Source organism: Carex rostrata, chromosome 11 (assembly GCF_964058835.1).
Source record: "Carex rostrata chromosome 11, lpCarRost1.2, whole genome shotgun sequence".
Classification (NCBI taxonomy): Eukaryota; Viridiplantae; Streptophyta; class Magnoliopsida; order Poales; family Cyperaceae; genus Carex; species Carex rostrata.
The window spans coordinates 186,471-297,059 of NC_135928.1; the positions used below are offsets into that span (position 1 = coordinate 186,471).

At 33.4% G+C, this 110,589-nt stretch overlaps 7 protein-coding genes across 10 annotated transcripts; 3 read left to right on the forward strand and 4 right to left on the reverse strand.

Moving 5' to 3' along the window:
- Window positions 1–16,544: 16,544 nt before the first annotated feature.
- On the reverse strand, window positions 16,545–25,046 carry LOC144561599 (putative phosphoribosylformylglycinamidine synthase, chloroplastic/mitochondrial). 4 transcript variants are annotated; one of them, XM_078310610.1, is made up of 9 exons: window positions 24,735–25,046; window positions 23,970–24,050; window positions 23,732–23,882; window positions 23,429–23,639; window positions 22,693–22,817; window positions 22,177–22,255; window positions 21,623–21,728; window positions 17,185–21,338; window positions 16,545–16,890 (listed from the first exon to the last, which is right to left on the reverse strand). In XM_078310610.1, exons 7-8 carry the CDS (start codon window positions 21,665–21,667, stop codon window positions 17,190–17,192), a joined length of 4,194 nt encoding a protein of 1,397 aa, XP_078166736.1. In that variant the 5' UTR covers window positions 21,668–21,728; window positions 22,177–22,255; window positions 22,693–22,817; window positions 23,429–23,639; window positions 23,732–23,882; window positions 23,970–24,050; window positions 24,735–25,046; the 3' UTR covers window positions 16,545–16,890; window positions 17,185–17,189. The 4 variants fall into 4 exon arrangements, with proteins under 4 accessions (XP_078166736.1, XP_078166735.1, XP_078166734.1 ...); XM_078310609.1 differs by having other exon boundaries at window positions 17,185–21,347; window positions 23,429–23,626; window positions 24,735–25,045; XM_078310608.1 differs by having other exon boundaries at window positions 17,185–21,347; window positions 23,429–23,629; window positions 24,735–25,045.
- A 16,295-nt stretch (window positions 25,047–41,341) lies between these two features.
- On the forward strand, window positions 41,342–43,526 carry LOC144562086 (BTB/POZ and TAZ domain-containing protein 1-like). Its single transcript, XM_078311221.1, has 5 exons — window positions 41,342–41,548; window positions 41,642–41,769; window positions 42,157–42,472; window positions 42,563–42,864; window positions 42,998–43,526. Exons 1-5 carry the CDS (start codon window positions 41,417–41,419, stop codon window positions 43,131–43,133), a joined length of 1,014 nt encoding a protein of 337 aa, XP_078167347.1. The 5' UTR covers window positions 41,342–41,416; the 3' UTR covers window positions 43,134–43,526.
- Window positions 43,527–44,650: 1,124 nt separating this feature from the next.
- On the forward strand, window positions 44,651–50,303 carry LOC144562079 (uncharacterized). The gene is made up of 12 exons (XM_078311217.1): window positions 44,651–45,485; window positions 45,595–45,679; window positions 45,824–45,913; window positions 46,301–46,374; window positions 47,051–47,135; window positions 47,232–47,321; window positions 47,529–47,653; window positions 48,448–48,529; window positions 48,634–48,681; window positions 48,930–49,002; window positions 49,336–49,439; window positions 50,040–50,303. The coding sequence occupies exons 1-12, from the start codon at window positions 44,686–44,688 to the stop codon at window positions 50,157–50,159; spliced, it is 1,776 nt and encodes a 591-aa protein (XP_078167343.1). The 5' UTR covers window positions 44,651–44,685; the 3' UTR covers window positions 50,160–50,303.
- LOC144562080 (BAG family molecular chaperone regulator 2-like) lies at window positions 50,296–50,999 on the reverse strand. Its single transcript, XM_078311218.1, has 2 exons — window positions 50,755–50,999; window positions 50,296–50,642 (listed from the first exon to the last, which is right to left on the reverse strand). Exons 1-2 carry the CDS (start codon window positions 50,981–50,983, stop codon window positions 50,413–50,415), a joined length of 459 nt encoding a protein of 152 aa, XP_078167344.1. The 5' UTR covers window positions 50,984–50,999; the 3' UTR covers window positions 50,296–50,412.
- An 8,735-nt stretch (window positions 51,000–59,734) lies between these two features.
- Window positions 59,735–64,129, forward strand: LOC144562184 (rho GDP-dissociation inhibitor 1-like). The gene is made up of 5 exons (XM_078311356.1): window positions 59,735–60,074; window positions 61,901–61,967; window positions 62,383–62,601; window positions 63,333–63,457; window positions 63,736–64,129. The coding sequence occupies exons 1-5, from the start codon at window positions 59,862–59,864 to the stop codon at window positions 63,808–63,810; spliced, it is 699 nt and encodes a 232-aa protein (XP_078167482.1). The 5' UTR covers window positions 59,735–59,861; the 3' UTR covers window positions 63,811–64,129.
- Window positions 64,130–64,183: 54 nt separating this feature from the next.
- LOC144562183 (fimbrin-2-like) lies at window positions 64,184–70,600 on the reverse strand. Its single transcript, XM_078311355.1, has 12 exons — window positions 70,083–70,600; window positions 69,193–69,364; window positions 68,789–68,827; window positions 68,599–68,667; window positions 68,396–68,512; window positions 67,952–68,166; window positions 67,365–67,523; window positions 66,464–66,663; window positions 65,969–66,126; window positions 65,441–65,537; window positions 65,125–65,216; window positions 64,184–64,721 (listed from the first exon to the last, which is right to left on the reverse strand). The coding sequence occupies exons 1-12, from the start codon at window positions 70,580–70,582 to the stop codon at window positions 64,539–64,541; spliced, it is 2,001 nt and encodes a 666-aa protein (XP_078167481.1). The 5' UTR covers window positions 70,583–70,600; the 3' UTR covers window positions 64,184–64,538.
- Window positions 70,601–88,246: 17,646 nt separating this feature from the next.
- LOC144561733 (uncharacterized) lies at window positions 88,247–89,564 on the reverse strand. The gene is made up of 4 exons (XM_078310819.1): window positions 89,490–89,564; window positions 89,130–89,306; window positions 88,585–88,704; window positions 88,247–88,509 (listed from the first exon to the last, which is right to left on the reverse strand). The coding sequence occupies exons 1-4, from the start codon at window positions 89,493–89,495 to the stop codon at window positions 88,453–88,455; spliced, it is 360 nt and encodes a 119-aa protein (XP_078166945.1). The 5' UTR covers window positions 89,496–89,564; the 3' UTR covers window positions 88,247–88,452.
- Window positions 89,565–110,589: the final 21,025 nt, after the last annotated feature.

Sequence of the window (110,589 nt, forward strand, 5' to 3'; positions counted from 1 at the left end):
TAGAAAAATTCATATATAGAGTGAAGGAAACCAATTAGCAGGAAAAAAAAAAGATAACCAAAGCCTCAGATTAGTAAATTTAAATTTAATGCATAAATAAGTAAGAGCAGAACTCAAAAATGAAGCTCAAAGCATCAGTTGTTTTAGAGCATCTAGAGAAACACAAAACTAACAAGAAGAAGATATTAAAATGTAGTACCTAAAAAAAAATACAAGCAGATACTAGTGGAAATACCATATAGCACCAATTGATTGTAAAACAAATTCGAAACATAGACTAGTATGACTAAACCTTCAAAAAGAAAGACTAGTATGACTATCTTGGCAGTTAATTTCCGTGTTTTCCATTTGAGAAAAATCTACAAGATAACATTTGATTTATTACTTAATAACAGAATTTTGAGTAGCATACGACCACAACAATAGATTCTTTTTTAAAAAAATAAAATTAATCCTTTTACTTTGCTCATTGAACTATTGATCAAATTTCAAATATCCAAGAGAAGCAGGAATTATTCACCTACAGATGCAAAATAGTAGAAACCAAACGGATGAAAGAGCATTGACACATCTACCAAGTCACCAATCAACAAACACTGTATACTTTTCAGACAACTAAGTGCAAATAGTTTTCCCAAACCAATAGTCCTAGTGAAAAATAACTTTTTTCATATAAAAGAAGTAAAAGCTAGCAGTTCATAAAAAATCAAGAAACCAGTAGCAGGATACCCTCAGTAAATTGCATTTCATCATACTTCCGTACAAACTGACAAGTTGTCTAGTTTTACTGTGTTAAGCATCATTGGGCAAATTGTGGCATTAGTAATGCAATATTAAAGGTTAGCAAAAAGAAAATAATACAATGTTGAGTAAAAATAACTACATGCAAGCACCAAATAATAATCAGGGTTTTCAAATCTTTGTTGTCCTTATATTGCTCTCTTCCAAAGAAAAGGTTTTCAAAAGATACATAACAGAATCTGGAATCCAACAAGAAAAATATGCTATAAGTAGAGCAAAGTAAACATTTCAACAACTAAGGTCAAAGAAGTACTGCCAGAAAAAATCATTGTTCCAGTTTAAAAAAAAACAACGAAATAATGAATTTCCTGTACAAAATATGTCAGTCCATTTGATGCCAGCATCAATTGAACACATAATTTCAATCACAACCACCAAAAAATAGAATCTTGTAGGCCTATTTAATAAATCTTTCAAAAAAAAAAAGAAACAAAACAAAAATTCAAATGACATATCGTCAAACCAGTAGAAAACTCTTGCATTAATGCCCTCAGAAAGTTAACTTATTGCTCATAGACAAGCACCAAAATGGGTTTTTAATTTGAACAAAGAGGAAGCAAGTTTATCCTGTCAGTACCAAGCGGCATAAAGAGCTCCATTCCCTCCATACAGTGATGGTGATGATGATGGCAACGACAGTAATAATAATAATAATAAGAGTAAGGCTATGGTGCTATGCATAATGCACATTGGTCCATACTATGATCTATATTCGAAGTCCAAACATTTGAATAATAATGATAATAACAATTATAAAGATGGATGTTTACTGGTTTCAGAGTTGTTCAGAGTTGAAATGCCTAACCTGATTTCGGGATGGTTTTTACTGGTTCACCGGCCACCACTATCATCTCAACAGTAGAGAGGAAGGGCGGAGCAAGAACGGAGCGGGGTGGAGCAAGAACGGAGCACGGCAGAGCGGCAGGGGTTTGGCGGAGAGATTTCACGGGCAGTCTCGCTTTCACGGGGGTGGGGTTTGGAGAAGAAAGGGGGTTTTCACGGGGGTGCGGTTTGGAGAAGAAAGGAGGCTTCAAGATCTGTGCAGCTGATATATAATTTAAAGGTTGGAGCGCAGATAATTTCTACGGGGCAGAATATTTAATCCCAAGCGCAGATAATTTCTGCGCTTCCAAACAATAATTCCGGGCCGCGCATTTGCTTTAAGATCTGTGCAGCAGATCTGTAATTACAAGGTCGGAGCGCAGATATTATCTGCGGGTGGGAATAAAAATTCCAGAGCGCAAATATTTTCTGCGGGGGGGTATTTTTAAAATTTCGGTTGAAACCTGGACATTTTTATTTAATTTATTTATTAGTTGGGTATTTAAAAAAAAATCGGTCCAAGGTGGAATCCTTCTTCACCATCTATCTATCTATCTCTAGCTATGTGTTCTCTCTCTCCTCTATCTATGTATCTATGTATGTATAAACTATGAAGTATTCTTGGAGCCTTCTCTCTCTCTCTCTCTCTCTCCCTTGTTGTCTTGTCTTGTCTTCTCTTATTCTCTCTCGTCTCGTCTCGTCTCGTGTACTTGTGTGTAGTTGTGTAACCCTGCCTTTTTCCTAGGTAAAGGTAAAGGTGAAGGTGAAGGGACGATAAGTAACAAAAAGCGACACCCTTGACACTTGGGATAAATAATTAAAAATAAAAATAATAAAATAATAAATGTAGTGTGGCAGGGTTTTGACTTTTGCCCCCTCCCTAAACTTTTTATTTCCATCCCATTCTCCTCCAAGTCTCGAACCGGTAAAAACTTTTGGATTCTTCACATTTTCAGTTTGGACCGGCGCAATTTCATCTGCCTCGAGATTCGCGTTTTTTTTTCCTCCATTCAAAAAGGCTGTGGGGTCCCCTACCCCTACCCCTACCCCTTGATTGGAAATTTAGAAATTTAGAAATTGATGAACTATTTTAAGTAATTGTAAATTGTGTTTGCATAAAAGGCAAGGGATTATTTCTTTATTTATTATTTATATCGACCAGTGTGGTGTGGTGGAAGGTGGATATAGTGGTTTAATACTCGGGCAGGGCCGGACAGACCGGGCATATCCGGGCACGGGCAAGTCTCGGGCACGGGTATCTCGGGTAGACGGGTACCACGGACCGGGTATCCTCAGGTTTTTTTCCCAAAAACCGTGCCCTGCCCGTCCTATACCCTTGCCCGCAGTACCCGCGGGGGGCAGGGCGGTCCGGGTAGGGGCTGGTCCGGTCCGGTTTTTTTTTCTTTTTTCTTTTCTTTTTTTCTGTTTTTTTATTCTGTTTTTTTTTTACAGTGTCGTACGAATATTAATGCGTGTTTATAATTCGACTTTTAAAATCTGAATAGACATAATAGTTCAATATCAAATAGTGTAAATATATATACATAAAATTATCAAGTCACATCTTTATAATTTCTAAATAAATAAAATTTGTAACTTATATATAAAAATTATCCGTGCGGAAATTTGTATATTTATTCGGCTAAGTACAAATGTATTTATTTATTTCTTTACACGAGTCATTTTATTTTATTTTCAAATTCTCATTATAATTATATAGTTTCATAATTTATTTATATCTCGAAATTTTTAGTTTACATTTTAAATTGTTAATATATTTTGAAAACGTTCATTTTAAATTAATAATATATTTTGGAAATGTTCATTTATTTTCAATAGGTTAAATAAAATATAAATAAAAAATATCTTAAATCAATTACTTTAAAACAATAAAATATAAATAAAAAATTTCTTAAATCAATTACTTTAAAAATAATTATGAATTATTTTAAAACAATAGATTAAAAAATAAAAGTTACCCTCCTCCTTTATTCCGGGCTTGGGACCGGCTATGTAAAATAACATAGGCGGAGTTCTAACTTTTTTTTTGTTAGTAATTTTTCTTTAAAATGAATAATTTAAAAATTAATTAAAATGTTTAGAAATTTATAATTTAAGAAATAACCATAAAGATTAAAAGAGGTTAGAAATTTATACCGACAGTCCGACACTACCTATCTAGAAGTTCGCATTCCTATACCATTCTTCGCTCTCTTCTGCACCGTCTGAATCCGAATTAGCCTCGTGCCGCGCCTCGGTACCACTTTCTTCAGTGTCGACTTCGGATGATGATGCTTGTTGATGCGTATGTTGCTTGCGCTCTTCAGCCTGAATCCAATCTTTCAAGCACACAAGTCTCTCAAAAACATGTGGACCCAACTTACTGCGTTTATCGGAGAGGATCCTGTTCGCCGAACTAAAACAACTTTTGGAAGGGACGGTTGACACGGGCACGGCAAATACGTCGCGGGCCATCATCGCCAGCGTTGGATAGGCCCTTTCATGCCACCTCCACCATCTCATGATGTCATGTCCATCTTCATGTTCGTTGCGCATCGCAAAATAGCACATTAGCTCGTTTGCGGATGTCTGTGGTTGGCTCTCCGACTGCAAATCTGCTAACAATCCACCACTGCTAGTGCTCCTGGGAGTAGAACTATTAAAAAATAAAAAAAAAATTAGTGGACAAATAATGTAGATATTATAAATAATAAAGATTAAAAATACATGTATATTTATATTCATACCTAGGGCCGTCACGGGACGAAGACGGACGGTTTTGGTTGCTACTCATTCTTGAGTTGTATATGTCAAACATCTCATCGAAATTTGAATTCACGTATGTCTCCACCCCGGTTGAGTCTAAATGTAGATTCTGTTTGTACCTTTGAACTGCTAAAATCGTGATATGTTTCTTGTATGCCGGGTTGAGACAGTTTGCGATAATGGCCAGGAGGGGTACATCTTCCCAATATTTGAGAAATTTTTGTTTCATGGATTCTATGATCGGCGTGAGAGATTTATCGTGGATTTCAGCTTGTTCCAATCTAATATACACCTTGGAGATCTCATAGAGATGTTTGAGCAACTGAAATGACGTCGGTGAGTACGAGCAGGATAGTTCGACGGTTGCTGTAAAAAAGATTTCTAGGAAATTGCCAAGCCCTTGTAGTTGCTCCCATTCTTCGTTGGTGAGTTCCAATTGCATTCCCACGGGGGTGGAGCTTCTCAAAAACTCACCTATGACAGCTTGGTAATGTTAGTGTAATAATCTAGAAGTCAATAATACGATAATTGATTATATAAAGCTTTGTTCATGAATTGGATGATTAATATCATTTTGTTGCCTTGAGTATTATTGTATTTATGAATCATTTCGAGTTCATCACTGGAATTGTGAAACTTCATAATATAGATGATATATACTCTAAAAAAGTCACTGATCAAGGTAATTAGCAGGAACACTAATTACCACGATAAGGTTAGTATGTGGATTAAATGATGGTCAAGTTTTACAGACCATAGACAAGGAGTTGTCATTTTAATCACATAGATATATGTTCCAGGAACATGATATCTGACAGACCCCGAATGAAATATTATACGGAATTGTGTTCGTGTCATTAATGCTTTCATTCAGTGTTAAGTTCTAAAGTATGAGGTATTCATCTTTCCTACTAAGAAATGTATATGTGTGATTGTTATCAAACGCTGTCGGTAAAATGAAGTTATAACGGTAGCTCTTCGGTATACATGGCTTAGCTGAGGTAGTGATGGTTTACCAAAAGTACTATTGTCCCTCGTATCTCTATACGAGCTATAGCATCACTGGGCCCCTTGATAGAGTAAGATTATCAGCGCGCTGTATGATTACAAGAGTAATCATATTTGATAATCTGCTCAAGATCAAGAAAAGATTAAGTTTACAAGGATGACACACACCTACCTTGAAACTAATCTGATAGCTATGTGACAAAAGAACTGACACAAGTAAATTGTTTACTGGATCGTGATATTGTACTGTACAGCATCATCTGTGTAATTGGATGGTCATGATGCGTTTTGCCAGATGCCTCTCACGATTATAGAAGTTAAAACAGTTTTAATTCTATTTACCAACATAACACAGATCATATTGGGTCACACCATATAGGAGTTAATCGGAGAATCTTATTGTGATTGATTATAAATTGGTTATGATCAATAGTGAGATGGTTATAATTAATTATATGTGTTATAATTAAATTATAAATGTCATATAAGATGACAAAGCAAAAACAAAGGTTAATTTATAAATGTACACGTTACGTTGTATAAAAGTTAACTGGTTAATTTATAAACGTGCCGGACACGTTGTATAAATTACCGAAACAACAACCGCAAGAAATATAATTGTTCAGAATAATTATACGAATATTATTTGTATTCGGGCCGAGGGCATTCGGGTCTTTTCAGATTCGTCCTTATCTGCATGACACGTCATCGATCCTATCCAGATGACACGTCATCAATCCTATCCACATGACACCTCACCCCCCCAGGTGGCATGCCTTGTCATAGGGGTATTTTGGTCTTTTCACACCATTTTAGAATCTATAAATAGAGGGGTGCATGTAGAGAGAAAAACCACTAATTCACTCGTATCGTTTCATGTCGAAACGAATCGGTATTTTCTCTCTTTCTCGGTTTCTCTCCCAAATAGTATTTCGGTTGAGAAAAGAAAGTTATACGTAGTTGACGTATAATCTTGCGGGTTGTTGTGAAGTATATTTACGGGATTGATGAATAGTGTTTTCCTGAATTTCGCGGTATTTCAGTTTTGCTTATTGATGAAACTGAGTAACCGAAAATTTGTGTTTACGGGTTTTCGTCTTTTCCCCGTGAATAATGTTTTTGCAGAATTCTGCGGTTTACGGTATTTCTGGAAAAAGAAATAAACCGCTCTCTGGTTAATCCTAGTGGATAACCTATAGAGGCACCATACGTCTGGTGCTCCGGGTAGAATCATTCCCGTGATGTAGCTCTACTCGCTCGGTCTGCATTCCAACTGTGATTTGGAAACAAGGTATAAATGTAATATTAATCTATTTAATTGGTAAATAGATTAAAGTTTTAGAAAATCAATCATGGAGTAGATCTGTAAATGAATTAAAAGGGTCCTTGCAATGAAAAACTTGTGAAGGAACTCACCTTTGGAATTTCCGGCATATCCCTTTTAATCTTGAGCTTAAGTTGGCCGTAGAAATTTTTGTTCTACGGTCATTCTGCAACTTAAGCCTAAACGGGTTTTGGCTATCCCGAAACCCAACAGGTAAGGAATGCATAGTTTCAACAGCCTATAGGTAGAGTTCCAACGGGTATCTATATCCCATGGTACTTTCAACTTGCTCAGTCGAGAGTTGGCGCACATGATCGCAAACAGTTGTTTTCTTTCTTGGTTTGAAACAATGTGGTTGAGAGCATTTTTAAATTTAATTATCAATAGGCTTACGGCTTGTGTTTTAAGACCCGCATTCACGACGAGGTTAAGTATGTGGCAAGCACACTTTTGGTGAAACATTGCACCATTCATGATCGGGTTTAGTGACCGTTTAAAAATCTCAATGGAAGCTATGTTGTTGCTAGCATTATCGAATGAGATAGAAAAAACCTTGTTAACCATACCCCTCTTAAGGTTATAATCTTCTAAAACCTCAGTAATGGATTTGAAAATTACATTTGCAATGTGCGGGGAATCCAACACCCTAAAACTTAATATCCTTTTTTGTAATACCCACTGGTCATCAATCCAATGCCCAGTAACACAAGAGTACCCAAGGCCATGTTTACCGGCAGTCCATATATCGAATGTAATTGAGACCTTATTGTTTTGTAGTACAAATATAGTTTTTAGCTCATTTTTTTCTAGAGATAAACTGGTTTTTTATTTCACCAACCATCTTGTTATGATGGATCCTCTTGAACATTGGTTGACCTAACCCCCGAATGCATAACCGGGAAAAAATCATGCAACCACCCATACTTATTGGTTGTTCCTTATGAGTAATGTACCAGGCCAATTCACTAAACATTTTTTTTCATCAAATTTTGGATTGGTTTTGGTACCATCCGCATTAATAAGGGTTTGGATTTCTCTTGGTTCAACATTTTCAGATGGCTCTTCACCCTTTCTTTCGTGCATTTCAGCATGTCTCTTAAAGCTAGTCATACCATTAGCTTGTTTATACTCAAAATGTTTACTGCAACCTTTTACCTGACAATCTAGAAATTTCATAATCTTGTTTTTATCTCTGGTAATATCATAAAATCTCGCCCACGGTTGATTGTATTCGGGAGGAGGTCTTTTATTCTTCTTTCCTGCTGGTTCTTGTGGGGGGGGGGCACTTGTCGAAGGAGGGACAACTTCTTCTTGAATTTCAGGTTCAGCTGTCGAAGGAGTACCTCCTATAGGGATAGTGTCAGTGAATTGACTCGATGCTACAGAAGATGAGCCCATGCCTCCATATTAATACGGTGGTGTCGGTTGAAGTGTTTCTTGTGGAATGTATACATTTGGATCGTTATTTGTATAATATGGTGCACTCATTTGGGGGAGTTGTTGATAATTTGTTTGTAGCATTTGGTCCCTTCTTTTATAATCTTGTGGATAATTTAGTGGATAATTAGGTGGTGGTATTTGGGAGGAAGAACTATCAAGATATTTAGGTGGATAGTTTTCTGAATAATTAGGCGGTGGCATAGCGGGGCCAAAAAGTGAGGCCGACAATCTCGAAGCAAAATCTTCCTCCGAGTCGCGATGAGGAGGAGTTGTAATTTTTTTAAACCTATTGAAAAAAATAAACATAAATTACTTCACATATTAAAGCAATTTAAATAACAGAAATTAAAAACAGAAATTAAAAAACAGAAATTAAAACAGAAATTAAAAAACAGAAATTAAAAAACAGAAATTAAATAACAGAAATTAAAAAACAGAAATTAAAAAACAGAAATTAAAAAACAGAAATTAAAAAACAGAAATTAAAAAAAAGAAATAAAAAAACATAAATTAAAAAACATAAATTAAAAAACATAAATTAAAAAACATAAATTAAAAAACAGAATTTAAAAAACAGAAATTTAAAAAACAGAAATTAAAAAACAGAATTTGAAAAACAGAATTTGAAAAACATAAATTAAAAAACATAAATTAAAAAACAGAAATTAAAAAACAGAAATTAAAAAACAGAATTTAAAAAACAGAAATTTAAAAAACAGAAATTTAAATAACAGAACTTAAAAAACAGAAATTAAAAAAGAAATTAAAAAACAGAAATTAAAAAACAGAAATAAAATAACAGAAATTAAAAAACATAAATTAAAAAACATAAATTAAAAAACATAAATAAAAAAACATAAATTAAAAAAACAGAATTTAAAAAACAGAAATTTAAAAAACAGAAATTGAAAAACAGAAATTTAAAAAACATAAATTAAAAAACATAAATTAAAAAACATAAATTAAAAAACATAAATTAAAAAACATAAATTAAAAAACAGAATTTAAAAAACAGAAATTTAAAAACAGAAATTTAAAAAACAGAAATTAAAAAACAGAAATTAAAAATAAATCCGAATTTCAAAAATAAAATCTAACATTTTCAAAACAAATCTAATTATTTCACATATTCACAAAAATAAATCTAACATCTTTTTTTAACCTATTAAAAATAAATCCGAATTTGAAAAATAAATCTAACGTATTCAAAGCAAATCTAATTACTTCACATCTAACAAATCTAACATCTTTTTTTAACCTATTAAAAATAAATCCGAATTTGAAAAATAAATCTAACGTATTCAAAGCAAATCTAATTACTTCACATCTAACAAATCTAACATAAATTAAATAAATGTAACATATTTAATAAATCTAACAAATCTAATTACTTAACAAATTTAACATAAAATAAATCTAGCATAAACTAAATTTACTCTACAAAAATAAATTAATCTAACATGGAATAAATGTAACCTTTAAATCTCGCGAAAAAATCTTGCGGGAGGTGCCGAATTTTGTAATTTCGATACCTTCGTAATTCCGTTTGCGTATTTGTTGAAGGAATTAAATTTAGAACTATATATTTTTTTAAACAATAAATTTAAAATTTGAGAATAATAAATTTTGAGATTGAGAGAATGAGAGAATATAGATATTGAGAATTTGAGAATGGATATGGAGATGTGAAAATGAAGGGAGGAAGAGAGGTGTATTTAAAGAGATTTGACTAGATGGAGGAATAAAATTTAAATTTTAAAAGAAACAGAAAAAAAAAATTGGTCAAATCCGGTCGGGCACGGGTGGGTCCGGCCGGTCGGGTCCAATTTGACCGATCCGGATTGGACTTGAACCGGTGGGAAAATGGGTTTTGAATTTCAAAATTCAAACGGGTCGGGTATAAGGGTAGGGTATAAGGGTAGGGTATACGGGTAGGGTAGAACGGGTAGGGTACACGGGTATACTGGCACGAGCACGGGTACGGGTAAACCGGGTTCCCGGTCCGGTCCGGGCGGGCACCGGTTCAAGGCGGTCCGGGTATACTCGGGTTTTTGTTCCAAAACCGGCGTCCGGCCCGTTTTATACCCGTACCCGCCATACCCGTTTACCCGTCTATACCCGGGCACAGGTAGGGGTACCTCGGGCAACGGGCACGGGCGGGCAGGGTAAGGGCTGCCCGGGTCGGGTATAATTAAACCACTAGGTGGATATGTAAGCCCTAGCTTAGACTAGGCTATGCTTTGCTTTCTCAAAACATCCATCACATTCACATCACTGCTCCATGCTTACTCTTCACTACTCTAATTAATTAATTCATATCATAATAATAATAATTCTAAGTAATATCAAAATTAATATTAAGATTATATCATTAGTTTTATAACTTTATTTATTATTTATTCACATTTCATTTACATAAGATTATGCCGATATCAAAAAAAGCTAGAAATACTGGTGCTCACGTCTTCAAATAGAGACCCAACTAGACTTTCAAGCTATATGAATTAAATATTTATTAAGAATTAAATATATAAATTTTTCTTGCTAAGTACGAGTATCAATTTATCGTACATACAATATATTATTCTAAACTATATAAAAAAAAAACATATATATGCACAAAACAATTGAAAATAAATAGAATCAATTGACTTCATTAGCTTTATGTAAAGCTGCGTCTGCCTCCAAATATTTTCAAAAACAATATAAATTGTATATTAACGTTTTGTGCACACGTAATATAAAGTATATTTTTTTCGTATTATATTTGAGTGAGGTAATTTTTCAATTTGATGCATATCTTCCAGTGTTGTAAATAATATTATGTGTTTCATTTTATTGTTTTCAACTGCACAGTCTTCTGACAAGATGAGCCATTTTTTTTTTTTTTAAATACTTCTTCGCAGTTTGTTTTGTGGGCAGAGATTTATTAACAACGAATTAATTCGTCAATGGAAACAATCATAAAAATAGTTTACAATTTTAAAATATAGCAAGAAAATATGATTTATACTATATACACATTTTTTACATGAAAAACGATGAGCTTTTGATGTATGCTTTATAGTTGGTCAAAATGACATAAATTTTTGCAGAGGATTGTATTAAAGAGCATCAAATATTTTTTAAATTGCATTAAAATTAATGCACAACTAATAAGAAAAACAACATGGTAATTTTTTTTTCTATCTTTCTAGTAAAAATTAGATGTCAAACTACTCAACTAATTAATAACTACAAGGATTCTCTCATTTTAATTTCAAATATGTGACTTCTTCCACGCAAGACATTACATTTGTCACTGGATCAAAGACTAATTTTTTTTTCTATTTTTTAAAACAACATTTTTGAAAAAAAAAAAATGTTATATCTGTCAAAATTAGACATTGTCAATGAATCATCATCCGTATCTCATTTAGTCGTTATTATTGTCAACAACGCAATGTTGACAATAAAAGACAAGTGTCAAAAAAAGTTCAAATTGAATTATATTTTAACATTCTTAATTAATATTATCTCTTTTTTCATAGGGAGGTTTAAATTTTTTTTTTTTTGTTTTGCACTTCTATTTTTACTTTTACTTTTTAATTTTTAATAACAAAAATTATAAAATTTATATTCAAAAGTAAGATGTAATTTATATTATTCTCCTCTATGCACGTAAAAGAAATATCACTTTTAGAATTTATTTTATTTGAATCAACAACATTCATAAATTATCCACATTAGTGTTCTAAACCTTGAATCCTTGATACAAATTAAAACAAAGTCGAAATGTCATAATATTTTACATTTTAACAAAAAGATATATATTATATCTAATAATTTTATTTTAATATGTAAATTTTAAATTTTAAATTACTAAAATTTTCAAGATAAAGACATAAAAGATGAAAAATATTTAAACCCTCCTCCAAAAATATAAGGTTTCGAAACTTTAACTTCACTCATGCTTTAATAAAAAAAATAGTTTGTAACTATTTTTCGTTTCTACAGTATGTTTTGTTTAAGTTTTTCTCTTGAAATATTTTGAACTATATTTGTTAAAGTAACAGCTCTTGTTTTGAAGTCACATTCAATTAAAATTCAGAGTGAGACTATGGTATTTTATAAACTGCGGTCTAATTTGTGCTATGTATTTATATTTTTATTTTTAAAATTCAAACAGTCAATCCTAACTATTCAATATAATCTTCATACAAAATTTATACTCGGAGACCAAATTTATATATATTTTTTTTAAAATAAGGTAAAAAATCACTATATTCGAAATAATTATGGTAAACTAAATAATTTTTCATATCTTTATAAATTATACATCATTAATGAAAACTAATCACTAACATAATCATATTTTTAATCAAAAGATACCAACAAAAAAACACACTCCTCTCTGAACATATATGATTCTAAAACAAATAGAGAAAAAATACACATAGTTATCCGTATCTGTGTCTGCACAAATGTGTAGTGGAAATTTTTTAAAAATACGAATAATTATGTGTATTTGTATCCGTATTAATTTCGAATATGTGTGTTGTATTCGCAAACTATTTATATCCGAATATTCAACAAAATTTTGAATATATATTTGGATATGAACGGATAATATCCGACCTATTTTCACTTCTAATTTCCAACTGCTCAATATAATCTCCATATGAAAATGCACTAGGAGATCATTTGATTCGAGAAAAGTTTGTAATTAAATAAATTCGAAATTATTTCGTTATGAAACAAATCAAACTAGTTCGGTTCGAATCTTATTCAAATCAAACTCAAATTAAGTATAATTCGTTCGAAATTGTTTCGCAAACTATATAGATTCGAATCTCAAATAATGCAACTAATTGATTCAACTATCAATCTTTAATAATGTAGGAACCAAACTTATATAAGAGCTCAAAATTGTTAATATAATGGTAACTTATAATAGAAAAATGTTTCAGAAGCGTAACAAATTAACAATTGAATAAGTTTCATTTGACTAGGTCCATGCCATGATTTTAATCAATCCAACAACGTAAAAGGTAAGTGAATCTTTAGCTGGTCCATAATCCATCAATATGAATTCGTGAAAGGTAAAAGGAAACCGTGTGAATTTTATTATGCTATAAGGAAACTAATGCATAAATTGCCGAGATAACTAGAGCTGCCAATAAAATTTGTAGTTCGTAATTCAATTGACTTCGATTCGAAAATTTTGTAGTTCGCAATTAATTCGATTCGAAAATAGTTCGTTCTGAAATAAATCAAACCAGTTCGGTTCGAATTTTTATTCAAACTCAAACTCAAATTGGAGTAAGTTTGATTTGGTTTGATTCATTTGCTGCCCTATTAGCATCAGTGGCTTAAATGCAGCTGAATTTTTTTTTACTAATGATATTAGTATATTTTTTTAAACTTTTGATACAAATCAAAATAAGTCGAAATATCTTAATATTTTACATTTTAAAAAAAATATATAGATCGTATTTAATAATTTTATTTTAATATGTAAATTTTAAATTACTGAAATTTTCAAGATAAAGACATAAAAGATGGAAGATTTCTCCTCCAAAAATATAAGGTTTCAAACTTCACTCATGCTTTAAAAAAATAGTTTTTTTTTTTTAAACTATTTTTCGTTTCGACAGTATGTTTTGTTTAAGTTTTTCTCTTGAAATATTTTAAACTATATTTGTTAAAGTAACAACTCTTGTTTTGAAGTCCCGTTTAAAATTTCGAGTGAGACTATGATACTTTATAAAGTGTGGTTTAATTTGTGCTATAAAATTTATGTTTTTATTTTCAAAATTCAAATAGTCAATCCTAATCGTTCAATATAATCTCCATACAAAATTTGTACTTGGAGACCAAATTTTTATCTTTTAAAATAAGGTAAAAAATCACTATATTCGAAATTATTATGGCAAAGTAAATAATTTTTCAAATGTTTACAAATTATATATATCATAAACAAAAAATAATTACCAATATAACCATATTTTTAATCAAAAGATAGCAACAAAAAACGCATTCCTCTCTAAACATATATAATTCTAAAACAAATAGAGAAAAAATACGGATAGTTATCCGTATCTGTGAGACAAGATAAGTTATTGCTGGTATGGTACGCTCTCTGCACTGTGTGACATGTATTGGAAAAAAAAAATATTTATATTTGTATCCGTATCAATTTCGGAAATTAAAATTGTATTCGTATTCGTATTCACAAACTATCTGTGTCCTAATATCCTAATCAGCAAAATTTCGAATACATATTCAAATTTGAACGGATAATATCCAACCCATTTTGACCCCTAATTCTAACAGCTCATATAATCTCCATACAAAAATGTACTTGAAGATCAAATTTTATATTTTTTTTTCTAATTTTTATTATTTTTTAAAATAGGTAAAAATATCACTATATTCGGAAGGTTCAAAAATCCTTAAATGAGGTGATTATCTGCATATCTAACCAAATCGGTATTTTTTTTAGATGTAAATTTAATTTTTAATTATATTTTCTCTGTAAAAATTATGTTGAACGGTTTGAATCAATTATTTAAACTTTAAAAATAGAAATGAAACGGAATTATTTAAAGTTTGTTTTTCTCTTGACAAAGCAGCATAGCATAGCATGTAGGGGTGAAAACGGAGCGGATACGGAGCGGATAATGCTAATACCATATCCGCATCTGTCGGATAATGAGCGGATACGGATACGGATACGGATAGTAAACGGATATCAAAATTCAAAACCAAATCCGCCTTAAACGGATACGGATACGGAACGGATAGTCCACGGATACGGATTCGAATACGGATATAAAACAAATAATGGTCGGATAATTAAGATATATGAACTTCTAAAATACAAATATTAATTAAAACATTAAATATAAATATTAATGAACTTATAAGAGATGAAAGATAATCTATTCATATAATATATATATATCAAATAAGTGTATGGTAACAAAAGATGTTGTGGTGTAGTGGTTTGAAGCTTGGTCTTAAGGTATTGAGATGGGAGGACATGGGTTCAAATCCCACCTATAGCAAATATTTATTCCTCTTTTATATGGGTTTGGCCAAATTATCCGAATCCGGATAATCCGGATATCCGCTCCGTTTAGGACTCCGAATCCGTGTCCGTATCCGTATCCGGATCTTTTATGGATTTCCGAAAATTATCCGAATCCGTATCCGGGAATTATCCGAATCCGGATTATCCGGATTCGGATTATATCCGGATACGGAGCGGATATCCGCCGGATAATCCGGCTCCGTTTTCACCCCTAATAGCATGAGTTTAAAATTTATTTAAGAAATAGAAATGTAACGGAAAACAAGGCATGGGCGTCCGCTTAAATGCAGCTGAATTTTTGACTTACCAAACAAATCTCTCATATTTCAAGCAAAGCAATGTTTGCTATTAGTGGTCAACTCAAGGTGTGGAGATCTCAAGGTTTTAGACAAATAAATAAATAAATTAATTTATAATTAAATGGAGAGAACAGAGACAAAGAGGTGCCCAAAGGCCAGAGGAGAGGTGCTTCTTCCAAAGAGTAGAAGAAGCATCTAATTCTAAATTCTAATACCCATTTTCCAATTCAAAATTAAAATAATACATACTTTGGAATATGTGTGGATCTATCTTCGTAAATTAATTAATTAATTAATTATGTAAAAAAATGGCATGTAAATTAAATGTTGTTTTGTCACGTCACATCATTGTGAAATATCTGTTAATGACAAAAACATATTGTGTGGTACATCATATTCACGCATTTAAGATTAATGTGATCAGAGAGGATATTTGTATTTATTGCATGTTCAGGAAAATGTTTTTAAATTTGAGCTTACACGAACCTTATAGCAACTTAATTTGTGGTTAATATGATATCATTCATTTTTTTTTAACACTTTGCCATGCTTTTAAATGAACAAAAAAGAAAAATAAAATATACATATAGTATAGAAAAAAAAAGAGCAATTATATGGAAGAAAGCTACAACCGACATGTATAATCCAAAATTTGCCTTTTGAAAATTGGGCTTTTGAAATATTGAATTTGTTTAAATTCAACAAAATTGAGAAACAGTTGAGTTGGTTTCAGATTATAGGATAGGATAGGATAGCATATACATATGATATACATGTCAATTGAAGAACAAAATCATTAAAAGTAAAAGTAGCTTCCTTTGACTCAATTATTGTTTTTGTTGAGGAAGAGATAAGAGAAGAGGTCAATCAATATCTACCATCTAGAAAGTGACAGAAAATTTTGAGAAGAAAACAATTCATGTGTCTACACTGGGGGAAACCAACTATTCTTACTTGATAACAACATACTTGATGGGCCTTGAATTGGGCCTGCATGTGAATCACGTGATGGGCCTTCAATTGCCAGCAACTCAACTAATAGTCAAGTTAGAGCATAATATATAACATCAGCATTGCATCACAAATTGCATCTCAAAATCCTACCATTACAATTCCAACTCCAAAATAGAGCTCAACTCAAACACAATCCAATACTTCAACACTACTGTTCCACAAAATTTATACGCATATATATATATATATATGCATATCTTATGAGTAACCGACATATTTATTCTTCGTTAAACTTAGTGCAAACATAAGGCATGCAGAAAAGCTGCTTCAGTTTTCCACCGAGCAACCACCAATCGTAGTAGTATAAGAAGCAATCTGATTCTCATCATCCAATTAATTTCCTTCAACAAACAAAAGTACCAACCATCAGTTTCTAAAACACACAATGAATGGTTAAATTCAGAAATAAAGAACCTATAGGGTAGAAAATAGTAAAAAACGGTGCAGAAACAGTGATTTTTGTACCTATTTTACAAAATAGTAAAAAATTTCATACCAAACATATTTTAGTATGGATATCATGTTGAGTGGTTCGGATTGACAGTTTGGACTTTGAAAACGAAGGTATAAAATATGAGGTATGAAAGGCACAAGGATTGGAACCCTCCTCAATAAATAAATAAATAAATAATTACCTCTTCTAACTGCACCATTTTCGTGCATTTTGAAACATCTTCAGCCATGGACTGGGCCCGCTTTTCTCAACTTGCCAATCACTTGGGTACCATGGATACTGCCACATCATGAAACAACGCTCCGGATGTGGCATCATTGCCAGGTGTCGCCCATCTGGTGAGCAGAGAGCTGCTATTCCCTCTGGGGACCCATTCGGATTGAACGGGTACAAACCCGTTACCTTCCCCTCATCGTCACAATACCTTACCGGAGCCAGATTCAAATCCATTACCTGATCCAATACTGACGTGTCAGGGAAGTATGCCCTTCCCTCTCCGTGAGCAGCCCAAACACCCAAACTGGACCCCTCCATTCCTTGAAACATTATAGCTGGTGAATCCCCAATTGTAACACTACTAAATCTGCACTCAAACCGACCAGATTCATTGTGAATAAACCTTGGTTGAGAGACATCAGTTGTGGATCCATAACCCGGTACCCAACCCAATAAGGCCATGAGTTGGCATCCGTTGCACACACCAAGACTGAATGTATCGGGTCGGTTATAGAACTGTTGGAACTGATCCAACAAGGGTTTGTTGAACCGAATGGAGGCTGACCAACCCTTTGCTGAGTCAAGTACGTCAGCATAACTGAATCCACCAACAAAAGCAATCCCACGGAAATCAACTAGTGAGATTTTTCCATCTAATAAGTCTGACATTGTCAGGTCCCACGGCTCGAAACCCGCTGCGTGAAAGGCCGCTGCCATTTCTCGGTCCCCATTGCTCCCTTCTTCACGAATTATAGCTACCTTTGGTTTATGTTTCAGATCTAAAATTTTGGGGTCAGTGAACTTTGGTGTGAATGATAGAGACCAATTTGGAGTTTTTCGGGATTTAAGGCCATCTTTTTCAAGTTTTACACACGAGGCGAGTCTCTGCAACCCCTCCAGTTGAAAACTGGTCTCTTCCCACAAGTCTCTTAAAAAGGGTATTTCTTCTTTCAATTGGGGTTTTCCATTAATGGAGAGGTCTATAGTTGGAGAAGATGTGACCTTACCTATAATTTCACTGGACACGCTGAACTCTTTCAATTTCTCCACAACTGTATTCAGATTTTTTGAACTGACTTCTATGATCAGACCCAATTCTTCAGCAAATAGGGTTTGAAAGACACCGTATCCATTTGATTTCAAATCCAATTTAACCCCGCAATTTCCTGCAAATGCCATTTCAAGTACACTAACAAGAATCCCTCCATCACTGATATCGTGACCAGCAGATATCAACCTTTCCCCAATCAACCCCTGAACAGCATCAAATGTTCTTCTAAGATAGGCCACGTCATCCAAATCAGGGCACTCGTGACCTATTTGATCAAATGCCTGAGCAAGAGCGGACCCACCTAACCGCCTCTTCCCCTTTGCCAGATCAACATGCAACAAAACCCCGTCATCACCCAATTTCAAGTCTGGTGTAACAGTCAGGGTCACATCAGGACAGGTGACATATGCACTGATTACCAAATTACCAGGTGCCTTTACCACCTCACCACCAGAATGCGCGGCCATGGAAAGACTATCCTTACCTCCATCTATGGCAATACCTAATTCTATCATGCACTCAGACAATGCCATGGCAGCATCATACATGGCTGCACCTTCGCCTTCTAGTTTTGCAGCATACATCCAATTCCCACTCGATTTAACATCTGTCAGAGAAGTCACCTTAGCCCAAACCAGATTTGTTAAGGCCTCTCCTACTGCCAACCGGGCCATAGCTTTTGGATCAAGTAACCCCTTGATGGGTTGTTCTCCTATTGCACATGCGCCACCTGTCAGATCAGTGAATGTCTGTGCAATCACTGCCACATCAGCTAGTGGCAGTTGAAGAGGACCCACAGTCTGTTGTTGTGCCACAAGCCCAGTTACACACCGGTCAACCTTTGTGGTCAAGAACCTTTTAGAGCAAACCGACGGTAAACACAAAACCCTTTTTAAAGCATCCATCAAGGTGATACCTGGAGCAATGTCAAGTGGGTCCCGTGCATACTGTATCCTCTTGAATTCAAATGTCTTCTGAGGCATATCACCCAACACCTTCTCCAGTTCCAAGTCTTCGATTGGATGTGGAGGCGGCAAACCTTTAGCCTCGGCTTCTTTTACTGCTTTACTATCTATTAAAACAATCTTACCACATCCATTGATTGTGCCAATAACAGCCATAGATACCCTCTCCCTAGCACAAATTGACTCTAAAAGGAGTTGATTCTCAGGACATACCAGTAAGGCATCTTGCTCTTGGTACTCAGCACCCCAAATCTCTAGTACAGACATGGTATGGTCTCCCACCACAATTGACCTTATATCAATTTCAGCCCCTTTTGGATAAATAATCTCTTTTACCACATTACAATTACCTCCCGCACCTTGATCGTGAATACTGACAATAGGATTGGCATCACCCATTTCGGCACATGTTCGTACCACCCGATACAACTTCTGTGCCATCTCAGCATCACCTCTTTGTACAGCATTGAAATCCAGCTCAGCATCATTAGTACCACTAACCATGCTAGAAGCAGCCCCACCACCCATACCAATCCGGTACGCGGGACCCCCTATTTTCACAACCAACATACCTATATCAGGTTCACCTTTCTCAATATGCTCATGGTCTATTTGACCAATACCGGCACTAAACATAATTGGTTTGAGCCACTCTCTCCGGTCTCCACTTGGAAGACGCATGCCAAAAGTACGTGTATACCCCTGAATCATGGGCTCTCCAAATTTATTCCCGTAATCTGATGCACCGTCACTAGCATCAAGTAAAATCTGCAGTGGAGATGCTAAATTTGGGGGATACGAAAAAGAATTGTCCTCCCAAGGTGCATAAGAGCCTTCAAGTCTTAAATTCCCCACACAATAACCAGCAGTGGATGCGACCACAAAAGATCCACGGCCAGTGGCATGAGTGTCTCTGATACGGCCCCCAGCTCCAGTTTCAGCACCAGGATAAGGCGCCACTGCACAAGGGAAATTATGAGTCTCAGCTGTTAATAAGATATCCATCTCCTTTTGTGTACATGATAGAGGCCCCAATTTCGGAGATGTTGGTTGTAGCTTATTTACTTTAAACCCCCTGATTGCACTGGAATTATCTTTGAATCCAATGACTGAGTTACCAGGGTTTGCCTTGAGGGTGCCTTTCACAATTTGAAACAAAGTCTGTGGCATGGTTTCGCCGTCTATGATCAACTTTCCGTTAAAAAACCAGTGCCGGCTATGCTCACTATTTGATTGGGCTATGTCGAATAATTCAACAGTTGTAGGATTTCTCTTTATGTCATCTCTGAATAGGCTCGTGTAGTATTTTATATCCTGCTCATCAAATGCCAACCCCATTTTAATATTAATTTCTTCCAAAGCCTCACTTCCCCTTTCTATTACTGGGATAATTTGTACAGGCTCCGGCACTGAACTGGTGGAGAAAGACTTGAGAAGTTTTGGGTACACACACTCTGTCATTCTGTCGTGTACCATGGAAGCGAAGTCGGTAAGCTGGGTTTGGTCAAGAAGAGTGCCGGGCTTGAGGTACAACAGGTACCGCCTCGACCTTTCGAGACGGTTTATCTCTGTGAGGCCACACGATTGGCAAACTGACACGGCATTTGTTGACCAGGCTGTGGTGAATGACATGCGGGGCCCAACCTCTAAGATAATTGCATGTGCACCTGTGGAGACCTCTTCTTGTAGAAAGCTCTCACTTTTCAGGTTTTCAGGCTGGTACGTCTCTCCCAAAAGCCATTTAAGTGCCTCAAGTTTTTCCCCTGATAGTTTACTGGTACCAGCACGGCCAACATTGAAACATTGCTCGGTTTTTAGGTCAATGATATTAGGAGAGATTTTGGCTTGAATCTTTCTTAGAAGCTCGGAAGCAGCACTTTCTTGGAGAAATGGGAGGCGGTAGAAATGGATGATCTCGAGAGAAGCAGCCTCTCCTTGAACTAAAGGGTTATCAGACTCCTTTGAAAGAACAGCAGCAGGTGGATTGAGGAACAAAGGTGAGTTCTTTTGACGGATAGATAGCATGCCGAGATGCTTGACCGGGAAACATTGGAGTTTTCTTGAAATTGGGTTTCTTTTTCTCGAGGAAATACAGCATGGATTCTGTGCTCCCTGAAGTTAAAAGAAGCAAATACCTTTATTGATTAACAAAAAATTGTAAAAAGAAAAAGTTTGACAGAAGAAATGATACATTGATTCTGTATGAATTCACGAATTGGCTACTGCATATCTGTTCAGACAGGTATTTGGATGTTGTCCCATTGGGTTTTCTTAGATGGGTATATTTGTTAATAAATTAGTTGTTCATGTAATACTTTACTGGTAACGAAATTGGGCTTTGTTGCCTTTTCTCAAAAAAAAAAAAAAAAAAAATCATGAATTGATACCAGATTAGTGGGGAAAACCCTGGGCCTTAGGAGATTGGCTGCCATATTTCTTTTCTCCAAAGGAAAAAGGAAGTCGTTAACAATCGGATAAAGATATCCTGATATACTGTAATGAAAAATGAGGAAAAAAAAAATTAAACCCTCGGCCTAAATATAGTACAATACAAAATCAAATTAGTTTTGCTTCGTAGTATTAAGAAAAGAACATTCATAATTTTAATCAATTCCATCTAAAAATCATACAAGTTAGCACCGAATTTAATTTTTTCATCAGTAATCCTAGCAATACAAAAATAATTTTCCAATACAGAGACTTTCTTCCCCTCAAATGCCAGTATTTCCATTGGAGACGGATAGCATCATGTCCACCGGTTTAACAAATAATTGTGCATTATGGAAATTTAAAAATTCAAATTTGATTCTATTTGTTGTCATTCAAAAAATTTAAAAATGCAATATTAGCTAGATTCTCATTCAAGTAACATACAATTGGTATCCGTATCTACAAGCAGAACTAAAATTAAAATTATTTAATAATTTTTTTAAGTACTTACAATTGTATGTGAGATGAGGCCAATTATGAAAAATTGAAAACCCAGCACTAAAGATGCGTATCACTGCAGAAGTCAGAGCCTGGAGGTCAAACCAAATTTAAGATTCAAACAATAATACAATATACATATTATATCATTTATGCAGATTGAAATAGTAAATTAAGTCTGATCTGCAATGACCCAATATTTGTAGCTGAAAATAATTTCCAAAATGGAATTAGAATTGGATGTAATGCTAGGTCACTAAACATTTTGTTAACTAATTCCAGTTCAGACATGATAAGCTTGCTAGATGCTCAGTAAATTTAAAACCCAGCACTCAAGATGCTTAGTAACAGTAACAGTAAAAGTATATAATGATAGCCATGCATCCCAAAACAGATTGCCAGTACTGAACCAGTTAGGCACCAACTAATATTGCTCCCTGAAGTTAAAAAGAACCAAAAAACCTTTATTCATTAACAAAAATGAAAGTTTGACAGCAATAAAAAATAGATGATGCATATGAATTGATACCTGATTTTTAGTGGATATTGGCTGCCATGTTTCTTTTCTCCAAAGGAAAAAGGAAGGAAGTCGTCTAGTAGCAGATGTAACTCTAAGTACTCAACTCAGCTAAGAACACTCGGATAAAAAATATCCTGTAAAGAAAAAAATATGAGAAAAAAATAAAAACCCTCGGCCGAAAAACGCCAACTAAAGTAGTAAACAAAACAAACAAAAAGATGAGAAGAAAAAAAGAAAAGAAAAGGTAACAACTAAAGGAGACGAGCATGCATACCGAGAAATTCGACAGAATCAACGAGGAAAGCAAGGAAAAGGAACAGTAAGAGAGAGAGAGAGAGGGAGAGATGGCGGCACCATGTCCCAAAACAATTAAAAAATAAATCAGCTGTTATTACAGCAGGAAATAAATCAGCTGTTATTCCAACAGGAATCTATTATTTCAGTACCAACTGCTGTAATTTTGCAATACGCAAATTTAAGCTAACCATTTTTTTTTTAATGTGTGACCTGAACAAAACTTAACAATTAAGAGCAAACTAACAACAGATTTATTTTCAATTAGTTTAACAAAGAAATTTGAACTTCATCCAGCGCATTTAGTTGCAATTAATTTAAGAGGGCAATTTTAACTTAATGGGAGGAATAATATGCAATGTTGAAATAAGCAAGAATTATATGCAGTGTTTAATTAGCGGAAAATGAAATCATCTGTTTCGAGTAAGGAGAGTAATACCGTAACTCTTACCAGCGACGGCGACCAATGGCAGTGGAAATTGCGTCCTCTCTGCAGATTAGGATCAGAGAAATGGGCTGGCTATGGAGGACCGATAGGGAGTGGGAGACAACAGAGAACTATAGGCCAATCGAAGAAGGCGGTGGTAGCGGGAACACGTAGCAGGTTCGTTCTACGTGTAACGCATGGGAGAGGAATCGATATCCAACCCTACTAAAAAATTCTAACAATTCATAATATGAATCCCATGAATATCAATGTGTTCAACATCATATAACTATTCTAGATCACAGATCAACAGCAATTTGTATTCACCTTCCAATTTTATACACTTCAAAATCTCATCAACTGCTAACACTTGTCTTGTTATGGCTGAAATATTCTCTCTCCCTTTTAGTAAGTATTTCGCTACTAATTCTTCACTTGAGAGGGACCTCAGTTGTCCGTCGTCTAGCCTCCTTTCTGCCTGTTTAAATAATAGATAACAATATGGAGAACTTAGAATATAATCACTTGGTTTCTTTTTCCTTTATATGGTTACAAATTATTTCACCTGCAACTGCAAAAGCTTGTCAGCATATATTTGTCTGCCTTGCTCTTCAAATATAGATTGAGAAATATCAACCTCTACTATCTAGAGAAAGAGGAAAAAAACAAAAAAGTTAAGATTAATCAAGGATATACAACACCATCTATTAGAAACATGGTGCATGAAGACATGCCATATTTTTTTTGATAAAATAAAAGAAAATATTGTCAATAAAGCTATAACATTTCATCAGACAAGTGGTTTGTGACTGGATTGGTAGCTACAGGCAAGAACTATACAATAGCTCTAATTGTGCAATGAACAACAATTGACTCTTAATTAAATCCCAAGCCTAATGTCTTCGACTTACATCGATCTTATAGATAGGATATGCAAGAAAGGTGAAATTGAGAAGGAATTGGATATTCCTAATGACATGATTTGCAAAGGACACATGAGCCTACAACACTCCCACAATTGAGTTGCGTTAGAAAGGTGAACCTTAGAAGGCATTCAATTTTCAACAAATAAGTTAACTGGTTCAGATTTCAACCCAATAACACATGACAATGGGATGAGCCAATTTTCTCCCAAACCAGAAATCTATTTTATGAATGTGAATGAACGAACATTTAAATCAAATTTCTGAGAAACGTACAAATCTAATTTTAGCTCAAACTTACAAATATGATTCAAAGCATACAATCTACAAACCTAGAAAACTAATTACAATGCCAAACGCAGGAATCTAATTTCTGGAAAACCTAAAAATCTTGAAAATCTACCAACCTGATTTTGAGCGCACCGCTGGACTGCTTTCCTCCCTTCTAGCTGGAATATTAGCAAACAAAACGGAAAGAGAGGCCGTCGTAAGTTGAAGCAACTGGCGACGGGTCGGAGACGGGAGAGAAGAGAAGAGACAGAGGAGATGGCGGAAGAGAAGAGAAGGGACAGAGGAGAGGGCAGGAGGAAAAGTTTAGGTTAGGCAAAAGGCGGCGGGTTTAGGTCTGGCGGAGGCGCAGATTTAGGTCAGACGGAAGCGGAGGCGAAACGAAGCCAGGGCCGTCAAAAAACCACTCGCTCGCTAACAGCTCGCTCGGCAGTGGACCGACCTGTTAACGAGGCAGCTCGGCTCAGGCTCGGGCTAAAATAAATGAGCTGAGCCAAGGGTCAGCTCGGCTCGTTAAGCTACAGTGAATTTAGAGTTTAGTCCCGTATAATTTTAAGTCCAGTCCCATTTTTAAAGACGTAATTATGCAAAATTGATGTATTTTTGGTTTGGAAAGAAAGAATATGGCTTTAGTTGCTTGAAGATGTGCCTGCTGGACAATTTCTTAAATTTTTTGAATGAGATTTTTTTTTTTTTAAAATTTGTATAATAACAGCCTAATAAAGCCCAACGAGCTAGCTCGGGCTGGCTTGTCACAAGCTGAGCCAGAGGTTTTGGCTCGGATGACCTAAGTCCAGCTCGCTCAGTCCAGGCTCGGGCCAAAATAAACGAGTTGAGATAAGGCCCAGCTCGGCCCGAGCCAGCTCGTTTACAGCCCTAAACGAAGGGCTGAAGAAATGAACGAAGAAGACGAGAATTAACGAAAGAAGTGTTAGTCTGTAATAATCTAGAAGTCAATAATACGATAAATTATCACAAAGCTTTGTTCATGAATTGAATGTTTATTTATATATCATTTTGTTGCCTTGAGTATTATTGAAATTATGGATCATTTCGAGTTCATGACTGAATTGTGAAACTTCATAATATAGATAATATATACTCTTAAAAGTCACTGACCAAGGTAATTAGCAGGAACACTAATTACCACGATAAGGTTAGCATGTGGATTAAAAGATGGTTAAGTTTTACAAACCACCTGACACGAGATGTCATTTTAATCACATTGATACATGTTCTAGAAATTGATGCTACCAATTTTTAATATATATATATATATATATATATATATATAGAGGTTGGCTAAGATCAAAGTGGTAGTTCCTGAGCTTTGGTGCTACCAATTCGTGTTTTTAATTTTCAAAGTTCAAAACGTCGATCCGAACTGTTCAAGTTGTTCTCCATATTAAATTGTGCTTGGAGACCAAATTTTACATTTTTATGAATTTTTTTACTATTTATTAAGCCACTTTGAAAATCGTTGATCCAACGGTGGCTTAACAAAACAGTAAAATCAGAAGCCACCGTTGGATCAGCTGTTTTCAAAGTGGCTTAATAAATAGTAAAAAAATTCAGAAAAATGTAAAATTTGGTCTCCAAGCACAATTTAATATGGAGAACAACTTGAACGGTTCGGATCGACGTTTTGAAATTTAAAAATTTAAAAACGAATTGGTAGCACCAAAGCTCAAGAACTACCACTTTGATCTTAGCCAACCTCTATATATATATATAGAGAGAGAGGGTTCAAATGCCTCCATGTTTTTGTGCCTCCATCATGCCTTCATCTCTCTCCATCATTTTCAAAGTTCAAACAGTCGATCCGAACCGCTCAAACTAACCTCCATACTAAAATATGTTTGGAGACCAAATTTTATATTTTTAGGAATTTTTTTACTATTTTTTTAGATAGGTAAAAAAATATTGTTTTTAGATGGTTCAGATTTACTGATTTTTTACCTATCTAAAAAAATAGTAAAAAACTTCCTAAAAATATAAAATTTGGTCTCAAAACATATTTTAGTATGGAGGTTAGTTTGAGCGGTTCGGATCGACTGTTTGAACTTTGAAAATGATGGAGAGAGATGGAGGCACAAAAACATGGAGGCATTTGAACCCTCCTCATATATATATACACTATATATATATATATAGAGTTAGGCTGGGGTGCTATGGATAGCATAGTGGCCTCCCGTGCTACGGCTCAATATTCAAGTTTTCAAAATCCAAACGGTCGATCCGAACCGTTCATCTTATTCTCCATATTAATATCTGCTTGGAGACCAAATTTTATAATTTTCTGAATTTTTTTACTATTTATTAAGCCACTTTGAAAATCGCTAATCCAACGGTTTTACTGTTTTGTGCAGCCACCGTTGGATCAACAATTTTGTAAAATACTTAATAAATAGTAAAAAAATTCAGAAAAATGTAAAATTTGGTCTCCAAGCAGATATTAATATGGAGAATAAGATGAACGGTTCAGATCGACCGTTTGGATTTTGAAAACTCGAATATTGAGCCGTAGCATAGAGGCCTCTATGCTATCCATAGCACCCCAGCCTAACTCTATATATATATATATATATATATATATATATATATATATATATATATATATATATATATATATATATATATATATAGTGTGTATATATATATATAGTGCCTAGTCTAGAGATCATATATCATGTGTAGACAAAATTTTGAGCGCAGTTGAGACTTGTATTAATTAAAGCGCTATATAAATAGAGGCATATATTTGTACATGTATATAGTATATACCGAGGATAGCAAATAGAATTATATCTCATTGTTTTATTAAATGTGAAATGAACCCGGAATCCTCATTGGTACATTGTACCATAAGTTAGTATTGAAATTTTTCATACTACTACAGACTACAGGGGACCATAATCTATATGCAACTATAATTTCATCTTCTGCGGTTTGAAATAATTATTGATTAAGCTGCAGCGAAAAGAATATGCTTTCTTCCAAAAAAGATATATATGTTTCTTTTCTCTTAGATTTAATTATAACAATTGATTGATTCTCTTTTACATGCTATTTTTTATAATATGGTTATCAACTCGATCATGAGAGAGAGAGAGACATATTTTGATGGAGATTTTTTTTTCTGTAGGATCAAAATATTACGTGTAGCATTTTTGTTGTAAATTTTGACAAGTGAATTAAGGTGTTGAGTGCTATTATATCCCAATTAATTAATGTAGCAACTTCATATATAATTCAATTCATACGTAATTAATTTCCTCAAAATGTATTAGACATATATATTAATTAATTAGTTTTGATTCTTGAAAAGAACTTTGAATAAATTAATTGTGCGTGTCTAGGGCTGCAAACGAACCGAACCAAATCGAATCTGCCCTAGTTCGAATTCGAATTCGAAATAATTTCGAATCAAACTCAGTTCGAAATTGAAATCAATTTCAAACCTAAAAGGCCAGTTCGAATTTGATTCGGTATAATTCGAACTAGTTCGATTTGATTCGAAATTAGTTCGAAATTTCTGATGCTGACTGCTGCTCAATCAGATCTGCAATCCTTCTGGCCTCGAAACTACCAGAAGACCACATCCACCAAGAGAGGAATCGAAACTTGTCCTTCTAGGTCGTGCAAAATCATCACAGCAAGTTCGTGATTTGGATTATTTGGCTGAAATATTGCAATCAAGAGAGAAGGCGAAGAAGAAGAGGGGTTTGGAAAGGAAGAGATATTGTGCTTCGACTAGGGAAAGAGCTCCAAACCTTCGCTGTATGCACCAGCGCTTTGATCGGAGAGAGAAAAAAGTCGATTGGGAAAGAGCGAAATTCGGCGTTTAGGTTAAGCGAGAGAGAGATGGAGAAAGAATACTGGCGACGTAAATTAATTGGACGGTCAATATTAGTCGGAGTTTCGAACCTTTATAAATTCACGAACCTATCGAACCGAATCTACCCAGATTCGAATTCGAAATTGAATTAATTTCGAATCGAACTGGTTTGAATTAATTTCGAACCGAATTACTTTCGAATCGAATTTTTTTCGAACTTTTTCGAATCAAACTCGAATCGAATCACGAATCTCGAATTTTTTGTGCACCCCTATGCGTGTCCATTGGTTTTGTTTCTTGAACATTAATCAGAGTATTAATTAGACAGTAGCAAATCAGATTCCTTTTGCATACATGTAAAAATTAAGTCAATAGTGTTATTTTTATATTCACAAGAGGTATATATGGAGAGCAGAGCTAGACATCATAAATATGCAGCTCCCCTTCCTTAAATTGAAGCTTTGCATATCTTTTTGTATCCTCAGTGTCTTGAATCATAGGGAAAAAAAAAAATCAAACGCCCGCCTTCTTGGAATTTGATGCCGATATATATAAGCAAAGGTTAATATTATATGATTGAAGACTTCAAATTCCACTATGATTGAATTTCGCTCCATCTTCTATGTGACTTTGAAATTTATTGTTCATTCCTTCGTGACTCTTTTCATTTTTTTTAATATTATACAACATGTATGTGTTCAATTCCAATCGTCCTAAATTGTTTAAATTATCTTGGTTACTCCTGGTTAGCGCATACAAAAAATGCATGCTCGATGAAATATACAACATGGACTTATCAGCTCAAACAACATCGAGTAAGCCAAAAGCAAAATATACTTCTTTTTTTTTTCAATCCACGTGTAAAACAAGGTTATGTAAAAGGAGACTTAATTTCATTGCCCGTGATAGCGCATATATAGATCGCTAACAAGTATATCTAATTCATGTTGAATGACATCTGTCTACGTACGTACCTTGAAACTCTTCTTCTCCTTTCCTCGATTGTGTTAGAGGAGTACTATCTTCAAAAGTATCCAACTGATGATGAGTAGTATCTTGTATACATTGGGAATTTTTGTAATTTTTTATTTAATTTATTTGAGATATTAATTAAAAAATTTGGCTTCAGAAGCCACTACAAATTTGCATGGAAAATGAGTAGTGTAAATCCTAAATTATTTTTTCACATGATATATATTATGTTTCAGCCACATAAAATCGACATAAATGACAATGACAAGGTAATTAACTTGGATATAACTTTACCGAGTATTCATTCTTTGCATTAACGCACTGATTGAATTTAAATTCGAACTCTTTCATTATAATTCGGACCAATCTAAGCAACACATGCTTTTTAATAGTGTAATTGTTTAAATTGAGAAAATGTAAGAAAAGTGAAATAATTTAATGTCGAAAGATATAATTTAAAAAGAAGATGCATAAGAAATTTAACTAAAAATTAATCTTAAAGACGTATAACAAACACAATATATAAAATTCCGAATATTTTTTTATACAAAATAGAATTTTAATTGTAACAACTAAAAATTAGCAATAATGAAGTACGTATTTATTGGATGGTCGAGAATATTCGAATCATGTGACTTATTGTTTGATCAGTATTTTTGGATGGTCCGGAATATTTGATTCATGTGAATAAATACAAAATGGAGATAAGAAACTGAAGAAATAAGAAAAGGTAGTTTTTTTTTTTAAAAAAAAAAAAAAGTGAAGAGCTCATAATTTACTAATCATCATAATTTCCTTGCATTGAAAAATTATATCAATTTAATTAATAATATTAATTCTCATTACAGGGCGTGAGCACTTAACTAGTTTAGGAATTAAGTGCAATATAAGATGGTTTTTTGTTTGTTTTTGGTGATATCACAGCCCATAGGCCACTGTTTTGATTTTTGAATCTGGAAAAAAAAACATTGTTTATTGTAGTAAATTCAGATACTAGCTAATTTGGAGAAAGAGACAAGGAATGAGTATAAGGTTTCTCTCTCTTGTTTCTGTAGGTAAAAGCCACGTGTCATTTCTAGTATTACTTTTAAATAGGTAGAAAATCACATGATCCAAATATTCTTTTAAGATTTTTCTTCTATATCTTTTAAACAGGTAGAAATAAAGAAAAAAATGTGTCTAAATTACAAAAGTCAACTAATACAAAAAAAAAATAAAAAAAATAAAAAAAATAAAAACTTATAAAACATGAATATTTCGTTGTAAAATTAACAGGTCAAGTAGGTTTGATGATGTTGCCTAGAAAAAGGAATACAATAGCTAGGAATTATATATGATGCCAACGAAGTGCACGCTTTGGTCTAGCTACAAGGCCAAAAAGATGTCTCTTCCAAACTCAGTACCTTGCATAGTCAAACAAGTTTGTTTCAAGGTATTAAGAACCTAAATGTAAAGTGTATGTCCGTCGATTTACTGATAGGAAATTAAGGAAACACACCAAATCCAGTTTTACCTTCTCTCTTGAGTCAATATACATATATACATGTGGGCCTGAACAAATTAAAAGACACCATTTTTGACCAAATCGATTTCTACTTACCACTATTAACTCTTTCTCTCATTGATTAAGTGACAATCTATCAATGGTGCACAATCTCTAAACAAATTAAGCATTTGTTCATTCTACAATATAGTAAGCCATTCAAGATTGTAGATATATATACTTAATAGAATTACATTTTGTACCTCACGAAGAGTCTCCTTCGGAGATTTTCCTTGTTCAAGTATGATTAGTTGCGATAACTCATTATAGAGAAGATAAAATTTATCAAATTAATTAAGATAAAAATAAAATTAATTAAATTTGTACTGAAACTAAAGAACCTACTACAAATTAATCAAATAAAGATAAAAATGACCACAAAATCACTTACCATTATAGAAAATTCAATGTCAGCTGTAAGTATTCTGAAACTTTTCTAAACATGGACTCTCTTGCATGATAACTAAAGTTTGATAAGGTAAGGGCAGTAACTTATGCGATAAATATTAATTAAGTGAAAGATAACATAATCATACCTCATTTTCTTTTGCATAATAAACCAAAAAGTACCTTAATTATTTGCATATTAGAAAGTGAGAGATAACAGAAATGTCATTCATCTTATTATTTATATAAAAACTCTATTCACAAGTATTGTCATTAATTATTCTTATTTTTATACATATACGTTAAAATTGTCTCAATTATGTAAAATTGAGGTAGGTAAAAGATATATCACGTCTAATTGCCTTGGCAGATTAATTGTAGCAAGTGTTCAATTTGGGGCTCATCGAGATCCAGATCACTTTCATTGACAAATTTTGTTTAATAACTTAAATGCTCATCTCAACCCTTTTCACCTTCCCATACTCTTCCTTCTTTCTTTTAGCCTAAATTTGTCAATTTGCATAATTAATTCAATTTGCTAAATTTTGAGATTCCTACACAGATGCATAAAATTGAAATTAATAGTTAATGGCAGATATTGAAATATGATTTTGATAAGTGACTCAGATCCTGTAATAGTTGTTTGAATGCTAAAAAATAATGGAAGGTGTGTGGCATAATATGCAGGTGTGAATTGAAAAGGTTAATGAAAAATGTGGAGGAGGTGAATTTAAGAAGTTATCAAGATTCAAACCTGCTTTTAATAAAAAGATATATTGCACAATGAGTCACATGGCTAATGCAACAGAAAGATTTCTAAAAAAGGGAATTCATGATATTCGAACAACATCTTTTCCAGTGATCCTATTGATTGCATCGTACGGCCAAAATCTTCTCCAATCTTTCATTTTTAGAGATTAAATATTACAGATTTTAAAGATCACATCTTTTGTTCCAATAGAAATTAGATAAAAACCGAAAGAAATAGATTAAGAACCAATAAAAATCAAACGACGTGTTTTTTAATTAATGCATTGCTTACCATAAACATCAAATAAGTGAATAACAAACTTGGTTACTTGAAGCCCAAAAATATAAATTTAACATTCAGAAAAAAATATAATGGAAAGCGGCCAGTCTAGATTACATGTCTCATTCTGACATAAGCCCAAAAAAAAGAAAAGCATATCAACCAAGACGATACTCTTTTGAGGTTGAAGTTTGTCTAAATTTATTGAAATTTAAGAGGTGTATTTACGAAATGAGGGGTCATTAGCGGTTTTGAAAGGAATGAGTCAGTCCGGATTTGGAACGGTTTCATTATTATTTTTCTTTATTGTATTTTCCATTTTATCAGTTGCTTCTCGTTTTGAAAGTCAACAGTTAAATAGAATTTTGTATTTTGTGATTTCATAATCTAACCCTGTAAAAACAATTAACTATTTATGCTGAAGATCTTGATTTTCCAACACGAAATTTGAGGGAATTGTTTAGTCTAAATGTCTTATCGGTTCATTACCAACGATAATTGTGGTTCGCATTCAAATTCAAATCTCGACCTTACCATTTTTTTATTTTTGGTATTGAATGATTGAATCGAAAGAGATATGGAAGGATATGAAATTCTAAATAGGAATCTAAATCCAATAGAAAAAAGCGGGTCTCATAAAATATTTTGTTAAAAAATTTAGGAGGTAAGGACCATATGTTTCAAAGTTTTTGAAAAAGGTGAATTTCATTTAAGTTCCCAGAGTTAATTATAGCAAATTCCTTAAAAAATTGGTTGATTCATATTTGAATTAGTGATCACAAGCTACGCATAAAAACAAATTCAAAGAAAAAATATTTTCCTAAAACACAGAATAAGGATTCAATCCTCCAAACTAAAGTGATAAGCACACACTATATACGTATTTGAAATAATAAAAAAAACACAAAGATTTTAAAAGGGTTAACTGACATGGGTGGAATGACACAAAACAAATGAACAAAATTAAATGTTAGCAATAGTGAAGTGAATGTGTGAACAAAATTAATTAATTAAATCCTCTAATTCACATGTTTTTATGGCAATGTAGATTTATATTCATCGTTCGGTCCAGTTTGACATGTAGATTTATTTACTGTGTAACATGTGAAGAGAGTAGAAAGCAATACACAATTAATAATATCTAACTTTAAGATAGTAGGATTTGTTGATGTTAAACTTAGGGGCACCTCTAAATGAACAAAAACTGAAAATAAATTGCAATTGAAAGTAAAAGAGATGAGTTTAGAGAAATTGACACGCGGGATGATAACGGAGTTCGGCAAAACAATGGCCTACGTCTCCGGGGCGTCGCAACCTCTTTCTAGGTGCGCCTTTCTATTACCCAATATGAAAGGATTACAATTGTGAACCGTGAGCCCTTACAAAACGGGAAGTCACGGCCAACGAGAGATGAGCGTCGGCGAGCCCTTACAACCAAGGGAAGTCACACGAGCAACTCGAGAACAAGAGAAACACTCAATAGATCACTCTAACCTAATCTAACTAGAGATTAGTGAAGTGGATTTGAGGTTGTTTGAGATTGATTGAGAGATATTGAAGTTTTAAGCTCAATCAACAATGGTGGAACCAAGCTCTCAGAAAATCGCCTCTTTTGAAGTTTAGGGACGGCTAGGTTGGATTTGAAAGTGATCCCTTCGGTCTATTTATAGTGGCAGCTCAAAAATGAGCTGATTGAGCTAAAACGTTACAACGTTTTTCAGAAACGTTGGTAACGTTTTATGAGCCTTCAAAAGTCCGAGAGCTGCACCAAAACGTTACACAAACGTTTCAAAAACGTTACAACGTTTATAAAACGTTACATAACGTTTTGCACTGTAAAAACTTGATCAAAATCAGGAATTTCTGAAGTTTGGAAATTAATTAAAACATTACCAACGTTTTAAACCGTTACCAACGTTTTAAAACGTTACAGAAAACGTTACAGCACAGTTTTTTGACTTTTTTTGACTTTGATCGAGTTGTTTCACAGCGTTTTCTTAAGGTATAATCGTTATAACGTTTTACAAACGTTACCAACGTTTTTATCCTGTTGAAACAACATCAAAAACACTTTACCAAGTTTAGATTTTACAATTTACATTCTTGATAAGTCTTCATGATTTCTTCAGTTCAAGTATTCCATATTGCAATTTCATTTGACTTGAACCTGCATAATTCTAAAATAGAAGAAATCGTAAAATTCAATAATTGTATGTTTTTGCAAATTAGTCAAATAGACTAAAAAAATTATTGCTAGAACAACAGTTGATATGTGAAAAAGTACAGTTCGAAAATAGTTAATTAAATTTAATAAAAAAATTGACTGACGAGAGATAAAACAAATTCATGAAATTTTGTCTTATTTGAATTATATATATATATATATTTAGCAAGCTATCCAGAAATGTTTGAGTTATATATAATAAGTTGAATTATTAGAGTGTGTTTGTTAATTAGAAATTAAACTGAGAAGAAGAAAAGGTTGAGGTGCAATTTCGGCACATCCCATTTATCATATATATTTTTAAAATTTCAAATATTAGAAGGTTATTTCTCAAATAGATAAAATCCAACAAGTACATAAGCGTGCTAAAAAAAAAATTACTAGTCTACTGCTAGCTAGGCACTGACATAGTCAAGGTGATGAATGGAAACTGTGGAACTTCACAGAAAACACATTACTGAAAAAAAAATTGAAAATATGGTATTGATATTTTTTAAGACAATATTTTTTTTTTGTGAGAACCTGACAAAAACTGTCATGTGTGATTTTATTTTAGAAATCAGTCAGAAACAAACATATAACAACATAGAGTTAGAGTAATAATTTCCCTTTGTTTGTAAAGTAAACTACATATATTTGAACTTTTGATTTATTTTATGTTGTAGTGAAAATAATCGATCAAAACAATTGCAAAGATCTACATGTCTTGAATTAATTAAAAAAGTAAACATAAATAAGCATATAAAGAACCATACTAGCTACAAGTATTTATTGACTAATGAACTAGCAAAATATATTTAAGATTTTTTTGTGAGCGATACATATTAAGTTTTGTTGTTAGATTGACACGAAATCAATTAAGACACCAAAAGACGAAATTGTGGTTGCATTTGATAAAAGCAATATAAATGACTATGATATTTTTTTTTCTGAAATTTGTTCAATAAAGTAGAGGGTCCGAACCAAGAATTGAGATGGAATCATGGAATTGAAGCAATTGTTAGTAGATATATCAGTTCTTAACTTAATCCTTCCGCAAAAAGATTATTATCTAATAAGTCTCGAATTAGTTTCAATCGGCAATCAACATCAAATATAGCAGCAATATTGTTAAATAACTTGCTGTCAGGTTGTGTGTTAGATTTCTTTATGATATAATTTATTTATTTCTTGCATTCACAATCCTAGCTATAGTGAATATTACTGGAAAAGAAATTGCGATGTCAAAGCTAGCGTTGATATCGAGGAAATCTCATGATGATAGAAGTGTATTGTCTAAACTGGCATATTAACATAAAAAAATATTAGTCTCAATTAGTCGTAGTTTGTGATTCGATTTGAGTTTGATTAAAAAAAAGTTTGCAATTAATTTGATTTTAAATTAGTTTGTTCTGAAACAAATGAAATAAGTTCAGTTCGAATCTTATTCAAATCAAACTTAAGCTGAATATAATTCGTTCGAAACTGATTCGCAAACTATTTAGGTTCGAATCTCAAATAATGTAACTAATGAATACAACCATCAATTTTTTAATAATGCAGGAACCAAACTTAAATCAGAGCTCAAAATTGTTAATATAATGATAACTTATAATAGGAAAAAATTTCAGCAGCGTAACAAATTAATAATGGAATAAGTTCGATTTGACTAGATTCATGTCATGATTTTAATCAATCCAGCAACGTAAAATGTAAGAAAACCTTAAGCTGGCTCATTTTTAATATTTAACCCTCTCATCTCATCAATCATTTTTAATGTAAACCCTCTCATCTTATCAATCATCATTCTAAAATAAAATAAAATGTAAACCCATTTTTAATTTTTAACTTGCTACGTCATTGTACATGTGAAAAGTAAAAACTTAGTTGTATTACTTTTGTGCGCGCGTGATACAAATGAATGAATGAATAAAATAAATGTGATATTTCAATATATATTTCATCCAATATCAAGTCTTGTTACAAGAGATCCAGAGCGATAGCGAACTGGTTTGCATCTAATCGATCATACAACTTGGTCGGATCGGTGTGAAAATTGGTAGCGATCGATGGAGATGCAAATTTATGCATTGAATCTACTTTCTTCGTCTTTTCTAGATTCTGACACTGTAATAAATCTTTTGTTATTTTAACATATAATTTATTCTTTTCTTCTTTTAACAAATTAATGCTCTCTTAATATTTTATGCAATATATATATGTTGCAACATATATAATTAATACCAATTACAAACGAGATAGTAATTAAACAAACATACAAAATGTAATAAACTCATTAATGCAATTGAAGTACAATAATAATGTAATACTATGTTAATCTCCACCGCAACACGCCGACTCGTCACTAGTATAAAAAAGTTATATAATTTAGTTTATTAAGCATTCAAAATAATCATTACTAAATAATGAAGATCACATAACCTATTTTTTTCGATATTATAGCTACAAAATGGTAAAAAAAAACAAAAACACTTTGTTTGCTTGCTAGGAAAAATCATTCATTCGATCGCACTGTTTTAACTTTATTATTTTTATGGATTGTAACACTTGCATACAAAATACAAGTATTACAAACCATGGTTTGTGAGGCGCTAAAAAGAGTACGTACTGACCAGCAAGTAAATACACATCGAGGATGAATTGATAAACTGTAATATAACATCGAGGATGTGGTCATGAAGCACAAGAGTATGGATGACAAAAGCATAACTCAAGATTAAAGACAATTAATATGTAAAATTGGTAAAATAAGCTTGAGACTGAACAAAGTGAGGCCTACCGTTGCAACGGAATAAATCAAGTCGCAGAAATGACTGCACCGCATTAAATCAATTCAAGCGGTCCCAACCGGAAAACAAGTCAGATGATTTCTGTTGTGGGGACGTTACAACGGTCCTCTACCGTTGCATAGCCAAACCTTTCAAACTACCCTACCGTTGTAACAGTCCATGAACCGTTGCAATGGTCGGGATCACTTACTTCCTTTTTGGCAGCTCTCTATAAATATAAGCTATTCCAAGGTTTGGATTGACACTCTAGCTGCCCCCAACTTCAATATTTCGTATTTTCAGATCTAGAAAAAGTCATTGTTGCTTATGTGCTTAAACTTCAATACTCACAATCAATCTCAAGCTTATTCAATCAATTACACAACTCCTAGAGTGATCCTGCGTGATCAACCCATTTACTACTTTGAGCTGTAGTGCTCACCCTGGCAATCCTTGAGTCCTCGCGAATCAGATTGGCCAACTTGAGCCTTTAGTGCTCCTTGTTCGGGCCGTGTGACTTCTCAAGAGATTGTAAGGGCTCACCGGTTTCACTTTGTAATCATTTCTCATTGGATAAAGAAAGGCGCGCCATCTCGAAGGTCGCGGGTCCCGGAGACGTAGGCGTTAGTGCCGAACTCCGTAAACAACTCTCATGTCAAGTGTCTCTAAACTCTACTCTTTACTTTATATTTTTAGTTTATGACAAAGTTATTCTAAATTTCCGTTAAGAATAACTTTATGATACACTCGAACTTTATAATTTAGATTAAATTTTAAAAATGCCCTATTCACCTCCCTCTAGGGTCGGAGGTTTATGTTCTTTTGTTCCAAGTCATCCGATTTAGCAAATATATGATTTGTAGTCTGAACAATTTTCACTTTTCAGGCAAATTAAATGTATGATTAAATTGAGATTTAACATATGAAAATTAGTAGAATAAAATAGAAGCGTATCATTAGTGAATTTGTAATTAATTAATTTGGAAAAAATATCTCCATTGACTAGATCTGGTCTATGGAGCTGGATAATTAAATAGGTCCTGGTCCTGGTCCTGGTCCTGTACGTTTAGGCGAATATAATGTAAGTGATCAGTGATGTTACATAGAAATTAATTGTCTCCGGTCCCTCGCTCTAATAAGTTGTTTTCAGAAAAATGACATAAATTTCCTGTACCGAAACATAATTAACAGTCTCATGGCTCATGGCTCATGCATGCATCCAAAACACCAAACAAACATTAATGATATGTATTTTAATAACCACCAATATATACCTAATTAACTCATAAAAGAAAAAGATACATCGATCTACAGTACTGGCAAAGTCGACGCGCTACAAGCAATGAAGAAATTAAGCTGACTTGGCATGGAATTAATTCTGGATCAGTACTGATGGCTTTATCCGTACATGTCAGCAGTAGTGCCTTCATGAATCATCATCTCCTTAATTAATTTTATTTATGCGGCGCTTCTCAATTCCAAAGGCCAATTAATTGGTTTTATTGACCTCACCTCTCTCAAATTCACGACTATCTGAATATAGCGCGCGTTTATTAATTGCATCTAACAACAAAAACCAAGAATTAAATGAAATAATGACGATAGGTGCAACATTTAAATAATATGCAACATACAAAAATCCATATAAATTGTTAGAAATGATTACATGCAATAATATATTTAATTTAATGCATTAAATGAGATTTATATCATACAATGACAAAGCAAACGCCCCATGAAAAATGGAATGTATTATTTTTAATAACGCAACAAACAAACTGCTAGATATTACAAACCAGAAGAGAAATAATCAAATAGATAAAAACACTTGTAATATGACAAACCTAATCTGTTCTATAAATTAATTTACAATTCCTTTTCTAAATGTTATGCACTATTTTATATAGTTATATTATATTACATTCGAGTAAATACAAGAAAGTTTGAATAAAGCAGATATTTTACCTATATAGTTTACACTAAACTTCTATATTTTGTAGGAGAGTTATTGATTTATTGATTAAAAGTTATTCTGATATGATTTTCAAAAATATTATAGAAATTATTGATTATGTATTCTGTTTATTCTTTTAATTTAATTTAATTAATCTGGTATGACAAGGGTTTATTTTGGTTCGGACAAGTACAATTACGGGTGTATTTTTATTGTTTTTGGATCATGATTCATGAGTTTCGAATTTTAAGATAGTTATTGACAAACATCAAATCATATTTTGGTCAATTAAAATTTCTTTCGACAGTTGTAAAATTATTTTATATTTAAAACGGACAAATATATATTTATTTCATTTCATACAAATCTATCTTCATAATCGAGTATATATTTTCTAAAATGCTTTAAAGATCACGAGAAATATTAAAAACTTATCTTTAAAATTAATTATCAGATCTAAGAATTTAAGGCCTTGTTCGGCTGCCAGGCGGGAACAGGAATAAAAACGGGAACGGATCCAATTTGAATGGCCAAAACATGGCCTAAGATAGATAAAAATGACAAAATTTCACGTATACACCTTAGAAATATTAAAATTACGTATTTTCTCTCTCAAATTCATAATATCATATTATCCTTCTAAATTTCAAAAGCTTACAAATTTATTCAATTTATTAACTTTTCTATTAAAATTTATTTTAACTTTAAAAATTATTCATTTGTTTTTTTTCTTTTTTTTGAAAAATATAAGAATATGTAATCTGTGTACGAAATATATATTCAGTTTCCAGAGACAAATGATTCATTCTCTTTATATGGCCTTTCTAATTATTTTTCATTCTTCACATCATGCTAGAGGTGTTACTTTTACCCGATTATCCAGATCCGACCCAGAATCAACCCAGATCCGACCGGATTCGATTAATTTGGATAGGGTATGGTTTAAAAAATATAACCGATTAAATTATGGGTACAGTTACAAAATCAATAATTTAATATCCAACCCGAATCCGAACTGGAACCGATACTATAATGGGTAGGATATGGGTTTCATTTAATTATCTGATCTATAACCGAACCTGACCCGATATCCGTATAAATACTTGATAAAATATATATTAATAACTATTAATATATAAAAATATAACTTTGCATATTAATTTTTGCATAAACCGTGGTGAGTCCAGTACTTTTTTGAATGTGAGAAAATAGAATGCAGTCGCATATTCACTATGTTTTTACACATAGATGGATGCCAAATTTATTCTTTCCATAACAGCTACATCAATTTTTTAGGAAGCAGATCACCTGCCCCCCAGGGTGCAGGAAAATCCTGCCCCCTCAGTCACTGCGGGGTGTGACCGGATTTAGAATTTAGAGTTTAGGATTTAGATGATCCATCAATAGTGACTCTGGGGGCAGGGAGAGCAGACGATTCAATCCCCTTCGCCTAGACATAAAGACATGACATCTCTCTGCTCTGCTCTGCGTCACTAATTACATAATCATATTTTACTAATAAGTATCACTAATTGCCGCCGTTCTCTGCGTCACTAATTATATAATAAATATCTTTGTTAAATAGCTTCCTTATCAAAAAGCGGGTCCCGTCCCATGATCCAACTTGGTTACTTGGTGCGCTTATCACCAAATACCAATAGCCGCCGTTCTTTAAATTCCACAAAATGAGAAGCATGATTGACAACTCCAACTTTGCACCTCTATTATCTGGAGGCTGGAGCAAACATCACATCTATTATTAAACCACTAATATAAAATATATGTCACTGGTGACGTATTATGTGAGACAGAGGTCATTCTTTAAAAAATATAATTTACCTTCTGTTCAAATGAAAATTTAGATTACTTAATGAAGGGCAAGGATGAATTACCTTTAATAATTAATTAATTAATTAGGGACCGGGCCTCTCTCTCTTGTTCCCCTCTCCCCCTCTATCTATATATATATATATATATAAAGCTGAACAACAAAACAGAGCATCGCACTACCTCACCTCGCATTAGGCGCTTACTATTGCTCTCCTTCTCCACGAAAAAGAAAAGAGAGAGAGAGATATATATAGAATGGTGACTCTCTGCCAAGGTTTCCAAACAAAAAGAGAGAGAATGGCGATTGACAACAACGCCACCAGCTATGAACATGTACAAATAGTAACATCAAGCGGACGGAGGATAACTGCTAATTCAACTCTCCTGGTAGATTTTCAAACTCCACCAACCTTTTCTTTTTTCTTTTGCGATCGAGCAATTTGAGAGATTAATTTAATTTGGACTTGAAATTTGTTACAGGCATCAGGGTCTCTTGTACTGGAGCGCGTGCTGCAATTGCAAAAGGAAAAGCAGAGAAAAAATAAAATTAAAATCTTGGGCGTGCCGCATGAGGCTGTCGTGGCTTTCGTTCGATCTCTCCAATCCAGGTTAATTTTAATTGAATTGAATTTAATTTTTTTTATCTATTTGATTGATTTAATTGGGACGGACATTGTTATCAAAGAAATTGGAGAGAAATAGCATCACGACAAGACAAGACAAAGTGAAGAGAAATAGATTAGGAGTTAGGACTGACTGCAATTCCTTAGTCCTTACCAATTAAATATCTCTAGTCTAATCAGGTGGTGGTGGTCTATTCAAAAGAAGTAAAGAACCGAACCTAGCTAGCTAGGAAAATCTTCTTATTCTTATTCTTTTGTTTTGCTTTGACCTTTCTACATCTACACCTTGAATTAATTATATTGCCTTTGACCTTTCTACATCTACACGATCGACTACACCTTTCATTAATCATTAAATATATATAAATATAGGTGTATGAATATGATAGAAGAAGAAGATGTGGAAAAATACGGGATGCATTTACTGGTTCTGTCACATGTGTATCAAGCGAGTTGGTTGAAAAGGAGATGTGAAATGATGGTAGCAAATCTCCTAACAAGCGAAACAATTTTAGATGTACTACAAGTGTCACGCTTATGCGATGCACCACGATTGCATCTCCGCTGTTTGAAATTTATCATCAAGGATTTTGCTGCGGTGCAAGATACAGATGCGTGGCGATTTTTGCAAGAGAATGATCCCTGGCTGGAACTTGACATTCTTCAATTTATGGATGAAACTGATTTGGTAAGTTAATTTCTGTTTGATATTTATTTAATGATTGATTAATTGTTGTGATTCTTTTCTTTAATTAGTTTTTTTAATTGTGATACACAGAAACGCAAGCGACAGAGGAGGAGGAGGGCAACGCAACAGGTTTACTTGGAGCTGAATGAAGTCATGGATTGCCTTGGCCACATCTACGAGGAAGGTTGCACTGAGGTGGGTCCCATGGACAGGGCACCACCACATAGTCCGTGTGATAAATTTGAGACATGCAGAGGCATCCAGCTGCTCATCCGCCATTTTGCATCCTGCCACAAAAACAGCTGCATGCGCTGCCGTCGCATGTGGCAACTCCTGCGCCTCCATTCTGCCTTGTGCCACCGCACTGCCTCATGCAAGCTGCCTCTTTGCATGTATGTCTTCTCAAAACGCGCCTACTCGCTCTTTAATTATCCCAATTAATTCATTTACACTATATATATTATATTTATTGATCATCGATCTCATGCTTATAAATTTAATTATTCTTTATAATTTAATTTCCAGGCAATTTAAGATCAAGGCAGAGCAAATGCAACAAAAATCGGAAGCCGGCAAATGGGACCTTCTTGTGAGCAAAATGAAGGTCGTTAAAGTAATGTCGTTGTTAGTTAAGAAGATGAAGGAGGAGAGAAATCCATGAGTACTTCATAAATCATATATAAAAGCAAATACGCAAGTGCATGTCGATCGGAGAGCTAGGCATGGCAGCAGCATATATAATTAGAGGAGTTTCCATGCATGAAACTATATATATATATATATATAAATATACACTCTGTATATATGATGGGCAAGGTGTTGTAGTTTCACTACCATGTGTACAGTTGTAATTTTGTAGATCGGTTGGTAAGTGTAATATATTTGTTTTTTCAGATAAAAGAATGAGTTTTAAGGTTTTTTTTTTTTTTTTAAATATTCCAAGAAATCTCTCGGTCAAATTTTGAACATGTGGCCTCCTGGTTTTTTTTTTGTGTGTGGATATATATATTTGGTTGTATGAAATAAAGGTCATTTTTTAGCAATTTTTCTCTCATCCGTAAAATCGTTTCAGTTACATGAATAACTTTTATCCTATTTCACACTGCTTCACTATTACCTCCCTTGTATAAAATGGAAAACAATAATGCAGAAATTAATCATGATATGATATCACAATTTTATGGCTGCGAGTCCTTTTTTCGAATTAATTTTGTGAGTTTGAATTCGGGTTTATACTCCAATCGATTTGATTTTATCTATCAGAAGCTTTTTTTTTTTTTTTTGTTGAAAATATGATTGTTATAAATATAATATACCAACTACTTTGTTGACAGAAGTCTTGAAAAAAGGAATCGTCTCATGTCCAGACCAGAACAGAACAGAAAAAAAATTCCAATACAGAGTAGAGTAGTATTCTGTAAATATTTATGTTCATCGAATTTTTCTGTCCTTAGAAAATCCTTCTAAATATTCAATTATGGCTGGAAAAATTTTAAGCAGCGTGGAAAATATTCAGCCCCCCCCCCCAAAAAAAAAAATAATGAAAATAAAATAAAAGAAGAGCAGGAACTGAATCTTGTGCCGGCCAACTGAAAATATTGAGATCAGTAAGTTCCTAATTCACACATAACATTCATCTTTTATCTAATTAATGAGTTTTAATGGTGTTGATTAATTGTCTCAAGTCTCAACTGTAAATTACAAGGAAGGAAGATACTATGTTTTTTGGCTTTTATATTTTTGTTTGCTCTTTTGTGTGAGGACTGAGGAGCTATGTTACTCGGATACTTTCAATTGAGCCCCGTATCCGTATCGGGTGTGTATCGTCTTCAATTTCTTGACCCGCTTCAAAATTTTGTGCAGGTGAGAGGTGACACACACAAAAAAATTCATGTTCTCTCTTACTCGCGCAACTTTCCCTGTGGAACCGCATGGAGTATTGAAATCCAGTCTGGTACCTGATCTGGTAGAATGAGATTTGGACTGTTTATTTTAATCTGGCACGGATCTTGAGGAATCCATGCAAGGCAGGCCCGACCGCCCGATCGCTCGATTCGAATTTCCTTGGGTACGTGCGGTACCTGAGGGATCGTCGAAAACTAAAGCAAGGATTTCAAGGGTAATTTCGTCACTTCACCTACACGGGTGACTTCGGGTTCGGGACTCCGATCCGTCGTCGTCGTTGTCCCTTCCTTCTTCGCTCCACCCTACTAATGGCGGACGAGACCAGCTCTGGTACTGGTACTGGTACTGATGCCGGCACCAGTACCGAATCAATCCAACGCACGAGGAAGCCGGGCACCAAGCGCCTCTTTCTCACTGTCTCTGTTCTCGTCTCCTTCCTCTTAGGTGCACCGTTCCTCCTCAAATCGACCGAGATCCACCGTTCGCCTCTTCCCTCTGCCGCCATTTCCTCCCTTTCCCAGTATCTCCAGTCCAATCCTCCCTCCTTCCCCTGCCACTTCCAAGCCATCTTTCTCTCTCCATCCATACAACCCGACTCTTCTTTCTCTCTCTCCATTGCTGAAAAGCTCAATGCACACCTTACTACCCAAGCATGTGCCAACTGTAATTTCACATTTTCAGCTACCATTGATTTCGGATCCAACTGTCATCATATGGGCAATGCCCCTTCTGATGCCTGTCAGTGGCGATGTGGTGGCGCAGGTTTGGTCGATGCAATTGCAGATAGAGATGATAGTGAAGTAGATGAGTTGTTACAGTCAGCTGTCAATGAGAGAGCAGGAGGATGTGCCGGGAGGGTATATTCGGTATTTGTAATGGAAGGGGAACGAGAGAGAGTAGTTGTTGGGAAACATCGGCATGCCTGGATGGTGGTGAACAAACTTGATGATAGTGCTAGTGTCGGTTCGATAATTGGCTCAGTATTTGGAGATTATTTCATGAGAAGAGGGGTCGGGAAAGGGGAGTATGTACCAGTCGGTTCAGATGGGAATGTTGTTCTCTCATTTAGTTTGCTCAATTCGGATCCGAGTGGTTGGGTTTATGATTGGTATGTACCTATATATAGTCAGTCTCTCTGATTCTAGTTGTACTAGATTTTTTTTTTTTTTCATGTATTAATTTTAAAGAATCTGAGGGAGTGTTGTTTTCTCATCCAGGGGTTTTCAAATGACTGGAGAGGTCTTGTTAGGACCTGTTATGGAGGCTTTGGCGCCTGTTGCAAACATAACCATGGAGAGTCAGGTGTGTTAGTTTCTTTTATTCATTCAAACTATCAGTTGTTTGAAAAAAGACAACTTGGAGATGATATAAAGTTCCAAGCTTCTAAAATATATAAGAAATCGTCTAAACTTGTATGATTTTTCTAACTTTTTCTTTTTATCCTAGGTTTTGTACCATGCACCAAAGTCGTCAACGTCATATTGGGATGATAATTTGGAGGCTTACGTGGTTGATACCGGGGACCTGCCTTTCTTTGTATGTTCCTTGTATGCTATAAAAATGTGGTATTCCATGATTGTAAATTTAATACATATGAATCTATGAGAAAGTAAATTCCATGTACCAATACACCAATACGTGTACCTAGCAAGAGATTTTCATGATTCTTTTCAGCAAAAAATTGAAAACATATCATGCAAATCAAAATTGAGCTGAGCTTCGTAATTCTCAAAATTGAGGTTTTGCAGTAGCCATGCAGATAAAATTTAGAGGAAGTGAACTTGTCAGTATTTAATTTACAGATTTCCTTTCCTTTTTGCTCATTCAAAAACTTCACTTAATTTTTAGTATGTAGCGCTACTAAAGACCTACTATTTTATGTTCTTTTTGCTTAAAATAAAATAGTTCAATTATTATTGATAGGTAAACTCAAATGAGTGGCATTTGGATACTTCTCTTTCAGCATCAGGACGGTCCAAGGTGCTTCAGTTTGTGGTGTATATTCTCTCACTTAATTCTTATAGTTTTGTTGTTGTACTCAACTCTAAACTAGGTACTAAAACAAGAGTACCTGTTGCTAGTCCAGTGTCATTTAGGCCTGAGCTTAATGGTTGCTCCTAAACTAATTTCATTTTATTCATAGAATCAAAGTGAATAGAAAACAGACCAAAATCAATCTTTGAAATGTTCTGTATTATGTGGCACACGCAGTTTGTCTTGGTTGAAGTTTTAACCGATCGATTATCATAGGTTATGCTCCTTAGTTCTACTTGTTTTTCTCTTTTCCTTTTTTCTTTCTTTTCTTTTTGTTTTTCTTGAGAAGCTTGCAAAACCCTTCATTGCATTAACTAGCAAAGAAGGCCCGAAATTATTGGAATTGCAAAAACAAAAATTTGATTCACTCTCTCTTTCAAAGGTTCAGCATACAATCTCTTGCTTTTGTACTTTTAAGCCTTATTTTAATGAACTGTTTAAGTTTGATCAATCTTACTATTTTAAACAAAAGAACTCTTGTGAATTGCCAATAATCTGCTACTTCTCAAGAATTCAAATCTAGGTCCTGGCTGGTTTCCATTTAACACTGATATAGTAATCTTATAATATGATATTGATTATCCTATCATTAGTAGTCTGAAGGGGACGTTTTAAGTTTCTTTTTTTCTTTTGTATTAGGTATGTGCCATCTGCAAGTGAATGTCCTCTTTACATAAAAACCCCCGAGGGAGAGAAGTCCAAGACAAATTCTTTTATATCTCCAGTGAGTAATACTGATACTTTGCTTTTATATATTTGAACCTCCTTTTTCCTAGTGTACATTTAGATTAAGTGATCTTTGTTAATTATATGTGATTAGATGTGGGGAGGGGTTGCTATATGGAATCCACCTCGGTGTTCTATGCAATCTCAAGGGATCCCTCTTGTCAGAGACTCATTGCCCCCCAAGGTCAGTTTACATTGTCATTGAATTCTATAGTAAAAGAAAAGTAAATTAAATTGAAGGTGTTTCAAAAGCTTAGTTTGAACTACACGGTACAAGTTTTTGTCTGAGTTTCTACTTCTTTATTTTATTTTTATTTTTTTGTATAGGTCGGATATGGTATCTTTTTATTTTTTATTTTTTGTAAGTTATTTTATTTGAAAATTTGTACAGGAACTTGAGAAGATAATTGAAGTATTCATTGGGCAGCTCCGCCTTCTATTTGGACTAAATTCTAATTATGTTGAATCAGATCCAATATTTAAGTTTCTGGCAAGTGAGAAAGGTTTCACAGACTGGTAAGATATTATTTTTGATATTCCCTGTTCTCATTCTCTCTCTCTCTCTCTCTCTCTCTCTCTGAATGCCAAGTGTGATGGATATTTTCTTAAGAAATTCAATAGGAGGTGAGGGCTGGAATGAAGTCAGGAATAAGCCATATTCCACTTATTTAATTCAGACTTAATTTTATTGCTTTCATGGATTGCTTCTGCTGTGTGTGTGTTTGTGTGGACAATTCTGCAGTTTCAATAATATTTGGTGCACTTCTTTAGGGATATTTATCTCTGTGAATTATATTCGCAATTGAGGTAAATTGTGTCTGGCTTGGTAAAGCAAAGCATTACTAAGAATTAGTTGGGAGTTGAGGATGAATTTGCTTAGCGAAAAGCTTAATAGCTCAGTTGAGGGTAAATTGGACAAAATTAAAGCTTTAAAGGTTGAGAAGAAGCTGATAGAGTGAGCAACATCTGGACAGTCCAGTGATGCACTGGCAACTTTATAGGGGGCCAGTAAGCTTTGAGATTAGGATGAACAGTCCGGACGTTGCCCTCTTGGGTCAGGTACCTGAAAAGATGTCAAGTTGGGGGCAGATGTGGGTTTATTCAAGTTTGAAGTGGTGCAAATTTCTGAATTTGATCTTAAATTGAGCCCAAGTCAAGGATATTTGGAGGCATACGTAAGGCATAATCACAAATCAGTTTGGTTGGATGTATAGTTTGGTTTTTATTGTGTATTTGGGGCAGGGACAGTATGATATTAGTCAGGCCAATACCAGAATGAAATACTGTATCTATCTCCTCAAATTTTGCAGGGAATTGGACTTGTTGTACCGACAGCACACCTGCTTTAATCTCTTGTCGGGCCTCAACACACTTCAATCTCTCTCTAGATTAGTAAGAATTTTTCGTCTTTTAGTAGTTATGGTTGTTTGTAGATGAATTCGTGCTTTTTCATGGTTTTCTCTTCTTGATTTCTGAATCATAATTGTGATTATCAGGTGGAATCACTTCCAAGAATGATTGTAATGGACGAAATCGGAAAACAGGTCATTTCATCTCTCTTTAATTAGGTCTAATAATTCTCTTCTTGCAATTCCCATTTTTTTTCCTTGATATTTTAGATTGAGGTTTAAATTGGATTGATTGAGCAGTACACAGCTAATTGAGAATTGATTTTTGTTGTTTTTTGGTTGGGCTTTAACCTGTGCCAGTATGGACAGGCTTGGTATTGGTATAAAGCAATATAACTTGTTACAGATTTTAGTAAAGTTTTAGTAAAGTTTGACCTTTTCAGGTAGAGCTGTCACTTGAAGCTGCAAATTTAGCTGAGAGAAACATCTCTCGTGGGATAAACAATGCCTCAGCTTGTATGTGAAAATTTCTTTTACTCAATGTGTTATCTTTTATTTTTTATTTTTTTTATTTTTATTTTTTTTGGGAAACATACCTTCCAAACTTGGAAGTCAAAAAAGAAATCTTCCTCTCAAAAGCTGTCTTATTTATTTTTCCTATGATGACTAAAATGCCCTCATTGTTTTCGACCTGTCATTATCATTGGAATTTGGGAATACCTCTTTTTCGTGGGAGTTGATTTGTGGAGTGTTCTAATTTCATGTCGACTTTGTTACACTTGAAAATTTGAAATTATGGCTTTAGTTTTTTAATTTTCTTTTGTCGTTCTTGATTTCATTGTTCTATAGTGTCATCAACCAGAGCAAGGGCTTTAGCAGAGGATGCATTTTTTCATCCATCTATCATGTCAATCAGCTATTCTTCCATGGAACATTACTTTGCCATTTACATGGTTAGTCTTGTCCTAAACTTCTAGCATGCTTTTTGTCATTTACTGGTTTTAACCCGTGCTTACTGGCAGCATTGCATCAGTTTACCAAAAGTTCCCTCTATGGTTTTTAATTTGTTTTTGTTGGTGTTTCAATTTGTAATTGAGGTAAATGTTAGCTGTTGTTATGTAACATAATCAAATTTAATACCAGTTGAAGGTTACTTCAGACGTTATAGCCTTATTGGGTTAGCTCGAGGTTTAGTTTCCCCCTTGGTGTTACTTAGGTCTTATTGGGGTAACTCAATGTTGAATTGACTAAAGGTATTTTAAGTTGAATTAGCTTCCAGATCAAGGCTTGATTGCACAATTCCAACAGTAACAGGTTAATTTGGTGCTTAATTGCACATTTGAAGGACCTGTAATGATGTTGATTTCAACTCTTTTGGCCATTCTAGCTTTTTGTGATAACTTCTTTGTTCTTGCCTATGATTCCTGTGCTTTTAGTCTTAAACATAATTTATCCCACCATAAGTTACTAATACCAGATAAAGGTTCAATTTAAGTACCTTTGGAAATATAAATTCTTTTCTAAACTTTTTTCTAATGTTTATACTTTGTCAGCCTTTCTTTGCCCCGGTTACTTTACATGTGCTCCTGGCAGCCATGAAGGAAGTGAAACGTTACTACGCTGAGAGATCAAAGTATTTAACCTTTCGTGCTAGTAAAGTGAAATCTTCATGATAGATAGATTTATTTGTAGTTGTAAATTTAATATTTCAGACTGTTCTATTTTATTTTTTAGCACAGGTTTGTGGTCGTTAGCAAACTGTTTGTATTAGGATACATTGGACATTAGTCATTAGATATGGGGTGTTCTCTAAGTCATTGCATAAATCAGCCTTTGTTTACATTACAAGTGTATGAAATTTACTGAAAAGCATAGAAAAGGACCCGTCAATTGTCATTGAAAGGTCTAAAGAAACTAACATGTCAGCTAAGCCCTAATGAAAGAATTGCTAGGCACACCCATGATTTGTGCAAGTGTGCTTGACCTAAGCTTTCTTTCTTTGATGGCTGGGTCTTCCAAAAGGAGCACTTTGTCCATATTTTGAACTCCTACCATGTGTAAATGGTCACAATCCTCTCTCTCTTTTCCTCTAAATATGAGTCTCTGTTCTCTGGGCCACAAGCCTGTCGCCAGGGACAATAGCACCTTTAGTTCCCCTGCATTTTTTAATATGATGAAGTCAGAAGAAAAGGCCATACGCAACTATATATAATTGTGAGTGGTAAATTAAAGATTTAATTTGTAAAGCAAATGATGACTTGGGCTTACCAAAGGTAGAGGTGGCACCAATGGAGATGTCGTGCCACTGATGCTGATGCTGATGCCCAGTGGAGACTCTGCCCTCTTCTCTCCCTTCCACTCTCTTCTGTACCAGCATCCCTCCCGGCCTCACCTCCCATTCAGTCTCGTACCGGTCGTACAATCCGGCACCAATCTTTTCCCCATTTTCATTTAGCTTAGGCTTTCTCTTAAACAACCTCTTTGGACTTAGCTTCATCTCTCTCTAGCTCTCTCTTTCTCTTTGGTTCTCTCTAGCTAGCTAGTAGATTAGTTGTATGTATATATGGAACAACAGTAGCATATATAGAGAATTAGGAGCATGTTATTAAGACAAATTAGACGATCGAGAAGGGGCTTACACATGCATAAAGACAAGCCGTCCATAGGTATTAATAATTAAGGCAAATTAGACGATTGAGAATATTGTGCTACGTGTCTCAAGGAAAACATTTTTTTGTTCTAAACATAATTAATTAACATGCAATATATATAGAAGGTGCCATGCATGGTCTGGGCGGGGCGGTTGGTATTGGATGGCCACTGGAACGACTCCAGAACTAAAATAAAGACTTGAGGAAATAACAATTAACATAACATATATATAGTAGTTAGTTTATTTTATATGTTTTAAATCCTGATAGAGGTTAATTATCAGGTTAATATATACATACATTAGTTATAGCACTCAAATTTTAAGCAAATTATTCACCAATACATTGAGTTTTTTGAAGCAGCTGGCACATGGGGTGGTGAGAATACACACGGTTTGCATGAATTAATCTATATTTTATGTGAGATGTTAATAACGACAAATTAGTAGAACATAAATTAATTATACCGAGCATCTTGCATAGTTGTACTTGTGAATAATGATTTCCGGTCGGAGCCATTTGATCTGCATTAAGATTCGTGCACACTCTAATCCATTTGAATCTTGACAGTAGAACGGTTTTGACCGGAGGGCCGATCGGACTGCCCCGATTCCCAATGAAATTATTAATTGTCTTTGTATATATAGCAGCATATTTGGAGTTTAAGAGTTGGGTTTCGACCAAATTAATTAAACCGCCCCGATTTCATTTGGAGGTTGCACACAACAACCGGTGCGGTTCACTAAACTTTAATAAATCTATCTCATCTCCTCCCAATTATATATAGCCACTAGCTGTTTAACGGGCACTCAGGTTAATTACATCTGCACCTGGTCTTCTTGAACCAATGAATCCAAATCTTATTTTTGTGAATTTCAAAAAAATAGATTTTAAGGCATTGAATAGACCCGATAAGCTAATGGATTTGAACCCGATAACCTATTTGAATCCGATTCTTATCCCTCGGAAAAAAATCTTCATCTGCCCCTAATCAGAGAGCTTGTACATACAAACATTTGTTGGTCCCAAAGGCATCTAGAGAGGGTGAATAAGTCTTTTTATAGTTTTGGTCTATTTAATAATATTCTAACGTGTCTATAAGTTATTATTGGCGGAAACTATAATAACTTTGTCCTAAACTAATGTAAAATAAATAGTAGAATTTAGAGACACTTGACACGAGAGTTGTTTATGAAATTTAGCACTAACGCCTACATCTCCGGGGCTCGCGACCTTCTAGATGGCACGCCTTTCTTTACCTAATGAGAAATGATTACAAGGTGGAACCGGTAAGTGATAAGCTGAAATTGTATCTATTGAAACCTAGGGTTTGTTATGTAAATTAAGCCAAGTTTTGTTGCAATTAAGTTTGATTAGGTTAGAAATGTCCAAAAGTTCAAGTTACTGCCCTAGTTATGTTTATCTTGCAGGTAGTCAAGTGTTTGGAGCTTAACAGAGCAAAACGGGTGATTTGTAGCAAGTCTGCACGAAGTTGGAGCAGTTTCACTTTCATTGCGGTCCGAAATGACTTCATTGCGGCCCGAAATCAACCCAGCATGTCACACCCCGCGGCCACGGGATGCGATAGTCTCCCGCCGTAAGCATACAACGCCGTGTATACTTACAAGGCTTATCCAAATTATACCCAGCAATTCAAAATCAAAATAATATAAACCAAGTTTATATATACACAAATCAAAGTACACAGTCTGGTCAGCATATAATACAACAAAAGTATCTCCTCCGGATACCAACCATGAGGTCTACCCTAAACTATACAACAAAACATAACTAGGGTCATGAGATGGTAAACTATAAGGCCCACTACTCGCGTGCCTCTCCGGAATCTATCGCACTCGTACCTGTAAAAATAACCCGGAGGGTGGGGGTGAGAATAAATTCTCAGTGCGAATTTACCACAGTTCAGACTATTGGACTTGCAATCAAACTCTATATTCAACAATGAAACCCAAACAATAATAATGCAAACAGATATATATAATCATAAACAACATAATGCCACTACTCGACAACAGTTTATTAGATGAATCACAGTTAACGGAATTTCCAAGATGAATTTCAAACACAACATATATTCTGGCTTAACTCGATTCATTAGGGCTTGTAGCAATTACAGATGTTCTTTCGAGCTGAACCCTTTATCAAACCCACATCTGTAGGGTTACTGACACCTACAGATGGCCAACCGCTGGACCCTTTATCTGACACCCATCTGCAATCGCTTGGCTTAACAGTTTATTAAGGTCTGGTTTCTAATCATATAAAGAAAATCCTCTTTGGAATCATTCCAATAGTCGTAATATTCAATTGACCTTCCAAATGCATTAACACGTAGGAGAATGCCACCGAGCCACAGACGTTACACATGTCACCCACGATTTTCAATCACATCTCATAACATAATCACCCTCCCTCGTCCCAACCGGTACTGGGAACATCGAGGGCCGTTCACCTAAGGCCATTAGGATCCTGGGAATCCAAGTCAGCATACAACCCGACTTGGCAAATTCATTAGATCCAAGTGCTTAACTTCGTAAATCCATTCACATACATATCCAAATCGTGGTGACTTTCAATCAAATCAGATCATAATAGATCGACACAACCTACAACCATACCAGCATGCAAATCACTCAAGTCACATCAATTCGAGTTTAATTTGATTGGGCTATGCAAATGCTTTACACAATTCAATGATGCAATCAATGATATTCAACATGACAAATGAATACACAGTTTAATTCCTGAAAATAAAGTATCAAACAAGTCCAAGAATCCCACACCTTATTATGACGAGCGTACCGCTTAGTTACGGATCAGGCGTCTCAAATTGCCTCGTTAAGTCTTGCTCGACCGAGCCTACACCTATATTATACGTATACTTGGTTTAATTCGGGTTCAGTGGTCTATACGTTTACTTTTAGTTTACCAATGGTTCATACAGTCCTAATTCAATTCTTATGCTTTGGTATCGGTTCTTTTCGGTTCCTTCTTTCTTACTTAAAAACCTTTAAAACTCACACAATTTACTTCTGGGTCCTTTAAACCCTACACAATTCCACTTAGGTTACCATTCATTCATCGTTTCACTACTTTGGTTCTCGGTTCAATTCAATTTACCTTTAGGTTAACCTTAATTTGGTCAAAACCTCAATTCAGCCGTTAATTGTTCTAGAAATTCAGGATCAAAGGGTAACCTTTCCGATTATAAGTCTAATCTGTTGGATTAAACAGATCAATTCACGATTATGCTCTATTTGGATTTTGGCACGAAACCCTAGAAATCAAAATCCTCAAATCGGAAGGAAATCAGGAAAAAGATTGACAAATAATAAGCGAGGAGTGTAGAGGAACTAGTCCTCGAGCAATTCGAACACAAATCTCGAGTTTAAAACGAAAATCTGAGAAATCGAGAAAATTTGAGGTTTCGAAAGAAAGAAAGAGAGAAAGAAATACCAAATAGAAGAGTTCGGAGAGATCCTCGGCTGCTTACTCGGTTCCAAACTCGATTTCTCGCAACAATCGGAAGTCTAAAAGAAACGGAAACTCACACGCTCTTTTTCTTCTCTCTTGGGCGAAAATCACTTAAAAATGGTGAAAATAACGAAGTGGGAGAGAGAGAATGTTTGATTTGTGTTTTAGGGGTAAAAACACTCTGAATGCAGATGCATCCATCTGCACTGCGGGTGGCTTGACCCGCACTCAACACTTGGTCGTTTTCGGAAGTGAAATTTAACACAGAAATCATACGCAGTGCGGGTGGCTTCACCCGCACTCGGAACTTGGTAAATTTTCGACAGAATTTCAGGAAAAGTCCGAGCGTAGTGCGGATGAATTCCACCCGCAGTGCGGGTCAACCTCATCCGCACTCAGTACTTAGCCGATTTTTTGGAAATTCAATTCAACACAAAAATTCATGAGTGCGGCTGCACCCATCCGCAGTGCGGATCACTCACCCGCATTCAGTACTTAGTCAATTTTCAGAAAATTCCGATCAACACATGATTTCATGAGTGCAAACGCACCCACCCGCAGTGCGGGTCAACCCATCCGCACTCAGCCTATAAAATCTCAAAAATCTCGAAATTTTAACGCGGTTTCGATTCATACTTAATTTACTTATTTCTAGGACCTTAATTAAGGTTTAAACTTCCATTTCATGAGCACAAATTTTTGATTCTTGCTTTTAAATCGTTTGAATTTAATTATTAAAATTTCGTAACGTAACACAGCAAATTTCCAGCTTTCAGATGGCTTTCCTGGACTTTCATTGCGGTCCGCAATAGGTTTGATTGCGGTCCGCAATGAGTTTACAGTTTCTGCGCGACAAAGGGTTAACTGCCTGCACTCATTGCAGCTCGCAATGGGTATCTTGCGGCCCGCAATAAGGCGGTTCCAGAGCCTGAATTTGCTATTTTTAGGGATTTATTCCTGGGCTTCGGAGGGGCATATAAAAGGAGACCTGTAGAATAGATAGGGACGGTTTTTAGAGAGAGAATTCTAGTTTCTACAAGTGGAAAGGCAGGAGAGAAGAAGAAAGAGGAGAACATCATCGATCGGTTGTATTATTTTCTTTCCTTTGGAACTCCTTTACTTGTTTATTCCATTTGTGCTTTAGCCATGAACGGCTAAAAGTCTTTCTAGGGTTAATTAGGGCTGTACTTGAAACTTTTGTTATGATTTAGTTGGTTTTATCTCATATCTTCTTGTTCTTTGTTATGACCAATTCTTTATTTTATTTGAGTGTGAAGCCTTAATCGAAATCACATGAAATCTTAGGATTTGGTATTTGCAATTGAGAAATTGAATATTAGGTCCAGACCATAAAGAATTAGGTATTTGATAGGCTAAGTACCGAGAGGTAACGCTTGTCTTATATGGGCTTCACCTAATAGTTTAGAAAATTGTGCCAAGTACCGAGAGGTGAAAGATAGCATTCTAGATCAATTAGGACAGTAAAGAACTTAATGACTTTAGATTAACGTAGCTAAGTACCGAGAGGTGACGTTTATTCTAATTTAAAGATGGTATTAATATAGAGATATCACTTTGTACCTACAACATCTAACTGTGCCTTCATAAATAAAAGAACAAATTTAACAAACCAATTAATCATAACACTAGTGGATAGGAACCCTAAGAAACCCTAATTTCTCATACTTGTTAAAAATTAGATTTCACTTTAAGACTTTAGTTTAATTCAGTTTAATCGCAATCAAACCAACCTTTTGAACAAACAAAAACCTTTTTATTTTCTTTTACTAAATTAAATTGTTAGGTTAGATTTGATATTCCAACTTGTTCCTGTGGAGACGATCCCTAAGTACTACTCGATAAGGTTGTATACTCGCAACCGGATTGAGCGCAATTTAGGATTTATTACTTGTATTGCAAACAACACATCAGTGAGCCCTTACAATCTTCTGGGAAGTCACACGGTCCTAACAAGACAATATGATTCACGAGGACTCAAGGATTGCTAGGAGCACAAAGCTCGAAGTAGTAAATGATTCGATCACACATGATCAATCTAGTAGTTGGTTGATTGATTGAATAAGCTTGAGATTGATTATGTATATTGAAGTTTGAGTGCACAAGCAACAACGGCTTTCTTTAGATCTGTAAATACGAAATATTGAAATTAGAGGCGGCTAGAGTTTTTTTTCAAACCTTGGTATAGCTTCTATTTATAGAGAGCTGATAAAAAGAAAGTGGTGCTGACTGTTGTAACTGTATAGGGGACCGTTACAACGGTAGGTTAATCTGAGCAGTTTGGAGTATAACGGTGGTTACTGTTGATAACGATCAAAGACCATGACAACGGTTCTCACAACGAAAATCCTCTGACTTAGCGTTACATGACGCTAAATCCTATTTTATGCGTTATGAATTTTGTAGAGGATTTATTTATTCCGTTGTAACGGTCACTGGACCGTTACAATGATAGGCCTCACTTAGGTCAATCTCAAGCTTATTTTACCAATCTTAGATATACGTTATTCTTAATCTTGAGTTAATAATTGTGCTATCCAGTGTCTTATGCTTCATGACTACATCCTTGATGTTGTATTGCAGTTCATTAATTCATCTTTGATATGTAATTACTGATCATTCACTTGTCATGAATTTGCACAAATACTCAAGAAGAAAAACTATAAAATGCAATTATGTATATTTTGCAAATCCAGACAAACGGATAAGTCGAGAGCTGCCAAGGCCAACAACATTTACTTAGTTCCGAGCTAGCAGCTTCTGAAAACATATATAAGATACAATCATAAATTTTAATGAGAGGGGTCAGAAATTGAAGAATACACAATTTTTCTTATTTTATAGAGTCGATACAAAAAAAATTATTTCTTAATAATATAATTACTTTACGAGTTCAACTTAGAGATAAGTTTTCACTAATAGCAATGCACGTACAATCACTAAAATTTATTTATAAGGAAGTTGAGTTTTCAAATATGAACTTATCATTGTAGTGAAATTGGATCTAATAAACAAATAATAATGGCAGGCAAAAATATAAAGATCAGTGTTTTAAATAGCGATGCAATAATGTTTTCGGACCTTAAATACTAAGTTATGGGATAAAGGTGCATTATTTCAGCTACGACCACTATAATGGTAATAGCAATCCACTATTTGCGCTACACGCTATAGTGTACACTATGATACATATATTTTTATTTAAAGATCCAAACTTAATTTTTTTTAAAGATAATTTTTTTTCAATGTCTGAATTGTTTTTGGTTTTAAATAGAAAAAGATTGATAGTATATGTCATGATGCTTAATTTTTTTAAGGTCCGAAAACTAATAATGTTGATAATTAGTAGAAATATAAAACATAAATTTTTTTTAAAAAAAAAACACTATGTAGAAAAGCTTTTGCTATAACAACCCTACTTGATCGTGATAGCTTCTTTTTTAGCCTTTCCTCGTTTGATTGTTTTTTAGAATTGATAAATATAAACAAATTGTACAATAATTGTTATTAACTGGGGGATGAATGGGGAAAATTGATTGGGGGATAGTTAGTCGATCCCTTAAAGTAATATAGTAACAAGAAAATAAACTATATATAATTATATGGAGCATTAATTATCATAATATATACATACAATTGTGCTAAGGCGCTTCGCAAATTAACTAAAGATGTACAGTTATTTCAGTTTTAATTTGTAAACCTTGATTTTCAGTTTTCAAATAGTTGGTTCACTTCCATTGTGATGTTCATATCAAAATCTCGTTGGAGATACAAATTTTACATTAAATTTTCATATTTTTTTTTATACACTACTTGATTGGATAGGAAGAAAGTTATTTATCTAAACAATCTTGGACCATCTAATTTCATATCCAAAAAATAGTAAAAAAAAAGGGGGAATTTCACGTATACCCCTCAAAAACTTCAAAATTACATATTTCCCCCTCTAAAGTTTGAAATTACATATTTCCCCTCTAAACTTCAAATACTCACAAATTTACCCATTTTATTGTCTTTTATATTAAAACTCATTCTAAATTTATAAAATACTTATTTTACCCTTTTATTAAAAGCATATAAACTCCATCAAACTCAAAATTGAATCTGAACAATTTTTCTACCGTCCAAACTGCTTTTAAATATGCGTGCGCAAGATCAGCACGAATCTTGATGCGAACACGCACGTATATTGATGTGACATGCACAGATCTTAATGTGATGCGCACCAATCAATATTGCTTTAAGATCCGTGCATGCTAGATCAACACGAAATTGAAGCACTATGCACAGATCTTAATGCGATGCACACGGATCAAACGGTAGAGTAACCCTTTAGATTTAAATTTGAGTTTGATGGACTTTATATGCTTTTAATAAAGGGTAAAATGGGTATTTTAAGATTTTAGAATGAGTTTTAATATAAAATACAATAAAATGGGTAAATTTGTGAGTTTTTGATGTTTAGAGGGGGAAATACGTAATTTCAAACTTTAAAGGGGGAAATACGTAATTTTGAAGTTTTTGAGGGGTATACGTGAAATTCCCCCAAAAAAAAAAATCTAAAATTTAGTTTCTTAAAAGATTCTGCTAGATCACATTAAGCTATTAGAATTGATCGGTTGATCTAATTTAAAAAATCGAGATTTAAATCTGAGATAACAACATATCTTTACTTTGCAAATCACCTTGGCACATTTGTAAATAACTTTTTTATTTCAATATGATCGTTGCTGGGCATTGCCCCTCTAACCTTAAAAATAAAAAAAATAAAAAATAAAAAAACACCTTAGCACAATTCTATGCATTTAGGTTTAGATAATTTGAACCCAGAATAATCCAAATTTTACATCCTTTTAATTATTTATATATACACACCGACGAAAATAGATGTTGATATTCAGTTATATATATGTGAAGTCTCATCAGAGTATAAAGAAAACAAATTGTACTCATAGGTATATTTTACCAGCATATTCAATGATTATTACTATGGTGGAAAATTTCTAATGCTTATACACTGAGTTCTAAAAATAGGATGAGCTTGGGCCCTCGCTAGCCACCCCTTAGCTCTGTCTTTGTTTCTCTCTCTAAAAATTATCTCTTGCATTACATCACCATTTTAGGATTCAAGAGAAGTAATATATATACACAGTACAACAAAATCAATAAACACCAACCAAACGAAAACGGAAAATAAAGGAGACCGTAGAGATGGACATGGAAGAGAACAAAAGTGCATTGCCAACAAATGAAGAGGAGAAAAAAAACAATGGCCATAGTCGAAAGAAAAGCGACGCATCGGTTATGTCAAATGACGTGAATAATGAAGATGACGACGATGGCGATGAGGAAGAGGAAGATGAGAAAGATGCTGTTATTCTCGGGCCAGTAGTCGGTCTCAAGGAACAACTGGAGAAGGATAAGGTTCATGTTTTATTGATCAACTTTTTTTCATTGTCATTCTTTTTTGTCTATTTTGAGCGAGGTTGTTGTTTAAATCACACCCAAATATCCAACATACGATATATATATATACAGTATTATCATTTGACATTTTGTTTACAATAGATATTTTTAGAGAACAAAAAACTATTACATCAATTATTTGGCCGAAAACATCTAACTGGTTTCAAACTAGCATATTCAAAAGAATGATAAACACGGGCCGGTTACTTGCAATTAATGCTATTAAGTACTTTGCACAATCTGTTACTATTAATTAAAATTTGAGACTGAGGGAAGAAGTAGAACACAGGGTTGGATTTGCATAGGACACGTACACTTATCCAATTTTTAATTAGTCAGGGGTATCCTTGCAATGTTTTTAGGGTCGGACTGGGTGAACATTAATTGTAATCACAGGTGTAAGCTAGGCCACAATTTTGTAATTAAAAGACCTTTTAATTATTTTTCTGATGATTCAACCTGGTTCGAGTACAAGCCTATTTATAGGCATCAGCTATTGTTTACATATAGATCCTGAATTACATATATATTTTCTATACTTAAAAGTAACAGCTAATTGCTATGGTTGAACAAAGGTCGAGCTGTCTTTCCATATTGATCGTTGATATTGAGAATACTCTCATGAGAGACTGAGATATATCAACCACATATATATTCTTTCCTTTTTATTTTGTAACACTTCCCCCATAAGTTGGAATCATGCATATAGATCGATAGAGCCCAACCTGCATATATATATATATATATATTCTCAAGCTAGCTAGCTTCTTCACACTTAATTTACTGCTTAGGTGACATTCTTCGACTCTTTCTCAAGCGGGCAGGTGTTTCTGCATCTTTGTTGCTTGATATATTCGTCTTTTTGACTCTTCCTTAAGCTGGCTTGTATTTTATTAATTTTCACTTAGCTGCTTCATTGGTCAGTTCTTTTAAGCTAGCTCTTTTTTGTTGTTGTTGTATTAATCCTCGATCAGTAGAGCCTCAACCTAGCTCAATTGTTTTGTTTCTTCTTCCTCCTCTTCTTTCGACCTTCATGGATCAAATCTTGCATACCATATTAAAATTTGAGACCGACAAAGTAATATTGAAAGAACTTTTGACTATTTTCTGTGATTCAACATGATTTAAGTGCAAGCCTATTTTATAGGCGGCAGTCATTGTTTACCGTTGGTAGTTTTCTTTTCAACAAATATCACATAGATCCTAAAGTACATATTTATGGATAATACTTTCTATATTTAATTAAGACTAACAGTTAATTAATTGCTTATTGCTATGGCTGAGCAAAGGTTGAGCTGGATTTCCATATTGATCGATGATAAGAATAATCTGAGATCAATTACACATTCTCTCCTTTTTATTTTGTAACAGTTACTAAGGAAATATATTGGACATGTCTTGTATTTCTTAAGAGATAAGTTTTAACTGATTAATGATTTGGATTTTGCTCAGGATGATACCAGAAATTATATATGCATACGTCTTTGCGTTTGGTATAATATGCTTAATAAATTATATTTTCTGCTAGACATCATACAATTTTTACCAATATTATAACACTGCAAAAAGCTGTCATGGCATATAAATTGAGGTTTATGCACATGTCATGGCTGTGTTATTTATCTAGCGGTGAAGTACATTTAAAATTTCTCAATTTGATGTTGAGATTCTGGCAATAGTTGTCGTGAGCTTGTAACATTTTTTTTTTTTTTTTTCCTTTGGTGATGCAATGACTTAATTTGATGGGAACTTAATTGTCACATGATAATTGAAAACATGGACAGGATGATGAGAGCTTGAGGAGGTGGAAGGAGTCGCTCCTTGCCAATGTTGATCTTTCTGAAGTAGGAGGTATTATTCTCCCAATTTTTTATTGATTGCATAAAAAAAATTAAACATGTTTCACCGTTTACGGAAGAATTCAATAAATGCCACGACCCACAACAGCTGAATAATTAGCGGTCTCCATGGGAGCACCCGCTGAATTATTGTGCAGACCACTCAATAATTCAGCGGTTATGGCATGAATTGAATTATTCGAAAAATGGTGTTACAAAATTTAATTCTTTTTTATGCTATCAATAAAAAAAAATTGATATTATTCTTGTATTGGCCATAGTTAGGCTTGAGTCAATGGTACAGTACTTGATCAAAGGTCGAAAGAAGCAATAATAAAACAAAGTTAATAAACAGAAATAACACAATTACTTCAAGATGCATATATAATCCTTAATGTTACTGACACCATCATTTTCTGTGGTCTCAGAGAACCCCGACCCAGAGGTTAAGATACTGGACCTGACAATTGAGACACCAGACCGTGCTGAATTGATTCTTCCGATTCCGTTTGAAGGAGGTTCCAAGACACCTGCTTTTGTACTCAAAGATGGAAGCAAGTATCGGCTCAAGTTCAACATCACGGTAGCCAATAATATTGTCTCTGGTCTCCGATACACCAATACTGTATGGAAGAAAAATATAAGAGGTAATAATTGTGAACATTCAATTCATTGCCCCTTGCTATTTCAGTACCGTGCTTATACCTTTTGTTATTAATAGCGATCATATGATGCTGTTGAGCAAAGTCGACTATTGCTACCAGTAAGATAAGTTGGCAATAAGCCTATGGGAAGAAAAAGAGAATTCATGCAAAATACAAACTTGACAAATTGAAATCCAAATATACAAATTCATTAACAACATATAAAGGGTGCTGAAATTTAAAATGCATAATGCTTGGCCGGGACATGAACCCAATCTCCACAACAAATTGGAGTTATAACTACTAAGCTACTAGCACACATGTGATAATTTATGAGGAGGCTCAACTACATAGAAACTTAAAAAAAAATCAATTAAGTTGGAATATATATATATATCCTTGGCAGCTACAGCCAGCCTTTCAAAAAAAAAAAAAATTTGAATATACATGATTAAAAATTTAAATCTTAGGGGTGGTTAGCACCCCTAGGCTTGGCTTTAGATCTGCCCCTCTGAGAAGCATGAGGACCGGCCAACGCCATAAAACAAATCGTTACTAGAGATAGGGATTGTTGGATAGCAAATTGTTGAAATTGTTCTTCTTTGCATTGTCTACTAGAAAAAAAGAGTTATAAAATGTTTATGTGCTTTTAGGCTTTAGCTCTTTCTTATAATTTTCCTTAAATTTGAAGAGACTGACATTATTTAATTGTACATGATGATATCTTGTGGCAGTGGATTACAAGAAGGTGATGTTGGGAACATTCAGCCCCCAAAAGGAATCTTATGTCATTGAATTGCAAGAAGAGACAACACCTTCTGGTTTCCTTGCTCGTGGCAATTACACTGCCAAAACTAAGGTACTTATCTTGGAAATTTATGCTCAACTCCTTGCTCCAGAACCAATTGCTTACAGTGCGGTTGCTGCAGAACCTTTATTATAAACCTAGCATGACCATACAGCATTTCTTAGTACACACTGATTGGATTTAGAGTTCAGCCTAAAGATGGAGAATACCAGTGAACGGTACCTCAGTAATAAGTGGTCCAGTAGGTTTCATGATTCCACATCATTCTAAGGTTACACTGGAAACATACTCATTACTATTTTCTGTCTTCATATTTTATAAAATTTCAGTTCGTCGATGATGATGGAAAATGCTATCTGGAAATGGACTACACATTTGACATTAAAAAAGAGTGGCCCCATTGAAACTTATTTTGGAAGAGCAATCAAATAATGGTGACACACAAAAATCATCTAATTTGTTTGTGGATAAGAAACAAGACTCAAAATCAGGAGAAGCTTCTTATATATAATGTTGTTCTTGCTATGTTAGTTAACTCATTTTTTTTTTTTTTTGGAATATTATTATCCTTGTTAAAATGGCAAGGATCATATGACGCATTTTTGGAGCCTGTCTGATACTCGCTCAAATTTATTCCCCAAATTTTGTTTGAAAATGGACAGGAAGACGTTGGGAGTATTAATTTTCTCTTTTTTATTCATTGATTTTTCATTTAAGCAGGCTATAATTTTAGACATCAATGAATTCATGTGTTCTTCTTTTTTTTTCCAAAAGACCTTGCAGAAACTTCTTTTTTTAAACAATATAATACTGAGATGGCTCACTACAAAGAATCTAATATATTTACATCAATCATACTCATGAATTACAAACCAATTTTTCTAAACAATAAAATAAAACCACACCAAACACATTTAAAATCTTGCTATAGAGAACTTAGTTAGAGTCAGATCAAGTTTTTTTTTTCTTTTGAAGTGATATTGATCATTGACACTTAAAGACATCAAAGTACCATGGATATTGTTCCCAAAGCAACACAATACCCAGCCATTACGCCCTCATTTTATGCATATTGAAGGGGCATATATGCATTTTTAGTTATGCAAGGTTATGCATAATATTGTGCCGTTTTTTACATTACACTTTCATCTGCTGATGAGTCAGATGCAGAGTCATCAGAAGTCAAGTTGGAGGTAGACTCAGATAAGCTTGCAGTTTCACAATCCAACTGCTGTGATCGGGTGTCGGTGGCTGGCCTTTTTAAGTGCCAATACATGATACTGGCTGTGAGTGTTAGCATCATCTTTTGGTTCACCTAATATAAGATAAAATTTTACAAGATAAAATTTTACAGAAATGAATCATACAATAACCTGTGCCATTCTAATTGCCTGCTTTTAACAACTTAATGCCTCTTTGCCTTCCAAGATTTTTTTTTTTTTTTTGTGTTTACAGAGTTTAGGTATAAAAAATTCAGGGTATGTTGAGGACCAATTGCAAAAACCAGTCTTTTGCAGTATTTTTATTCCATATTTGAGGTAATATTAGATTAAATCCTTGGTGCTGATACAGAAAAATGGCAGTCTGGTTAGCACTGGCAAATGCCAACTGAAGTTTTGGTCTTGGCTAAATGCTGCTGATAATTCATTTATGTCGCTAATAAACAAACTGATCGATCTGAAATATAGGGAAAAAAAGTGTAGAGGTAAATCTGTAACCTCAATAATGTCTTCTGGAAGTAAAAAGATGGAGCAGCCTAACTTCCTGGCAACTGAGATGATGTAAGATGCATTCATCTTTTTATCTTCATCTGTTTCAATATTTCAAATTTAGAAGTATGATAGGTGCAAGAATTAGGAGGTTCCAATTTTATCTTAATTTTTTAATGTTTATCAGTGAGAAACATGCTGTTTGTTGGTACCCTTTTCAGGCACTATCTTACGGTATGGTATGGCTTTAATACGAAGTCGGTGGTATATACACCACTACTATTAAAATAATAATAATAATAATAATGTTTATCAAGTCATATACCTGTTTCTCCTCGGGTGATGAGGCTCCAATTGACCACTCGAGGCTCCACAGCACTGAGGAGGTGCAGGAAGAATATTCCACTTGAAAGGCTTTTATCCTGGAAAATAATTCATAAGCCGATTTATTTAAATAATAACTGCAAAATCTGATTTTAGCTTAATATTTCTACAATACTTGGCAGATACAAAATCCTTAGAAACATTTTCTTTTTTGATAAAATCATCCATATGCCCATTTTCTGTTATGTGAATGGGTACCAGATAGACATGGTATCCACTCCAATTGGGCAATGCATTAAGTGAACCTATTAATCGTTTCCATCAAAAATAAATTCAATCTGCCCATAATACGGCAACAGAACCACCAAAAAAGGTAAAAGTGGGAAAACAGGAAATTGGAGAACCTGTGGTCATACAATAGTCAAATCAGTAGTCATCAAACAAAAGAAACCAGTACCAAATTATAGAGAAACTAGTGAGAAAAGTCAGCAATGCCTTGGAAGGGCACAAGTTATAATGGTCAATCTACCTTAAAGCTTTCCATTCGAGAGAACCTTCCAGAACTCTTGACCTGACTGTTTGCCCAGATCAAAATATCAGAGTCAGTTATCTCCTTTCCATGTGAATGAAACCTCAAGTTCTTCAATAACTGTAGAATGTTGTATCTCATCAATTGCCACAGGAATGCTGGCATTAGAAAATGAAAAAGAACAAGGATGAGACATGGTATTCAATTTAACATATTGAACATTATACAAGAAATAAAATTTCCAAAAGCTACAAAATTATTGAAGCTCAAACTTGTGATAATTCAAATAAATTGCTTATATTCGGTACGTAATGGCTTTCCTCACTTTATACAAAACAAACTTCCAGCCAAATTTACTACTGGAAAAATATTTTCTACTTGATCTAAGACTCACTGAAAGCTCAATTGCAAAATTAAGCCTCACTTCGAAAAGTTCTTTGAAATTGTTCCTTCTTCCTCAAAAATCCCTGAATTATGTGGTGAAAATTGGTGTACCTAATATAAGCTTCTTGTTTCCTTGCACAATATCATTTCCCGCAACATTTACAAGAGAAAACTTGAGCTCTTTTCCTATCTTTACAACTTGGTTACAATTCTCCACCTTTCTGAATGGCATCTTTATTGGAGGCTTATTTGCTAGTTTCCAATTAACAATCCCTGGGTGCACCTTGTCTAGAGCCTCCAATAGCAGCCATCTGTGATGTCATTATTGGCATAGATTATTAGTTTAATTGTAAGTAAAATGTAATAAATGAAAAAGAAATTTAAATGAGACAACAAAAATTGACCAAAAGTAAAAATAAAAATATAATTAGAAAGGAAAATTTTAGAGCAAACTATTACTTTCTTCTTACGTTGATTCTAAGTTTGCTGGGAAGGTGAGCAAGCAATTCTGTACATAATAATGGATAATGGAGGGGTAATTTAGTTGAGTAGAACTAGGGTGTTCTTAAGTTCACCAAGCCTCTTGGTGAACTCAAGTCTAATACCCGTCAAAGCGGGTTCAAATGACGAATCCGAACCGTTGAAACCCGTCTACCTTATGATTGATGCGTTTCCATGTAAAAATTTAGTTTGTATAACTTTTGTACAAAAATCAGGTAAGGAAAATGAAATTATCAGTGATTGATCCTAATTTCCAAGTATTCAGAACTTCATTATCCATGAAGCATTTAGTTAAGTTGATATAAAATGTCACAAGGCAATTTTGTCAATTCTGTGCTCATCTTAACCTTGCTTCTTAAATTTTAACATCTGGCTGTTATTTGCATATAAGCCAACATGTCACGTGGCTGCAAATCTGGTTTTGTATCAGGTATTAATTGTAATCCCCCACCCCCACACAAACCCATGTCCTGTGCCAGCCTCTGCATATAATAAACCAAAGTTTACATACCCATTCCTGAGATCTTCGAAAACATTATTGACGTAGGTCGAAATGCCGAGGCTATTGATCCATAGACGAAACGCTCTCTCTTCCCTAGAAACGAGAGCATCATCTTCAAATTGAGATTCCAAAAACGACATTTGTTTTATCTGTGTAGATAGTCCATTCCTGCACCAGCATGTTGCAAAAATTAGTTATCATTGTGCAATAATAGGGACCGGAACAAAATCTACAAACTGTACAAATTTGGCAGTTAAGCTCGAAGGATGCCCATGTTAACCCCTATGAACAAACATAAAATTATATTTTATCCATAGAAAAGGTACAACAAATGAATCACTATTTGCACATTTGAAAATTCCTACATTTTTTACATGAAATATAGATGGTCTAGGATTAAATCTTAGAATGTTTGTGTAACAGGTGGGCTTAGCCATAATCAAGTACAATGCTGTAGTTCCCAAAAAAGATATACAACTATCTTTTTTTAGCTGAAATTATTAACTTGGCCAAACTTCATGAAACTTGGTTCACTTCTGCAAAAAGACCGAAATTTCAAAGATAACATGTATATATCATGCAGATTATGCCAGTACCTTTTCTGAAATATGTGAGCAACAAAAGCGAGGTTGAGGTTGGGGGACCCATCAACAATGTCTTTAGGAGAGAGATATCTCTTACATCCCATCCTGTCAGCATGTTCAAGCACCAGCTTAGCTCTTTCAATTAGATCTTTTACATCCATTGGATGCGGTTTGGCTCTACACTCAGGTGCCAGGACACTTAACAAACATGCATATGCCTCACTATCCTGAAATTGAGTTAACAACAAAATTCAGAAAAATATAATCATCAACCTATGATAGAAATACCTTATTTAATAACATCATCTAGGTCCCTGTACATTCCACATTTCCATGCTTAGGCAAAAGAAATAACCTATGATACTGTGGAATAGCATGGAGATAGCGACAATATACAAAAAAGGAAATAGTTATACATTTCAATTCTTATCTTAAAAGTTATAAATAAGAGCTTACTTTTATGTCTGATGAGAAATTAGTGACTTGCCGTGCAAGTCCACCTTTTTTTAGTTGAAAGTTCATCCATCGGAGCAAAATCTTTTCAGGAGACAGGCTCATTAACTCCTCAATCTCCTATTATTTGAAGGAAATTTAAAATGTATTCCTTATATTAAAGAAAATGAAATGATGTTTGTAAATGTAAGAATCTATATCTGTACCTGGCTGTTGCCAACCAACTCAACTAGTTGGGGTGTTTTCTTCAGGTTAATATCCGCCAAAAGTTGTATCTATCAGTCGGATGAGGAAAAAAAGTTACTCAAAAACAATTATTATATGAGCAAGCACAAAACTACTCCATGTATCTAACCAAAAGCAAAGTTATTACTTATTAATAGTGAATTAATGTACCTTTATGATTTGAGAGATTAATCCGAGAACAAGATGTGGCTGAAACAAAAAAACAATTAATTTGCATTCAAACAATAAATCAGGGAGAACTGAGACACCACTTGTCGGTATGTAGTTATTAAATACTGGGGAAAATTACATGCACCACATGAATTACGGTCATAATCTCAGACAAAAGCCAAAGAAGTTGCAAATGCTCCACATATATAGCAGAAGCAAACAAAGAACAAAGGCAAAAGCACTCAGAAAAGCTAAAGAGGCATGAAGGATACACCAGAATTTAACATTATATTGGATTAAAAAAAGGGGCATAAGTAATAATGGAAATGCAGGACATGTTGGAGATACTTAGCGATGTCTATATTTGTCAGCCAAAATAACATCCTAGACAAAAGGTAACATACCCTTCCTTCAGCAAGGTCAAGTGTACCAATATTGACGAGGGTGCAACCAATGGCCTTGGCTGAGTTGAGGCAAAGAGTGTGGTTCTCGCTCTTCTCCCATGGATTCAGCACATTTTTTGTGTTAATTGCCCTTTCGTCTATGGTACCGGGCACCGCCACATTTATCAGCTTGCTTCACCACCAAATATAAGAAGTTAAGAAAAAGAACCTTAACAATTTAATAATAATCTCATAATTTTTCTGACCTCTTTAGTTGGGTTGTTATTGTTAAATTATGTTTTTTTTTTATATATATATATCAGCTGGTCCAGCTCTTTCATAAGACTCTGAATAAACAAATATATATTGGCATTTCTTCTTCCTTGGAATATCATGAGAATTCAGGTCAAAACTGGAGACTAGAGTGATTGGCTGATTTTACTGACAAGTACCTAAAGGTGAAACGCCCATGTGTATTTTCCCCTTTCCTTTCCCCTGGCCTCAAGCATCACATAGACATGGATTAATAGAATAGTAGAATAATCAATTATGAAGAATCCACTACCCACGTGGACTAGATTTTAAATCAGGGAAACAATGCATCCCAAGCTCGAAATGCTCAAGTCAATAACTAATTAACTTCAAATCTTCAATGGTCAAATCTACAGGATGAGGACCTACTTGTTAAATACATGTAATTCAAAAACCATAATCGGAATCAGAATTAGAAGTTTAGAACACCCTTACAAATCCATCTCAATCTAAATCCTGATATAGAAAGATCCCAACTTCTATCCACTTTCAAAAAAACTTGGCAGCTGTAAATTTGCTAATTCTTCTCAAATTTCCAATTTCTTATCCAAAATACAAAAACTAATTACAAACGCGGGGGTAAAAGAAAATTGCATTACCATAGAAGAACGCCATCTTTAGATATCTCAAACAAATCATCTGTAAGCGGATCAATTGGTAAGAATTTCCGCAAGAAGTCATCTTCCCCTAGGTAATTATTGATGTGGTTTACATAAGCCGCCTTCTCTGATTGACTAATCGTGTGAAGAAGTGTGGTGGTAGCAGCTTTGAGAAAAGCTGACGTGGTGGATCCCTTGGAGCCAGCCTTTCCTTGCATTTTGAGATAAAGCTGGAGAAATCGCTCAAAGTCAATTTGTCGGATCTCCAGTTCAGTCAAGTTGTCTTGTAGAAAACGAGTTCGCTCCTCCTCAGCCAGAGATAAGTTTTTTAGGTTGGCGATGGCTGAAGATAAATCGTTGAGTGTAAAATCGGCATTTTTGGGGTTGGAGCGGTTTTTCTGGAATGAAATGAAGTGGGATTTGAGAGAGCGGAGCTCTACTTGAGTGAACTGGTTTTGTAGCCATGGATCTGATACTACGATGCCTACGAAACCAGCCATATCGATCACCTACAAATTAAAGGTATGATTTGATTGCTTATAGTTTCTGGTGGATGTTAATGTTATGTTAGAAACTTAGAAATTAGAATGAATGAAAACTGGGAAGAGAGAGAGAGAGAGAGAGATGGAACTATGGAAGTGGGGTTCAAACTTCAAAGGTAGGGAAGGGAAGTGCGAAGTGGTAATGAAAGAGAAGGTACAGACTACAGAGAGGTTTTGTGTAAGTGTAACGGAAAGTAGTGTACGGAGAGCGTCAAGAATTCAAAATTTGCTAAGCTAAGCTACTCTCCAGTTTTAACGCTACTATGTACATCCATTTTCCGCTAAAATATCAATTTCAGTGCAGACTACTCAATTGCTTTATATATGCTTTTACATCTCCAGTTCAAAATTCAAACTCTAAATCTCAATTCCTCAATTTAATTTTCATACTCAAATTCTTTTACAAATATATTTTAACTTTTTATAATATTTAATTATTGTTTCCAGTAGGTAGATTTTTGTTCATTTTAGACAAATTTCTTATTTAAAGTTAATGCCCGAATTATATTCAAAACTTAAATTCAAATATAATAATAGATAGAACTTGAAGGTCAGAGTGAGTCTATGGTACTATGCATATTACGATTTGTTACCGTGCTACGGCTCTATATTTGAGTTTTCAAATCCTAACGGTCGATCTAAACCGTTCATCTTGTTCTCCATATTAATATGTGTTTGGAGACCAAATTTTACATTTTTTGAAATTTTTTTACTATTTTTTTAGATATTTAGAAAATCACTTGATCTGAAAATTCTGGACCATCCAAAAACAGTGATTTTCAATAAATCTAAAAAAATAGTAAAAAAATTTCAAAAAATGTAAAATTTGGTCTCCAAACACATATTAATATGGAGAACAAGATGAACGGTTCGGATCGACTGTTAGGATTTGAAAACTCGAATATAGAGCCGTAGCACGGTAACAAATCGTAATATGCATAGTACCATAGACTCACTCTTTTTTTTTAAAAAAAAAACTGCCCCGACCGCAATGTCCACGGACGGCCCAGATCCTCTAGCAGACCGCCTGGGAGCCAAGCGGTCCTCTATTTTTTTTTAGATATCTTAATATTTTGATTTAAATAATTTTGTGAAGAAAAAGTTTTCTTGCATGCCAAAAAATAAGACATTTGATATATTTATGAGTGAGATGTCGTAACTCTTTATAACTTTGAATTGATTTGTCAGTTAGATATCACAAGTCTAAAGATAACACTAATTAAGGACTTGACCTTAATTCTTAATAATTTATTTTATTCAAATATACACAAGGAAATACGGTTAGATTGCATCAATGATGTCAACTTCTTTATTTTTTTTAGATAATAATTGGAGAGCGAGAGAGAGAATAATTGAATTATTTGATTATTGTCAATATATACCATTTGCTCGGAGATAGGCATACGAACACAATAAATAGTAAATGCATTTAAAAATAATTATATGGATAATTCTTCAATAATCTCTTAGGTTTTTGACTAAACAAAATACCGATCGTTGTATGCCTACTGTTGAACGAAAACTTAAACTTAATTTTTGAGGCAATAAACGACGTTTTTTTTTTAATTCTGATGCTTCGGATGCATGGGGTTTTACCCGGGCAATATTCGGTTCTGTCTCGTCCCCCCCCCCCCTTTTCTGAAAAGTGGTCATACGAGCAAATTCGATTTTCCTAGCCAAAGTTATGGCTGTTTAAAGTTTTTTCGAAAACTAAACTTTGGAAATTCATAACTAACTGTAGAAAAATCCAAATAAATTAAAATTTATGTTAATTCTATGTATTTTTGAATGCTCTACATGCTAGTGTAATCACTTTTGCAGTTTGATCCATGTATCAATCCATACTTGCTTATTTACCAGCAAAGGTCAAATTTGATGTTTTTAGTGCATTGCACTATACCAGTGGCCTTTGCCTAGTGCTTGGCTGCTGAGTTTGGACTTGGTACCATACCAAAGATCAGTCTAGGGTGCTTGTGATATCCAACTAACAAATCAAATCAAAGTTATAAAGAGTTACGACATCACTCATAAATATATCAAATGTCTTATTTTTTGGCATACAAGAAAACTTTTTATTCACAAAATTATTTAAATCAAAATATTAAGATCTCTAAAAAAAAAAAAATAGACCGCCCGGCCCCTAGGCGGTCTGGTTCCTAGCGGACTGCCCCTGGCCCAAGCAGTCTGCTAGAGGATCTTGGCCTCCCGTGAGCTTGACGGTCGGAACAGTTTTAAAAAAAAAAGAATGCGGGAGCAGTTTTAAAAAAATCTTTTTTTTAGAGTATTAATAAAAATAGCCGTTCCTCTATTGTACTTCTTAGCTCCCTTCTATTTCATTCCTGGTTTTATGAATTCTAAATTGTCTAACAAAAATAATTTTTCTTTTGTCTCATCTAAAAACAATTAATGATAAGAATGTTAAAAAAAATAAAAATTACAATTTTAATAGTAGATCAAATTCAACAATTTAAACCGACCTTTTAAATTTTAACTTCAAATTTTTTGAAATTATATCATCGACCTGCATAGTATCACGAGTAAAACTAGGGTGTGATATGTTTACTAAAAGAGTTTGGTGATGATAACTTTAAAAGTCTATCAGATTGATTTCAAACAAGGAATCTAAACCGTTGATGTCCATCTACTTCATAAGTGATGCATGTACGTGCAAAAATTTGAAAGTTTCTAATTCATTTACTACAAGATTTAGTGGTAAAAAAATAATGAAAAATGAATACATAAAACAATTTATAAAATAACTTATAAAATGTTCATTTTTTTGCCGTTTGACTTTGTACTAAATGAATTAAAAACTTGTAAAAAATTTCATGTACATGCATCACTTATAAACTTGATGGATTTCAACAGTTTAGATTCCTTGTTTGAAGTCAATCCGGTATACTTTTAGAATTGTTTTAAAAATAAAGAGGTCATTTTTAAGATTCATACTCACATTATTCTACATGGAACAGGAATCCATATATATTTTGTGAGGTAACATGATATTTTTGTTTGGATAACGGTCGACCGAAACACATGAGTCGATCATTTTAATAATCGTGCAGATTCTAATTAGACGATTAATTCAGACCTAAACAGAAATAATGAAATATATATATGAATTGTTTATGAAAATTAAGTTGACAATGGCATGACTCCAACAGTCTTGACATTGACTTGAGCTCTATCGATCTCAGATTTCTCTCTCTGTTTTTTTAACATGAAATTGCATAATGTTCAATTTAATTATGGCCTTTCTCATTATATATAATTTCTGCTAGATCTCGATCTATAGAAATTAAGTAGCTAGCTAGGGAGGTATTGAAAGGTTGCTTTCGTCAGACACGTGCAGATCGATCGAGTTTGTTTCAGCTTAATCACAAATCTTACAAATTGGATTTCAATCATAAATCTAAATCATTTAATTAAATCGATCTATAATTAAACCTAAACTTTTCAATTTATCACAAGTAATATACTTAAACCTAAACTTTTCAAATTTTTTAGTTCATTAAGTATAATTAAACTCATTAAAACAAAAATTTTACGAACTATTTTTATTGATTTACTTCATATTATATGAAGTTTTTAATTTACAAATTTGATATTTAAATATATCACTTGGGTGTGTATGTATGTATGTAAATGTAGATACTGCATGTATATATATGCAGGAACATTTGTTTTAAAAGAAAAAAAAAATCAATATACGACCATCATCTTTTATAAAAAAAAATTGACTTTTTAAAATTTTCAGAAGGAAATTTACTTTGTATTTTATGGTTTGGACCAGTGTTGTAAATAATAGTATGCGGTCGTCGGACGGATGGGGTACCGCCAAGCGATTAATCGGAATTAATTACGCGGACAATTTAATGTTTTTATTAAATTTATGTATATAAATCATAATTTATTAAAAATAATTTATTTAACTCATTAAACTTATCAAATAAACTTAATTTAACTTAATTTTATTATTATAGCATGACAGTACACTTATTTTTTTTAACGCATAAGCACTTTACATGTGTCAGTAACACATTTATTTAATGAAAAAATAAATTGAAGAGTTAAATGTTTTTCAAATACTAATAATATATTATGTGAAAGAAATGAAACATTACAACATAAAATCACTAAATTTAGTTTATAATAACAACTTAGTTTCATAAATAAATATGTCGTATTAATTGAAAAAAATACATCAGTAATTAGTAAAAAAATATATATATATATGATAAACACTATTTTGTACCGATTGTTGTGGAAAAAAAAATATGATAAACACAAAATGGTCCAGGTGCAGTTCCTGATTGAATGTCCCATAGCACTATAATTGTCATGGTACCATGAATTCTAATTTTTAGTAAGAATTTACATAAAATGATAACAATTTATTTTGCATGAGACTATTGTTTAACTGAGAAATGATATACGGTGGCCGGTGGGGTTTAAAGAGAGTAAAATAAAATATCCAAAATAGAGGTTTAGAGATAGTAAAATAAAATACTCAAAATATCTCAGTTGTATTAAAAAAAAATTTATTTATGGTTAACAATTCCAACTGTGCTCATCGAAATATAAAACTGTATAGGTGTAATGTCTAAAAGTATATTAAAATTTGTGTTTTATACTTTTATCCCATTCATTTAGGTTATTTTAATAAGGCAGAATTAAGATAGAAATATATAAATTTCTTTATTTTTTAACAAGTCTGATCATATGAAATTTTATTATTTTTTATATTAAAATACAAATAATGAAACAACAAATAGGCATGAAATACTATTTGAAGTAAAAGATAATAGAAATTTAGACACAACAAATATGCATTAAATTGAGATTTAATACAGTATAACAAAATCATACGGCTAGATTAGCAACTCACTCCATTATATATATATATATATATATATAGAGGTGGGCTACGGTGAGTTGCGAAGTAAAACGCGTTTCTACTTCACGCCGTATTTTTATTTTGAAAGTACAAACGACCGATCCGAACCGTTAGATGTTTAATCCATATTGAAATGTGCTTGGAGACCAAATTTTACATTTTTTGGAATTTTTTTACTATTTATTAAGCATTTTTGAAAATTGCTGTGAACAGTAAAAATTTCTGGACCATCAGATCAGCGACTTTCAAAATTGCTTAATAAATAGTAAAAAAATTCCAAAAAATGTAAAATTTGGTCTCCAAGCACATTTCAATATGGAGAACAAGATGAACGGTTCGGATCGACATTTTCAACTTTAAAATCGCAAAATATGAGCGTGAAGTAAAATAGTCGCTTTACTTCGCAACTCACCGTAGCCCATTTCTCTCTCTCTCTATATAGATATATATTTTTATCTACACTATGCTTAATTCTCTTTTAAAAAAAAGTCAAGACGACTTCAAGTGGATCGACATTTTCAACTTTAAAATCGCAAAATATGAGCGTGAAGTAAAATAATCGCTTTACTTCGCAACTCACCGTAGCCCATCTCTCTCTCTATATATAGATATATATTTTTATATACACTATGCTTAATTCTCTTTTAAAAAAAAGTCAAGACGACTTCAAGTGAATTTGCTATATTGGTACTTATCTTGATAAATGTAAAACACTTACAAATTAAGAGAATAAATTAAAGTAAATATACTTTTAGAGAGGGTTCAAATATTTTTTTTTTTGTGCCTCCATTATAATTTTATTTTAGAACTACAATAACTTACAGTTTAAACTTAAATGTTGATAAGCTGAAATTGTATCTATTGAAACCTAGGGTTTGTTATGTAAATTAAGCCAAGTTTTGTTGAAATTAGGTTTAATTAGGTTAGTAATGTCCAAAAGTTCAAGTTACTGCCCTAGTTATGTTTATTTTATAGGTAATCAAGTGTTTGGAGCTTAACGAAGCAAAACGGGTGAGTTAGCACGAAGATTGGAGCAACTGCCAACCTTTATTGCGGCTCGTAAGGACCTTTATTGCCGCCCGCAAGGACCTCTCCAGATTTTTTCTGCGCAGTCTGTTAACTGCCTCCATTCATTGCGGCCCGCAATTAGGTCGGTTCAGATCCCGAATTTGCTATTTTTGGTTAGTTATTTCTAGGTTTTAGAGTTGGGTATAAATAGGGACTTGTATAATAGATTGAGAACGTTTTTTAGGCAGAATTTTTAGGATTAAACAAGGAAAAGCAAGAAAAAACAAGAAGAGAGAGAAGAAGGAAGAAGAGATCATTGATCAATCGGTTTTATTATTTTCTTTCCTTTGAAACTCTTTTATTCTTTTGATTTCATTTGTGTCTTAGCCATGATTGGCTAAGGGCTTTTCTGGGGTTGATTAGGGTTGTACTTGAAACTTTTGTTATGATTTAGTTGGTTTTATTTTATATATTCTTGTTCTTTGTTATGATATATTCTTTATTTTAATTGATTGTGAGGACTTAATCGAAATTGCATGAAACCCTAGGATTTGGTATTTACAATTGAGAAATTGAATATTAGGTCCAGACCATAAGGAATAGGGTATTTGATAGGCTAAGTACCGAGAGGTGACGCTTGTCTTATACGGGCTTTACCTAATAGTTTAGAAAATTGTGCCAAGTACCGAGAGGTGAAAGATGGTTTTCTAGATCAATTGGGACAGTAAGAACTTAATGACTTTAGATTAGGGTAGCCAAGTACCGAGAGGTGACGTTTATTCTAATTTAAAGATGGTATTAATATAGAGATATCACTTTGTACCTACAACATCCAACTGTGCCTTCATAATTAAAAGAACAAATGTAATAAACCAATTAGTCATGACATTAGTAGAGAGGAACCCTAAGAAACCCTAATTTCTCATTCTTGTTAAAAACCTAATTTTGCTTTAAAGACTTTAGTTTAATTCATTTTAATCGAAACCAAACCACTTGAACAAACACAAAACCTTTTTACTTTCTTTTACTAAATTAAATTGTTAGGTTAGAGTTAATATTCCAACTTGTTCCTGTGGAGACGATCCCTAAGTACTACTTGACAAGGTTGTACACTTGCAACCGAATTGAGTATCAACTAGGATTTATTACTTGTATTGTAATAATCTACATCAAATGTCAAAATGAAATAGTTGGATATGATCTACATCATCTATGTGCGCGTAAAATATCATGATATTTCAATTTTATTTTGATTAGTATCAAGAGCTTGGAAAAAAAAAAAACACTAATGTGGATAAATTTTATTCATATTTCATATAAAATCAAAATCGAAAAGCGATAAATTTTTACGTGCATGTAGAAAAAATAATATAGATTACATCTTATGAATTTATTTAACATATAAATTTTAGAATTTCAATTGTTAGAAAATTAAAAATAGAGGCATGATGAAAGCACAAAAAATGATTTTGAAACTCACTAAATTTTTTTAAGGCACGTCTTTCATTCACAAGGTATTCGATCATTTTTTTTTTGTTGTGCCAGGAGTTTAGCAAAATTATCATTTATCACATCAAAATTTAAAAAATGATTCTCAAACTTACTAAAATATATTTCGAATAATGGAATTATGAAATATATCAATCTGAGTATTAATAAAAGTTTTCTAAAAATATATATATATGAATCAGCTTGTACAAGCCCATAAAGTTTATTTTTCTTAGGCGTCACATATCTTTGTATTTTTTTGTGTTAAATAACAATTGTTGTGTAGTAAAAAAGTTTGTTATATTTTGATGAAAACTAAATACTCTCATATAATAAAACTGTGCTTTTCTAATTTGTACAACACTTCATATAAAAGAATTCTTTTAATACACCAAATTTAAAAGATGAAATACTCCCAATATACTTAATTAATTTCTAACAGCCAACAATACATATATAGACAGATAATTAAACGTTGTCACTTGTACAGCAAGTTAAATCTAGACAGATAATTAATGGGAAAGAAAAATATATAGAGAGAGAACTGCCAAAATGTATAATTATTGTGTTAAGCACCATTAATTGGGTTGGGTAGTGATAAAATTAAAGACCATGTATTTAAATTTTTAACTTTAATATATATATATATTTTTTTTTGTCATTCAAAAGCCCGTAGGCAGAGGTACAGAGAAGAGCTAGCTTACAAATTCAGCATTAAACAGTATCGTTCTAAAACAAAAACCAGTAACCTATTGAGAAAAGCATGGTAACGTATGACCAGTACAATCTCAGCTATTTATCCTCCCTTTTATCGCCAAATTGTCAGCCATTTGATTCTGGCTTCTTTGCACATGAACACACACTAAAGACTTGTTATCTATTAGCAAACTCCAAATTTCCAAAATTTCATCGAACGCCCGCTAATCAGCTGCCATGGGTGGGTGCTGACTTGTGCATATTTAATTTCCACCAGTGATAAACAATCTGTGAAGAAAGAACAAACCTTGCACGAGTGAGATTGCTTCCTTAATTTAGAGGCACAGCTTGTAACCTCTCACCTCACCGCTAGCTTGTGATTTATAAAATATCAATTCTTCCTTGTACCAAAGCACCAAGCCAATGCCGCCTTGCCAACCCTCAATCCAAGAACCATCACGTACAGCAGCAGTAATAATCATTGTCAACCTCTTGTAAGGATGCTTGCACCCTTCCTGGCATAGGACCCGGCATGCGTGCCGCACCCGTATTAGATTCCCAATTAATTGAGGTTAAATATTTCATGAACTGCTCAAAATTTGGTAGCTTGCCCGCGTATGCCCGATCATTTCTACAACGCCATAAAGCCCATGCTGAATTTACATAAACCAACCATTGTTCATCGTCAAGACTATCCGATATCCCTAGCTTGCAAAACCTGCCTAAAGCTACCATGCATGGAGATTGTCTATTCGGATGTTAATTCAAAGACCCGCAAACAGACATGCTCTTGAGAAAGGACATATATATATAGATGGAGCAGATGGAGTGCATTTTTTACGTCAGTTGTCACTAAATCTTATTCCGGATATATGTGCATGCAGTTGATTGATTAATAATTAATTTATGCACGAGTTTGTTTGAAAAATAAATGGATTCATCGATTTGATATGGACTACAAAAATAAATGCATGAGTTAGTTTCAAAAATAAATGAATTGGTTTGATATAGACTACAATAAAAATAAATGAAGATTAACATATTTAATTTTTTCATATTTAAATGATTATTGAGGAAAAATAAATTTAACTTTCTTTTCTATTTTATTTTTTGTTTGGTTAACTAAAATTTAGAAAATTAATGAGAAATTCGGTAATTAATGTAAGTTTGTGATAAAGAAATTTGAATAAAAATTTTATAGATAAAATATAAAATTGGACATTTGTGTTATTTTCTCTGAAAATATTTGCAACATAATTTCTTTCCATCTGTTATACCTTTTAAATCAGGAGAAAAATCGATTCTATTGAATATAATCATACAAGATTAATTTTTCTTCTTCTATATATATCTTTCACTTCCGACATAACTTTGTCAACCAATTGATAAAAAAAAAATTATTTTCTTTCCATTTCCTCTCATCCTCTACCGAAATTTTTAAATATACCATACTCCCAAAAAAGATAAACCAAACAACCACAATTTCTGAAAAATTCAAATTTTTACACGGCCGCATCCCGTAGGTGCAGCCACCTTTTTTTGGGCATCTAGGGGATACGGCCACCCATTTTTTCGTTTAGATTGAATTGCCGCACGAAAAAAAAGGTGGTCGCATCCCCTAGATGCGGTTTGCAGAAAAGTGGCTGCATCTACATGATGCAGTCGTGTCAAAATTCAAAAATTTTCAGAAACATGATGGTTTGGTTTATCTTTTTTGAGGTTATGATATATTTAAAAATTTCGGCATCCTCTGCTCTACAAAACCTTAATTATATTTTAGTTGATGACCTCATCCGGTCCTCATGGGCGTTTCATCAATATAATGTTGGCCCGGGCTGTTTCTTTCAATTTTGTTATTTTAAATTTTAGAAATTTTAAAAATAAATTATTCAAAATCATAAATGATATATATCGAACCAGTAATTCGATCACATTAGCGCGCGGTATATATATGTAGGATCGAATCATACGGCTTCGGTGACAGAAAAGAAAATCCAAAAATAATTGAGATGAAAGTATTAATTAATTAATTAATTTGATTCTGATCGGAGCTGTGAAATTTGCAGAATGAGACCGAATCAACAGTTGAGTTTGATTGTATTAATTTTTCCCATTTTATGACCTTAGTACGTACAGTAAATTAAACAATGGAATTAACGGTTCGGTTCCATTAACTTCTCTCCAGCAAAATCAAATCATTATTTCCGTTCCATTCATTTATTGAGAAAAAGAAATAATTTAATCTATCTTGACAAATTAATTTCTAATTTCTAAAAATATATATATGTTTGTTCAATAGAATGGTACTCGGCACCAACCAGTGCCCCATCAATCAGCCAGCTATCTATCTATCTATCCAGTTCTAAATATGACAGCTTCGTCATATATATATTGTACTGTATGAAATATGCAACTAGTTGTATTCTAGCGGTGTTTGTCAAAATAGCGGCTAATTATTACTTTTTTTTTTTTTTTTGTTGAATTGAAAATGTCAGATATTAATTCACGTACTTTTAAACTCAAAATTTAGAAGAGTTGACAATGATGAAGATTCATATTTGAAAACGGAGACATGAGGACATTGGTCCTACCTTAATTATAATATAATATAGAATTAAAACGACCATCAATTAATGTACTTGGTTGATTGATACGATGGTTGTACCTTAACTTTCAGTTGAGTATCTACTCTTATCTTTGCACTTGTATTTGTATAGTTGTATTATATTATATATCTACTAAGCTAAGCATCAGGACATTGGTCCTGGACAGAATTAATAAATGAAGTCTATCCTTATCATTATACCAGATCTTCTATCGCATTCATAATATGTATCTTGTACAACGGGTCAATTCGTTGAGGTTTAATGTTTACCTATTTTTATTCGCTATAGAAAATCACACTGGAACATTATAACAACGTTGTCATGAATAAAAATATTTAATCCATGACCAACGGTCCAACACCTCGGTAATGATTTTCCTTTTTTTTTCAGATGGAGAGAAAATATTAAATCATTTACAAATTATTTTTTTAATGGTCCAGCAGAGATCACCAACCTCTGTCTTGTCCAATTAATTATGCAACTGCTCTGCTGTGTTATGATGTTGATTGAGAGCTTAATTAGGCGGCACAAACCAATGAATCGGAGAATTTATATCTTCATTTATTTTTCATGTGGTCAACATCTCCTATCTTTAGTTTACCAAAACAAAAAAAACTCCTATGTTATACTTCGTATATCTCGTTACTTATTACTCTGTAACTCGATGATTTAATGCCTACGGGTTTAAATGTCAAAAAAGAAAGAAAAACTCGATGCTTTACTACAAAATAAGAGTGAAAAAAGAGCAGATAATATTTGATTCGCATTCCAAAATTAGATATGAATATGTCATACAAAATAGGAGCATAGATTTCATACCTCCATATGAATGCAACCGTGAGTAGATTTGGTCGTCGTCGGAGTGCGGCGGTGGTCGGATAAGCGAATCTGATTGTGGAGCGAGATAGCATTAGGGTGATCAACATCTCAATTGGAGAACGACGGTGAATAGATCCGATCGTTGTCGGAGCGCGGTGACAATCGAAAAAGCGAATCCGGTCGTAGAAGCGGATCCGGTCGTAGAGCGAGATGGCGATTAAAGTATTACGGTGATCAATATCTTGATTGGAGCACGACGGTAAGTAGATCTGGTTGCCGTCGGAGCATGGTAGTGGTTGGAAAAGCGAATCCGATCGTGGAGCGAGATAAAAATTATAATACTAGAATAGATTTTATGAGAATAATTTTTTTTTTAAGAATTACAGTAATTTGATCTATTGTAAATATGTTTTTTTTTTTTTATCGATTTTTGTATTTAAAACCACTAACTTTCAAAAAATGAAAAAAAAAGAATATGTGATATATAAATATCTATACAAATACGAATATAGTATTAAATTTTAATTATTTGTATTTGAATAAGAGGAGGGTTCGAATGCCTCTATTTTTTTTTGTCTCCACTATGCTTCCATTTTTATAACGTTAATAACTCAAAATTTAAATTATAAACGTTTAAAATAAAACCGTTAGATGTGATGTGTTATTTTTTTCTATGTGCTCATAAAAAATTATATTTCAATTTTGTTTATATGTGAATCAATAAGTTGAAAAATCAAAGTTTAGAAAAAATAATTTAATATATATTATGAAAAAATTATGTTATTTACCATTATAATTAGATAAATATTATAAACTTTGATACTTTTTAATGCGTTGGGCTATTGTGCTTCATGATGTAAAGGGCATGTTTTACTTCACACTTATATTTTCGTTTCTAAAGTTTAAATAGTTGATCTAGACCGTTCAACATGATTTCCATAATAAAATGCATTTGGAGACCAAATTTTACATTTTGTAAAAATTTGTTTACTATTTTTTTTATAATATTTAAAAATCAATGTTTTTTCAGAAAATTTTGAACCATAAAAATTAACGATTTTCAAAAATTCTAAAAAAAAAATGGTAAAACATTTATAGAAAAATGTAAAATTTGGTCTCCCAGCATCATTTAATATATAATTTATGTTAATCTGTTTGAACTTTAAAATAAAAAAAATATCAACATAAAATAAGATATGTCATTTACTTCATGAAACACAATAACCCAACTCTTATTTAAAAGATAATGTGTGTGTGTATAATTACACTCTTTTTTGGTGACACCGGATTACACCCTACATTTTTAAAGTCCAAACAGTCGATCCAAACCGTTCAATATGACAGATATATTAAAATATACTTGCACATCAAATTTTATATTTTTTTGAATTTTTTTACTATTTATTAAGATGGGTACAAAAATTCAATGGTTTGAATATAGCGATTTTGTTAAATACTTAATAAATAGTAAAAACTTTTGAAAAAATGTAAAATTTGATCTACATGCACATTTTAATATATCCATTGTGTTGAACGGTTTGGATCAACTATTTGAACTTTGAAAACTTTGTAAATGGAGAGTGTAATTCGGTGTCACCAAAAAATGATGTAATTGGATCCCTCATATATATACATATATATATATAGAGAGAGAGAGAGAGAGAGAGTAAGGCTACACTACTTTGTAAATTAATGGAGGTGTTTTAATTCGCGCTCATATCTCTAGTTTCAAAGTTCAAAATAGCCGATCCAAACCGTTATATGTTTAATCAATATTAAAATGTGCTTGGAGACTAAATTTTACATTTTTTGGAATTTTTTTACTATTTATTAAGATGGTTTGAAAATTATTGTTTTTTAATGGTGTAGAATTTTAATAAAAGCAACAATTTTCAAACCATCTTAATAAATAATAGTAAAAAATATTCAAAAAAAAATATAAAATTTGGTATCCAAGCACATTTTAATATAGATTAAACATGTAATGGTTTGGATTGGCTATTTGGACTTCGAAACTAGAGATATGAGCGCGAATTAAAACACTCGCATTAATTCACGAAGTAACGTAGCCTTATTCTCTCTCCCTCTCTCTCTCTATATATATATACTAGCATCGTACCCGAGCGTTGCAACGAAAATAGATTATTTCATTATAAAATATTATAAAATGAAGAAGATCAAGCGTTTCATTATTTCATTATTTGCGTGACCTTTTTGAAAATCAACCGTTCAAATACGTGCTGCACAAATCTCAAAGCAATAATAATACTGATATGATACAGATATGGCGATACGGCAATTTTCAAAAATGAAGGATATGATACGGCTATTAATATATATATTTATTTATTATTTTATATATGATATTTATATAATTATAATTTAAATCAAATTTGTAGAGAAAAATAGTTAAATACTATATTTATCTACAAATAACACATGTAAACTCTAGTGTAGTGGTAGGAATTTTGGCACCAACAGAACCCAACTGGGTTCGAATCCCGCCTTCAGCAGAAAAAAGGGTGCGCGGTGCACAAGCTCGGTCTGCAGGCGTCATGCGTGGTTCAGAGGCGCGGTCCACGGGTGCGGCGCGCGGTCTACGGGCACGACCAGTGCATGCTTAAGTGTTGAAGCTCATAATTTGAAAAATTCATCTATGTGTGATCTGGAAATTCAACGGCAGAGCATCCTTGCGAAAAAAAAATATTAAATCAGGACCTTTGCAGGATTTAGACATTAAGCTCCTTAATAAGGAGGAGATATATATATATATATATATATATATATATATATATATAGATGGGCTATGGTGCATTGTAATGCATGGAGGGGTTTGTGCATTGGACCATAAATCTAAAATTCAAAATCCAAATGACCGATCAAAACCGTTCATCTTGTTCTCCCTATTAATATGTGGTTGGAGACCAAATTTTACATTTTTCTGAATTTTTTTACTATTTATTAAGTATTTTACAAAATTGTTGATCCAACGGTGGCTGCTGATTTTACTGTTTTGTTAAGCCACCGTTGGATCAACAATTTTGTAAAATACTTAATAAATAGTAAAAAAATTCAGAAAAATATAAAATTTGGTCTCCAAGCACATATTAATATGGAGAACAAGATGAACGGTTTGGATCGGCCATTTGAATTTTGAATTTTAGATTTATGGTCCAATGCACAAACACCATAGCCCATCTCTCTCTCTCTATATATAGAGAGAGAGAGAGAGGAGGGAAAGCTACGATACTTCGCGAAATAAAGCGAGTATTTTATTTTGCGAAATAAAACGAGTGTTTTACTTTATGTTTATACTTCACATTTAATATGTATTATCAATTAAATCTTTGTAAGAAAAATAAATACAATAAAGATAAAAAAAATAAAATAAGAGGAGAACATTGCAAGTCAATAGCAGCCTGACTATATCTCTTAGCTATTATTTATGTTTTAGTCGGCCCATGGGCCTTCCTTTTAACTAGTAGGCTATAAATAAGTGTTAGTTAGGTATTTATGTTTAAAGAAAGAGGATGTATTTAGAAATGGACAAAGAGGATGTATTTATTGGCAATAAGCCCAATAAGACTGTATTAGAAATGGGCTTTAGACAACTATTTGCGATTGGGCCGGCTATTTAAATTTTGAAGTTGCTTTTGGTGAAAAACAGCTGAAGAAGGGAAGGCAAAATGGGACTGAAACCAGCAACTACTTGACTGCTGCTTTTATTAATCATCAGCAGAACCATAGCTCTCTCTCCCCCACAGGCCACAGGGCACAGGGCACAGGCCACAGGGCACAGGCCACAGGCCACAGGCCACAGGCCACAGGGCACGGGCAGAATGAAATAAAAGTATAAAATAAATCTTGTGAGGAAACTGCCCTCAGTTCGGAATGCGACAGATTCAGAGAAATATACCGAAATGAAACATAGGTTTGCTGTTGCCTCTTCATTTTTCCTTTAATGAACGACAATTATCATAAGAAAGAAACTGAAATGAATTAAACAGAATTAGTGCTCTTTTTTGCTTTTTTGTTTTAAAGATTTCCATCCCTTTTGTTTCTTCTTTTGCAAATGACTTTAATTATCTTGAAGAGGCAGATGAGATGTGTGTAGTAGTTTTCACTTTTCACCTTTCTGTGGTCAAAATTATATAATTGACTTCTGTGGGGGCCTTTCCTTCTATTCTCTTTGCAACTCTTTCTTTTCTTGTAACCAAGAGTGATGTTGATGTTGATGTTGATGTGTGCAGATTTCACAGGCTTTATCTTAAAATTGAGGCCAATGTTTGCAAACCTATCCTTACATATATATATAATCAGCTTTTATAACTTATAACTAGCTAGCTAGCTTCCATATTCCATTTCATCATAAATTAATTAATTAATTAGGTCCCCAAATCCACTTTACTGTAAAGTTGTAATTAATTCTGAATATTATTTATGGCTTAATTAGTTTGTTTTTACTTGTAAGACGGATCAACATCTAAATCAAGAGGTACTTAGTTACCTTCTTTCATAATTTTAAATTGATTTTTTTTTTTTTTTTTTTGTTAGTTTTTAATTTGAGAGTAAAGTTTGCAGACTCCCTCCCAGTCCCATACCTTGCCAAGGCCAAGGCCAAGGCCAAGGGCCAGGGAGGGTGCTCTGTAAATCCGGCCTCTAAATTAAGTCAATGAAACCTAAAGCACCCAATCCAATCAATTTCCTGTTTGGAAGAAGATTTCCAACATTTAATTTGCATTAACATAGAAAATAGAAGAAACAAAAGCTCTCATCTTTTATTCCATTATCACCATCACTGCCGAGGTGTCTTTCTACAAGAAACAAACTACCCAGCTATTATTATCTGGCTATTCTTTTCTTCTTGCTTTTGTAAAGCCTAGAAAGCAACTTCTCATGTAACACAAACAAACATACAAATTGGCATCATGCAAAAGCTGCTTTAGCTTATCAACATGTTGAGAGCCTTAACTTTTAACCTAACTAGCCTAGAGACACACACAATTAAAGTCACAACACACAGAAAAAAAGAGAATATGATTATACTTGCTCAGATATCCATGCAATTGTTCTTTACTGTTAACTATTAATTTTTTAATGATTTTGCAAATTTTTAAGTGACTCGGTTGATGTGAGGATAAAGCACTACCATGACTAGAAAAATGTTTCAAAATTTATTTTCAGTAAAATGATCCATAATTAAGAACTAGTATTTAGTCTAATAACAAAGACACACGGTCTCTGATCTCTGATGTAGAAGATCATGAGTTTGAAACTCAGATAATAGAAGTTATTTATTGTAATAACATGAGTATTAAATAAAGAGATTTGAAGTTTCATGTTCTTCAGACCAAGATAAGAAAGAAAAATGTTACATAAATTTAAGGAAAGTCTCATGGTCCCTCAGCTATTACAATTTGCATACTCCGACAAAGCCTAATTTATTTATTTACCTGTTTTTCTTTAATTAAGTTCCTCAAATATCGCACCCGATTAAATAAATTAAAATCCTATCTTTTTCAATGAGCTTCAACTTTTAATTTGCCTTTGATTAATTTCTGATCAGTTAGTAATGAAATTAACATTATAATTTTTGTATTGCGTAAATTAATGAGGTTTTTTAATTTATAGTCCTAAATTAGTGACTTTTTACTATTAATTAAATAATGTTCACAGACCGAATGGTCAACGTATATATATATATATATATATGAGGAGGTTTGAAACACATGCACCTCAATTAATGGTATTTTATTATGACTCCATTTTCTTAATTTTAATAACTATGTTAAAAACCCAACTGTCAAAAATAAACCAACATATATGATTTATGTCATTATTTCTATGTGCATGTAAAATATATATATCACATTTGACTTTATTTTGATTGGTATCAAGAGTTTGCAAAAATATACTGGTGAATAATATGGAAAATGCTCAATAATTAATTACGAGAGCAATATGAGCATGCTGAATCCAATCGCAGTATGTATGTAGTAATTATTAATTACCATTTTTTGCTGATGTCAATGAAGACTTTTTAAATGTCAAAGATAATTTTTCTGGGACTTTTCCTTATTCTGTTTTCACTTGAAAAGATAAAAAAGATGGACAATTTTTTGGATAATTTACAGCTAATGTCCCAACACAAATCACTTCCAATATCAAGTAGCAATAATCATAATTTACATAGATAATCAACAGGCCATATTTGCCATAAAACAGAAAATACAACGAAACAAAACAAAACAAAAACAAGTTGAGAAGACAATAAGTATATATTATAAGAAATCACCCTTGAAATTAAACTCAATCTAGGCAATACAATTCAGACTCAAACACCCTGTCCAGAAAATTCTTAGCAACCTCTTCTGCAATATTATAAAAAACAATAGTCATAATGTTTTAATTTGAAGGGTGGCTGCAAGTATATAATTGAAAATTACCTTCTTTCTGACTTGGTAGATGAGCTCTGGTGGCACCTCATACAGATCCTTATCCATGCATTTAGGTTTTCTCTCCTTGTATTTCTTCTCTCCTTCTTTTCTAACATTTCCATTTGTACCCTGCATTGAGATTGGGTAAAACTAGATTAATTACTTGTTACTTTTTTCTTTTGACAGTTAGATTAATTAATTGTCATTAAGCAAAAAATTTCCCACCTACAAATTGTTTAATTGGATTTTTCGAGTTAAATTAAGTTATTGACAGAGTTAGTTCTCTATACTTAATGCAGCCAACGACTAATAGAGACAAAATGAAAACACTGGTGCATTGCATGAAACCAAAATAGCTCTGCCAATATCTTTACACGATTTTTGTCTAGTTGGTCGTTAAACTGCCAACTTTGGTTGTACCAAAGAGTACAAGCCATATAATTAAATTCACAACTGAGATAAGACAGTATAAATCAAGGACACATGCATAGCAGAGAAGGTAAAATATATATATATATATATATTTGTCATGCATGTAAGAAAGAAATTCAAACCTTTTTATGATTTTGGAAATTAAGTTTGGTTGGTTGAACCACTTTAAAGAGGTCCTCTGCTTCAGCTCCCAGGAAAAATGTAGCTGATTGTAAATATTTTTGTGTTATAGGCATATCACTATACAAATTCCAATTCCAACTCCCAAATGCTGGTATTTGCTTTCCTTGGTTGGTATCCTTCAAAAAAGGTAAAAAAGAATAATGTAAACAAGAAACCCAAGTGAGCTCTTAAAGTAATGTCTAATTCATATATTTTACAGTTACTGAACATACATTTTCTGTCTCCATACATGCAAATAAAAACCCTTAAAAAAAATGAGACAATTAAAGAACACACAATTTTATGAATCAATAGTGTACCTCCATAATATAGATTGTGGTGAAAGAAGAGACGAAATATGAGAGCGGTGAGAAGACTTGGGGTTGGGAAGGTGTGCTATGAGTTGGAGGTAAGAGGAGGATACATTGTGTTTTAAAAGGAGCAATATTTAGGTAGGGTAAATCTGAAATGACTTCTCTCCATTTTATCCGAAATGGAGAGTTGTCTCAAGCAATAGAACGTCAAGTTAGTCATTTCTTAATAATGATGATTGATATATATAATTAGTTAATTCCTATTTCAAAAAAGAAAAAGAAAAATGGTCTTGTCTTTCTATATATGTAGATATGCAAATTTGATTTTAGCTAAGACATTCAAGCAATGGCGGATTAATTTAATAGGACCTTCATTTAAAAATTAAATAAAACGCGTGTGTAACTAACTTTACTAATATACATTTCCATTAATTTCAGAAATGGAGAAGAGGAGAAGGGTTAATGAGTGCTTCTCTCCCTTTAGGAAGAATTAGAGAGAGGTTGTGGGTCTCCTCATGTCACATTGCCAATAAAGGGATGCTAAGCTTTTTTTCAAGTGTTGTGTTGTGTTGATTGTGTCTTTGCCTTTATCTTTTTGGTAACACATGGGGGGAGGCCAAAGCAATGCATGACAGTTTTTGTAGCCCACGCATGGAAGAGACCAAAGTGATATATATATATATATATATATATGTAGTGCTTTGTGAAAACCTCCTACTTTATTTGAGTATATACTATATATATATATATATATTAATAAATGGAATTTTTTAAGCTATGAACAAAATGTAAAGTCAAATTGGTTTGTAAGAGTGCAATAGGACCTTTTTTTCCTGGCAGCAGAAGTTTTGATGTGAAATCCTTGGTATTATTTTTCACGACCGTTGGGTATCTAAAATCTAAATTACTTGATAAGCATCATATTTAGTAAAATTGTTTGCAAAGTTACAGAGAGTACGTGAGACTACGGTACTATATATGCATATATAATCCTATCAGTTGATCTGAACGGTTGATGAAAATATATTTAGAGGCCAAATTTTATATTTTTAGAATCTTTTTACCATTTTTTAGGTAGGTGAAAAATCACTACTTCTACTTCTGATTTCTGAATGATGCACAAACTTTAGATCAGGTTATTTTTCACCTCTCTGAACTAATTATACAAAAGTTCTAAATTAAAAATATAAAATATGTTCACCAAGTACATTGTGATATAAATATCATGTTGATAGTTGCCTAGTACTGTGTAGCACAGTGACTAAGGCGCGCATATGCCTCCATATATGGAGGTCCTAGGCTTGATCCTATATAGCAGAAATTAGGGAGTGAGTGTGTGTACCTACGGGCTTTTATAAAAAAAAAAATAAAAAAATAAAAAATTATCATGTTGACAGTTAAAGTCGATTGTTTAGACTTTGAAAATAACTATATGGATCCATAGTATCGACCCGTCTACAATATGCATAGTACAGTACAGTAGGGAAGTTTAGAGATACATATATTGGTATATCTTGCCAGGTCAGAATTTAACAGTCTGAACCGTTGGATGACAAGGTTCATTATAGCTCTTCAGTAACTGGTACAGTTGTATTAAATTCAAATCACGGAGATTCAGAAAAATTTTGGACTGATCTACTGGGGTCTGGGGAGCCCAGATAAATGTTGTTACTATTGTTGCTTTAATTTTGGAGTAATTATTTGCTCAAGGCTGAGCCCATGTTCAATAGAAATTATATCAAATCATGTTTCATTTCATTGTGTCAGTAAATGTCTAAATGATGATACTATGCTACCTGCTACTGCTACCAATATTGTAGGAAGCATTTAAGTTACACTCACACTTTTTTTTATATATATATATTTTTTCTTTTTGGCAAAACAATCACACTGTTAATAAATTGCAATTATTGATGGCAGCGTCAGCATGCAGCATTAAAGCGACAGACATTCATACCATTGGTTTCAATAAAATCAAGGATTTTTGTAGGATTTTGATTTCGACAAAATAAGACAATTTTCTCTCTCTTGACTAGGTTTAGGTCTAGGATGCATTCTGCATAAGATGAATTTTTTTTTATAAACCATAAATAATTAAATTAAATTTACGATACCAATATGATTTTTTTTTTTTTTTTGAAAAACCATAAGGACCGAACGGTTCATTCGGTCTCCAAAATTACATTTTCTCCATACTGAATGGGTCATTCGGTCTCACCTTTTCTTTTCTTTCTTTCAGTTTTTCACCCTTTTTTTTCTTCAGTTTTTCAACTTCTTCACAACTGCGGCCACAGAAGATCCATTTTTACCTCAGACCGAACGGTGCATCCAGTCTCCATAATTTTTTACCCCAGACTAAATGATGCATTCGGTCTCCATATATATATATATATATATATATATATATATATATATATATATATATATATATATATATATATATATATATATATATATATATATATCCAGACGCATGCCTCTCTTCCTCTCCCCATTTCTTCCTTCTTACTGTGTAGCTCCCTTCCCCATTTCTTCCTTCTTCATTCTTTCTTTCTTCCTTCATCCTTCATCCAATTTTTTTTTTTTTTAACTCTCAAAATTAGTGTGATTTTTATTCTAATCACATAAGTTTGTATATTTTTGAAAGATGAACAAAAAAAAAACTTCAGATCTACAAATTTTGTTAAGTATGTGTTTAATTCTTTTATTTTTGATAAATAATCCGCAATTATGAATAAATGATTAGAATAAATGGTTTATGTAGTAATTGTAGTATAAATAAATGGTTAATGTGTAATTTTTTTTTTTGTAGTATAAATAGTTTATGTGTATTTTTTTTAGTAGTATAAATGATTTATGTTGTAATTGTAGTATAAAAAATAGTTTATGCAGTAATTTATTTGCATGTAGTAATTGTTGAATGATTTATTTATTTGCATGATTTATGTAGATGCATGGTTTATGTGCATGTAGTTTTTTTTAGTGTAGATGCATGTAGTAATTTTTGAATTATTTATTTATGGTTTATGTGCATGTAGTTTTTTTTAGTGTAGATGCATGTAGTAATTTTTGAATTATTTATTTATGGTTTATGTGCATATAGTTTTTTTTAGTGTACATGCATGTACTAATTGTTGAATGATTTATTTATATGCATGGTTTATGTAGATGCATGGTTTATGTGCATGTAGTTTTTTTAGTGTACATGCATGTACTAATTGTTGAATGATTTATGTAGTAATTTATTTGCATGTAGTATAAATAAATGGTGTATGTGTATTTTTTTTTTAGTAGAATAAGTGATTTATGTAGTATAAATAAATGGTTTATGTAGTAATTTATTTGTATGTAGTTTGTATGTAGTATAAATAAATGGTTTATGTAGTAATTGTAGTATATTAGATTTTTGTAGTGTAATAGAATGAATGTTAATATTTAATTGGGTTTGTATGTCATGCATGTTAATATTTTTTTATAGGTATTTATTTATATTGTAGTGAAAAATGCAAGGTGAAAAATCTTTATTGCAGTTGCCTCATGCACAACATCAATCATATGCGGCGACTGTAACGGTAGTTGTTTAATATCGGTTTGGATTTAAATTTACTTATTAAATTCTTGAATTCAAATTTAATTTTTGGTTAAACTTTTTTTGCATGACAAATATTGTTCCAGTCTAATCATGCACTGCGTACTGGTAGTGGCCAAATGCACATTAACTACCACAAAAGTATGAAACAAGGTTTGAAAAATTTAGGATTGTATCAGATGGTTGAAGTCTATCATTGTCATATTGACAAAGGGTTGATCACTGCTCTCGTCGAGAGGTAGAGGTCTGAGACAAATGGTTTCTATCTTCCAGTGGGGGAGTGCACAGTGACATTGGAAGATGTTAGCTACTTGTGGGTGTTCACACAAAAGCGCATGCACAAAGTTTCAGTAGAGTAAACTGTATCTTTTAAACCTTGGTTACACCTTTCGAGTCATATTGCAAGTGCACAATCCCATCGAGCAGTATATTCAGGTATCGATCCAAGGGACGGTTCAAGTAATAACTAGATTCTACTTAAGTTAATTAAAGACTAGAAGTGAGAAAAGTTGGTTTGGGTATTTATGTTTTCTAAATAGTTCAACAACAGTAATTAACTGCAAGGAAGAAAATAAACTTGGTTAAATCAATAATAAAAAGGCATTTCCAGGGTTTCAGACTCATCTCAGTTCTGCCTCTCAGTCCTTGACACGGGCCATGTAGTTTCCACATGGTCGTGTCAGATTACACGGTCCGTGTGGACTTCGAGTTAATGCACCAGTTACTGTTTCTTTGTGTAGGGTTCTACTGACCAGACCTAATATTCCTAAACCTCAACTCTTGTATATTGGTTCATAAAACTTTGTATGGAGTTGCAATATTTACCTTCGTCGAATTCTAGACCTCAACTTTCATATTGGTCCAAATTACCTAGTTGCTTGTTTGGTATTCTAAAGGTAACCTCTTATCTGTCGATAAGAGGAAATGTTCACCTTTCGGCTACTAAACCTACCTCATGTACTTAGTTTTGGTTGAAAGATTATAAAGGTTGAAATGCGTTTTAGATATGATCATGCATCTAGTGACAAACCAATAAAAATCAAACAATTTAATCTAAGCAATTAAAATCAAACACAATCAAGCAAACACAAATTCCAACACAAAAATCCAATAACTATCATGCAAAACAAAACATTCGATTACATATTAACCCTAGAAACAAGAAATATACTCAAGCATAGTTCTAAAGCAAATAAAACAAATAAGATAATGACAAGTCATGATAAAACCCAAAGAAGAAGAAGAAGATCCACAATAAAATTCGCGTCTTTTGCTTCTCAACTTTACCTCCAAGCAATAGTCGCCAATCCAAACCCTAAAAAATGCTTCCTTGCTCCCGAATGAGGTCTCTGGTGCAAGAAATCTTGCTTATAAGTTTTTCTGGCCGACCTTCTTTCAATAGACCTTGTTTCCAGATTCTGGATCTGTTTTCGAATTTGCCTGACACGGCCCGTGTAAAATCCTGTCCAGGCCGTGTGCCTGTGTTTCTTCTGTGGCTAAGTCAGGATTGATACGACCTGGACAAGATGTTGTACGGGCCATGTAAAAACTTCTCAAATTTCAGATTCTCCTTGATTTCGCCTGATTCTTGCAAAATAAGAACAAACTTGCAGCAACACCATATTCTATAGATATTTCAATGAAATATGACCGATTTAATGGTTTAAACACAGGTTTTGATACAAAATACAGGTCGGAATATAGATAAGTTTGCAAGATTGTTCGCACAGAATATATGGTGCAGCTACTGTTTTCTGGGTTGATACTAATGTTTAGGGTTTCTATCGACCAGATCTAGATACCTAACCTCAACTTTCGCATTTTGGCCTAGTACCCGATTACCGGACTCAAATACTTCCCTCTTAGATGCGTTAAACCTCAACTTTCGCATTTTGGCCTAATTTATCTAAGTTACTTCTTGGTTTACTAAAAGTATCCAAGGACTTTCGCCTCAAGAAAAGTTTCACCTTTCGAGTACTCCTTGGTTTCACCCTACTTCATATACTTTATTCGGTTGGATTAAATGTCATAGACTTGGCTCCTAACACTTAGATGTGCGCATTCATCTAATGGAATGACTAATCAATTCAAGCAAGCACAAATAAAGCAATCAAAATACTACACAACAAGGTAAAAACAAAGCATTCAACACAAAATTCAAGTAGCATGCAAACAAAGCCAAACTAGAAACTACATCTTAGCCCTAGAAACAAAGTAAATTAGCTACTCATGTTCACAAGATAACACAAATAACAAGAGATGAAATAGTTCATGACAAAACAGTGGAAAATCCGAAGATCCGTTGCAAACTCGCGTTTTTCACCTCTCTTCCTTTCCTCCTCCTCTTGTCTTTTGCTCCAAGAAAAGTTGTCTCAGTTCCAGTTAAGAATCCCCTTTTTTTGTGTGGAATATCTCATTTAATGCCCTAGATCTCGCCTCCAGAGGCTTCCTTTTCGGCCTCCTTAAATTATGCTCATTTTAGATTCCAGCTAGATTTTCCGAATTAGCGTCGTACGACCCGTATGAATATGTGTACGGGCCGTATGCCTGTGCTTTGTCTTGGAGACTTTGTGCCTCTGTTGTGGAACCTTCTGTGTGGTTGGGCAGATCTTGTACGGTCCGTACCAAATGTCATACGGGCCGTATGAAAAGTAGTCAGATCCAGTTTTTTCGCCCTTTTTCCTGCAAAATATCAAACAAAGCATAGCAGTACCACATTTCATCGAAATACAAGTACAAAGTTCACTTTTATAGGCTTTAAAACACAGGTTTTAGTGTAAATCATGGCTGTAATTTAGATATAATATGGAGATATCAGAGATATCAAATTCGCCCAAGCTGAAATCATTAAAATCCCCAATTCCTTGTTTTAAAAGGCACAGTTCAGTTTCAAAATGGTTTTTTCAATACAATTCAGCTTTTCATTTTCTCAAGGTCTCAAAACATCCCATCCTATGCAATTCTTTGATCAACTATAGGGTTATTTCCAATTTCTCAAGGTCATTCAAATCACAACCAAAATTTGTCAAACAAGTTCTTAATCCTAGCAATCACACAAATTTATCACCTAAAAATACAAATTTTTAAAAAATAAACATGACCTAAATGCAAATACAATTTTCTTCTATTCCACCCCCAAGCTTGAATGAAGCATTGTCCTCAATGCTTAAATTTACACAAGAAAGAGTAAATAAAAGAAAATATAAAAACTAACCAGACATGGAGTGAGGGGTGAGGCGGGGGTGCCTCACTGACTGGTGAGAGGTGGGTCGGGTGGTTCTTGGTGGAACCAGGACCATCTTTTCTTCTCGATGCACCAAAGGAGAGAATGCATAGACCGGACTGCTTGTGCACGGTCCGTGTGCTGGTCTACACGGTCTGTGTGCCTTAGATAGGTCTTGTGCATGTATGTGGCTGGGTGCATGCCTGTCACTTTTTCTATCAAGTACCCGATCATAGTTTGTCGAGCTTTCAAATCCTCCGAGAATCTGAGGTTAGCTGGAAGAGGCTTGAGCGCATGCCATGAATAATTTCCCTTTATACCTGCCGGATAGGTGTCCAGCATCTACACTTATAACTGGTCAGAGATATGACTAGGATTCAATGCATGGACCGAAAGCCCATGACATACGGGTGAAAATACGGATGCCCATTTTTGTAGATGGTTCGTGCTCAATTACGTATTTTGTGTCTGAGGTAGACATCTGGATTGCACCGATCAGAGAAGGTAGCAGTTTGTAGGATTTTTCACAAGAACCAAATAAATCAGCAATAGCCAACTCCCTCCCTCTCCAAATCTTATTGTATGAAGGCTGAACCATTTTGTATTTATTTCTAACTGCAAATCGACATGCTTTAATTGACATCTCCAGGTCAACCTTTAGACTAAGTTTGATTATATCTGCAATCATCCTGACAGTCAGCTGACGATTATCTACTTTACAAGCAATACTGTAACAATTGTGCTCGTCTGGATTTGTTGCAATTGTCTAATTTCCCGTCTCAGTGGTTTTTGCTTATAACCTCCATAGACACCCCTCTGCTCTACATACAACTACATAGCTAGTACAATTGGTATATTTTTGTTGTAATTCTAAGTTATTATCTAGGGCAAATGCACCCAACTGGGATTTAAGATTGGCTTTGGATTCAAACATCTGTCCTACTAAAAATTGACCATCAATTCTGGGTGGATAACCAAAAAATGTTTCATCCTTGTACAACATCGGCACATCGTCATTAAATGCCAGAAAAGGATGCTGCAATCCTCGATTAATAAAGAAAATAGACTTTTTCCACTCCTTCATTACATCTTGTATTCTAATTTGTTCCTCCATTTTAGCTATATCATCTTCCCTGACAGCTGAGCAACCAAGGTCAGAGTTTGTGTCTGAGCTAGTATTATTATTCAGCTCGTCAAAATGAGTTACCAAATCATCCACTATCGGTATTTTGGGTGGGTCATCACAATATATGGGTGAATCAGACATCGTTGTGTCTCTGTTACTTCCAGGTACACTACCCGGATATGGGTCATAATTGGTCTGACTAACAACTGGTACTGACTCAACCACTAAATCAATAATTTTAAAATTCAGTACCAGAGTGGCATATTCAAGCATCATGTGCCATATCGCTTCCTGGTCTATGCTAAATAACTAGTATTTTTCTGTTGAGCCAGGTGGTGCCGTGTTCAAACGAGCTTTGATTGTCAGATCGAACTGGCTAGGGAGCAAATGAATGCTAACATATATATGTTTTCTTAGCTCATCAAGACTCGTTAAGTTAGTAACAGGAAATGTGCACGTCGGTGCGTCTGAAATTTCGTGTCTATGATAAACATTTATTATTACTTAAGACATTATCTGAAAAAAAAATCACAATCAATCATTTTTAATTTTACAACCTAAAACATGATCGTAATTAAAAAAAAACTTACTATAATCTTTAGATGAACGCTACCAACACAGTGCAGAGACCGATATGTAAAAACACAATTTTTGATGGAGCTTGATTTTTAGCTGAAAATGGTGAAAATGGTGAAGAAGAAGAAATCAATCATCTGTTGAAGGAAGGAAGAAGATAGATATTTATTTATAAAAAAATATATTTATATATATACATGGAGACTGAATGGTCCATTCGGTCTCCTGGAAAAGTTCCCTTACACAAACGGCCACACGATTCTCGTGTGAACAAACTGAAAAAAAGGTGAGATCGAATGGCCCATTCGGTTATGGGAAAAGACAATTTTGGAGACTAAATGGGCCGTTCGGTCCTTATGGTTTTCCAAAAAAAAAAAAGCAATCATATTGGTATCGTAAATTTAATTTAATTATTTATGGTTTATAAAAAAAAATTCTAGTAAGATGGCCAAAGGATGATGTATAATTTTATAATTATTTTGAATATCGTTTACAAAAAAATATATTTTGAATATTAACTATATTTTTATTATTATTTTTAGAAAAAAGCATATAAAGATAAGCATATTGTTGAAATTTTGTAAAAATGAGACATAATATTATAAAATTTTTGTGTAAAAAGGAGTGGGGTTAAATTGCCCCTTTATTTCCGTGCCTTGATCATGCATAATATTCATATATTCGGTTTTAAAGTTCAAACATTCAACTGAACCATTCAATATAATTTCCATATTAAAATGTGCTTAGAGATCAAATTTTGTATATATTTTTTTTAACTTTTTACCATATTTTTGATAGATACAAAATTATTATTTTTGAATGGTCTTGGTACATGACAATATCAGGTTAGATCTGTACCGTTCAATGTAAACAAATCTTAAAGTGAACCTCTTATATAAGTCCGAATTTCTTATGACTCAGCTGGGACTTTATTCTATCGCTATGCACTCATGGTGAACCTACAAGTGACTTGGGAACTTATCAATTGTAAAAATTCAATGCAAGATAATATATGCAAGTGACAGAAAAAAAAAATTATATTGCCTCATTTGGTGTTTTCAGATCGCATATGCTTCGTCTATGATTTTTACTTGTACTTCAAATAAATGGTGGCAGTATAAATATAATAGAATAAATTGGGGTGGGGTTTTAAACCAAAAGATGTTTGGGCTTTATGGGCCGAGTATAGGGGGGAATACAGAGATTATTATTAGAGAGAATGTCCTGCAACTGCAACTGCAAGTGTGTATACGGATCGGATCAGGCCCGAATCCGATCGACATCATTTTATTACTTTTTTTCGAGTTTAATCTTATTTGATTTGACACTCAATCGGACCAATTTGTTTGTATTTATTAATTTCAATTAACATATAATTAATTCTAACTATTTTATAATAATTTTTAATTAGTGTGAAAAATTATATTTAATTTAATTGGATCACATTGAGTCCGATTCGTTCTTAATCCAATCTGAGACGGGGCAGAACATTTACAATTGTATCGTATCAGATTGGACCGTAAATCGACACACCTTGTAAATTAGTAAATTGCTTAGTTTCTGGTTCAATAAAACCGATCATGTTTGAAAGACCGCATTGGTGGCAATACTGAATTTTTTTTTTTTTATTGATCACGAAACAAAGTTGTGACTTAGATACTACTAGATAAATTAAGATAATCAATCTTTGATTTAGTGACAAAAGCAACGCTCTCCGTATGAGAAGTCACAAGTTTGAAATTCAAAAGAAACAATTATTTGTGAATATTAATTAGTTGAATAATTTAACTTCTAATCTTTATTTAACAAAAAAAAAATACTGCTAGATAAAAAGCAGCACCTATATATAGCTCGTGGATGAGAGGATGACACAGATAAGAAGAATTATGTTCTAATTGATGTTTGCCAGAATGTATAGAATGTTGTATAGAAAATTATATGATGTAAAACTTCATATTGAAATATCACCTAGGCATCCTCTGTCTAGTTTAAAATATATATATATATATATATATTTTTAATAAAATTTGATGATCAAGTCATCCAGTACTAAAATAACAGTTAAATTTCAAATATGTGATTTTCCACACATAATAATAACATGAGGGTTTAAATATATCATATATTTCATATTTTATTGTGCCTCATACACTTTATCTTTATTTTCAAAGTCGAAACAGTCAATTAGAAAATCATGATTAGAAACCTTTTTTTTTTTGGAAGTTTACACAATTTTTTTAGATAGGTATAAAATCATTGGTTTTGGACCATCTAAAAATCATGATTTTGTACCTATCTAACAGATAGTAAAAAAAAAAAAAAAAAAAATCAAAAATACATAAATTTTGGTTTCCAAACATATTTTAATATGGATATCATGTTGATCAGTTTAGATCGAGTGTTTGGACTTTGAAAATAAAAATAAAACATATGGGGCTTAATTATGTACAAAAAGACATGATGTATTTGAACTGAAAACTTGATAAAATAACCTCCTTAAAAAAAATCAAATAAAATACCTTTTCTAAAAATTTCTTGACAAAATAACCCATGGATCCCACCCATATAAAACTTTTCCCTCCAGATTTTCTGAAAATTTTGAAATTTCATTTTGGGTTCCAGATTTTTGTACCAAGTCCAAACTTTACTCATAATTTGTTAATTTAATGGAACATTTTGAAATTTTCTTATAAAAATACGTTATGTTTTGTAGAAAAAGTAAGTTTGAGCATTTTTTTCTCTCGCGGATTAATGAAGCGAGACACTACGTTTTTATGTAGAAATGTGGAATTAGAAAAAAAAAATGACAACGTGATGTTTGTCTTACGGGTAGTGTAGCATCTTTTTTTTTTTTTTTTAGTTTAATCAAGAGAAATATATTAGAATTTGAAGGGATGAGAAGATGTAACTTAAAAAAAATTTGATTAAATTGAAAGAAGGGGAAGTTTTACATAGATAGGTCCAAAAAGTTATTTTGTCAAAAAATATTGAGAGAAGATATTTTGTTTGATTGTTTTCAAAAAAAATATTTGATCAAATTCTCTCATTTGAACTCTCCTCTGTTAATAAAAAGTTAGTAGAGAAAAGGGAAGTAACACAACTGCCTGGGAAAAAAATTCTAGAGTAGTTGTACTCAAAGATTAAGAGTTTGATTCCTCTTCACAATTTTGTAGTTCCTGCGAAGATTTCAAAAAAAATAAAAAATAAAGAGTTATAGTATGGGCTATCTTTGGATTGGTTGGAAATTTAAAGTTCTCATCGAATTAGCACAAACGAACTTACGGCCACGAACATGATGGTAGTTTTTGGGCGAAGATGAGCGATGTTGTGTAGCCACTTGTGCATCTAGCAGGTTTTTATTGTGGTCAGTGTTTTAATATTCGGTTTATGTGTGGTATGTAGAAAGCTACCGCATACCTCATATATACGGATTTTTATGCGGATTTTAAATGAGAATTCGTGTGTGTGTATGCTAGCATGCTATGCATAGCATAGAGCCCCTCCATGCAACGGCTCGGATTTCAAGTTTTTAAAATCCTAAGGGTCGATCCGAACCGTTCATCTTGTTCTCCATATTAATATGTGTTTGGAGACCAAATTTTACATTTTTTGGATTTTTTTTACTATTTCTTTAGATTTATTGAAAATCGCTGTTTTCAGCAAATCTGGACCATAAAAAAACAACGATTTTCAATAAATCTAAAGAAATAGTAAAAAATTCCAAAAAATGTAAAATTTGGTCTCCAAACACATATTAATATGGAGAACAAGATGAACGGTTCGGATCGACCGTTAGGATTTTCAAAACTCGAAATCTGAGCCGTTGCATGGAGGGAATCTATGCTATGCATAGCATGCTAGCATATTTCTATCTATATATATATATATATATATATAGAGTAAGGCTACGCTACTTCGTGAATTAAACGGGTTGTTTAATTCGCGCTTATATCTTTTGTTTTGAAGTCCAAATAGCTGATCAAAACCGTTTGATGTTTAATCTATATTAAAATGTGCTTGGAGACCAAATTTTACATTTTTTGGAATTTTTTTACCATTTATGAATATAGTTTGAAAATCACTGTTTTTTAATGGTGCAAAATTTTAATAAAAATAGCGATTTTCAAACCATCTTAATAAATAGTAAAAAAATTTCAAAAAAATGTAAAATTTGGTCTCCAAGCACATTTTAATATATATTAAACATCTAACAGTTTGGATCGGCTATTTGGACTTCAAAAGTAGAGATATGAGTGCGAATTAAAATAGTACGTTTAATTCGCGAAGTACCGTAGCCTTACTATATATATATATATAGAGAGAGAGAGAGGGAGAGAGAGAGAGATGGGCTATGGTGCATTGCAATGCATAGGCACCCTTGTGCATATCACGGGTTGTTACCGTGCTACGGCTCTATATTTGTGTTTTCAAATCCTAACGGTCGATCCGATCCGTTCATCTTGTTCTCCATATTAATATGTGCTTGGAGACCAAATTTTACATTTTTTGGAATTTTTTTACTATTTATTAAACCACTTTGAAAATTGCTGATCCGGTGGTCCAGAAATTTTTACTGTTTAATCTAAATTGTTATTTGGTATTTCTGAAAAAATACAGGGCATTTTGATAAATGGATAGTTCTCAAGACCACAAATCGAGGCGGTACATAACGACAATCTAATTATCAATGTCTACAACATCCTCACTAACCGCTTATTACCTGGTATCTCATTCAATCTGTCTACAAAGTACAAACTCGGGCTGGTGCATGGGAGCCTAGGCGATAAAACTCAAGACTAAACCCTTGCCCGGATTAGGGCTGTCACAAAAGCTCGCGGCTCGTGGCTCGCCTCTAGCTCGCTCGCTAACAGCTCGCTCGGTAGTGGACCGAGCTGTTAACGAGCCAGCTCGGCTCAGGCTCGGGCCAAAATAAACGAGCTGAGCCAAGGGTCAGCTCGGACCGGGCCAGCTCGGCTCGTTAAGCTACAGTGAATTTAGGGTTTAGTCCCGTATAATTTTAAGTCCAGTCCCATTTTTAAAGGCGCAATTATGCAAAATTGATGTATTTTCGGTTTGGGAAGAAATAATATGGCTTTAGTTGCTTGAAGATGTGCCTGCTGGACAATTTCTTAAATTTTTTGAATGAGATTTCTTATTTTTTATTTTTGAATTTGTATAATAGCAGCCTAATAAAGCCCAACGAGCCAGCTCGCGAGCTAGCTCGGGCTGGCTTGTCACAAGCTGAGCCAGGAGTTTTGACTCGGGTGACCTAGGTCCAGCTTTCTCGGTCCAGGCTCGGGCCAAAATAAACGAGCTGAGCTAAGGCCCAGCTCGGCCCGAGCCAGCTCGTTTACAGCCCTAGCCCGGATCAATGATCAAACCTTTTAGCGACTACTGAAATTTTCATCTATTCCGTCAACCTCTTATCCAGCGAAATTTTTATGCACTAATCTTAAAGCTCATCCAACGGTTCAAAAATACATAGCACAACAGTCAACATGACACTATATATGCATAGCACTGTAGCCCAACTATATATATATAGAGAGAGAGAGAGAGGCTAATATGCTTTCGGTATCATATGGGCCGAAATACACACGGTCCAAATTTGAAATTTCAAAATTCAAAAAGTTGATCTGAACCGTTCATCTTGTTCTCCATATTAATATGTGCTTGGAGACTAAATTTTACATTTTTATGAATTTTTTTACTATTTATTAAAACACTTTGAAAATTACTGATCCAACGGTGGCTTAACAAAACAGTAAAACCGTTGGATCAACGATTTTCAAAGTGGCTTAATAAATAGTAAAAAAATTCAGAAAAATGTAAAATTTGGTCTCCAAGTACATATTAACATGGAGAACAAGATGAACGGTTCAGATCGACTTTTTGGAATTTGAAATTTCAAATTTTGACCGTGTGTATTTCAGCCCATATGCTACCGAAAACACATTAGCCTATCTCTCTCTATATATATAGGCTAATGTGCATTCGAATGTATATGGGCCGAAATACATACGGTCCAAATTCGACTTTTCAAAATCTAAACGGTCGATCTGAATCGTTCATCTTGTTCTCCATATTAATATGTGCTTGGAGACCAAATTTTATATTTTTCTGAATTTTTTTACTATTTATTAAGCCACTTTGAAAATCGCTGATCCAACGGTGGCTTAACAAAACAGTAAAACCGTTGGATTAGCGATTTTCAAAGTGGCTTATTAAATAGTAAAAAAATTCAGAAAAATATAAAATTTGGTCTCCAAACACGTATTAATATGGAGAACAAGATGAACAATTCAGATCGACCGTTTAGATTTTGAAAAATCGAATTTGGACCGTATGTATTTCAGCCCATATACATTCGAATGCACATTAGTCACACACACTCTCTCTCTCTCTCTCTCTCTATATATATAGAGAGAGAGATAGGGTAATAAACAATCGATTGTTCCTAAGGTCCCGTACAACCAAGTCGTTTTTTTATTTTTAAAGTCCAAATGATCGATCCAAACTGTTAGATGTGATCTCCATATTAAAATGTGCTTGGAGACCAAATTTACATTTTTCTGAATTTTTTTACTATATATTAAGCCACTTTGAAAATCGCTGATCCAACGGTGATTTAAAAAAACAATAAAACCAGAAGCCACCGTAAGGCTACCATGCTTTGCAAATTAAAGTGAGTGTTTTAATTTGTGCTTATATCTCTAATTTCAAAGTTCAAATAGTCAATCCAAACTTATCAACATGTTCTTCATATTGAAATATGCATGGATACCAAATTTTACATTTTTTTTAGAATTTTTCAAAATCAGCATTTTTCATTAAATAAAACATTTAATAGTCAAATCTAAAAGATAACATAATAAAATTTTCTAGAAAACACAACATAATTAAATATTGTAATTAATTATCATATAAAATGATGAACTAGCGGGACCTTCTTCTTGAAACTTGTGCTTAGCCATTCAATAAAATTAAAGAATAATTAACCCGTATCGAATCTAAGTCTGAGTTCAAATTCAGATTTGAATCCAAATCGAAATTATGATTTTCATCAAAACCTAATTAGTCAATCCTTTACCAACAGAGACTGATCCACTTAACGGATTCCCAGCTATTAACTGGGTTTCGCCATATATAATTCATCCAGTGTTTTTCCTCGCTTGAGACATTTTCCAATGACGGGGACATAGAATAGAATGTACGTACTATATAATTTTTGGCTTATTAATTTGCAAGCTATTTAGAATGGCATATATATCTAAAAAAACAACGTAAATTAATTTCATATGGTTGATGCCTTTAAACGTTTCCACCGGTAAATAAAGAATACATTGTCAGTGTCATATCAATATCAATTATTGTAAATTAAGAACAAACACTCATATATATTTATGATGACAAACCTGTAAATAATGTGGATATATCAGTAATGGTTTTTTTAATAAGGAACGATCATTGGAGTATAAAATCGATACTGATCGATGACTACCAAAATATCAGTGTAGGTTTTCAAATAAGGAATCGATCGACACTAAAGAGTAGCTAGTATCAATGTCGGTTGTAGGTAGAGGTGCTACTTTTACCTGATTACTTGGATCCGACCTGGAACCGATCCGGATTCAATTAATTTGGATAGGGTATGATTTAAAAAAAATATAACCAGTTAAATTATAGGTACGGTTACAAAATTAATAATTTAATATCCGATCTGGGTTCGAACCGGAACCGATACTGTAATGGGTAGGATAGTGTTTGGTAAATGCCCCCGGGGACCCAACCCGGACCGGTCCGCCCGTGCCCGTGCCCGGACCGGACCATGCCCGTGCCACGGGTATGCACGGGTATTAAACGGGCCGGACCCGGTTTTTTTGAAAAATGCCCATGAGAACCCGGACCCCCGTACCCGTAACCCGTACCCGTGACGCCCGTGCCCGTGAGCCCGTGCCCGTGACCGTGAGCCCGTGGCAGAATTTTTTTTTTTACTTTTGGTCTAAAATTCAAAATTTAAACTCAAATTCTCTCTCCCCCCCCCCCCCCCCCCCCCCTCCCCCCCCCCCCCCCCCCCCCCCCCCCCCCCCCCATTCCCCCCATGCCCCACATCCCCACTTTCTACCCGGACCCCTACCCATTTTTTTTTCAGTTTTTTTTTTTTAATTCAAATTTTAATCTCTCCAAACAAAATTCAATAAATATACACCCATTCCTTACAAATTTTCACATCTCTCTCAATATTTTCATCTCTCATTCTCTCAATCTCAATCTCAATATTTTTATTATTCTCCAATTTTAATTTTATTGTCAAAAAAAATAGTTGTTAATTTAACAAATACGCAAACGCAAACACGCAAACGGAATTACGAAGGTATCCTCGAAGATTTTCTCGCGAAATTAAAAAGGTAACATTAATTTTTGTTAGATTACATTTTGTTAGATTAAATTTTGCTAGATTAAATTTTGTTAGATTGAAATATTGAATGTTAGATTTATTTTTGTAGAGTAATTTAAAAATTAAATTTGATGTTAGATTTATTTTTGTAGAAACAATTTAGAATTTAAATTGAATGTTAGATTTAGTTTATGTTAGATTTATTCAATGTTAAGTAATTAGATTTATTATATTTATTGAATGTTAGATTTATTAAATTTGTTAAGTAATTAGATTTATAAGATTTATTTTATGTTAGATTTGTTAGATTTATTTAGTTTATATTAGATTTGTTAGATGTGTAGTAATTAGATTTGTTTTGAATATGTTAGATTTTATTTTTGAAATTCGGATTTATTTTTAATAGGTAAATGAAAGATGTTAGATTTATTTTTTTGAATATGTGAAGTAATTTGATTTGTTTTGAATAGATTAGATTTTATTTTTGAAATTCGGATTTATTTTTAATAGGTTAATGAAAGATGTTAGATTTATTTTTTTGAATATGTGAAGTAATTTGATTTGTTTTGAATAGATTAGATTTTATTTTTGAAATTCGGATTTATTTTTAATAGGTTAATGAAAGATGTTAGATTTATTTTTTTGAATATGTGAAGTAATTTGATTTGTTTTGAATAGGTTAGATTTTATTTTTGAAATTCGGATTTATTTTTAATAGGTTAATGAAAGATGTTAGATATATTTTTTTGAATATGTGTAGTAATTTGATTTGTTTTGAATAGTTTAGATTTTATTTTTGAAATTCGGATTTATTTTTAATAGGTTAATGAAAGATGTTAGATTTATTTTTTTGAATATGTGAAGTAATTTGATTTGTTTTGAATAGATTATATTTTATTTTTGAAATTCGGATTTATTTTTAATAGGTTAATGAAAGATGTTAGATTTATTTTTTTGAATATGTGTAGTAATTTGATTTGTTTTGAATAGGTTAGATTTTATTTTTGAAATTCGGATTTATTTTTAATAGGTTAATGAAAGATGTTAGATTTATTTTTTTGAATATGTGAAGTAATTTGATTTGTTTTGAATAGATTAGATTTTATTTTTGAAATTCGGATTTATTTTTAATAGGTTAATCAAAGATGTTAGATTTATTAATCTATTGTTTTAAAATAAGAGCTTAATTATTTTTAAAATAATTGATTTAAGAAAATTTTTATTTATATTTTATTATAACAAAAATTATTGAGTTCAAATATACAACCATGTCAAATGAGTTTAAATTGGTATGAATTTGAATTTATAATTTATTGGTTTTCAAAAAAAAAAAAAAAAAAAAACAGCAAAAAAAAACAGCAAAATAAAACAGAAAAAAAAAACAGCAAAAAAAACAGCAAAAAAACAGAACAAAAAAAAACAGAACAAAAAAAAAAGAACAAAAAAACAGAACAAAAAAACGAAAAAAAAAGAACCGAAAAACCGAACAGAAAAACCGAACAGAAAAACCGAAAAAAACCAGAAACAAAAAACAGAAAAAAAAAAAACCGGTCCGGACCCGGACCGGACCGGACCGCCCGGCCCCCGGTACCCGGACCGTCCTACCCCCGAACCCGTGACGGGCACGGGTATTAAACGGGCAGGGCAGGATTTTTGAAAAAAAAACCCGTGACGCCCGGCCCGTTGTACCCGTGTGCCCGTGACGCCCGTGACCGTGGCTACCCGTGCCCGTGCCCGGGTTTTGCCCGGACCGCCCGGCCCGGCCCGTTTACCAATCACTAGGGTAGGATATGAGTTTCATTTAATTACCCGATCCATAACCGAACCCGACCCGATACTCGTATAAATACCCAATAAAACATATATTAATAACTATTAATATATAAAAATACAACTTTGTATATTCATTTTTGCATAAGCCATGGTGAGCCCAGTACTTTTTCACAACTTGAATGTGAGAAAATATAATGCAGTCACATATTCGCTATGTTTATACACACAGATGGATGTCAAATTTATTCCTTCCGTAACAGTCGCATTAATTTTTTAAATAAAATTTATTGCTATGAATACATTCTTCAATATTTGCCTTAATATCCTCTGCATAATAATGAAAATTTATTGCTCTTGTTGATATGTCCTTTCTACAAATTATTAGTATTTCATTCATAGATATTTTTAAACCATAGAAAAGGAAATCATCATTTCCAATATTTTACTTTCTAAAAATTATATCTTTTTTTCAACCATAGAGTTGTTATTTTTATTGTGTTATGTAGGATGATATATTTTATTATTTATGAACAAGATTAATAGTATAATTTTTATTTTGCAGTAGTTTTTAATTTATATTTTAATGATTTATGATATGAGATGTTTACGAAATTATTATATTTAATTGTAAATGATTTTTCAAATGCTTTGGAGTTGTGACATATACCCGCTTTGGATCCGGAACCGCCCCGTATCTGAATCGGACCCAATAATTTACAAACAAGTTATGGATATATATCTACCTGGAACCGAAAGATTGGACCCGAAATATCTTCGAGTAGATAGGTATCCGGATCCGGATCCGACCCGATTTGAAACAAATAAGTAAATGGATCGAAATTCGGACTCAAACGCTTTTAGAGTACAGATTCAAATATAATAGCATCCGGATCCGATCTGACCCGATAGCACCTTAGGCTAATTTCTTTTGTATGATCAGAATCTCATATCGATCGTTTCATAGATCAGAGTAGATATATAACAACTCCATTAGTATATATAATTCATGGAAAAATATAGTCTATCTTCTCTGCTTAATTCGGTGAAAAAAAAAAGGAGAAATAAATATATACAAGATCTTAATTGGTACCATCAGCAAAACGTTTCTTACTGAAAAATATTACGAAGAAAGAATTTAAAGGCAGCTACATCAAGACACAACCAACATTTCACAATCATTTAACAATTAAAAATCAGAACACAAGTTACACAACCCCGGCCACATAAAGCATCCGGTCCCTTACTAAACATATAACAGGATTGAAAAAAACACAACAACATGCATGTGTTAATTATTTGACACACAGACACACTCAAGTTACGAAATCCTTAATTACCATGCCGGGATGATGCGCACTTGGGCACATTCTTGACGCCACACATACGTGGTAGATCGATGGCACGGGTGGAGTTGATATCCATGGCCTTGAGCATGTATGAATCCTTGTACTGGCACAGGCACTTGATATCAACAATCTTCACTGCCTTACAGCAATCATCAGATGGCTGGTCGACCGGGTTGTCGTTCTGTATACAAGGTTTGCATTCCATGAGTTCATCATTGTCAACACCGCAGATTCCATGCACTCCTTCAACTACTAGGAGGAATGCAACCATGGCCACAAAAACAACTTTCAGCTTCTGATCCATTAATTATTTTTGGAGCTGGTTGCTTTTAAGTTGTTCGTTTGTATAAATTGTTTTGTGGTGTACTGGTAGTAGTAGTAGTAGACTAGTAGTGGTGTGTTGATCTTGGGTATAAATTAAATATATATGTATATATAGGGAGAATTAAGGGAGCCCGTGAGTAGATTTTGTCTTCATTTGATAGGTCACTGGTCACGGCCTCACGGGCTAACTTGGTATTGTGTGCTAATGTTTTTTATCCAATCAGAAATAATTAGTTTTGTCTATTGGTTGAGAGATTTGAAGGCTATCCATCATTGGTAGATTGTTAATGCACTCCGTGGAAGATTTTCTGTTGTTGTACTTGTTCTTAATTATATGTGTAGTCAGTCAGGACGTAATTAATGAAAAAAGGCATTTAAGAAAGTAATTAAGGCTCGTGTGTGCTAGCAACTGGCTGGCTGGTGAGCTTAACTTCAAAATTTATTAAATTGAAGACGATTCTAAACTAATAAAACCAATTTACTTTATGAGTAATGCGTATGAAACACTAAGATTTATAAGTTATTTTAATGCATCCAATTTTCATTATTTGTTGACCACTTGATTTTGTACTAAATGAGTTTGACAATTTATAAATTTTGTATGTACGCGCATCACTCATGAAATAGATATGTTTTAACAATTTAATTTTAATTCATTATTTGAAACTAATATGATAGATTGAAGAGCTAAGCTCACCAATCACTTTAAGTAAGCCTAGTGTGTATATACTAGGATTAGGACTAGTTTTTG

Excerpts from the sequence above, each read along its gene's own strand:
- LOC144562079 (XM_078311217.1), top strand. The coding sequence starts at position 44,686 with ATGGCGGACGAGACCAGCTCTGGTACTGGTACTGGTACTGATGCCGGC. Across the intron at positions 45,680-45,823 it reads ACATAACCATGGAGAGTCAG|GTTTTGTACCATGCACCAAA; the intron begins GTGTGTTAGTTT and ends TTTTTATCCTAG. Across the intron at positions 47,136-47,231 it reads CAAATTCTTTTATATCTCCA|ATGTGGGGAGGGGTTGCTAT; the intron begins GTGAGTAATACT and ends ATATGTGATTAG.
- LOC144562184 (XM_078311356.1), top strand. The coding sequence starts at position 59,862 with ATGGACATGGAAGAGAACAAAAGTGCATTGCCAACAAATGAAGAGGAG. Across the intron at positions 60,075-61,900 it reads AACAACTGGAGAAGGATAAG|GATGATGAGAGCTTGAGGAG; the intron begins GTTCATGTTTTA and ends AAACATGGACAG. Across the intron at positions 61,968-62,382 it reads TGATCTTTCTGAAGTAGGAG|AGAACCCCGACCCAGAGGTT; the intron begins GTATTATTCTCC and ends CTGTGGTCTCAG.
- LOC144562086 (XM_078311221.1), top strand. The coding sequence starts at position 41,417 with ATGGTGACTCTCTGCCAAGGTTTCCAAACAAAAAGAGAGAGAATGGCG. Across the intron at positions 41,549-41,641 it reads CTGCTAATTCAACTCTCCTG|GCATCAGGGTCTCTTGTACT; the intron begins GTAGATTTTCAA and ends AATTTGTTACAG. Across the intron at positions 42,865-42,997 it reads TGCAAGCTGCCTCTTTGCAT|GCAATTTAAGATCAAGGCAG; the intron begins GTATGTCTTCTC and ends TTTAATTTCCAG.
- LOC144562080 (XM_078311218.1), bottom strand. The coding sequence starts at position 50,983 with ATGAAGCTAAGTCCAAAGAGGTTGTTTAAGAGAAAGCCTAAGCTAAAT. Across the intron at positions 50,643-50,754 it reads TGGTGCCACCTCTACCTTTG|GGGAACTAAAGGTGCTATTG; the intron begins GTAAGCCCAAGT and ends TAAAAAATGCAG.
- LOC144561599 (XM_078310609.1), bottom strand. The coding sequence starts at position 21,667 with ATGGCAGCCAATCTCCTAAGGCCCAGGGTTTTCCCCACTAATCTG. Across the intron at positions 21,348-21,622 it reads GGGTTTTCCCCACTAATCTG|GGAGCACAGAATCCATGCTG; the intron begins GTATCAATTCAT and ends TTTTAACTTCAG.
- LOC144562183 (XM_078311355.1), bottom strand. The coding sequence starts at position 70,582 with ATGGCTGGTTTCGTAGGCATCGTAGTATCAGATCCATGGCTACAAAAC. Across the intron at positions 68,513-68,598 it reads AGTTGGTTGGCAACAGCCAG|GAGATTGAGGAGTTAATGAG; the intron begins GTACAGATATAG and ends TTCAAATAATAG. Across the intron at positions 66,664-67,364 it reads TTCGAAGATCTCAGGAATGG|ATGGCTGCTATTGGAGGCTC; the intron begins GTATGTAAACTT and ends ATGACATCACAG.
- LOC144561733 (XM_078310819.1), bottom strand. Across the intron at positions 88,705-89,129 it reads ATTTCCAAAATCATAAAAAG|GGTACAAATGGAAATGTTAG; the intron begins GTTTGAATTTCT and ends ATCTCAATGCAG. Across the intron at positions 88,510-88,584 it reads TCTACCAAGTCAGAAAGAAG|AAGAGGTTGCTAAGAATTTT; the intron begins GTAATTTTCAAT and ends ATAATATTGCAG.